The following is a 112,904-nucleotide window of genomic DNA, read 5'->3' as shown; positions in this document are numbered from 1 at the left end:
GCAGGTCTGGACAAAACAGGCTGCAGGTCACCCTGTTGGAACCTGGTGAGCTGTGGCTGCTCTCATCATTTCAATCTTGCTCCTCCAAGTCTCTGCTCCTGAAAATACTTTCAATTTTAGGCTTAGATTAAAGGCCACCTGTCTGTATTCCCTATATATATTCCAATTTTTTTGTTTTTGTTGGTTTTTTTTTGTCTTGTTTTGTTGTTATTGGTTTTTTGTTTTTATTTATTTTTTATTTTTTGGATTTTGTTTGTTTTTCAAGACAGGGTTTCTCTGTGTAACAGCCCTGGCTGTCCTAGAACTCACTCTGTAGACCAGGCTGGCCTCCAACTCGGAGATCCTCTTGCCTCTGCCTCCCAATGCCATCACCGCCTCGGCTTGTTTGTTTTTTGAGGCAGGGTTTCTTTGTGTAATCTTGGATGTCTTGGAACTACCTATGTAGACCAAACTGCTCTCGAATTCACAGATTCTCCGGCCACTGCTGGGATTAAAGGTATGTGCCCCAAAATTCTTTTTTTTTTTTTTTTTTTTTTGGTTTTTCGAGACAGGGTTTCTCTGTGTAGTTTTGCGCCTTTCCTGGGACTCACTTGGTAGCCCAGGCTGTCCTCAAACTCACAGAGATCCGCCTGGCTCTGCTTCCCGAGTGCTGGGATTAAAGGCATGCGCCACCACCGCCCGGGGGGGGGTGCCCCCAAATTCTTAACAGCACACTGTGGAAAAAAAAAAAAAAACACAGTTCTCCCTAGTGGAATCTCTTTTGAGATGTGTGCGTCTTTTTTCTGCCTCTGTGCCAGGCGAAGTGCCTGGCATATGGAGGGTACTCAATCAATGCTGATCCAGGAGGCTGAGGCAGGAGGATTGCTTCAAAGTCCAGGGTAGCCTTGACTGCACGGTGTGTTTACAAGACCCTGTATCAAAATAAAATAAAATAATAAGGAGTGAATGAATAAATAAAACAATAAAGGAAGGACTAGCAGATGAGAAGTATAATATTGGTTCCTTCTTACCCTGCCAGCGCTATGGGAACGCGCTCCCACCCGGACCCTGCAGAGTGAACTCCATCTCGGCAGAGGGCATCCCAGACCCCTCTCAGCCCCGGAAGCTGGGCTGCCTGCCATGGGAAGACTACACTTCCCAGCGATCCCAGGGAAAAGCAAAAACCCTTTGGCTTTGACAGCCACCGCCACAAGTCTTTCCGCCTCCCTAGCCTGCCTGGGTGCTGGGAACCGGGAGCTGGATTATGGTGGCCTGAGCAGCCGACGCGGCCGCAAGAGCCGGGAACCCCTGTCCGTCCTCTCGCTGCGGACCCCGCCTGGAAGACCCCGAAAGCTGCGGGCTCAGGTCGCCATGCCCGCCCCTCCCAGCCCCGCGAGGGGCCCGAGCTCCCCGCTGAGGCTGGCTGCCGCCGTCCAGATGTAGCTGGGTCCCGGATCGCCACCGTTCTCTCCTCTGGTGCGCTGCGGATTTCTCCTGCCCACTCTCCGCCGCCTGGACCGGGATCTGAGTGAGGGGCCCTGCAGGCTCCGCAGTCCTGATGCCTCCAAGGCCGCTTTCCTGAGAGAAGCCACCACTACCCAGACTTAGGGGCAGTCAACAAGGACAGTCTCCAACCGGAGCCACAAGGCCCCGGGCTCACCATGGCCCCGGCGTTGCGCTGGATCCTGCTATGGGTGGGCTCGGGAATGCTACCTGCCCAGGGCACCCATCTCGGCATCCGGCTGCCCCTTCGCAGCGGCCTGGCAGGGCCACCCCTGGGCCTGAGGCTGCCCCGGGAGACCGACGAGGAATCCGAGGAGCCTGGCCGGAGAGGCAGCTTTGTGGAGATGGTGGACAACCTGAGGGGCAAGTCCGGCCAAGGCTACTATGTGGAGATGACCGTGGGTAGCCCCCCACAGACGGTAAGGTGGTCAGGCCTGGCAGCCCTCCTCCCTGCATGATAGAAGGGTGACGGAAGAGGGATGAAGCAGGCTGCCCGACTAAAGATGGCTTGCTCCGTGGGTGCTGGAGGACAGGCCCCTTCCCAAGCTATTCCTCCAGGGTCAGGGAGGAAGCAGTCTTTCCCTTTCCCGCCTCCTCTCACTGGCGTCCCAGTCCCAGGGCTGACTGCCCGACCTCCTGTCACTGCCTCATCCTTCTCTATAAGAAAAGCCCGTCCCTGGGGGCACCTGACCCTGGGGAAGGGCCAGGCACAGGGACACTGTAACAGGTGTCCGCTCCCTCTGGCTCTGGCCGAATTGGAGTCTCTCATATTGCAACACCCAACTCTCCCCTTCTCTAGTATTCTGGGCGAATCTGAGGCCCCCCACCTTCATATTCTGAGAACCCAAGAATCCTGGCACCAGTTGGATAAATCATTCCTAACTCCCAGTCCCGGCTGCCATAAGCCAGCAAAGTGAGCCATGCTGACATCCATGTAGCCTCCACGTCCCAATGGACTCTGGCTCTTCCCCCCCCTCGCCCCCCCCCCTCCGCCCCAGCCCCTTCCTCCTCTTCTACCCTGGCTCCCACTCTGCACTTTAGCCCATCCCCCACCCATGCTTCAGAACATGGCCAGAAGGGAGCTGAACTGAGTCTGAGGAGATGATAAGCCTAGGAAAGAAGCCAGAACTCCCCTGCAAGAGAAGGGTTCTGGGGTGGAGGGGGAAGCACCCATGGAGAAAGCCCTCTCCAAATTGTCCCCATTTCTCCCCAACAATTGCCGAGGTACCTCCCAGGTGGCTGGCGGAGGTTGTGTCCTCTGCCTGTGCTGACTGGGAGTGTGGGCTTGAGTCAGCTACCTTCCATGTGGGGTTCCTGGCTGACCTCTGAGTGCATCTGCCGCCGCCGCCGCCTCTGTGGGCGAAGTCTGGGTACTGGTGGCAGTGCGGTGCTGCGTATGCTTCTGTGTGTCACCTTGAATCTGATCCTGTGTATCTCTGTGAGCTACCCTCAGTGGCTCCAGTCTGTGTCCACAAAGCTTGTCCATGGAGGGCGTGGAAAGGTGGGAGTGTCCTGGGGCCAGGAGGGAGACAGTCACACTTCCTTTAACTCAGACAACCGGAACCACAACCCCCTGCCCTCTTGCTACCTGACAGGAGCCAGCCTTATTGGGTCCATGACACCCAGGCTTGCTTTGGAGGATCTGGTCCTGGTTTCCCCCACTAGCCCCTCCCTCTTACTGTGTGCCATAACTTCCCAGAAGGGATATGGAATATGAGTATAGAAGCTAAGCCAGAGCTAAAGTTCGGTCTGAGCCAACAGGCGGCAACTTGTCAGGGAAGGGGACATGTGGGGACCTGGGACTCTAGTGATGGTGCCGTGCGACTGCACAGATCTATGAGGCAACCAGCAAGGACTTAAGGGTGAGGCAGGCCAGGCTTCTGGGCTCTGCCTACCACCCAGAGTTTTCTCTTTTCCTAGCTGTGTGGCCTTAGGCAACTTATATAACCGCTCATTGGCCATTGCCTTCTCTTTAAAATGTGGGAAATGAGATCTCCTTTGCAAGATAATTGTAAGGATTAAATGAAACCATGTAGGGGGAGACGCCTAGAAGAAAGCACTGGGCTAACTGACCTCCAATAAACATTTACCTCTTTCTCCTTAACTGGCCCGGCCACCTCTGCCTCTTCTGTCCTGTGCAGTGAGGCATAAAATCTGGGCCAACATGTTGAATACATGTGAACTGGGAGACCAGTTGTTGTACTTCCCTGGTCCCCTGTGATGCAGCGTAGATAGGTGCTCCAGTCCAGCCCTAGGCAGAGAGTAATTGATTAGGGCTAGTCAATGCCTCCCTGCTCCTGACCAGGAGTTAGAGTGGGGGGGGGGGCTGGAGGGTGCACACCGGCCCTGGGAACCCTGAGCTGGGGCACTCTGGTTACACGTGGCTGTGCCCCAGACCCTAGTCCAGCCAGCCTCTGCTCTGCTCGGTTTCGTTCCTCTCCTGGGCAGCCTGTGGGGAAGATGAGCACTCTTCCTATCTGGTGGGGCTATCAGAGGCGTGAAGTGAGAGCAGGATGGCAGAGTTCTGTGAACAAGGGGATTGGGGGGAGGGGTGCTTCCCATACAAAGAGTTGGAAGACACCTTCTGCACTAATGGCTTTCAAAAGGAAGTGAAATACAAGTTCTTCAAGGTCATTCATCGCCTTGATAAAAGGGATGGACTGGCTGGGCGGTGGTGGCACACGCCTTTAATCCCAGCACTTGGGAGGCAGAGGCAGGAGGATCTCTGGGAGTTTCAAGGCCAGCCTGGGCTACAGAATGAGTTCCAGGAAAGGCTCCAAAGTTACACAAGAGAAACCCTGGCTAAAAAAAAAAAAAAAAGGATGGTCTGATAGTCTGGAGAGTCTTGTCTTTAGAATCTGTTAAACATGTAAAATCTCATGACCCCACCCTAGACCCTTAGAGGCAAAACTTCTGGGTTTCTAAAGCTTGAGAGGGACTGATGTACGGAAGTACAAAGAATGCACTGAAGGCAGAGTTGACTCAAGGTGCTTCATGGAGTAGGTGTGCACTGAGTGTGGTCCTGGAGGATGGGAAGGAATCAGGCCATTCCCAGTCAGGACCTGGCATCTCTCCACCACACTGTAATTGCTTCTTGCTTGCTTCCCACTCTAGCCCACAGACTGAGAGACCAGAGAGGAATGAGAGAGTAAGTTGTGTGTTTGAACTTATGTTTGTTCAGGAGACAAGAGAAAGCCAAGCCAGTTGGTATTACAGGTTTATGCTGAGACCAGATCAATTTGGGTAAATAAAACTGAGCCACAAATGTCAAAGAGCCTTAAATGTCAAGCTATATGGTTTGGACTTCAGCTCTGGGGGGGAAAATTGAAATCCTGTGTGGTGGAAAATGATATAAAGCAAGCAGACAGATGTCTGAATTTAGGAAGAATAGAATATAGAACTACAGGAGGCAGGAAGCTCCCAACAGTTAGGGTGTGGAGAAGACGCCTCGAAGCTTCGATAAGAGGGAGAGAGAGAGAGAAGGGAGACCAGGATGCAAGGAATGTCATGAAGTAGATGAGCAGGGCTTGTGACCGACCTCATGCGAAGGGTAAAGAAAGCATCAGGGGTGACTGTGATTCTGACATGGCATGTTGAAAGAAACAGACCATTGGTGGGATAGGACAGGGCAGGAGGGCATGGTTTGGAACACACAAGTCTTGGGGGGGTTTGTTTCGTTTTATCTTTATTAAGTCTGCACATCTTCACTTGTTTGCTCTGCTGCCTCTCTCCCGCCCTGCTGTGTAGCTCTGGCTAGACACAATTCATGAGCCTTCTGCCTTAGCCTTCAGACAGAGCGGTGGGACAAGAAGGGTCCTCCGTCACACCCAGCTTCCTTTTTTGTTATCTTGGTTTGCTTGTTTGTAGGACAGAGCCTCACTATGTAGCCCTGGCTGACCTGAATTTACTATGTAGCACACTCTGACCCCCAAAATGCTGAACTCACAAAGATCCACCTGCCTCTGCCTCCCTGAGGCTGGAGTTAAGGGAGTGTGCCACCATACCCGGCTTACTCTGTTTTTTTGTTTACTTGTTCTTTTTTTCTGCAAATATATAAAAGCTCCACATTATTCACAGCTTTCAGGAGAAGAAATCGGCTCTGAAAGTTAAGCCATTGGTCAGGGGGTGTGTCAGGAAGCTGAGCCCCTGCTTCATTCCTTGTTTATCCTACAGGACTATTGTCTTGAAAGCCTATCGAGAGCCGCCCTTTCTGGGATGTCTCCCTTACTGTTGGGTGGTGTGCTGTAACTATTTTTGTTTCCTTCAAGCTCTTGGGACTAGGGATGTAGCTCAGTGGCCGCACACTGGCCTAGCATGCAGGGGACCCTGCGTTCATACCCCAGCACCACACAACTTAAAGTTCATGTTCTTTTTCTCTTACATGTATTTATTTATTATTTATTTAGTGTATATGTGTGCACATCCCACGACCTGCATGTGGAGGTCAGAGGACAACTTGTAGGGGCCCCCAGCTCTACCATGTGGGTTCCAGACCGAACTCAGATAGCCTGTCAGGCTCGCTTGGCTGCAAGTGGTCCCTACCCACTGGGCCATCTCACCAGCCCCAAATCTCATATGCTAATATGTATGATAATCTGCAGCTCAGACACCTGTGGAGCGAATGAATAAATAAACGACAAGGCATTTAAATAGAGCTATGAACTGAACCTGGTGACTCCAATCTGTACTCCCAGCTCCTCCAGGCTGAGGCAGCAGGACTAACCTGGGCTACAAAGTGAGTTCAAGGCAGTTTGGATAAACTGACCAGACCCTGTCAGAAAGAAAGGTGAGAGTGGGCCAGGAATATAGTTTAGCACAGCACCTGCTGGCATGTGTGAGGTCCTGGGTTCAACTCCACTATCCACTGATGTAGCTTTGGCTGGCTTCAAGCTCATTATGCAGCTAAGGATAGTCTTGAGTTTCTGATCCTCTTGCTTCCACCTCTCTAGTAGGACTGTAAGTGTATACCAGCATACCTGGTTTAGAGGATGCTGGGAATCAAGCCCAGGGCTCCGTGCATGCTGGATAAGCACTCTGCCAAGTGAGTTGCATCCCCAGTCCACCACTCAGGTTTATTATTAAGAAAAGATTTAAAACATATACGGGGGTGGGGCACACTAGCATGCCCAGGACTTGGGAGGTGGAGGCAGGGGGATCAGAAATCAAAATTAAGCTAGCCCCAGCTACATAGAAGGAAAAGGCTTTAACATAGCTATAAAGCTATAAGGACAGTACTACTGAAAGACACATACTTTTTAGAAAGGAGAGTGGGGGTGATGGAGATAAGTCAGTCACTCAAGTGCTTGAGAACCTGAATTGAATCCCCAGGACCCACATTAAGAAAAGCTACGCATGGTAGCGTGTGCTTGTAATCCCAGCACTGGGGTGGCACAGACAGGCAGAGCCCTGGGACTCGCTGGCCAGCCAGCCAGCTTAGGCTACTAAACAAGTTCCAAATCGATGAGAGACCTGTTTAAAAAAAAAAAAAAAAGTCTGGCTGCTCCCTGGCCTCCAAATATATGTGTGTGCACTCCTGGCTTTGCCTCCCTGGGGCTGAGATCCCAGACATGAACCACGCCTCATTAACTTCCCCAGCTTCCTACTCTGCCTCATTTTCACCTGAAATGAAGGATAATTTGTTAGGAAGGAAACTTGGTGGCAGTCAACTCAACATGATGAATCTTTACTGAGCACCTGTTGTGTGCCGAAGAGAAACAACACCATAGTCCCAGCCTCTGGAGAGCTTACAGTTTGGTGTGAAACACAAATATGTAAACACCAGTGGCCTCCAAGAACAGTGAGTCCAGGAACCGCACAGAGCAAAGTAGCTACTTCTTACAGGCATAGGCTTGCTGCTCTGCTCTATGGGCAGAGGTGCCCAGCTGTGCTGAGAAGCTGGCAGTGGTAAGCATGCTGTGGGGCTGCGTGGAATCGGGACCTTGTTCTGGAAGCCTCAGGCAGCCCTCATAGGCCTGTGAGAGAGGGATGGTGGAGTCTAATTTTGGTTCCAGGAAAACAACTTGAGTGTGGAGGAGGGCTTGGATGGGGTAGTGTGTGAGCCGCCGAGCATCTGTTTGGAGACAAGGGCCTGGCGAGGGAGGTGTCAGTGAGGGGAGAGGAGGGAAGGTCTCGGGATGTTAGCAGTCACAGTGCAGTGGAACCAGCCCTGTTCTGTCCCTGTGAGTTAAGGGGTGAGGGGAACGCAAGGGAAGGCCTTGGCTCCTTTTCCCTAGCTGCCCAGCTTGTTTGTACAGTGAACAGCAGAGGGGCAAGCTCTGAAAACCCAATATGGTTTACCTAGTTCCATACATGTTTATTTTCTTTCCCTCTGGGGGCCAGGGGAGCCTGGTGAGACAGAGTCTTACACTTGTACCCCAGGCTGTACTAGAACTCACTCTACTGCCCAGGCTGACTTGGAATTTGTAACAGTCCTCTTACCTAAACCTCCTGGGATTGACTACAGATAGGGACCACTCTGCCTGGCTTCCATAGTTACTTTTCTAGTTTAATGAGGAGGCCTAGGTATTAGCATGCTCATTTTGGTTATAAGGAAACTGGGGCTAAAAGAGGTTAAGGGTTGGCGCACGCCTTTAATCCCAGCACTCGGGAGGCAGAGCCAGGCGGATCTCTGGGAGTTCGAGGCCAGCCTGGACTACCAAGTGAGTTCCAGGAAAGGCGAAAAGCTACACAGAGAAACCCTGTCTCGAAAAACAGAACAAAACAAAAGCTGGCCTGAGCTGGGGTAAGCTATGCTTGTTCCCAGGTTCCAGCTGCTGCCTGGAGAGCAAAGAGAGCAGAGGGTGTAACTAGAAGTCTGTGTGTCTCAGGCCGGCGGCTTTGTTAAAGTAGAAGGGAGCTGAGAAGGACACCGTGACAGAGCAGTCCGGGGCAGGAGTGAGCTGCTGGCCATAAGGCGTTTTTAGTTGCTAACCCCAGGCTCCTCCTGTCCTTCCTTGTCCCTTCTCTGGGGTTTGGACATGTGTCTACTCAAGAGAGTTGACGAATCTCATTTAGCAAGGGCAGAAACCGAGCAGGCCCAGAACAACAATGGCTGCTCTGAGAAACACAGCCCCAGAGGAGGTTCAGGCTATGGGCAGGTGGGCTGCGGTGGTCAGGGCCACTCAGTGATCGGAGTCTGAGAGTAATCCCTGTCATCTGTAGGGCTACAGGGAGCCAACTTCAGGAAGTGAGAACCACTACCAGTACAAGAAGTCAGCCAGGAATGGTGGTGCATGCCTGTAATTCTAGCACTTGTGGGCAGAAGCAGGAGGATTGCCAGGAGTCTGAGGCCATTCTGGACTACCCAGAAGTTCCAGGCTTGCCTTTTCTACAGAGAAAGACCCTGTCTCAAAAAATAAAAGGAAGTGGCATGAGCACCTGCTGGGGCCAGGGAAGAGTTAGGTAACAACTGTAGGCGCTCCACTCCTGGGAGCATCTTGGGATAGGCAAGCAGTGCATCAGTGATTAAGTGGGAGTGACAGCCAGAGAAGCCAGGTGGTACTGAGGACCTGCAGGAAGAGGAGCTGCATCTTGGCAGACCCTTGAGAGACAGGATATTCGACCACGACTTGAAAGTTGTACAGGTGTCGGGCATGCCGCAGGAGAACACGCCAAGCTGGGGAAAGGAGCCCAGGTGAGGTCACTGCACTCTTGAGAAATGTCACAAGAACCACAGTGAGGAAGGGGAGAGTGGCAAGAGATGCTTCTCGGCAGTGACTCGGGGTTAGTCAGTAGCCCTCCATGTCAAGGGCCCCAGGATTTTATTCAGATAGGTTGCCTAACAGCGGGCAACAGACCGCCCAATTACTGTGACTCAAAATGCAAGCCATTTTTTTTTCAGGATTCTGTGGGTTGGCTTGAGGTCCTCCTGTTTGAACTCATTCATGTGGCTATATATAGCTAGAGGTTGAATTGCCCCAACCTGCTGGGTTTGTGGCTCCATGATGTCCTTAAGGAGGCAGGACTTGGGCTACCACACAGACTCACTGGTTGGGACACTAAGACCGTGTGCGACCATTCGCCTTTGCCGATGTCCCACTGGTCAAGCCCAGGGTCACTGTGGAGGGACTCACCCAAAGGCTTGTACAGTCATCAGCTAACCATCTACCACATACTTCCTCGCCAGATGGGAGGGGCCAGAAAGTCAAGAAGATGAAAGGCTACACTTAAGGTTGAGTTAGAGCCAGTGGAGGCTGGTGCTGGCTTTGTGGCTTGTTTGTAAGGTGGCCACATGGCTCACACCCCCTGGGTCTGTGTCCTTCTCTTCAAAATGGAAGAAAGCCTCCCCCCATGTCAGCTTTACACCAAAGGTTTGTTCTTGCTAACTCTCAGCTCGGAGGTGCACACAGACGAAAACAGATACCTTCCTTGGCAAGAAGACTTGGAGGTAGAACCTCTGCCCTAGAGGCTTGCAAAATCTGCAGAGCCTGGGGTAGACTGCCAGGAAAGCTTATGGTGGGGGGCGGGGAGGATTGTTTTATTCTTTTGCCATACTGAGAACAGAACCTGGGCTCTTGTGCATGGTAGGCAAGTGTTCTAACCCTGAGCTAACCACTAGCCTACACTGACAATTCTTTTTTGTTGTTGTTTTTGTTTCTTTGAGACAGGGTTTCTCTGTGTAGTTTTGGTGCCTGTCCTAGATCTCGCTCTGTAAACCAGGTTGGCCTCGAACTCACAGAGATCCGCCTGGCTCTGCCTCCCGAGTGCTGGGATTAAAGGCGTGAGCCACCACCACCCAGCCCTCCATTGATGATTCTTAATAATCTAGTATTATTTAAAAGTAAAAAGCAATCATCTCTCTAGGCCAGGGGACAGAGGCTCTGGAAGGCTCCTTTCATCCAAAAGTTTCTGTTTGTGGGGGTTAACCCTATGGATTGGAGGACCCAGAGCCCCCTTTAAATGTGCCAGCCTCACAATTTCTGCAGCAGCCAGGATCCACTGCTGAGCACAGCAGTGTGAACCTGGGCAGGTGTGCCTCTCCCTGTGGGGCTTGTTAGCTCTTCCCTAGAAGCTGCCTTCTCTCAGAGGCCCCCAGGAACACATTTGTTTGTTAAGTGATTGGCACTGACCTAGTCCTGACCCCAAGCTAAATCTTCTGGGCATGGGACTCCTAGGTCTCCCCAGGCCAGGGGACAAGGAAGGAGAAGGTTACAACACAGGTGGCCTGAACCCAGCCTCTCCTGTCCAGCCAAGGCGATGGGTAAAGAAGGGAAGGCAGATCATAAAACCAAAACCAAGCAGTTTCTGGTGGGAGCCTCTGAGGGACTTTCTCCCCCACTGTCCAAGAAACCAGTTTTTCAAGAAACACCTATTGCCTGGCAGTGGTGGTGCATGCCTTTAGTCCCAGCATTGGGGGGCAGAAGCAGGTGGATCTCTGGGAGTTGGACAACCTGGTCTACAGAGGGAGTTCCAGGACAGACAAGGCACACAAAGAAATCCTGTCTCAAAAACCCTCCAGAAAGAAAGAAAAGGAGGGAGGGAGAGATAGAGGGAGGGAGGGAGAAAAGAAACAAGGAAGGAAGGAAGGAAGGAAGGAAGGAAGGAAGGAAGGAAGGAAGGAAGGAAAGGAAGGAAAGGAAGGGAGAGAGAGAAAGAAAGAAAAGAAAAGAAAGAAAGAAAAAGACAGACGGGGTTGGGATTTAGCTCAGTGGTAGAGCACTTGACTAGCAAGCACAAGGCCCTGGGTTCGATCCTCAGCTCAAGAAAGAAAAAGGAAAAGAAAAGACAGACAGACCTACTGTTAGGGCCAGGCATCAGGATACCAAACTAGGGCCACACTGAGGATTTAATTAAAGTTCTTAGACACAGGGCAAGTGAGAGCCAGAGGGGCAGGTGGTAAGGAAGCAGACTTAAGGTTAGGATTCCCAGTCTTCCTCCCCAAGCAGTCTCATTTCTGCTGAGGCTTGAAGATGAGGAAGAAAGACACAAAGGAGGAGGATCCAGGTGGAGCTGCATCCCCCACCTCTCCCTTTGTAGCCAGTGAGGGGTGGTGGAGCTTGGAGGCTTGCCTGAGGCTGAGAGTATGCAGGCAGGGTGGGTCAGACATGCCCTGAACCCAAATGTGCAAGCTAAACATTTTCATTTTAGTAGTGAGAGGAGCCTGCTGCCTTTGGAGGGCAACTCGGTCACGGTTACCTTGGGAAGGTTGCTCAGGCCACAGAACAGGATACAGAATGGTGAGGTCAGCAGCAGACATGTCGAGATAGTTGAGATTGGGGGCTGGATCGATGGTTCCGTGGTGTAAGAGTACATGCTGGGCTTGTGGAGAGGGTTCAGTTCCCAGCACTCACATGCTGGTTCACAACCATCTGTAACTCCAGTTCCTGGAAATCTGACCCCCTCTTCTGACTTCCTCCTTCTCCTGTACACACATGGTACACATTTGTGCACACATCGTAGATAGATAGATAGATAGATAGATAGATAGATAGATAGATAGATAGATAGATAGGTAGGTAGGTAGATGACGTTGTATATGATATATAAGTTGAAGTTGAGAAGTCCTGTGATACCCCAGGGTGAGACGATGCTAGCTGGACCGAGGGGTGTCAGAGGAGATGGGAAGAAACAGATACAGAAACTCTTTGAAGGATGGTGACTGGGAACACTAGGAACAGATATGAAGAAGGTGTTTGAAGAGTCTCAGGTTGTTGCCTTACAGAACAGATTGGATGGTGCCATCGCTTACTAATACAGGGAACACTGAAGAGGACCAGGTTGAGGTCAGCTTTGGTCATCCCTGCTTGGAGGTGCTTATGGGAAAGAGTCCTGGGGGGGAAAAAAGAAGCCAAAGCCAGGCTGGGGTGGGGGCCTGTGAGGGAGAGGATCTGTGAGGGAGACAAGAGAGAACTGTGAGGTGACATGGAGAGTATTGTGAAAGCTCTCTTGTATTTGTTCCTGTGAAATCCTTGGTGACTGTAGTAAGGGCTGTTTGATAGTGGCGGGACGAGGCAAACCCAGTTTTAGAATGGGTTGGGGAAGAGTGGGAGGTGAGGAGAATGAAGACAGCTTGGCTGAGAGCTTAGGTTGTGAAGAGAGGGTAGCTGGAGGCGGATGTGAGATTCAGGAAGGTTTGTGTTGTTTTTAATGAAGAGACTCGGCATTTGTAAAGGCCAGTGGGAAGAATTCCGATAGGAAGGTTGAATTTGCCTGAGGGGAAGGGGATCATGTCTAGAGTAGGTGCCCAGCAAAAGAGCAAGGAGGGGATTGTCTCCCCAGCCTAGATGAAAACTGCAGGCCCGAGGGCAGGAGTGGCCTCAGGTCCAGGAGGGCTAGAGTAATGGGCTGAGAAAGACTGGGTGGGCCCTGGGCCTGAGAGATAGGAGGTGAGGCCTCCACAGCTATTCCCCTCCCCCTCCCCCTCCCCCCTCCCCCTCTGTCTTGTTTGGCAATGCCGTTCCTCTGCCTCAGGTCTACACCACGCTGAAAGGGAGAGGCTGCCCAAGGGGCTCAGTGAGAGATGGTGGAAGACAGGCCCAGAAATCACTTCTCAGCAGCAGCAGGCCCACATGCCTGGGAGGAGCAGCCTGACATTGCTTCGGAGGGAGTCTCAGTGGTTTCTTCCAGTTTCCCATCTTCTTGTGGAGAGGGAGAAGCAAGAGCAATAGGAGCTTGAAGAACTGGATAGGGCATGTGTAGGGCCCGGAGTGAGGAAGGGTGTTCTTTCTCGGCCTTTGCTGTTTGTCTGGGAGAGACCTTCCTCAGATGAAAGAGTGAGGCTGGGACGGGAAGACAATGAGAGGATTGGTGCCTCCTGGTAGAGAAGGGAGCAGCCTGAAGAGACAGGAAAAGGCCTGGACAACAGGGCCCTGGATAAAGGCTCCATTTCAGTGTAAAGACGTTGCCAATCTGACAGAGCCGGCCTGTGCACGCATTTCAAGGAGTCCATCCCAGGCAGAGGCTACACGGGCTGTCGGGAGGAGACTCATTTCTGGAGCTAGGAGCTAAGCCCTAAAGGGAGTTGGAAAGGGGTCCTCAGAAGAGGGGTGAAGCCTTTTAACCATTAACCGAGTTGGTTGGAATCTGACGTGTGGAGCCTCCCAACTATATTGATTTTTTTTTTCTTTGAAAGCACAGCCGCTGTTAACTGGTGGCTGCCCAGAGACCAGGGAGGGTCACAGGAGTAGAGGTGGGAAGGAGGGCGCAGGGAGGGGAAGGGGGACCCAGCCAGGAGTGGGGACCGGGGAGGAGGTCTGAGGCAGGGTCTGAAGCTTGGCCACCCGTAGAGAGGAGTCTTGGGGAAGTCAGGAAACCCACGGGGCATTGGAAGCTGTCAGCACGCCCGCCCCGCTCAGGCACTGCTTGCCTATCACGGAGGAGCTGGGCAAGATCCTGGCAGACAGGACAAAAGCAGCTCCGAAGAGCATGGTGACCTGCTCCAGGTGACTGTGCCAGAGCTCTGACTTCGCTGAGAAAGGAAGTGAAGGCCCTGAGGCTAGGGGGAAGGGGAGGTGCTGGGTTTGGGAAGTCAGGGATACCATTTACAGACTGCTGGCTTTTCCTGAGGACAGGGCTCTTCCCTGCCTTCTCTCTGCTCCTAGGATAGAGCAGACGTACAAACAACGGTCTGGTGTGGCTGGGGGGTGGGTCAGGCCATCAGAGCCTTACCATAGCAGGCCTGCTATACGCTTTAGACTCTGCCGATCACCGTAGAAACTAGTTTTATAAAAATAATTCATCTGTGAAGTGCCTAAATGGGAAGATGGGGAACCCTCAGACTAAAATTTGCCTCAGATAGGATAAGGTTGAGGGGTGTTTGTATGGGAAAGAATCAGGGCTGCTACAGCTTAGATCTAAATGGTCCTCCCAAGTCCTATGTGTTTTCAGCTTGGTGCTAGGAGGAGGAGGTAAGATGACTGGGGGTACACTCTAGGAGATGATAGAACTCCGGTTCCTTCCTCTGCCTTGGCTTTTTGGCTGCTATGAGATGAACAGGTTTCTTCTGTCACATGATGTACTATGTTGGCACAGCCCAAAACAATGTGGCCTCGTGCCCATAGGCTGAGGCACCTGGAACCCTGAGCTGAGCACAGTGGCATGGGCTTGTACTCTCAACACCCGAGGTAGAGGCCGAAGGAGGAGGTCAAAGTCATTCTCAGCTACACAGTGAGTCCAAAAGCCAACCTGGGTAATAGGAGACCTGCCTTTAAAAGAAAAGAAAGAAACCGGGGGGGGGGGCGCTGGAGAGATGGCTCAGAGGTTAAGAGACCTCTGCTCTTCCAGAGGTCCTGAGTTCAATTCCCAGCAACCACATGGTGGCTCACAACCACCTGTAATGAGATGTGGTGCCCTCTTCTGGCCTGCAGGGACACATGCAGGCAGAACACTGTATACATAATAAATAATAAATCTTGAGAGAGAGAGAGAGAGAGAGAGAGAGAGAGAGAGAGAGAGAGAGAGAAACCAGGAACCCAAAGTAAGTTTTTACCGCTTTCCCCTGAAGTTGCTTTTAAAGCATTGTGTCACCGTGACGGAAAGCTAAGAGAAGTGGTGGGGAAAGTGACTGGAGATGAGGAGAGGTGGGGAAAGTGACTGGAGATGAGGAGAGGTGGGAAAGTGACTGGAGATGAGGAGAGGTGGGAAAGTGACTGGAGATGAGGAGAGGTGGGAAAGTGACTGGAGATGAGGAGAGGTGGGGGAAAGTGACTGGAGATGAGGAGAGGTGGGGGAAAGTGACTGGAGATGAGGGAAGGTGGGGTAATGGGTGGTTTGCCCACATCAGCTTCATGACTCGTCATTGGATGCACACATTGGCAGGACCTGTAGGCAGGGTTTGGGCTCTGTGACATCAAAGAGTCGCCTACTGGACATTTTTGCAAGTCCAGGCGAAGGGGTCAGTGGGTTCATCCAGTTTGAGCTAGAAGCTATCTCCAAGTTGGAAAAACAATTAAAAACAAACAAACAAACCCTAATCAAAAAACCCCCAACAATCCTGACCAAGGTGACCAAACAGAAGAGGCTGTCCGGAACGTTTTACTTTATTAGTCAGTTAGGCCACAGTGATGAGCATGAGTCACTAAAAGCAAATGAAGATACAGTTTATTTGGGTTTTTCATGAGTTTTAATGTTCTCTTTGGTTTTTACACTTTAAGGAGAATGGTTCAAGCCTCTTTACCAAGAAAAAAAGAGTACCATCCAGTTCACTAAGAGGACTTAGTTACAAGGAGAAAAGCAGGGACAGGATTCACAAGATGCCAGGAGAAAGAGCTGCTTAGCAAGGAACACAGACACACCTGTCCGTCCGCCCCTAACAGTGGCACATACAGGCTTAAGTAACCGAGACAGAAGGGAGGCCACCTTGTGGGGCGTGGGAGCCCGCACATCAGGGTACCAGTGTGCCCCCCCAATCTTTCCTTGCCAGTGTCAGCTCCTAGAATAGCTCCTCTCAGAACCAAGGAGGATAACCCAGGCGTCCTCCTGGGAAGCCAGGCAGAGGGATAGAGTGTATGAACTACAGCAGAGGCCACGTGATGGCAGAGACAGTGTAGTTCAGATGGCACAGGGAACACCAGTATTACACAGACAGAAGTAGGGCCAGTCTCAGGCTCAGTAGGGTCCCTAAATTCTGTCTGTGTGGCCTTGGTTCCAGTGGGGTCGGCCTGGCTAGTCTTCTATGCAAAGTTCCAGTGGGACCGCAGGCCAGCGTGTCCAGAGCCATCTTCTGAAATGTCTTTTCTCTCCCCTTCCTCCGACAGCTCAACATCCTGGTGGACACGGGCAGTAGTAACTTCGCGGTGGGGGCTGCCCCACACCCTTTCCTGCACCGCTATTACCAGAGGCAGCTGTAAGTGCTGGGGAGGGGTGGGGGAGGGGTTCCGAGGAGTCAGGGTATAAGAACAAGAACCTTTCTTCCTACTAGAGAGGGGGGAGCAAAAGGAGGCAGCTGGGGCTAGGAGAAAAGGCATAGCATGGAAAAAGGTGGGCTGAGGGGCATCCAGGAAGTGCTCCCATTCTGACACAGGGCAGCTTCCCAAGGGAGGGAAAGGAGGGGGCAGCCCCCAGGTTCCCAGGGTAGAACAGAAACTGTCTCGTTCTTTGTCTGTATGGACAGGCAAAAGGGCTAAGCTGGCAAGGCAGGGTGGCACACACCTTTAATCCCAGCACTCGGGAGGCAGAGGCAGGTGGATCTCTGTGAGTTCGAGGCCAGCCTGTTCTACAGAGTGAGATCCAGGACAGCCAGGGCTACACAGAGAAACCCTGTCTCAAACAAACAAACAAAAAAGGGCTAAGCTTACAGGTTAGAAGGCTGAACAGGTTACAGTGGCTAGTGTCTTTCACCATGTTCTCACCCAGGGACCACTCTGGGTAGTTATGCATGATTTAAATATGTACAGGAGCTGGGCATGACGGTACATACCAGTAATCTCAGCATCTGGAGGATTGCTGAGACCAATGTGGACTATATAGCAACTCTCAAAAAAGTAAAAAGTTAAAAAAAAAAAAAGGGTGGGTGGGTGGGTGGGTGGGAGCTAGGGAGGTGGCTCAGTGACTACGAACATGCTGTGAAAGAAGAAGACTGCATTCAAGTTCCTAGCACCCACATAAAAGCCAGGCATGGCTGTGTGTGCCCGTAACCCAGGCATGGGCAGGCTGACATGGGCAGATCTGGGGACTTTTTGGCCAGCCTCGCTGAAACAGCCCACTTCAGGCTCAGAGAGACCCTGTCTCAAAAACTACAACGGAGAGCAACAGAAGACATCCCTTGTTCATCTGTGCACACTCATGCGCATACACTACATAGACAAAAACCTTACTCTTTGAGTTTTAAGAAGCCAAACAACACAAAGGAAAGAATCTTTCATGGTCCCCACTGAATCACCTCCTCTGGTACCATCCTAAGTGCCACCAGCTGGGTTCCCCTTGGTGGTGGGAGGTAGGCTAGAATGGTCAAAGGTAAGAGAGACAGTGAAGAGTGATGCGGAAGGCCTCTCACCATCAAAGCAGAGTGAGGATGTGGTGAGAAGACATGAGAAAGGTATGGGCCCCTACACTCTGACATCCTAACCTTGGACGGGTCAGAAAGCACAAACCGCTCTTCTGTTTCCTTTTGCCCTAAGAGCACACTTGGGTAAGCTTAGTAGAAGGACATCTCATTCCAGGTCTTCCTCCAGTCCCATCACTGCCCAGCCCTGGTTAGTAACATGATTAAACACAGGCGAGGGCATCCTGCAGCAATAAGTATGATTCCTCTTGTGGTGTCCTACACTTGCCCGCTCTGCTGGGATGCTGGTTCAAATCTTTTCTAGAGCTGTTACATGGCTTCCACAGTCACGCTGCCTGGTTCTTTCTCCATCATGCAGATGGTACCACTGGGCCCCAAGGCAGCAAGAGTCAATGGCTCCTTTTCTCTGGGAGCATGCTAGAACTAGGGTGGGGGAGGAGATGTCCTGTCCAATAGCGGTTTTTGCAGCAGCCACAGGCACAATGCACAAAGCCCATCTTGTTCTTCCTAGGCCTGAGCTTCAGGTCCAACAATATGAACTATGGAGACAGGAGAGCAAGCCCCAGCTATCACTTGCCTCATCTAGCTGCAGAGCTGCCTTACAGTCTCTTCTGGGTGGTCTGTCTAGGGCTGTTCTGCTGAGCAGATTCTAGAATGCTGTGGGGTAAGAGAACATTTAGAAATAAACCTGATGATACATGCCCATTGTTGTAGCTTTGCAGACACACATCTCTGCCTTTTTACAGGTCCAGCACATACCGAGACCTCCGAAAGGGTGTGTATGTGCCCTACACCCAGGGCAAGTGGGAGGGGGAGCTGGGCACTGACCTGGTGAGCATCCCTCATGGCCCCAACGTCACTGTGCGTGCCAACATCGCTGCCATCACTGAATCGGACAAGTTCTTCATCAATGGTTCCAACTGGGAGGGCATCCTAGGGCTGGCCTATGCCGAGATTGCCAGGGTGAGAACCACACCTGGACCTATACACTGTTGCCTGCACATTGCTTACTGCATGCCACACAAGGAAGAAGTCGAGAGGAAGGGGGAAGGATGAACTTAAAGAGTAAACATGGGACTGAAGAGATGGCTTAGTGAATATAGTGCTTACCCAGCAGTCATGAGAACCTGAGCTTAATCCCCACAACCTACATTTTCAAAAAACCTGAGTGTAATAATGCATGCTTGTAACCCCAACTCTGGAAAGGCAGAGTCAAGTAAATCCTGGGGCTTGTTGGCCATTAAACCTAGCCTACTAGGCAAGTTCCCAGCCAGCGAGAGACTCTGTCTTAGAAACCAAGAAGCTGGCAAGATAGCTCAGCAGCTAAGAGCACTTGCTGCTCTTCCAAGGGACTCAGGTTTGATTCCTAACACCCACACGACAGCTCACAATCACCTGTAACTCCAGTTCCAGGGGATCCAATGCCTTCTTCCAGCCTCTGCAAGCAACAAGCACATGCATGGTGCAGAGGCATACAGGCAGGCAAAATACCTATACCCACAAAAACAATTTTAAAACAAAACAAGTTAGGGCTGGTGAGGTGGCTTGGTGGGTAAGCACCCTTGCCAACAAGCCTGAGAACCATGTGGCAGGAGGAGCCAACTGATGCCTGCCCACTCCTCTGATCTTCACACCCATGCTGGGCTGCACATGCCAGTGCACACCCAAATACATATTTCTAAAAGGTACACAGATTCTAGGCAACAATATTCAATGTTGTCCTTTGGTTTCTGTATGTGTGCACACAGACAGACACACACAGATGCACGCACACATGCATGTCATAAAGGAGAGAAAGTTTGTCTGAAGGGCTGTAAACAAGGCAGGAGGGGGGACTGTCATGGGAGCAGCTATGATAGGTACAGGAGGCCTTCCCCAAATATGAAACAGGCTAACCATGTGGGAATGGATGGAAATTCCTATGGCCAGCACTTGTCTCTTTGCAATGCAATGTCTCTTACCCTTGCTCAGCCAGATCTCAGTACCTCAGGTTGGTCTTTCCTGAGGAATATCCCCAAGTTTTGACTTTACTCCTGAATACAGGCAGGAAGCTGACCTGTTAGTGCCCTTGCACGAGGATTTACTCCTGTGTCTCTCTGCCACAGCCCGACGACTCCCTGGAACCCTTCTTTGACTCGCTGGTGAAGCAGACGCACATTCCCAATGTCTTTTCCCTGCAGCTCTGTGGCGCTGGCTTCCCCCTCAACCAGACTGAGGCACTGGCCTCGGTGGGAGGGAGCATGGTGAGTAGGTCCTCAGAGGGGCCATGTGTCCTCCTCTCCCTGGGGCCAGGATCAAGAAACCCCTTATACCCCCAATTCTACTTCCCCCTTTCCTCTTTCCAGTCTCTTCCCTGCTTTTCTAGAAAGGAGCGGAATCACTCATGGAAAGGATTAGAAACAATTAGATACATTTCAAAGGAAATAAAAAAAAACCTGTTAAGATTATTGTCTGAAATCTGAAGACGGTATGTAAGGAATTTAAGCTTGTTAAGAGATACTGTCTGTAGCTCAGTTGACCCAAAGCTCCCTGTGGAGACCAGGCTGGCCTAAGATTTGCAGCGTCCCCCTCCTTCCGTTTTCCAAGTGCTGGGATTGCAGGTGTATGCCACCAGACTCAGTTCAAGCCCATTTATTAATTAGGACAATAATGAGTGATTTTTCCAACAAGCAAAGAAAATAAAACTTATGAAAGCAGCATATAATCAATTCATTCTGTATTTATTGTGCTAGCTTAGGTTTAAGTAACTTTCTGTCAAGGGCTATGGGATTTTGATACAAATAATCCTGATGTATCTCTTCTCCTGAGCAGACTTATGAAACTAAAAAGTTCCACGCATGGGGTTTACTGGGATTAGAAAGGAAGATGGAGGGGCTGGAGATGGCTCAGCGGTTAAGAACATTGGCTGCTCTTCCAGAGGACCTGGGTTCAATTCCTAGCACCCACATGGCAGCTCACAACTGTCTGTCACTCCAGGATTTGACACCCTCACACAGACAAACATACAGGCGAAACACAGCAATGCACATAAAAATAAATTTAAAAAAAATTAAAAATAAAAAAAAGGAAGATGGAAAGGGTGGTGTGGAGAGAATCTTGACACCCCAAGAAATGGCTGATCTTACTATTTGGTTTGGGTGCCCTGCTCTCCTCCTTTGCTAGGACATAGGTGTCTGCTTCTTCTTCTCTTAGATCATTGGCGGTATCGACCACTCGCTGTACACGGGCAGTCTCTGGTACACACCCATCAGGCGGGAGTGGTACTATGAAGTGATCATTGTACGTGTGGAAATCAATGGTCAAGATCTGAAAATGGACTGCAAGGAGGTAAGAAAATGGAAGGGGATTCAAGTTGAGAGTAAAGGGGTTAGCCCACAGAGGGAGAGGATGGAGGGAGAGGATGGAGGCACAGGACCTGTCAGGACTGGACCAAGTCAAAAGCTTAGTGATCACACAGCAGTGCCTGAGGTGAAGGGCAGGACCTGTTAGAGCAGTCACAGAGCCCGGACCACGTACTTACAGTACAGTAATGACAATATGGAACTGGTTCCTGTCTGGACCCTAGTCACTGCCTTTCATGGCCTGGGGCAAGACTGTGAGGTAGCATGGTGGGATGGATCTGACTCCAGCCATGCTGTTACTAAGTGCCTCCAGGATTCTTGTGTCCATATCCTCTTTCTCAGAGACTGTGAAGGTCAAAGCCAATGTACAAAGTGTTAGTCCCTATGTTTCGCATACTCCAAATGCTGACATTTGGAGTCTCTTTCCCTAGATTCTTTTTTTTTTTTTCTTTCCTTTTACATTTTTAGCGGGGTAGGGGGTGCATGTGCTACAGCATCTGTGTGGAGGTTAGAGGATGATTTTCAGTAACTAGTTCTCCCACCATATGGATCTCCCTGGGATTGAACTCAGGTCATCATATTTGGTAGCAGGCACCCTTACCTGCTGAGCTATCTCAACGGCCCACTTTTTTGGCTTTTTCAGGTAGGGTTTCATGTAGCTCATGCTGGCCTCAGACTTGTTATGTAGCTAAAGATGATGTTGAACTCCTGGTCCTCCTGTGTCCGACTCTCAAGTGCTCTCCAGGCCTACACCACCATGCAGTACTAGGGCTCAAACCTAGCGCTTCATGCACGCTGAGCCAAACTTCTCTACATTATTATGTATGTTAAATGAGAATAACTACACAAAAGTACTGGAAGACGTTACCAACACCACCCAAGGCATTCTGTTTAGATTTGGAGACCACCTACCCACACAAGGTAATGAAGTTAATACTCACCAAGTGCCTGGGATCTGCTAGAACTACTTAGTACTTTCAGCATGTTGACTTAGTTAATCCTTTTGCTAGCCTTTGAGGTAGGCACTGTTAGTATCTTCAGTTTAGAGACAAGGAAACAGGTTCACAGAGGTTAAGTAACTTGCCCAAGGAGGTACGCAAAGCTGAGATGCCAACCCTGGCAGGGCGCCTAGATGTCAGAGTCAACCCCTCCCAACTCTTCTGACCCTCTGCTCTCCTTCCCAGTACAACTACGACAAGAGCATCGTGGACAGTGGCACTACCAACCTTCGTCTGCCTAAGAAAGTGTTTGAAGCTGCAGTCAAGTCCATCAAGGCCGCCTCCTCGGTCAGTGGAGTAAGGACGAAACGGTGGCAGAAGTCAGTGGCAGCCACACACCTCAGCAAGCACAAAGATATCTATACATAGACCTTTCCACTCAGGGCACTTAGAAACTGTGGTTGGTCTGTTGGCTCAGCTGGTACCTTTCTTCTTTCTTTGTTTTGGAGACAGGGTCATGAATGTAATGCAGGTTGGCCTTGAACTTGACATCTTCATGCCTCAGCCTTCCAAATTCTGGGACCACAGGTGGTGTGAGCTGCCAAGTTCAGTAGCCCCAGCACAGCTTTATGAGCCCAGTGGCCCGTTCTTCTTCTGCTCCTTAGTCTAGTTTTCCTTTGCCACTGTGGAAATTTCCCTAGAAAAGCAAACAGTGGCACTGGTACTGCAATTATGAACACAAGAGGAGAGACGGCGAGACGGGGTTCCTCACATTCCTCTCTTGTCAACAGACGGAGAAGTTCCCGGATGGCTTTTGGCTAGGGGAGCAGCTGGTGTGCTGGCAAGCAGGCACTACCCCTTGGAACATTTTCCCAGTCATCTCACTTTACCTCATGGGTGAGGTCACCAATCAGTCCTTCCGCATCACCATTCTTCCTCAGGTATGTCCCCAAGCTGAGGCGGTGGGGTGCCAAGAAGACGACAAAGTGTGTATACTAAACAGACGTGGCTTCCTACAACTTGAAAGACAAAATGAAGGTCTAGTGGTAAAGGGGTCTTGGAAAATTCAACACCTCAGGGCTTGAGGAAGAGACAAGTACAGATGGCTAGAAAGCAGAGAAAGGCAGGAGGATGAAATAAGAAGGCATGCTCTCACCCTGTGACTCTTTATCCCTAGCAATACCTGCGGCCGGTGGAAGATGTGGCCACGTCCCAAGATGACTGTTACAAGTTCGCCATCTCACAGTCATCCACGGGCACTGTTATGGGAGCTGTCATCATGGAAGGTTTCTATGTGGTCTTTGATCGGGCCCGAAAGCGAATTGGCTTTGCTGTCAGTGCTTGCCATGGTGAGAGCACCAGTGAGGAGTGTGTGGGGTCAGTCTGGTCATGTTCTCCCCGTCAGCAGCGGATGCCCAGGCCCCTTTCTGTTTGGGAGGTAGGAATAGTTGCCTCTGGCTAGTCTGCTGTGTGAAGGCTAGTCAGCTGTGTGAAGGCTAGTCAGCTGTGTGAAGGCTAGTCAGCTGTGTGAAGGCTAGTCAGCTGTGTGAAGGCTAGTCTGCTGTGTGAAGGCTAGTCAGCTGTGTGAAGGCTAGTCAGCTGTGTGAAGGCTAGTCAGCTGTGTGAAGGCTAGTCAGCTGTGTGAAGGCTAGTCAGCTGTGTGAAGGCTAGTCAGCTGTGTGAAGGCTAGTCAGCTGTGTGAAGGCTAGTCAGCTGTGTGAAGGCTAGTCAGCTGTGTGAAGGCTAGTCAGCTGTGTGAAGGCTAGTCAGCTGTGTGAAGGCTAGTCTGCTGTGTGAAGGCTAGTCTACTGTGTGAAGGCTAGTCAGCTGTGTGAAGGCTAGTCAGCTGTGTGAAGGCTAGTCAGCTGTGTGAAGGCTAGTCAGCTGTGTGAAGGCTAGTCAGCTGTGTGAAGGCTAGTCAACTGTGTGAAGGCTAGTCAGCTGTGTGAAGGCTAGTCAGCTGTGTGAAGGCTAGGCCTGAGGCTTGCTCTGGTGAACTCTGCCTGAGGGGAGAGCACTGTTGCAAACTCCTAACAGTCAGAGCTTTGCTGCAGCATTGGAAACCCTAGCTGCAAGGACAGCTGGCTGCCCACTGTGAGGCTGAATGCTACCACAGAAAGGGGGTGGGGCTTTGTGGTTAGATTTCCATGGTTACAGGTAAGTCTGCTACATGTGTAAGGGGCTGGACTTTGCTCAACTCAGAACTGTTAACTTTTTGGTATCACTTCTACTGGATAAAAAAATGAGAAAGCCTTGTAGTTTCCAGGGCCCTGGGATGGGAAACGGATCTCCCCCAGTGCTGGCTTCCCTGTCCACTGCTCACTCTTTCCAGGAAGGGCTCTGCACAGCCCCACTTGGGTGGACCCCCAGGGGCCCTTGTCAGGAAGCTGTATTAATTATGTATCCCAAACTGCTCTATGACAGTAAGCGTCTCCACTCTTTCTCCAGTGCACGATGAGTTCAGGACGGCGGCAGTGGAAGGTCCTTTTGTTACGGCCGACATGGAAGACTGTGGCTACAACATTCCACAGACCGACGAGTCGACACTTATGACCATAGCCTACGTCATGGCTGCCATCTGCGCCCTCTTCATGTTACCACTCTGCCTCATGGTATGTCAGTGGCGCTGCCTACGCTGTCTGCGCCATCAGCACGATGACTTTGCTGACGACATCTCCCTGCTGAAATAAGGAGGCCCGTGGGCAGATGACAGATTCCCCTGGACCACATCTGGGTGGTTCCCTTTGGTCACACAAGTTGGAGACACAGATGGTACCTGTGGCCAGAGCACCTCAGGACCCTAACCAACCTGCCAAATGCTTCTGCTTTGAAAGAAAAGGGAAAGCTGGCAAGGTGGGTTACAGGGCTTGTACCTGTAGGAAACAGAAGAGGAAAGAGAGCAGCATTCTGGTGGCAGGAATACCCTTAGTCACCTCAAACTTGAGTTGGAAACTCTGCTGCTTGAAGCTTCAGCCCTGACCCTCTGCCCAGCGTCCTTTAGATTCTCCAACCCAAAGTATTCTTTGTCCTTCCAGAAGTACTGGCGTCACACCCAGGCTACCCAGCATGTGTCCCTGTGGTACCCTGGCAGAGAAAGGGCCAATCTCACTTCCCTGCTGGCCCAAGTCAGCACAAGAAAATGCAGTCTGTCAGTTGCTTTAGTGACAGGGACTGCAGGATCAAGTCTACACTGATGTAAAGACTGCTTCTTGAGTTAAACAAAAACCAATATGATGCCATGTTTGTGCTCCTGGGGGCAGTCAAGATGAGGAGAGACAGGACAGAGACAGAGGAAGGAGTCGGGAGCAAAGCTAGGAAAGGCAGAAATATAATCACTTTTTAGTCCCAAGTTTAAACTCATCTCCAAGACAGAAGCCCATCTGGACTAAGAGAGGTGTCTGTGGTTGCAGCCTGAACGGAAATGAGATGGGGAAAGGGGCTTATTAGCCAAAGAGCTCTGTTTAAAGCTCTCTTCAAGGAACAGTGCTCATGGGAAAGTCCCACTGGACAGATGAATTCCTACCTTGTTCATTCCACCCGTCTCTACCTGCTTCTTCTATATGCTAGGTGGTACTGAAATGTCCCAACCCCAAGGTCCCAGGTGCCCTATGGGACAACAGAATACTGCAGCGCTGGGGACTGCCTTGCCAGCATAGGTTCACTCCAACCGAGGTGCTAAAAGGAACAGACAGGAGAGTTCTCCTATCTGCTCCACAAAGGCAGAATCCTGACAATTCATTCAGAAGGTATAGGGCTGATGCCTTTGCCTCTGCCTGGATTTCACTTTTATTTCATTTTTCTTGCCCAGTGGTACGAAGTGGTAGGATCTTTATGGAGTACTGAGTTCATTACTTCCGTATCCTCTCCAGTGGCCCCTTTATTTATCTGGCTGAGGCATCATCACACATTGGCTAGTATTAAACCACGGCTGTAAGAAACGGAGGGCTGGCTTTCTGGTCCTGTGTCATTGCCTTCAGTATCTAGGCTGCCTGGAGAAAGGATGGCAGCCTCAGGGCTTCCTTACCTCCTTCTCTGCCTTTTCCTGATAGAGCAGTCTTCTTCCTGCTCTCTGCTGCCCCTCCCAACAGTACATGGGTACCCAGGCTGGTTCTTGGGCTAGGTAGTGGGGGCCACACTCATTTCTCCCCTGTCAGTTCTAACACAACAGACATGAAACCAGTGTTAGTGGGAAGAGCAGAATTGTTCTGGGATACCTGCTGATCCTATCCCTATATGCTCTGCACACTGCTTTCAGGTAGGGGCCCTGCCAAGCATGGAATTAGCTGATGAGGGACAGGGACACGTGCAGGGCCTCTGGAGTTGCTGGCCCCAGCCAGCTGCCCACAAGCCATAAACCAATAAACTAAGAGTACTGAGTCACAGTTTTTCAGCTGGGTTCTCTTCCTTCCCCTGCACTGGTGCTGCTCTGGCTGAGTGGGAACACCCTACAACCACAAAGACTGCCGGGAAGAGTGGAGCCTGTCCACTTCCAGCTCAGAACCTACAGTGTAAATAAGCTTCCAGAATCACTACCATGAAATGAAAATGCCACATTCTGCTTTACAATTTCAACCTATGTTGGGGGAAACTGGCTTTTTCCCATCTTTTTCCAGGGGGGAAAGACACTCAACCTAGTTGTTATTTACCCTAGTAACTGGTGTTCTATTTTTTTTTAAAGGGGAAATTTGCATTTATTTTTCTTTTGATGGTTAATTCCTTTGTATCATAAATATATGAACTATGATGTGTACAACAGAAAAACAAATCTTGACAACAGCTTCTTGCTTGTAAAAATATGTGTTATACAGCTCTATTTTTAAAGTCTCCTGAAAAATTACTGGCCTATCTCCACACTGCATGTGGGCTTTTGCCACTGGTCTGCATGGATTGTACCATTGAGGCCCAGTGGGCAGAAGTGATGGGGAACAGGGATGCAAAATTTGAGAGTTTTTTTTGACTGTTTTTTTGACTGCAAGGAATAGAGCCACACTGACAAGGTTCCAGCTGCAGGGACCCATTCTTCAAAATGGAGCCTTCCTGGGGCTTGCTATTTATCCTTGCTCTTTTTCTCTCTACTATTTTAGCTTCAAAGATGTTTTTTGGAAAAGAAGAGTAATTAAAAAAAATTTTTTTTGAGACAGTATCTCATTATGTAGCCCAGGCTGGCTTTGAACTTGTAGCAACCTTCTTGCCTCTGCCTCCTGAGTGCTGGGATTACAGGTGTGTACCACCACTCCTCGATAGAAACCATATATATGTGTGTATGTATGTGTGTCTGTGTGGGGCTTTTTTTGTGGGAGGTGTTGAGACAGGGTCTCATGTAGCCCAGACTAGTCTTGAACTCCTGACCCTCCTTTGTCCACCTCCCAAACACCATGATTACAGGCTTGTGTCACCATGTTTGGCTAGACACAATATTCTTTATACTCACTTCCAATTTACAGTTTTCAGGGGACACTGAAAGGTTCTACACAGCCTGTGCCAGGCTGCTGCACAGTTGAAGGGCGAGAACAATCTTAAGCTTCTAAGACAGAAAATGAATCCCCCACATGAAAAGAACAAAGGAAGTCGTCTTCCATTTTGTCATCTTTTCTGTTCAAGACAGTACCAAACTGGAGACAAGAAGACAGAAGTACTTAATTAACCAAAGAAAGTAGGTCACCTGACCTCTAAAAAGTTGAGTACTCAGGCCACTCCATTCCCCTTTTAAGATGCCAAGGTAATCCTGGGAAGTCCAGTTCCCTAAATATGCTTGTCAATCAACCTGGACAAATAAGGCAAAAGAAAAGAATTCATCCATAAGCTCATAGGCAAGGAAGAAAAAAACAAAAGAATTTAGTTAGCTCAGAAAGGAGAAAGTCTTTGCTATCCTAATACAAATTGCTAGATTCAACAAGCATTTCCCAGTTCCAGAATGGGAAAACATCAATTGTTGGTAACATAATGTTGCCCTTCCCCCAGATCCAATTTCTTTTTCCTTGGTTAACACTTGTTTAATGCTAAAAAAGAAGGTAATTAAAGCCATTTACTATAGCAGTAAAGATAAAGATTTTAAAGATAAAAGACTCCAGGTTCTCTAAGCCACAGACGTCCCAGACAAAAACCAGACGTGCTGCATAAGCAGAGGAGAGCCGTCTCCCTCCAGATGGGAATCTACAGAACATGGCTGTGACTGTCAAGCCCCACCCCGTCATCTCATGTCTCCATTTTATCCCAGACAGGGAAGGTGTCCCCATAGCTTCCTTGTTTCACAAACGAAAATCCAACATCCCATGATTATTCTGCAAATAATTTTGCACAGACATCTCACCCCAGTGCCTGTCTGGAGCTCACCCAAGGTCACCAAACAACTTGGTTGTGAACCAACTGCCTTAACCTTTGAAGGAGAGGATAGCTAGATTAGGAGACCAGAAGAATGGGAAGGGTGAGCACTCTGCAAGGCTGGTCTGTCATTGATCAGTGGAGGCCAAGCCAGTGACAACAAAGGACGGTTGCTAGGCCCAGGGAAAATTCTATGAATTGTGCTTTTCTCTCCAGGAAACAGAGCAGACAGAAGATGGTGGGAGGAATGGAACCTGATTATGTTCTTGGACTGTGGATTTTACTGACATAAAACAATATCCTGTATACCTGATATCAATGTATAAATAATGAGCATTAACACAGTAAAATGTTCAATGAAAAAAAAAATCAAACTATCAGAGTTACATTTTTTCCCCCTCAATCATTTTATCATTGGAGTGGCTAAAACAACACCAAAGCTTCTGGAGGCCCCTGCAAAGCAAGGCATCTGGTTGGACAGCAGGTGAGCACCAGGCTTCAATTCTGCATACATGAGCCTTACAGAAATGGACTAGAGGCTGAGCCAAACCAAAGCAGGATGGCCTTAGAGCAACAGCAGCTTTCTAAAATGGGTTAGACAACAATCCTAGGCAGGGATCGTGATTTCAAGGCCAAATTAAATGTCATATTCCCTATAGTCTGCAACCCCAAAAAGAACTGCAAGAGGAGGGGGAACAGGGTATATCTGCATTATATACATACTTTCATTACGAACGTTTGAATACAGACTTTCTATACACACATTACCTATATAATAAAAATGTACACGGCATGAGTATATGTCACTGTATAAATATAGAGTTTTAGAAATCTTGAACCCGCGTTTCCTGTTCACATCGGTTTCTCCTCTTCTTCCTCCCCAGTCGGGTCCATCATTTAAGAGTTGGGCAAAAGGGACAAGTGTCATTTGTGTTGGTCTGGGCCCAGAATTTGATACACTGGAAAGAAAGAGACACACATATACCTCAGACTTTGCTGGGAAACCCAAGTAAAGTTAGCAGAGAGTGCTATAAAGATCACGAGATCTAACTCTCAAAAGTTTTCACAAGGGCTGGATGGACTAGCAGGGCTATTTCAGTGGGATCTCTCTGCATATTATGTTAGTATGAAAATATGCTTGTGTAGATGCATACATTCATGGAGGCCAGGGGATAACCACAGGTGTCTTTTTTTCCACCATTAAAAAAACATTTACTCCATGTATGAATAATGTGTGCCACCAGGGCTTTTTCTTATCTAGAATGTAGGTGCTGGGCTGAGTGCCTGCCTTGCATACAGAAAGTTCTGGGTTTGAGCCAGAACACCACATAAACCAGGTATGGTGACACACACCTGTAATCTTAGCACATAGGAGGTGAGAGCAAGAGGATCAGAAGTTCAAGGTTAAAAAAAAGTTCAAAGTCATCCTTACCTATATAAGGAGTTAAAAGAATTTAGATGTTAGTACAGTTTTTACTTCTTGGAAAAACAAAATGAACAAAACAAACTGGTTAAGAAGAATCACCCTGCTGTTAGCAGGAGTCACTTGTGAGTCTGTCAGTGAAGATAGCAGACAGGCAGGCCTTCAAACTACTCCGTTAATGGAGTTACTAATCTCATAATCAGGCCCCATCACTCCTCTCAGCTAAAGCAAAGCATAACCAAGAAAAAAGATTATCAGTGTTTAACTATGAACTGCATTTAGTCACCTACAGAAAATGGGATTAAAAGCTATGACATCCTAGCTGCAGATTCTGAACTCTACCGATGGTGAGTCCACAAGTGACTAAAAACTTCGTAACTAAACATTAATGATGGGAATTAACCTAGTAAACTACTCCAGAGAAATGGCCTCAGCTGTGAGAGCAAGCAGAGCACAAGAACGAGCGGCAGGATCTACCTCTTTGTGCAGCGCGTGGGTGCAGGCCATCGGGTGCAGCTCACCGGGCTGGACAAGCTTCTGACACATCAGACACAGCTTACAGGTGGGTGGCGCCTGTGGGACAAGAGAGCTGGTCACAGCTGGCCAACCTCCGGATTACCTTGCCTGCTATGCCCATGACTCTATCCGATAGTTCCATGGAGCAAAACTATTCTTCAGCAAAAGAAATATGAGTCCAAACCTAGATTCTTGCCTAGAGTCTGCAGCATGTTCCCAGGAGGGCTGCCAACAACTCTGCTGTGGAGATAACGGTTTCCTCTAGCATTCTTACCTGTAACCCACTCCCTCCTCACCCTGCGCTTCTCCACATCCCAGTGTTAAAAGAAAAGAGTCTTACATGTGAAGACCTTCCAGGGTATGAAACTTGGGCAGAAGGCAAGAACATTGGGGTACTGATTTGGGCCAGAGGAGCAGGGTACAAAGCCCGGATCCGACCAAGTGGCTGTGGGTAGAAATAATTTCAGAGTGAGGGAAGAGAGTCTGAGCAACAGAGCATGTATCAAAAAAGAAACTGGGGCCAGCAGGATGGCTCAGTGGGTAAAGGTTCTTGCACGCAAGTCTAATGACCTGAGTTCAATTCCTGGAACTCACATGATAGAAGAAAATGGACTCCCACAAGTTGTCCTCGAACTTCCACACATGTACCCGTGAAAATACATCACACACACACACAAACACACACACACACACAGAAAATAATAATTTTTAAAAAACAACAACACAAGAAGAAATCATTCACTTTAAACAATGAAAAGAGCAGACCAGATACCGCTTGCTCTGATGCTCCTCACTCCCCGTTTTTCTGAAGTTGGCTTCTTCCTCAACCTCTCAGTAGGTCTAAGTTCTCTCCCTGTAGCTCCTCTTACCTGAGTGCTCGATGCCACCCGTTCATGCTCTGCCAGCCGTGCAGCTACCAGCTGGATTAACTCTTCCATGGTCAGGCCCGCCATGGTGGTACGTGCTGTCTTGATTTGCTGAAGAATGTTGGTCATCTGGGCCCTGAGAAAGAACATCCATCTTTATGGGGAACATCCCCCTAAGCTCCCTATTTCCAACCACAAATATTTCTCTGGCAGATACCTGAACTGATCCTTAAGAGCACTTACTTATTGCACTGTGGGAACCGAGTCAGCAGCTTTTCCAGGATCTTCTCCAGTTTGTCTACTGGTTGGGGCCGGGGAGTTTCAGTAGAAGCCTTAATCCCGCCCAAGCCTGGGGGAGGCGGGATGGAGGCAGCAGGAGGCATGTGTGGACCATGAGGGCTGACCAGGGAACCCAAGCCAGGGCTATTTCTCCCATGTGAGCCAGGAAGAGGTGGGGATGGTTGACTGGACTGGGAAAGGGCAGGGTTCAAGATTGGAAAAGACAAAGAGCGAGGATCTGCACTGGGCATGACCATAGGCATTGTGACCTGCCCAATAGAGAAGGGCATCCGAGGGGTCAGAGAGGGACTGGGCTGAAATACTTGAAGCATGAAATCTGCCTGCAAAGGGGAAGAGGTGGAGGACAAAAGAGATGGGGAGAAAAAGATTAGGAACTGGAGCAAGGGATAAGGAGATGGTTCAGTTGGTAAAGTACCTGCCTTGCAAGTATAAAGACCTGAGTTCACATCCCAGTAGCCATGTAAAGGCCTATAGAGGGCATATATCTGTAACCCAATGATGTGGGGGCAGAGTCAAGCAGATCCCTATAGTGGCCAGCCAGTTTAGCCAATCCTTGAGCTCTAGGTTCAGTGAGAGACCCTGTTTTAAGAAAGCAGGCTGGGTGTAATAATACATGTCTTTAATTCTAGCACTAAAGAGGAAGAGGCAGGTGGATTTCTGTGAATTTAAGGACAGCCTGGTCTACATAGTGAGTTCCAAGCCAGCCAGAAATGCATAGTAAGACCCTGTCTTAAGAAAAAAAAGAATCTTAAAAGACAGTGACCTAAAGTTGATCTCTGGCCTAAATGCATAAGAACACATACACATACACCCACACACGTACAAACATATCTGCAATGCACATGTGCACACATATACAAGCATGCATTCACACATATATTATATAAACATACACATAAAAATGTTTAGGAGCCTTTAATCCCAGAACTCAGGAAGTAGAGGCAGGCAGATATATCTGTGAGTTCAAGGCCAGCCTGGTCTACAGAGTAAGTTCCAGGACAGCCAGGGCTACACAGAGAAACCCTGTCTCGAAAAACAAAGATAAACAAACAAAACCAAAAATACTTTAGGAGAGAAAACTGGGGCAGACATCAGTGGGCAGCTCTCACACTCCTGCACTAAATAGGGATGCCCCAATGTCCTCATAAGAAGAACAAGTAGACAACCCTGACTTCGCCTACCTCACAGAAGGGTGGGCTCAAGTCAGCACTCTTACCTCTGAGGGGGGCGGAGGCAGAGTTGGGGTAGGGATCTGAGGAAGGCTGCTCAGCTTAGCTCCATTCCTCACTAGCTGGATGTGACTATTAAACTGGTCCTGGAACAGGAAGGAGAAGATGGTCCTTTACTCTAGGCTGAGCAAAGCTCTGGAGAAGGCACACAAGCTCGCTCGCTCGCTCGCTCTGTGCAGCAATGAACAAGGCAGCACCCCTGTCTGCAGTCAGGAGGGCTGGAGCACAAACTGGGGCTGAGCAAACCATCACCTTTAGCTACACTTACCCGAACATTCTTTTTCATTATCCGAACTCCATTCAGTCTTGTCTCCCACTCCTGTTTGGAACGAACTGTCTCCAGGGTTGGAGGAGTTGACCTTTCAAGAAATGAAGAATTCACAGAACTCAAAAAACAAAACAACAATCAATCCCTTTTTTTCCCCCCAAGACAGGATTTCTCTGTGTAACCCTGGCTGTCCTGGAACTCACTCTGTAGGCCAGGCTGGCCTGGAATTCACAGAGATCTGTTTACCTCTACCACCTCCTGGGCAACAATCAATTCTTAATTCACGTAAAATACATACTTAGAAACGGTTTGGGCTAAAAAGCCTTGGTTCTGTGCTTGGTCCTTCAAAGTAACTGAAAGCAAGATGGCAGTCCAGCACTCCTGCCTCCATTTCGTACGTGTTCTCCGCTTTGGAACAGAGTTTGCTTGACTCTACCTAGGCGTGTCACTCTCTCATTTGTTACTTAGTATTGCTTATCTAATCCATACCCTCCCCTTTTGGTGATAATGACACAAAGACAACTGTCCTAAAATTGCAGTCTTCTTCCAAGGAACAACTGTCCTCCAGATGAGGACAATCACCCAAGAGGGTAAGCCTGAACTCTAGAGTAGTAGTGGTGATCTTGTGGGAACCAGACAGATGCCCTCACGTGGTGACAGCTAAAGGACTTCTTCATATCACCTCGCAGAACGAGAACTGAGACAAATATCAGTAAGACCACATCTTGAGCCAGGTTGGTTAATTATTTACCCCTCCTGCCCCTTGTCCCAGTTCCTCTATTTAAACCTGAAGTTCTGTGCCATGTGCTGCTGTATGCCTGTAAACCAAACATTCTGAAGGCAGAGGCAGAAGGATGGAGTGTTCCAGGCCACCCTGGACTACACAAAATCCCATCTTAAACCCTGGACTAGACTGGAGTGATGATGGCTCACAGTAAATAGTGCTTGCTTCTTTGGCAGAGGAACGAAGGTTCGTTTCTAGCACCCACATTGAGCATCACGCTACTGCTTACAGCTCCAACTGTGGGGGATCTGACACCCCTGGACCTGTCTGTGGGTACCTGTACACATGTGCATACAAACATTCAAACATACACACACCAAAATCAATAAAAGTAGTCTTTTTAAAAACCTATATAAACAGATCAATCCAAAGCTCATGTTGGTACTCCAAAGGTCTCTTTTTCTGTTCTTTCCAATGTGGCAACATTGATTACATGTTCTCTGCTTTTCACCATTACTGATCTCTTTAACAGGTATATTATGATGAGTGACTGAGCACAGCCTGCTAGGGCTGCCAGAGCCTAGGCTTTTGCCCTAAACTCCAGTTACACCCTGAGACACAGTTGTTGGGTAATGGTCCTTAAAAGAAGAGGTAGGAACAAGTGCTAGAGGAACCCAATAGTCTAAGTCATCTGCTTCACATAAATGATATCACTTTTCTGTCTGACAGGGTCTCCCATGTAGCCCATCCTGACCTGGAACTTTTGATCCTTCTGCCTCGGACACCTAAGTACTGGGATTACAGGAAGGTGCCACCATGACAAATATTTTAAGCCAAATATTTAAGAAAGGATCAACCACAGAGAGGGTTCTTGGCTGTCTGGAAATGCTATAGGAATCCTCCAAATCCTGTGGCAGACAGAGGAGAAACGGTCATGGAGGAAACAAAACTCCAAAGACCTACATTATGCTTGGACAGTTTAGCAGATGGTATTTACTCAAACAGAAGTACGATAATAGAAAGTGCAAAGCTATAAAAGGAGGAAAGAGTGAGGAAGTGCAGAACATGGAGGAGAAGTCTGAAACAGTTATGGATGCACACACAGTGACAGCCTCAGAGTCCTAGGCAGACTCTAGGCACACACAGCTGCGAGCCAGGCCTGCTAGCCTGGGCCTTAGAGGAGGCACCTACTTGAGGTAAGTCAGATGCAGCTCGGCTTCTTTTTCTGCTTCTTCCAGTTTCAGCACCAGCAACTCCTTCCGGCTCTCTAGTGACAGGATCTAAGGAACCCGTGCATGCACACATTCATGTATATACACATGCGTGTTTGTGCACACACATACAGCAGGGTGGGGAGGTGGGGGGAGGGAGAGAGGGAGAAAAAGAGAGCGCTTTACAAACACAAACTACCCATAGTTAAAACAAGTGCCTCCAGTCTTTTAAGTACTTTATCAAAACTATATAGCACCTGAGAGCACAAGACCAAGTCTTTGAAGACATTGTCTCTTCTTACCTCAGCCTTCCAAGCCCGCTCCGTCTCTTCCATAATGTTCCGATTGATTTCACCATCCTGGTTCTTGAGTCTATCCAGTTCCATTTCCCACACTTCTCTGTACAGTAAGAAGCCAAGAACAAGATTAAGGAGGCAAATGGAAGTTTGCTGAGCAACACCAAGGCAAAAGGAAAACCCGACTATTCTGTTGGGGCTGCTACATGAAGCCTCACTCCCAGGATTCACTTTGGAGACAGACAAATGATGTGTAGAACAGTCTAAACTGCAAACAGGTCCAATAAGGGAAACGTTCCCTTCTCCACTTGCTCAAATAAAGTTACCTAGTGCAGGAAAGGAATATCTCTTAGAACCCAAACCTAGCTGGGCATAGTAGCTCATGTCTATAATCCTAGTTCTTGGGAGGCTAAGGCAAATGGATTGCTTTGAATTCCAGACCAACCTAGACTTCAAGGTGAGACTCTGTCTCAAAGAAACAAAACCCCTCATAAGGCACACTGTTTCATGTATTTAGGGCATTCAAAACCTTTATAGTGTTCCTTTTATTTCTCAGTGTGTCTTTCAATGAGGGTAGTGGAGAACACAGGACCAAATGCTGGGCCAGGTAATACTCAACTTTAATGCACAATCAATCAATCATTTATCACTGGCTTACTGATCTCTGCATTTCCTAACTATAGTAAAATTCTTCAGAAGCAAAATGTGAACTGTGTATGGCAGGTGGCTCAGAATCTTGGTAATAATACTTGAGAGTTTAAGACAAGAGGGTCACTACAAATTTAAGGACAGTCTAGGCTACACACTATATTCTAGGCCAGCTTGGGCTATAGGATGAGATTCTATCTCAAAAAAGAAAATAGATTTCCATCATACTTAGCACTTCCCATTTTTATCCATTTCCTCCATTTTAAAATGCTTCCTGCTCCTAACTCCCATCCTTATGGTGTAATATGTTCAGGATTAAGGTGACCAATTGTTCTGATTTGCCTTGCACTGAAATATCTCCTAGGAGATGGGTCTTTCTGTGTTGCACTGGGACAGTTGACCCTCACACTCAGGACTGAAGAGGCCACCGTGGAACAGAGACAAGGGGAGGATTTTCTCATATTACATTTGACTGTAAGCTGAAAGCACAAATTACTCAGATTCATGAAAAGAACGGAATGAAAATGTTTTAAGTTATCTTTGATGCGCTTTCTGTTTTGTTTTGTTTTTTGAGACAGGGTTTCTCTGTGTAACAGTCCTGGCTGTCCTGAAACTCACTCTGTAGACCAGGCTGGCCTGGAACTCACAGAGATCTGTCTTCCTCTGCATCCTGAGTGCTGGGACCAAAGACCTGCCATCTGTAGTCTTTTTCAGTTATTTTTTTTTTCAAACAGGGTCTCTATGCTGCCCAGATTGGACTTAAACTTAACCCAATTCTCCACACATCCCCGCCCTCTATTTGAGATTCTTGGTATGTCTGCGACATACACACTCATTCATTACTGACATCAATCTGCATATGCTTTCTACTGCCAAGTTCTGTCCATCTAACAGACCTGAGTAGGTGAGCCATGTGGTCTCCAAACTAACTTCTGTCACAGGAAGAATTCTCTAGCAGTTCTTTAAAGGCTTATAGGTGGTTATACCTTCCTGACCAACAAATAAGCTTCAAGTTCCAAAAACCCACCAAAGCTAGAATCTTCTCACCATAAGAATATGTGGAATGCAGCAGGGCATGGTAGTGCATGCCTTTAATCCCAGTACTTGGGAGGAAGAAGCAAGCGGATCTCTGTGAGTTTGAGGCCAGCCTGGTCTACAGAGGGAGATCCAGGACACAGGGCTACACAGAGAAACCCTGTCTCTAAAAACACAAAAACAAGCCAACAAAAAGAATATGTGGAATGTGCTGGGTGGTGGTGGTGTACACCTTTAACCCCAGCACTCAGGAGGCAGAGGAAGAATCTCTGTGAGTTCGAAGCCAGCCTGGTCTATACAGAGTGAGTTCCAGGATAGTCATGACTACACAGAGAAAAACCTATCTCGGAAACAAAACAAAACAAACAAACCAAAACCCCCAAAACATCATGACCATAAGCTTCCACTTCCACATCATGGTCCATCACTGAAAGAAGTTAGGGCAAGAGCTGATGCAGAAGCCATGGAGGAGTGCTGCTTACTGGTTTGTTCCTCATGGCTTGCTCAGCCCACTTTCTTATAGCATTCAGGACTATCTCCCAGGGATGGCTCCACCAACAATGGGCTGGGTCCTCCCACATCAATCACTAACTGAGAAAATGCCCTACAGACCTGCCTACAAGCCAATCTTATAGAGGCATTTTCTCAATTGAGAGTCCTTCCCAAATGACTCTAGCTGTGTCAAGCTGACATAAAACTAGCCAGTATTGTTATAGAATAGTCTTTTTGCACACTGTGAAGATATGTTGCTCTCATTGGTTTAATAAAGAGCTAAATGGCCAATAGCTAAGCAGGAAAAGGTTAGGTGGGACTTTCAAACAAGTAGAGAGCTCAAGGATGAAGAGGACAGAGTTGCCAGGAGAAGCAAGATAAACATGCCATGTTAAAAAAGGTACTAAGTCACATGGTAAAATGTAGATAAGAAATATGGGTTAATTTAAGTTGTTAAAGCTAGTTAGTAATAAGCCTATGCTATCGGCCAAGTATTTACAATTAATAAAAAAGTCTACTGACTAAGTATTTATAATTAATAATAAATCTCTGTGTGGTTATTTGGGAGTTGGCTGGCAGGACAGCCTATACAGTACATACACCCAAATAAATATGTGTAATAAAATTTTTATTAATGAGGCTGGAGAGATGGCTCAGCAGTTAATAACACTAGCTGCCTTTCCAAAGGAGCTGAGTTTGGTTTCCAGCACTCACATGTTGGCTCACAACCATCTAATTCTGATTCTAGGGAATTTGCCACCCTCTTCTGGCTTCCCAGGCATCAGATATACAAGTGATTCACAGGAAAGATACCCATACATATAGAATAAAATTAAAATTAAACAAATGGGGAAGTTCCTGAACAGTGATAAAAAGTACTCAGCTTCCTTATATGTTACCTATACTATAACATAACCATCAGATTTTCAAATAACCCATCATATAAAAGACACATACAAGCTGGGCAGTAGTGGCACATGCCTTTAATCCCAGCACTTGGGAAGTAGAGGAAGTTGGATCCTTGTGAGTTTGAAGCCAGCCTAGTCTACAGAGTGAGTTCCAGAACAACTAGGGAGGGCTACAGAGAAAACTTGTCTACAAAAACCAACACACACACACACACACACACACACACACACACACACAAAAAAAAAAAAAAAAAAAAAAGACACCAAGGCTGTAAGATAGCTCACCAAATAAGGGATAAGGGCATTTGCCACCAAGTGTGATGCCCTGAGTTCAATCCTTGGAACTTGCATGGTAAAAGGAAAGAACTAATTAATTTCTGAAAATTGTCCTCTAATTTCCAAGTTTGTGCTATGGTGTGCACATACTCCCATGCACATGAACACACAGTAAGTAAATAAGTGTGGAAAAAAAAAAACCCAAACCAAAAAACACCACACACACCATTCCCTACTTTTGGCAAAATACAATCATTAAGTGTTTTATGGCTTTTGATTTTGCCCAGGCCTCACTCTGTAGTCCAGATTGGACTAGAACTTGCAGCCATCCTCCTGCCCCAGCCACCCAAGTGCTGGGAGTGGCCATGTGAGCTGCAATGCTCAGCTGAATTTTAAAAATTTGTTTAATTTCTTTCAATCCTACACTTCCATTATTTCTCATGTGTAGTTTTTAGATATCAGTGGTTGAAATTAATAAATTCAATCATATTGTACAATCCTGGCTTATTACAGGTCTTGATATGTTTAAATATTTTTAAAAATGAACTTTGTTCTTTATCATAGAAGCCACACAAATTATAAAAATAATTTAATATAGAGACCCCAACTGTATTATTTATATGATCCTAGACAAGTTATTTAATTTTTGTGACATCATTTTCTCCATTTATAAAAACAACAGTGTTTGCATCATGGCTTTGATGAGAAAGATACCTAAGAAAGCACATGTAAAGAATTAGTCATGAAGCTGGGCGGTGGTGGCACATCCCTTTAATCCCAGCACTTATTTATCCCAGGATTTATTTATTTTATTTCTTACGTGTAGTGTATCATTGTTTTGTCAGCATGTATGTCTGAACACGGAATTCTTGCAGTGCCCAGGAAGGCCAGAAGAGGGCATCAGGTTCTCTGGCACTGCAGTTATAAACCAGTTAGGTGCCTGCCATGTTGGTGCTGGGAACAGAACCCACACCCTCCAAGAGCAGCAGTGTGTGTCTGTAATCTTAGCAATTTTTTGTGGGGGGTGGTCCTTTGAGACAGAGGATCAAAGGCGTGTGCCAGCATCGCCTGGCCTATCATGACACTCTCATATGGAGATGGGAAGGAGTCCCTGGAAGCTTATAGGCTAGCTGGCAAAACAACAAAGAGACCCAGTCTCAAGCAAAGAGGGCAAGGACTGAGACTCTTAAGTTGTTCTCTGACCTCCACATCCATGCAGTGGCATGAACACATGTACACACAGATACACACTAAGATTTTAAAAAATTAGAAACAAAACAAAAACAACGATTAAAGACAAAACAAAACCTGTGATTTGAAATGGCTGCCCAGGACTGGAGAATTGGCTTAGTGGTTGAGAGCACTGGATGCTCTTGCAGAGGACCTGGGTTCAGGTTCCAGCACCCACATAGTGGTTTAAATCATCTATAACTCCAGTTCTGGAGGATCTGATGCCCTCTTCTGACCTCCATGAGAACCAGGCATGCACGTGGTACACAGATACGCATACAAGCAAAATACTCATATACAGGAAAAAAAATAATAAATCTAAAATTTTTTTGTCTTAAAACAAAGTGGCTGTCCATTATGCAGGTCTATTATTACTGACTTAAGTATTTCCTTGTTGCCAGATGGTGGTGGCACACACTAATCCCAGCACTCAGGAGGCAGAGGCAGGTGGATCTCTGTGAGTTGGAGGCCAGCCTGGTCTACAAAGCAAGTTCCAGGGCAGTCAGAGTACATAGAGAAACAGTGTTTCAAAAAACCAAAAAAGGAAAAAAAAAAAAAAAAAAAAAAAAAAACCACCTTCCTTGTTATTATTTTTTAAAATCTAGATGACTATGTGAACTTAAATCTTTATTGTGGGTATGTGTGTACAGATGTTTTGCCCATATGCATGCCTGTGAGACATGTGCACGAAGTGTCTTTGGAGGACAGACTAGGGTGGTGGATCCGCTGGGACTGGAGTAACAGAGGTGCCATGTCAGTTCTCTGGAAGAGCAATCAGTGCTCTTGACTGCAGAGCATTCTCCTGCCCCTTCCTTGTGATTTTCAATTTCACAATCATAACTGATGCCACAGCAGCCTCTCTGTGTGACCAACACAGGTTGATGAGCAAGTGATGCAGTTAGATGTGAGAGGAAGGTGAGCTGGGTGAGCCGCCTGGTCCACCCCAGCTCACTACTCTGCACTGCTTGTCCAGTGAGGCTTTCTGAGCCTTCTTTCCTAGAGTATGAAGTGGGGAGAACACAGGAATCCACCTTCCATAGCACCATGGTGCAAACTAAACAAGTTAATGTATTCAAAATGCCTAAGATGGTCTCTAGCAAATAGTAAGGGCTTCATATATGCCAGTTATCATTTGAGTGCTAGAACAACTTTCTTCAGAGAAACTAAAATACAAATATACTTTTAATTCCTGGCCAGGCACAGTTGCATATACCTTTAATCCCAGCACTTGGAAGGCAGAGGTAAGAGGACTCTGTGAGTTTGAGGTCAGTCTGGTCTATATAGCCAAGGCTACATAATGAGAATCTGACTCTAAAACAAAACATTGTTTTCCCCGTGACAAGTGGCTGTAGGAAGATGGCTGCCTTGGAGTACAGGCACAGATGCTAAGTGTTCCATGAGATAGATACATATTCTCTGACACTTAGAGGAGAGAGAAGAATTAGGATCTCTGAGTCCTCAGGCAAAGGCCTTTCTTGCAGAATTATGTTATACTCTAGATACGGGCAAGGAGACAAAGCAGAACCAAATCCAGTGGAGAGATAAGTAGATACAGTCAGCTGTGGTGTTCAAAGGTGTACTTCCTGAGCTCAAGACAATTTCTTTTTCTTTTGGGTGTGTGTGGGTTATTAGGACATAGCTCTCTTGCAGTTCTGGCTTACCTCAAATGTAGAGGAGACTGACCTTGAAATCCTGATCCTCCTGCCTCCACCTCCTAAGTGCTGAGAATACAGGCTCAGACCACCATGCCAGGCTTAAAATCAGTTTCTTAAAACAGTGCAACCATACACAGAATGATTAGATACAGAAAAAAATTGCTGGGATAAATTCTTCATTGATTCAACATCTTTAACAGTAGTCTCAATGTGCTACACATTTTTAAACTTAGAGATATAACCCAGATACTTTTCCAGTTTTGCTTGGTGAGCAAAAGGGACAAGGAAAATGTGGGCAGAACAAGCCAACTGTGCAAAGGGCAAGGGTCAAGGGCACAAAATCCCAGCAGGACAAAACAGAGGCACTAGCACAGAGATGGCGCCAGAAGCCATGGGGATAGAGCTGTACTTTTCAGAGTGTAAACCAGGGTCCCCAAACACATTGAAGGCCCACTCCACAAAGCTACAACTTTAAGCTTAAATTTGTAAGCTAGAAAGAAAGAAAGAAAGAGGGGATGGAGGGAGGGAGGGAGGAGGCGGTAGTGGCGCACCCCTTTAATCCCAGCACTCAGGAGGCAGAAACAGGTGAATCTGAGTTTAAGGCCAGCCTGGTCTACAGAGTGAGTTCTAGGTCAGCCACAGCTACACAGAGAAAGCCTGTCCCAAAGTCAACAAACAAATAAATAGGAAGGAAAGAAGGACAGATAACAGTATTTACCTTTTTCATTTTCATTCTTTGATGAGCTGACACTGGAGTTTTCCTGAGAATACATGACATGTGACAGTATCCTCACTTTTGTGACTAATAAATACATACTTCTCTATTCTTCTGACTTCAGTCATTTTCTCTTTTGGTAAAGGGGCTGTTTGGTTTTTAAGCTTTATTTTTATTTATATGTCTGTACCTCGGTGTATGTCATGTGTGTGAGAATGTCCAAGGAAGTCAGAAGAGGAATCCAAGGAGGCATTGGATTCCTGGGAGCTAGAGCTACAGGCTGTCATGAGCCACCCTATGTAGGTGCTGGGATTCGAACCTGGGTTCTCTACAAGAGTAGCCAGTGTTCTTAACTGTTGAACGATCACTCCAGCCCCAGATTTTAAATTTTTGCATACAAAATTGTATCAACACTTGGAAGATCTACAAAACATTGAGCCAATATTTAGTAAATATGCATTGTGTTGTCAGATCAACTATGGGATCCACTCAGTGGGTGTAATGATTATTTTAAAAGACACTGAGATTCCATAGTTGCAGGGGGAAGAAAAAGTTCTCATCATTTCCCTTATGAGAGCCAAAGCAGCAACTTCTAGAGAGCAAAGCTGTCATGAACTGCTCACAATGGATCTTCTCCCAGAGGAAGAACAGGAGCCATCAAACAAGCCTCCTTTTTTAGAGAGCTTACAGCCCTTCCACTACATGTGGAGGCCAGAGGTGGACGGCAGGTGTCTTTCTCTACTTCCTTCTATGTTATTTTTTTTTGAGGCAGAGTCCCTTCACTGAACCGACAGCTCAAAGATTAGCTAGACTAGCTAGCTGGATAGCGCCAGGGATCTGCCTCTCTCTGCATCCCCAGTGTGGGGGTTATAGAGATGCTACAGGCCATGTCAGCTTTTCACAGGGGTGCTGGAGATCAGTTCCTTGTGTCTGCACAGGAAACACTGAGCTATCTCTTCTTAAGTTCTGAGACAAGGTCTCTCATGGAACCTGGAGCTTATCAATTCTGCTAGCCTGGCTGGCCTGGCTGGCCAATGAGCTGCAGGGATCTTCTCACCACCCCCATGCCCAGCGCTGGGGTTATAGATGTGTGCTGCCATCCCTGGTTTTTAGCAGTTGCTGAAAATCTCAACTCAGGTCCTCATGCTTGCTTGCATAGTAGGCACTTGACTGACTAAACCACCTCCCTAGTTCATAGACATTCTCATCTACTGAAAGCTCATTTTTCTTTCCACAAAATGGTCTCTAAGTGTTCTCATCCCTCTCCAGGGAATCATTTGGGGACTACAGGAATGAGTCAGGTGGCAAAGTACTCGCGTTGAAAGCTCAAAGATCTGAGTTTAATCTGCAGAACCTACATAAAGGTGCTGAGCATGGTGGGAGCACACACTTGTGATCCCAGCACTGGGCAGGGGAGACAGCAATCTCTGGGGCTCACTGGCCAGCCAGTCTAGCCTAATTGTTGAACTCCAGGCCAACAAGAGACCCTCTCTCAAAGTAGGTGAATGGTGTTCGTGGGGATGACATCCAAGGTGTCTGTCTCTGTCTCTGTCTCTCACACACACAGTGTTGGCTAATTGTCAACTTGACACAAGCTACAGTGTCAAGTTGAAAGGATGTAATGCCAATTGAGTAAATGCCTTATGGGTAGTGCCATCCCTGGGCTGGTGGTCCTGGGTTCTATAAGAAAGCAGGCTGAACAAGCCATGGGAAGCAAGCCTATAAGTAATTCCCCTCCATGGTCTCTGCATCAGCTTCTGCCTCCAGGTTCCTCCCCTGCTTGAGTTCCTGTCCTCACTGCTTTTGAGGATGAATGATAGGGAACTGTGAGTGAAATAAACCCTTTCCTCTCCAAGTTGCTTTTGGTCACGGTGTTTCATCACAGCAATAGTAATGCTAAGTAACACGCACACACACACACACACACTTAAAAAATGTTTTCCCTATAAGTATTTTCTTCCCTCTTCTCTTTGCCTAAGAAGATGGCACAGACCCTCAAATTCTAACCCCTTTAAGTACTGCTTTCTAGTAGTTCTTCCATGTGTATACATGTTGCATGACAAATAAACTTTTTTTCTTATTGATCTGAGAATTTTAATTTGCTAAACCTAAAAAGGTACAGGAAACGTTTTTCTTCCATTTGACAAACTAGGTAAAAGATCCTTCAAGTTTCAAGGTCTTGTAGGACATGCTACAATCCTAGCACTCTGGAGGCAAAGGCAGGAGGACTACAAACTTGAGGCCAGCCCTGTCTACACAATAAGCTCCCAGTCAGCCAGGACTGCAAAGTAAGACACTGTTTTAAAGAGCAAACCAAAACAACAACAAGGTAAACCATCAGATCTTAGGCAGCCTGGTAGCACAGGCTGTAATACCAGCTACACTGGAGACTGAAGCTGGGATCTCAAGTTCAACGTTTGCCTGGGTTACAGAGTAACTTTAAAGCCAACCCTGTCAATGTAGACCCTGTCTCAAAATAACAAAAGTAGGCTGGGAATATAGCCTAGTGCTATATTCACACACATACATCAGAGCATGTGTGAGGCACCATCCTAACCCTAACTACAACTCCACCTAACCCCATACACACCCTAACAGATTTTATCACAGCAATTATAGCAGTTCAAAAAGTTTATCAAGGTAGTTTCAGGTTCTACTTCAAAACTAACTTTTAACAAACTGATCATATGAAATGCTTTAGCATATCAAAGAATACTCACAACTATACTTAGAAGCTGTTAAAATAACTCCTGCTCTTCTAGCTCACCTATGTACTGCAATCTCCTTACAGACTTCAACAAGAACGTTTACTATCAGTTAAATTCAGAAAAAATGGTTTTTTTCCCACTAAAGAGATTTATAAGCATCTAAACAATGTTATTCTTCAAAATAAACCGATTTAATCTATTTGTCGTAATTTAAATGTAATTGCCCCAGTAATCTCCGAGGGAGTGGCACTATTAGGAGGTGTGGCTTTGTTGGAATGGGTGTGGCCTTGATGGAGAAGTGTGTTACTGCAGGGGCAGGCTTTGAGGTTTCCTATGCTCAGGATAACGCCCAGTATCTCAGTCCATTTCCTGTTGCCTGCAAGATGTAGGACTCTCAGCTACTCTCCAGCACCATGTCTGCCTGCACGCCGCCATGCTCCCCTGCCATGATAATGGACTAAACCTCTGAAACTGTAAGCGAGCCAGCCCAATTAAATGTTTTCCTTTTAAGAGTTTCTGTGGTCATGGTGTCTCTTCACAGCAATAAAAACCCTAACTAAGAAACCTGAAAAACAATTTTTCAACATGTTACTTATGTTAACATATAAGTTTTATGTTATCTTAAAATAAATCAGCACATAAATATATTTTTGCCTTAATATCTAGCTCAGTGAATACTGATAAACAAAATAGATATAAAAAGCAAGTGGTTAGGAGGGCAGAAAGATGGTAAGTTCCAGGCTAGCCAGAACTAGATATGGAGGGTCTACCTCAAACAAACAAAGAAACCTGAATCTTCAAGATCACAAGCAGTAATACTGTTATCATTAATTACTTGTAGCTGTTCAATCAAAGGGAAGAGTATAGCGTCTAGAGCCAAAGGAAATTTGTCACAGGGCCTAGACAGAATTATAGACTCATTTCTACTCTTTAAGATACCCTGTGATGAGTTGCTACATGTCCATGTCTGTACCTCATCTTCCCCAAATCAGCTGTGAAAACTGTGGCAGAGTCAATGCTACCATAGGTGGGGTGCTAGCTGTTATGATCACTAGCAACACGAAAGACAATGCTTGGCCCTCAATAGATTCTACATAACTGTTTGAGAATGATCATTGTGACCTACCTCCTAATCATTCACCAGATTCTCAACACAACTGGCCACCCTCCAGAGACTCTCCTTAATATTCTTTTGAATGTGGAGGTGCCACAGTTAAGTTCTCTCACTTTGGAATATAAATCAGTAAGTGAGCTTGCTACCTATTTTTGACTTAGCATCTTACATATTTATAACAGCCAAGTTTTTCTCAATAAGTAAAATAATAAATAAAATAATAAATAAAATGAATGACAACATTTACATAACATTATCATAGAATTCATAATTGTGAATTTTCAAGCACGTGATTTCAAGCAACTTGGAAAATTGAGAGTTCAACCAAATTTAAGGCCCATCCTGCTCTTGTTACAATATTAAGAAGAGGACACGATCATCACCAGATAATTCTTTCATAAATGGCGTATAGTGTGCCACTTGTGGTGCTGAATAACACAACCATTTAAAACATTCCCATAACCTGAGTTTCTGAAGAAAACAATGACCCTCAGGACATAAAGCAAATGGAATAAGTTTTAGAAATCTTGATCATGGGGCTGTGGAGATGCTCATAGCAAAATATTTGCTACATGTGCAGAACAACCTGAGTTCGGATCCCTAGATACCTAAAATTGGGCATGCAATACTTCTGTGTAGTAATTCCAGAACACACAAACAGACAGACACAAAGACACACAGGTTATAAAGTACTAATAAAAATTATGATCATACTTGGAACACAGCTAGTTAACATTGTGACTTCTCTTTTGAGAAGAAGACTGAGGCCAGGATGAGACCACTTTGCTATATCCTCAGCACTTACTTATTATTTCAGAGCAGTACCGAGTCTCTGAACTTCTTTATTTCGTGTACTGTAGGGTACTGAGAACATGAAGTCACTGGAGAATTCAGACAGGTTTCTTTCTCAAATGAGGACAATGGCCTGGCCCTGACGCACAAATACACATGCACACCGGATCCATTTTCAGGAGCAGCAATTACCTTCTGCCTTTCTCACAGAGCTTCTCAATTTCAGCTTTCAGGTCCTGCTCCTTTTGCAAGAACTCCTTCTTTTCTTTCTCTATCTTCTTCTTGGTTTCTTCTCGCTTTATGGTCACATCCTGAATCGCCTTTAGTATCTCCTAAATCCCACACAAGGACAATCACACAAATAAAGAAATGTTATTTGGGGGGGCTTTAGGTTTCCATTTGTTTGTTTTAATCTGGAAGTTTATTTTCTGTGTGTGTGGTGTTAGAGTTCTAAACAAGTGCCTGGTACATGACAGGCAAACACTCTATCACTGAGCTATACACCCAGCCAGCCCTGATAGGTTTTTTGTTTTGTTTCGGTTTGGTTTTTGAGATAGGGTCTTACATAACCCAGACTGGGCATATGCTCCACACACAGACAAGGCTGGCCTTGAACTCCTGACCTCCTTGCATCCACTTCCACTTATTTGGATTGCAAACATGTAGCACCTTGCTCAGTGTTTTTGTGTTTTTTTTTTTTAATTTTGTTTTGTTTTTCAAGACAGGGTTTCTCTGTGTAGTTTTGGTGCCTGTCCTGGATCTTGCTCTGTAGACCAGGCTGGCCTCGAACTCACAGAGATCCGCCTTCCTCTGCCTCCCAAGTGCTGGGATTAAAGGCGTGCGCCACCACCACCTGGCATGTTTTTGGTTTTTTGAAACATGGTTCTATCCTGTATCCCTGACTAGCCTTGCCTTCCTATGTAGCAGCCCAGGCTGGCCTCACACTTGCTGCAGTCCTCCTCTCTCAGCCTCCCAGCAGCAGATGTTGTTGATCCACTACTCTCACCCTGATGGTTCACTTCAATGATTATAAACTCATATGCTGACTTATTGGAATCAAGCAGAACTGAACGAATCAATTCCATAAATTTCTGGTTTTGTTTTTTTTTTTTAAAACCAAGCCTCTAGAAGAAAGTTATATGGACATAAACTTCAACTCAACAAGACAGTTCTAAGAATCACTGAAAAATGGAATGTGGGAGCTGGAGAGATGGCTCAGCAGTTAAGAGCTCTGGCTGTTCTTCCAGAGGACCCAGGTTCAATACACACAGCACCCACATGGTGGCTCACAGCTGTCTGTAACTCCAATTCCAAGAGATCTGATGCTCTCTTCTGGCCTCCCAGGGCACTCGATACAAGTAGTGCACACACAAAGGCAAAACACCCATATGCATAAAATAAAATCAATTTCTAAAAAATGGAATGTGAGACTGGGGAGACCTCAGTCAGTAAAGAACTTGCCATATAAACACACTGATGAGTTCAAGTCCTAGAACCCACAGAAAATAGCGAGGTGTAGTGGCATGTCCTTGCTTCCCATCTTCAGAAAGGAAGAAACAAGGGCATCCTGGAGCTTGCTGGACAGCCAGCCTAGTTCTAGATCCAAATGAGAGATTCTGTCTCAAAACACAAAGTGGAGAGAGTCTGAGGAATGATTCCTCAAGGCTGACCTCTGGCCTACACACACATGTACATGTATCTGCATGTACACTTGCTTGTGTATGCACAAACACACACAATTTATTTTATTTTTGGTTTTCTGAGACAGGGTTTCTCTGTATAGCCCTGGCTGTCCTGGAACTCACTTGGTAGCCCAGGCTGGCCTTGAACTCACAGAGACCCGTCTGCCTCCGCCTCCCGAGTGCTGGGATTAAAGGCATGTGCCACCACTGCCCAACACCAATTTATTTTTTAAAGGAATGCACTGTGTAGCAAAGCTCAAACAAAGACTGAACAAACATCTATTGAGGGTGCTGAGTCAGGCATTCTTGTTTCAGGTGGGAGTTTGCTACATCCAACAAATATGCTCTTGATTTATTATAGTTCTGTTCTACCGTAAGTGGAATTTGCTGTTTGTATACTGTGCTGGATAGTTTTAGGTCAACTTGACACAAGGTGAAGTCATCCGAGAGGAGGGAACTTCAATTAAGGAAACACCTCCCTAAGACTGGGTTGTAGGCAATCACAAATAGTGATTGATGGGGAAGTGCCCAGCCCATTATGGGTGGTACTATCCCTGGGCTGGTGGTCCTGGGTTCTATAAGAAGCAGACTGATGTGGAGTAAGCCAGTAAGCAGCTCCCCTCTATGGTCTCTGCAGCAGCTCCTTCCTCTAAGTTCCTGCCCTGTTTGAGTTTCTGTCCTGACTTCCTTTGATGATGAACAGTGATGTAGAAGCATAAGCCAAATAAACCCTTTCCCCTCCAACTTGCTTTTTGGTCATGGTGTTTCATCACAGCAATAGTAACCCTCACTAAGACCTTTGCTGTCTTACTATGCAACAACAGGAACAAATACATATATGTTTTCATACATTTATAAGAAGTCAAACAATACAAAGGTTGTCACCTATAATTATTCTGTTTCACACAACTCTGTCCATAACAGTAATCAATGTATTAAGTGCTTTGTGTTGTTCTCACATTTTCTCACTGATGTTTGGGTGGTCCTGGAGAGCCAGCTCAGGGCCTCACACAAAGCATACATACTACTCCTAAACTATATTCTTGGCCCATTTTTCCATTTCTAGTGAGGCCATTTTGTGTGTGTGTGTGTGTGTGTGTGTGTGTGTGTGTATGTGATGGCATTTTATATTCATTTTGCATCTTGCTTTTTTCCCCTTGGGTAACTACACTATGTCAATAGCTACAGATATAACTAAATCATATGGACATTTCCAGGCTCTTTAACCATTCTGTTAAAAGTTTATCAGGTTGACTGAAACTTTTTTGAAACTACTTTTCCAACCTAATCTAATGGGGGAGGGGGGGGCACGACCACACCCACAGTAAGTTGCTGAAATAGCCTGTAGTCCAGGCTGGCCTCAAACTCATTATGTGGCTGAAAATGACCTTGAACTCTTGATCCTTCTGCCTCTGCATCAAAGAGTTAGATTACAGGAATGTGTCACTTAAATTTTTAAGCAATACCAAAATAAACATTCTCTATGTCCACACATTCATACACAAAAGTTTGCATCTGTAGAATGAACTCCCAATAAGACTGCTTGGTCAACTTATTTATTATGTATTTAGTTTTAACTGATAGGTCTTCTGTAGTGGTTTGAATGAAAATGGCCCCACAAAAGGAGTAGTACTATTGGACGTGTGGCCTTGATACAGTAGCTGTGGTTTTGTTAGAGGAAGTGTGTCACCATAGGGCAGGCTTTTAGGTGTGACACTTAGTCAACTTCCTGTTGCCTGTAAGATGTAGGACTCATAGGCAGGTGGATCTTTCTGAGTTCGAGGCCAGCCTGGGCTACAGAGTGAGTTCCAGGAAAGGTGCAAAGCTACACAGAGGAACCCTGTCTCAGAAAACCACACACACACACACACACACCCAAAAAAAGCTGTAGGACTCTCAGATGCTCCAGCACCACGTCTGTCTGTACACCACCATGTTCCCCGTGATGACAATGGGCTGAACCTCTGAAACTGTCACCATAGTCAGGGTGTCTCTTCGCAGCAATGGAAACCCTAAGACATCTTCCTAAGTTTCTAAAAGGAGCACCACAGCCCACGGCCCACAATCAGCTCACTTCACCTCAGCCTTGACGATGCTGTTTTGACACTTAACTAGATCTTTTTTATTGTGCTTGAGGTTTTCACTTACTAACTTGTTTTTCCAGCTTTCAGATGTAGATTTAACCTAAATGAAACTACATTTTTGCATGATATAGATTTAAGTTAAGTGTTTACTAGTCAATAATGTCAACAAAATATATTAAATAAATGATGTTTTTCTCTCTGTACTAAAATAGAAGGGTCTGGAGAAGATGCCCTCAATGCTTCTTCTTATACTTAAATGTTTTGGGGAGATTAAAAAAAATATGGGGCTGGAGAGATGGCACAGAGGTTAAGAGCATTGATTGCTCTTCCAGAGGTCCTGAGTTCAATTCCTAGCATGTAATGAAACCTGGTGCCCTCTTCTGGTCATACATGCTGTATACATAATAAATAAATAAATCTTAAAAAAAAAAAAATTATGGCCAGGAGGTTGTGGTACACACCTTTAATGCCAGCACTTGGGAGGCAGAGTCAGGCAGATCTCTGAGTTTGAGTAGCCTGGGCTACAGAGTGAGATCCAGCATAGTCAGGGCTACATAGAGAAAGCCTGTCTCAAAAAACTAAAACAAACAAACAAAATCATGTGTCTGTGTGTCTGTGCACATGTGAGTACAAGTGTCCAGAGCCCAGAAAAGGTGCTGTGTCCCCTGAAGACAGAATTGTCACAGGCAGTTGTGAGCTACCTGACATGGGGGCTGGGAAGCAAGCACAGGTCCTCTCAAGAACAGGAAGCACTCTTAACTGCTAAGCCATTCCTCCAGCCCTAGTTTCATTAAAATTTGATAAGCCTGCTATGGTGGTCTATAACTGTAATCCCAATATGTGGAGAGGCAAAAAGATCTTTTTTTTGTTTTCTTGAGACAGGGTTTCTCTATTGTAGCCTTGACTGTCCTGGAACTCACTCTGTAGACCAGGCTGGCCTTGAATGCACAGAGATCCATCTGCCTCTGCCTCCCGAGTGCTGGGGTTAATTCGTGTACCACCATTGCCCAGCACAAAAAGCGAGCCTAGCCTACACAGAGACTGTCATTTCAAAAACCAACCAAACCCAAGAAATACTGATTTTCTTTTACTCATTAGCTCTGTGTGTGTGTGTGTGTGTGTGTGTGTGTGTGTGTGTGTGTGTGTGTGAGACAAACACATATATACATACTTTTTTTTCAAGGGGGTGGATTTTTTTGAGATATTGTCACCACATAAGCATTGCTGGACTAGAGCTTGCTATACAGACCAGGCTGCCTTCAAACTCACAGATCTCTACCTGTGTCTGCCTTCAGAGTGCTGGGATTAAAAGCATATGCCATCACTCATGGCCATAAATACGTAATTTTAAATCTAGGTTCTGCATATGAGAGAAGACACACAATAATTATCTGAACTGCAATTCCTTTCCTTCCCTTCTTTTTCTCTTTTTCTGTGATTCTGGAAATTGCATCCAGGTTGCTGAGTATGCTGGGCAAGCTCTCTACCACTGAGGTACATCCCCCAAATGTCAGTATCTGCAGACTACCTGGTGATTCTTCATTTCTTCTTCTCTCCTTTGCTGAAGCTGCTTTAATTGCACTTGAAGCTGATTCTCCACCTGCCTCTGCTTGTCCAGGACTTCTTGGTAACGCTCCTTCAACAGGGTTCTCTCTGTCATCATTTTGTCCTATTAAGAACAACAGAGGTTTCATTCACCAGGTTTTTGTTTGTTTGTTTTGTGTTTGAGAAAGGGTCTTATAGCTCAGGCTAGCCTCCATTTTCTTATGTTGCTGAAGGATGGTCTTGAACTTCTGACCCTTCCACCTGCATCTCCTATGTGTTGCAGCTACAGGCATGCATCACCACATCTAGTTGATGCTGTACTAGGGACTGAGCCCAGGGCTCCTACATCACGGGCAAGTACTCTATCTATCAACTGATCTGTTGTTCCCCATCTGTATCTGGGATGCGACTGATCAATCACACTGTCCAATACAAAAGCTATTAACTGTGTATTGGCTGTATGTGGCTAGGTAACCCAGTTAATCAAATATGATAAAACAGAAACACCCAGGACCTCAGGAGCCTAGACACAGTTCACAGACTCCAAAGATGCCTGCAACTAGTGGCTACCATACCAGATAGTACAGACTGAGAACATTTGCATCACTGCAGATTTACCATTATTCAACACCATGCTAAAGCAGGGTTAGCTACTCATGGCATGTGGGCCAAATCCACTCTTATTTGTTCTCATCAATAACAGTTTAATTGGAATGTACGTGCCCACTGCCTTACAGGTTGCTTCCCACTCTAACAGCAGAATGGAAAGGTTGTAACAAAGTCCATAGAGCCTACAGAACATAAAATATGTCCTGTATGACCATTTACAAAAAAAAAAAAAAAAAAAAAAAAAAATGCTTGCCAATCTTTGCTATAGGAGAGAAGGTAAGGAAGTGAAGTACAGGGCTGGGGACTTAGCTCAGTGGTAGAGCACTTGCCTAGCAAGAACAAGGCCCTGGGTTCGGTCCTCAGCTCTGAAGAAAAAAGAAAAAGAAAAAGAAAGTGAAAGTACAAAGCCATATACCCACTTAAAATGAATCCAGGAATAGGAAGCCATGACAGCCATCAGCACTGAAGCTGACAGACCCACTAAGAGATCTAGGAAACCAAGTACTCAGTGCCACTCAGCAAGCTCCTACAACAGCTGGGGGTTAGAGGTCACACTCTGGTCAGATGTGGTGGCTTATGCACATAACAGTCTCAGACAAGTTTGCTTCGAGTCTGAGGCCAACCTGAAGCACAGCTTGTTTTAGTCAATAAAAAATGAAATAAATAATACAAAGCAGGTGGGCAGGAGCCGTAGCAGTGACTCAGTGATTGGGAGAATGAACTGCTCTTCCAGAGGACCTGAGTTCAGTTCCCAGCAACCATGCCAGACAGCTCACATCTGTCTGTAACTCCAGCGCTAGGGGGTCCGACATTATCTCCTAGTCTCCAAGAATACTGCACACAAAGACACATACACACAATTAAAAACAAAATTAAAGAGCCTGATTTACATAGAAAGTTCCAAAAAAAAAAAAAAAAAAAAAAAAAAAAAAAAAAAAGAACAAATAAAGGATGCAACTTTAGTCACAAAACACCAGGGCTAGTTCAAAAGGTCTTTTTGGAAAAAAAAATTTTTTTTCATTTTATTTATTTACTATCATTGTGTGTGTATAGGTGTAGGATATATATGTGTAGTACACATGTGTTATATAGCATGTATGTGGAAGCCAGAGGACAACTTAGTGGAGCTAGTTCTCTTTCCAACTTTTAAAAGATTTTTTTTTAAGATTTATTTTATGTGTATCAATGTTTTGCCTGCATGTCTACATGTGCACTGTGTGTGTGTGTGTGTGTGTGTGTGTGTGTGTGTGTGTCTGGTGCTTAAAGAGATCAGAAGAAGACATTAGCTCTCCCAGAACTAGAATTAATGACTGTGAGCCATCATATGGGTCCTGGAAACCAAACTCAGGTCCTCTGCGAGAGCAATAATTTTTATTTTTAGTTGTGTGTGTGTGTGTGTTCACATGCATGTTTAGTGCAAATGCCCAAGGAGGCTCCATGCTGGATCCCTTGGAAGTGAGTTACAGACAACTATGAACCATCTAACGCGGGTGCTGGGAACCACTCGGGTGCTCCCGAAGAGCAGTAGGCGCTTTACGTGCTAAGCTGTCTCTCCAGTCCGCTCTGGGGTAGACCTCTGGTCACGAGGCTTGAATGGCAAGCACCCTGACCCACTAAGCCATCTCATTAGCCCAAGGGGACTATTTTAACAGATAAATATCTCCTACCTAAACTTCTATTATTTGGGGGTTTTGTTTTATTTTGTTTTCTTTTTTCTTGCGATATGGTCTTTGCAACCGGCTGGTCTTGAACTCAAAATGCATCCAAGGCTGGCCTTAAACGCCTGATCCTTCTACTTCAACTTCTCAAGTGTCTGTCTAAAGTTTGTTGCCACCCTTGCTCAGTAATCACGCCTCTTTTTTTTTTTTTAAAACAAAACTTAACAAACAATTAACTGCCAAAGCAAGATCCTGTCTTAAAAAACAAGTGTGGGTTAGGGATGTGATTCAGTTGGTGAAATGCTTGACTGGCATGCACAAAGCCTGGAGCTAAACCCCCACTACTGCAGAAAACCAGGCATGGTGTGGCGCATGGATATCCCTGGCACTCAGAAGGAAGAGGCAGGAAGACAGTTTGAGACTGAAGGAGTCAGTTCAAGGCCAGCCTAGGTAAAACGAGACCCTTCCTCCAAAATAAAAATAAATAAAACTCCTCACACCAGTCTGGTGGCACCCACCTGTAACCTCAGCACTTGGAAGGCTAAGTAGGAGGATTATAGCTTTAGGGCCAGCCTGAGCTACACAGTGAGACCTCATCTAAAAAAACAGCAAAACAAACCACTATCAAGGGACAAAATGGAAAATATGTAAGTAAGCAACACATATGAAAAAGAATTGATAGTGACAGAAACTTAACACGATTACTAAATAATTTAAGAGTCTAGAATGTAAGACTGAATGACTCAAACCCAGTACACTGTGAACTAATTTAGCATACCCAAACTATTTTATTCAGTGTGCAGAGCCAGCTTTTTGAGGCAGTTTCTCATGTATCAAGGCTGGCCTCAAACTCACTCACTACACAGCTGAGGCTGATCTTGCCTCGACTTCTCAAGTGCTGAGATTATACTCATGAACCACCACACCCAGTAAGGATCAGCTTTTAAAGAAACAACGGGGCCAGGCTTGATGATGTATGCCTTTTAATGCCAGCACTTGAGGGGCAGAAGCAAGGGGATCTCTTCAAGTGTAAGGCCTGCCCAATCTATGTATCAAGTTTCAGGCTAGAGTGAGACCCTATGTACTGGCTGGTTTTGTGTCAACTTGACCCAAGCGAGCGTCATCAGAAAGGAAGGAGCCTCAGCTGAGGAAATGCCTCCTTGAGATCCAGCTGTAAGGCATTTTCTCAATTAGTCATCAATGGGGGAGGGTCCAGCCCATGGTGGGTGGTGCCATCCATGGGCTGGTGGTCATGCATTCTTTAAGAAAGCAGGCCAGCTAGGCAGTGGTGGTGGATGCCTTTAATCCCAGCACTTGGGAGGCAGGCAGAACTCTGTGAGTTTGAGGCCAGCCTGGTCTACAGTGTTACAGGACAGCCAAGGCTATTACACAGAGAAACCCTGTCTCAGAAATGAAAATGAAAAATGAAAAAAAAAAAAGAAAAAAGAAAGCAGGCCAAGCAAGCCACGGGAAGCAAGCTAGTAAGCAACACTCCTTCATGACCTCTGCATCAGCTCCTGCCTCCAGGAGCCTGCCCTGTTTGAATTCCTGTCCTGACTTCCTTCAATGATGAACAGCAATGTGGAAGTGTAAGCCAAATGAACTCTTTCCTCCCCAAAACTTGCTTTTTGGTCAATGGTGTTTTGTAGTAGCAATAGAAACCCTACCGGCCGGGCGGTGGTGGCACACGCCTTTAATCCCAGAACTCAGGAGGCAGAGCCAGGTGGATCTCTGTGAGTTTGAGGCCAGCCTGGTCTACAGAGTGAGATCCAGGAAAGGCACAAAGCTACACAGAGAAACCCTGTCTCGAAAAACCAAAAAAAGAAAAGAAACCCTACCTAAGACACCTATCTCAAAAATAATTGAATAAATAAAAATTAATTGAAAAATGATAAAAATGGATTGTGTCAGGGTCAAAGTAACAAGGATAAGAGGAAAATTACCATAGGAGGAAAAGAATACTGCTAAAAACACGGGGATGCTTCATCTGGAAAGGTTCAAGCTTGAGAGTTAAAAATGGGCACAAGGCCAGCTGTGGAGGCATACATTTTAACCCCAGCCTTCAGGAGGAAAAGGCAGGCCAATCTCTGAGTTCAAGGCCAGCCTGGCCTAAATGAGTTCTAGGCTAATTGAAACTACATTGTGAGATCCTATTTCAAAAACAAAAGAAAATGCCTTGCATTAAAAACTTCACAGCACGATGGGCGGTACTGGTGGGCCCCTTTAACCCCAGCACTTGGGAGGCAGAGGTAGGCAGAACTCTGTGAGTTCCAGGCCAGCCTGGGCTACAAAGAGAGTTCCAGGACAGCCAGGGCTACACAGAAAAACTGTCTTGAAAAACAAAACAAAAAAAGCAAAACAAAACAAAATTTCACAGCTCTTTCAAAAACGAAGACAGGAACATTAGGAGCTAAAGGTCACACACACACACACACACACCCCATATTGTGAATTCAAGGTCAGCCCTAGGCTATATGAGACCTGTTTCAAACAAAACAGAAGTCACATGTGGTAGCTCTCTCCAGTAATTCCAGCAATCCCATGAAGAAACGCTATGAGTTCAAGGCTGGCCTGGCCACAGAACAAGACCCTTTGTCAAAACACAGAAAGTGATGGGCGTAATAGTGCAAACTTCTAATTCCAGGATTCAGGAGGCTACGACAAAGACACCCGACCCCAAAGAATAAAAATAAGGGACGTTTTAAACCGCACGGAGAGAGCAGTAATAGAAAATGAGTCCCTAAATGAGTCACTAACCCAACAGGAAATGTAGCAGGGACTGCAGAGGTCTGTCCTCCCTCAGCAGGCCTGGCGTAAGAGATCCTACGAAACTGTAACAGGCCAGGTGAGGCGGTCCACTCCCACTGTCAGGGACTGTACAAAGATGGGCATTTTCCCAACCAAGATGACAGCGCTCTACATCCTGCCTTCCAATGGCTTTATGTGACAATGACGTCATAAGTACTCACTTACCAGATTCTTTTCAATATCTTGATCTGTGTTTACCTCTGAATCTGCTGTCTTAAAGTCAGTCTACAAAAAAATAAATAAATAAATAAAATTATATTCAAGGCTTTAAGTCACTTTAACACAAGCAGAGTTAGTCTAGACCTTCACCTAGAAACCAGCAACAACGGGCAAAGCAGCAACGTAGTTCTGGCAAACAGACACCACCATCTCATGCAATCTTCATTTACCCCACAAGGTAGTCTAACATCTGCCTAAGAGAAAGGCACAAATCTAAGAGAATAACTGCCTCCTGCAATCTGCTGTGCCCATAATTTCTTCCCACAACAAAGCACACTGGAATCACTGGACTTCCTGATGTAGACTGGACAATTAGCAAGGAGTCCTAAAGAAAGGACAGAGTATGATTGCTAGCCAGGCAGTGGTGCCACGCACCTTTAATCCCAGCACTCGGGAGGCAGAGGCAAGCAGATCTCTCTGAGTTTGAGGCTAGCCTGGTCTACAGAGAATTCTAGGACAGCCAGGGTTACACAGAGAAGCCCTGTCTCAGGGCAAAAAAAAGAAAGTATGGATGCTAAGGACCTACATCAATCAAGTTTTCATCCAAAGAGATAATAGTGAGGTCATAAGAGTTCCTACGTGGTATACAATTAGACACTGGCCTTCTTGTCCCCGCACAGCAGAATAAAGCCACTGCACAGCACTGTATGCAGACAGAATGATGACTGCTAGCAAAAAAGGCCACAGTGCAGTCCTCTACCACATAAGAAAATGGCTCCTCCCCTCCCCTCCCCCAATTCCATTTTAGTAGTAAAACTTGATACTTGACCTGTACAGCAATGTTCTGAGAAAGCTTCAGGGAAGAGCTATCCTGATCATCATCCTGATCCACTCTGACTCCTTCAACCCCATTTGCAGGAGGCACTACAGGTCGGAAATCCAAGCCTGCATCCCTGCTACCTTCCTTTAGGATGGAGGCTGGTGGGGCTTTCTCTTCAGAGCAATTCCTGGAGGCAAGGTGTTTTGAGTGGCACCCTGCCTTAAGAGACCGAGTGACTGGATGGATGCTCTCCCGGAGGCTCGTGTCCCCCTCCTCTCCTGCCGGGCTGGTCAAGTCCTTCAAATCAGACTGAGACCCACTGCCAGAAAGACAAAGGGCTGTGGCTACCAAGTTTTCTCCTAAAACCTCCTGGTGCGCTGCTGAAGTATCACTTGCTGATGAACCAGGATTCTGCTCTGGGTGTTCCAAATGGGCATTTCTGTTACTCTCCTTGGTTATCATTTGGCTACTTACACTCGATGGAGACGAGTTCTTCTGTTTCTGGGCAGAGTCTTTGGGGCTATCAAAAAAAAAAAAAAAAAAAAAAAAATTTCCAGGATAAGGTTGTAGCTCAGTGGTATGTCACCTGACTAGCATGCCTGAGACCCTGGATTCTGTTCCTAGTACCACAAAAAAGGAAATTTCTCTCTTTACCCAATGTTTGAAAGATTAAATATGATAATTTGTTTTTCAGTGCTTGGGACCAAACCCAGGGCCTTACACATACTTGGACAATGCTCAACCACTGAACCACATCCCCAACATAGCTACTTCTAGACCCTATAAACAAAACTAGACCTTATAAACCCTATCATCAGAACAAACTAGTTTCTATCCAACAATTTCTACCCCATATACAGGTAGTCCAGCCTGGTGGGTGAGAACTTGAGGAAGTTCTAGGAATGGCCTATAGTAAGTACCTAAACACAAGTGACCCTGAAGATCTAAAAATAAATTCTGAGAGCCAATAACTTTTGTGAATAGGAAAAAAAAAAAAAAACAGTACAATGCTAGTTATAGTAGTTACATGTACTAACTTCGCTGTGAATAATATTTTAATAAATATATTGATTAATTGATTGATTGATTTGAAACAGGGTCTCACTGACTGGTTTTGAACTTAAAGATATCTGCCTGCCTCAAGTGCTGGGATTAGAAGTGTGCACCATCACACCTGGCAAAACATTGTTTTTAATTCCAACTTCATGTTCCAAAAAATAATTTTCTGGTCCAATAAGATAGCTCAGTGGGCAAGTGTTTGCTGTGCAAGCTCTGATGCTCTGAATTCAGTCTCTGTAACACACAGTGGAAGAAGAAAACTCCTAAAACACACACACATCTAAAAAATTAAATTAAAAATAATAATTGTCCTTCAAAACATATCACATAGATCTTTGAACAAAACCACTATTTAGCCAGGCAGTGGTGGCACATGCCTTTAATCTCATCACTCAGGAAGCAGATCTGTGAGTTCAAAGCCAGCCTGGTCTACAGAGCGAGTTCCAGTACAGCCAGGGCTACACAGAAAAACCCTGTCTCGAAAACAAACAACAAACAAAACAAAAAAACACTATTTAACTCAACAGTTTGCCAGAGTGGAGTATCACCTCAAGTAGCTGAGAGTACAGTTTCACCTTGTTTTGTTTCTTTGAGACAGCATTTTGGTATGTAGTCCTGGCTGGCCTGGGCATGGTCCTCACATGTAGTCTAGGCCAGCCTCAGAACCATGTCAACCATCCTGCACCAGCCTCCAAATGCTGGAATTCTAGGTATGAGTCACCATACTCATCTTCGAAGATATGATTCTGAATCCACAATTGAGTCAATGGAAATTTCATTACATATAGCAAACAAATATATTTAACATCAGGGATGGTAATTTTTGTCATTTGTCATAGACATTTAATGTACTATTTCTCCTTCATCCCTGGGTCTAGAGAGTGAACACAGATGCACATGCTAGGCACACATTCTTCACTAAGAGACAGCTAGAGCCAATATACTACTTGGTTTTGTTTCTTTGGCTTTTTTGTTTTGTTTTGGGTTTTTTGTTTTGTTTTTGTTTTTGAGACAAAGTCTTACTATGTAGGCCTGCCTGGCCTGGAACTCATATTTAAATAGACCAGACTGGTCTTGAACTCTTAAGAGACCCGCCTGCCTCTGGCTCTTGAGTGCTGAGATTAAAGGCATGTGCCACCACACCTGGTTGATACAGGACTTTTCCAGAGATCCGTAAAAACTGCATACAGTGCCGGCTAACACTCACGGCCAGTCTTTCACTCGGAAGTGAAGTCTACATCACGTTAGGGGCTGAGGGGTGGCTCAGCAGTTAAGAGCACTGGCTGCTCTTCCAGAGGACCCAGGTTCAGTTCCCAGAACCCACTTGGCAGCTCACAACTGTCTGTAAGTCTAGTTCCAAGAGATCCACCCAAGGCAAAATACCAATGCACATAAAATAAAAATAAATAAATTAGCTAATGATGATGCACGCCTTTAATCCCAGTGTTCAGGAGGCAGAGGCAGGTGGATCTCCGAGTTCGAGGTCAGCCTGGTCTACAGAGTGAGTTCCAAGACAGCAAGGGCTACACAGAGAAACCCTACCTCAAACAAAACAAAACAAAACAAAAAAACAAAATTAACAAAAGTCTATGTCCAATGTCTCTGCTGTTTTCCCTCCTCCTCTGTACTGTGTAACTGTCAGCTCACCCTGTAAGCATCCCAAGCTAGCACTGACATGGACTTCAGGTAAGGAACTCTTCCCTCCGAACAACTGATTGACACAGAAATCTTTACAAACACACTCAATAATATTTTTTAATTTTTGTTTTGTGTTTTGTTTTTTAAGATGGGCTTTCTCTGTGTATCCCTGGCTGTCCCAGAACTGGCTTGTAGACCAGGCTGGCCTGGAACTCAAGAGATTCACCTGTCTCTGCCTCCTGAGTGCTGCAGTTAAAAGCATGCACCACCACAACCTGGCTAATTTTTATCAGTTTTTTTAGTGGACCAATAAGTTTAACTAGGGTTAATACAGGGGTATGGATGAAGGGTTATTTGCAGGAGGGGCAAGGCCACTGAAGAAAATGCCTTTCCCTGCCCCAGCAAATACTCAGTGATTCTTGAGAGCCAACTGTGGAACAGGGGCAGGGAACTTAATTATAAACCTGGGCAGATACAGCACCTGGATTTAAATCCAAACTCTACAGTTTCCTAGCTGTTTGCCTCTAGACAAGTTACCTCATTTCAAAAATAGAAATAGTATTGTCCACCTAACAGAGATCGCTCAATAACCTTTGGCTGCTATTACTACTAGTAGTAAGACATGGCTGCTTTTATTTAGAAAATTAATACAAGCAGAAAGATCCAATTTTATTGTGGGCTAATATAACATTCCCCTATTACTCATTCATTAACAAGCATCTCTTACTACAGGTATGTGCCATCCTACTGGTTCAAATATCTCTTTCAAGAACAGATATTTATTAAGTACTCTTAACTCGGAGTTCATGAGTTCAAATCCTGACTCTCGAAGAGTTTTTCACCTTTGGCAAGTCACTAACCTCTCCTCACCTGTTATAGGAATATTAACGCCTGCCTTCTGGGACTTGTTCGAGGGTTGAATGTGTCAATGTACGCACAGTGTCACCTACTGCATTAGGTCCCAGCTTCTCTAGTCAGTTTAGTTCAATATTGCACACAACAGTGTATTAGGCATTCTCAGGAGACAAGGTTAGGTAATCACAACTCTCGCTTGCAAGACTCTGGAGCACAGGGCTGAGTGTGCTGGCCCACACAATTGGGAGGTAAAGACAAGAAGATGAGACTTGGCTACACAGTGAGTTTGAGGTCAGCCTGAGCTACAGGAGACCCTGCCTCAAAAAACAAACAACCAAGAGTTTTGAGGCCAGTGAAATGGCTCGGTGTGTGAAGACATCATCCTACCAAGCCTAACCTGACTTGGATTCCCCTGGACCCACACAGTGAAAGAAGAGCACCAATTCTGGCAGATTTTCCTGATCTTCACAGGGAAACTATGGCATGTCTGTCACACATAAACACTAAATTTAAACACCTGGGAGATAGAATCAGATGAACTCTCTGAGTTCAAGGTCAGTCTGGCCTACACAGCCAGCTCCAGATCAGCCAGAGCTACATAGTGAGATCCCCCCACATGCCCCCCCCCAAAAAAAAAACCTTAATGTAATAAAAAACAAATTTGGGTGGGGGGAAAAAGAACAATACATTTTAATAAGAGGCATAATATATACATTCAGCATTAAAGTAGTAAGATATATTAACAAAGGTATCAAGATGGATAGATAACACATGTAATCTGTGTTTAATGTTTAAATTTTGCACATATATATCTGTATATATCTTCTATACAACCAAGTGTCTTATAAGTGAGTATGAGGGCTGACAAAATGGCTCAGCAGGTAAAGGTGCTTTCCACAAAAGCCTGGTGTCCTGAGTTTGCTCCCTGGAACCCATAGAATAATAAGAACCAACCCCACAAAGCTGTCCTCTGGCCTCCAAATGTACACACCGCCCTCGTCCCCATCATGCATAATACAGGACAAATGATAACTTCTGTAAACATGAATATGACCACACCTAGTGGTGCATCCCTTTAATCCCAGTACTAAGGAAGCAGAGGCAGGTGGATTTGCTCTGAGTTTGAGGTGAAACTGGTCTACATAGTGAATTCCAGGCCAGCCAGAGCTACAAAGTGAGACCTTGTCTAAAAAAAGAACAAAGAAAATAAGCATGATACACAAGAATGATTAGACGAACATACAGTCTGTATAGGACAAATCAAAGAAATATATGCATTTATGATGTGTTGATACCTGTTCTAACCCAGCGCGCCTGCCCAAGTGCTAGTTGCTATACCATACAAAGACCAAACAGTCCCTACTTTACAAAAAATTAATGTGAGGGAAGGGAAAACAATTTAATCTGCATTAGTGTTATTAGAGCACCAAGCAGGAAAGACTAGCCGTTCAGAAGGCCATCTCCAAGCCCCTTACCCAAATAAGCCCCAAGAACTGCACGTTACCTTAGGCCATCTGGGAGAGCTTCATCTGACTTGGAAGCACATAAAGTAGAGGATTCCGAAGGACTGGGGGCACTGGCCCCAAGGCCAGCTACCTCAGGGGCTGCCATCTGCACTCTGGACATTCAGAAACAAAGAACAGGATACAAGTTACAAAGCTGAGGACTTTCTTCTGCAAAATGCCCACTGTATCAGTTCCTCCAAACACCAAGAACTAAGGCTCTGAAAAAAACACCGACGAAAGAGTATTCTGCAGGAGGGCAATAAAAAAAAAAAAAAAAAAAAAAGCCACTTCGTGCCATATGTCCCAGCCAGCACCAACCCTCAGGAGCTGTCATAGGTACATAAATATCTAGGAGTCAATGCAAAGCTTTTACTTTCTCTCTTGACAGAAATACTGTCATTTAAAATAGATGACAATATGATACGAATTTTCCAAATGGTCTGCCTTGTCTATTACCATTTATAAAAGATGACCTTTTTGGCCCAGAATCAATAATATGTTTACAAATCACTTTTTGGCTGTTGCAGTCAGGGCATTCTCTATTAATTTAAGAGAAGGATTTTTTTGGGAGTTGTTTCCAAGAACAAGTCCTACCATACTGGACCATCTCCATGGGGTGTCTTTTTACCCCATCAGTATCCCTTCCCTATAGATGGGAATAGTCTGATAACTGCCAAGAACAGATTAGCAAGTTACCATTGTGGCAAAACAGGTTGCTACTTGGTTACTCCAGAGGAAAAGGAGATGCTGAAAAACATGGTAACTCAAGTAAGAGAACCCGGGAAGACGCTTTTTTATTTTTATATTTAAGAGCGCCCTTTTTGCTGCAGAATAAACTCGGCCTTCTACTGTGACAAGAAAAACTAGGTGGTAAAGGTAGGATTAGTTCACATTCCCGTTTTTATTTTGACAGTACCACAGGAATACCTCCGAACCCAGGAAAGAGCATAAGAGCAAATACCAGGCTGAATCAACAGTCACAGCCCAGTGCCTCAGTTTCCTCCCATAATAAAAAGCTCCTGGGGGAAAATGGGCCCTGAAACGCCATTGCTGTCTCGGATGCAAACATTCTGCCTCCAACAGGGAACAAGGTCTGGGTCACCGGTGCCCGGTAAAGGAAAACCTTAAGGCAAGGGTCATCCGTGAAACTCCGCGGCTAAAGCCCAAAGCGAGAGGGGTGGGGGTCGCACATCTGGCCGGAGAGTCCAGGATACCCAGGGGAACCCTGCAAGCCGGTGGCGGTCACCAGCCAGGCGGCGACGCAGAAGGGGACAATGGGGGGAAGCAGCGCCGGGTGGTCGCCGCCACTCTTCCCAGGAGACGGCCGCTAGCACCGGCCAGCCGCACCTCCACCCCTGCCCCTCGGTGCTCACCGGCCGCCAGCCCCCAGCTCCCCCCCCACCCCGCCGTCCCACTCCCAGGCCGGGCTCCCGCCCCCGTCCCCGCCGCCCCCTCCCCGCCCCCCGCCGCGCCCCCTCGGCCCGCCGCCCCGGCCCGCGCGCCGCCCCGCGCACACACCTCCCGCGCCGCGCCCCCGGGGAGCAAAGGCGGTGGTGGAGGGGGGTGGGGAGGGAAGGGACGCACCTGAGCGGGCGGAGAGGGGGGGAGGGGGCGGCCGAGCCTGGGGGAGGGGTCGAGCGCCGGCCCGTGCGCGCGGCACCTCCCACTTCCGGCGGCGCGAGCGCCGGGGGCGAGGCCGGGGCGGCGAGAGGAGCGGCCCCTGCGGAGTGCGCGCCGCCGCCGACGGCGCCCTCTGGCGGCAGCCACGGGCAGCGCCCGGGCAACGGGGCCGCGGCGGGAGACCCCGGAGACCCCGAGGGAACGCGGGCCAGGGAGCCTGCGACCCGGTGGAGGCGGACGCCGCTCTGAGGAGGTGACGGGGGAAGAGTCAAGGCCATGGCCGCCCGAGGGAGAAGAGCCCCGAGGGGTGTTTAGAGGTCGGGGCCGACATGGTCCTTTCGGAGGACGCCATGAAGGACGAGGGCCCTCCTGGCGGAGGGGCCCTGTGGCGGCCGACTGGAGGGCACCCGGCGCCGAAGCCCGCCCAGCCCGCACGAGCCTGTGGCGGAAGCCGTCGGCGGGCGTCGGCCCGAGCGAGCGCCCGGTGCTCGGCGCGCTGCGGGGCGACAGGTCGCAGGCCCAGGCGCTGATTGGCTGCGGCGCCGGGCGGAAGTGATGTTGCTGTCAGTGGCTCCTCCGGCTCCCGGGAAGCCGCGAGTTTCCGCAGGGAGGCGGCGGAGGAGGAGGAGGCGGCGGCTGCTGCTGTGGGTGAGTTGGGGAGTAGGTGTAGCGGGCTGGACCTCGGAAATCGGGGTGGTCCTGGGCTGGAGCGCTCGGCACATGCCGAGGAGGAGCTGCGCTCGGGGCACCTAGGGACCTGGCGTGGGCGACCCCAGCGGGACGGGGCCTCCGGGTCTTCGGTTCCGGACCGCATAGGTCTTAATGAGAGGGGGGCGCATTGCACAGCAACCGAGGCCGCTGGGAGGGGCCACCCGTGAAAGTGAGGTTCTGGGCTCGACCTGGTTCCTTTGAGCTTGAAGGATAGTGGCTGAACAGAGGAGATGCCCTTCTCCCTTGAGAACTAAATGCTGTTTTGATAGGCCTAGCAGTTGAGGGGACGGGGGCCTGCGCTCGCAAAGTACTTAGGATTTCTTGCCCGGAAACCTTGAGAATAAGTGCTGCTGTGTGCCCCAGGGCGACAGGAAAGCTCGGGTTCTCTTCCAGAAATCTGTAGGGGAACCTACATAGACTGTAGGAGCCTGCCTGGGTGAATGAGTGAGTGCTAGCTAACCAGAGTCTGGATTTACTTACATGCAGACTAGGGAAGACACCTGGGTAGCCTAGGAGAATCGAAGCAACTCAGGGGCAGGGAGGAATGTAAGAGGGAGTATGCCCGAGAACGTAAGGGCATAGTGTCCCACACATGTAACCACAGCAGTAACGAGATAGAAGCAAGAGGATCATGAGTTCTCAGCTGTTTATATAAAGAAACCCTGTTTAAAAAAAAAAAAAAAAAAAAAAAAAAAAACAAGGCCGGGCGGTGGTGGTGCACGCCTTTAATCCCAGCACTCGGGAGGCAGAGCCAGGCGGATCTCTGTGAGTTCGAGGCCAGCCTGGGCTACCAAGTGAGTTCCAGGAAAGGCGCAAAGCTACACAGAGAAACCTTGTCTCGAAAAACCAAAAAAAAAAAAAAAAAAAAAAAAAAAAACCAGAAAATCAAGGAAGAGGAATAAGCTCCATTAATGGAAAATTTGGAAAGAGGAGTGCTTGGTGACATAATTTCTCTCCCTTTCCAAGGAGTCTTTGGTAGGACAGAATACCTTTTCTAGAATGTTTTAAGTTGGCCCCATCTAGTGTGTGTCTGGGTACTAAGACTGCTCCAGGGTGGGCTCAGCAGCAGCAGTGGCTTCCCAGGGAGCTCAGGCGCCCACACGGGCCTTGTTCCTTAAACCCACAGTTGCTCACTCGTTCTGCTTTGGCCGTTCTCCTCTGAGTGGTTGAAGTCGCGGTGGAGCATGTGCGCTCACTGAAAAGCCACCCCGGAGAGACAGGGACAGCTCTCCAGTCCTTCTTGCCCGTCATTTCCACGCGTGCATTTCCGCCTGTTAAGTTCTGTTCTCCGCTCTCTCCCTCCTTCCCCACCTGGGCTGCTGGGGGCCCGACTGCCAGTTTCCTGGTAACAGGATGCTAGAGTTTAAGTCCTGCTAAGCTTTTAGAGAAGCAACTGAGAAGAGAATGACGTGCTAGGTCAAGAAGTGGGATAGCGGGGCTTTGTACTGATGTGGCCTTGTTGTGACGGGGCTCTTCCAGTCCGTGACTCAGACCCCTGGGAAGGATGCTTCACATTAGGTCACCTGTCAGTCCTGGCCTTCACCATAGCTCCTGCTTTGCTGACTTTGGTGGGACACCTTTTCCCCCCGATCTTGGGGCCCACAGGTCTACAGCTCGTGCCCCCAGTCAACACTGCTCACAGTGAAGGTGACACCTTTCCTCCAGTTTCACAAAATGAATGTGACGTGGTTACCCAGACCAAGACCTAAACTTCGCAGAGAGCCCAGGTAGGAGTGGGGCCCCATGGTGGGAGTCAGAAGTCAGCTGGGGAAAAGATTTATGTGGTCTCTAAATAAGAGGGAGGTGAAGCTGGGTGTGGTGGCACACACCTGTAGTAGGCAGAGGCAGGCAGATCTCTGAGTTTGAGGCCAGTCCGGTCTACATGGTGAGTTTCAGGACAGCCAGAGCTACGTGGTGAGGTCCTGTCAAAAAGAGGGAGGTGAGCTCCTGATGCTGTCGGTCCCGGGAGTGATGTTTACTTTGAATACCCCGAGTGAACAGCCTGAAGCCCATGAGCACCTGGGTGATGCCAGGCTAGCAGGGATGGTCCGTTGTGCCATGGGAGGTCATCCACTGGGGTTAGCCCCGGCTCATACTCCAGCTTGGGGTTAACATTTTAATTAGAGGCAAATGTAGTTGGTGGGGGAGGGAGAGAATATGAATATCAAATGACTAATCACTTGAAGGAAGTAGGTTGGGCTTTCCAAGGGGAACACACTGACAGACCATAGTCGCTCCTGAGATTCCTGCAGTTTCTGCCTCTTTCTTTGCTGATGTCCTTTCCCTTTGTTTGCAGCCTGCTGTTCTGATGCCGAAAGGGAGGCAAAAAGTCCCACACTTGGATGCCCCCCTGGGCCTGCCCATCTGCCTCTGGCTGGAATTAGCCGGGTTCTTCTTTATGGTTCCCTGGGTCATGGGCCTGTCAGAGGCAGGTGGGCTTGACCCCTTGGGTGCAGGGGGGCTAAGCTGGGCCGTGCATCTGGACAACCTAGAAGGAGAGAGGAAGGAAGAGAGTCTGACACAGCAGGCAGACGCCGTGGCCCAGGCAGCAGGCTTGGTGAATGCTGGGCGCATTGGAGAGCTTCAGGGGCACTACCTCTTTGTCCAGCCCGCTGGGCACAGGCAAGCCATGGAGGTGGAGGCCATGCGACAGCAGGCAGAGGCTGTGTTAGCCAGGCACGCAGCTGTGCGCTGGCATTCAGAGCAGAGGCTGCTGAAGCGGGCCAAGCGCAGCATCCACTTCAATGATCCCAAGTATCCGCAGCAGTGGCACCTGGTAAGTGCAGTCAGGTAGACCGGGGCTGCTCTAGAGTGCTCTGACTGAGGGCGGGGCCCTGTCTGTGGGCTGGGAGTCAACTTTGCTCTTAGTCCACACCCTCCCTGTCCGCTGTGCAGAGCAGTGCGGTGCTGAGGGTGTATGCGCTCTCTGTGGCCCTGGACCTGGGCTTCTATTTTAGCCTCTACTTTCCAGTGCTTGCTTGCCTTTGGCCGGGCTGCCTCACCTCTCCGTGCACCCTGTAAAGTATACTCAGAGAGTTAACGTTAAAATGAGTAGATGTGAAGCACTTAGAAAAAGTGTTTTACACATGGTAGACCCTGTTAGGTATACGCTAGCTGCTAACCTTATTGTGTACTAATTACCACTTAGCCCTAGCAGCCATTTCACCCCGAGTCACCCACAAATGATGGCAAACCTTCTTGGAGACCAAGGAATGGAGGGGAAGGACTCTACTGTCCATTCCAGGCTCTGTTCCCCACTAACCTCTTGGTCTTTAGCCTCTGTTTGGCTCTTCGGTAGAAGCCAAAGGAAGGGCTAGCTTTACCCTGTACCTCTGGGCCGAGCTGTGTGTCCCTGGGTCTCTCTGTCTCTCCTACAGAACAATCGACGGAGCCCAGGCAGAGACATCAATGTGACAGGTGTGTGGGAGCGAAATGTAACTGGGCGAGGGGTGACAGTGGTGGTGGTGGACGATGGAGTGGAGCACACCGTCCAGGACATTGCACCCAACTATGTGAGTGGCCTGGAATGACCCCTTGCTGCCACGTTGCTCCTTCTCTTTGGTGTTGCCTCCCTTTTGTTCCCTTCCCTAGAAGGGGTTGAGCCAAGCCAAATAGCCTGGGAGGGGGTAGTGTTATTCCCTCTCCTTTCTCAGTCAGCTTTCCACACTGGCAATTAAGGCCAGAAGGTGACTTTCCAGGCAATGCTTCCTGCTTCCTGTTGTTGCTGCTTCTTCCCTGGGGAGCAGGGAGTGGCCTTATAGGCACCTACTTTCTCTTCAGAGGTTCTGAAAACTTCTGGCTAAGGTGTGTCTTTAGAGAATCTGAAATCTCTTTCATCACGGGTTTCTCCCCAGCAGTGGGCACAGTCCTATACTGGCAAGCCTTGGCCCTCTCACTTTTTCCCCAGTGTCGTTGGCTCATATCTCATAACCCTTGTTTGCTCAAGGTGATGGACTTGCTAACTCTGACTTAGATGTGGAAACTCCCAGTTCCTTGTTCTCCCTGACAGTTCCTGATAGTAACTGACCCATTCTAACCAGTAAGTGACCACTTGTTGACCCCTCGATGTTTCAGAGCCCAGAGGGTAGCTATGACCTCAACTCTAATGACCCAGATCCTATGCCCCACCCTGATGCGGAGAATGGTAACCACCATGGGACCCGGTGTGCAGGAGAAATTGCAGCTGTGCCCAACAACAGCTTCTGTGCAGTGGGTGTGGCCTATGGGAGCCGAATAGCAGGTAACTTATGCTTCCCCTATCTTTGGGGAGCTCCTGGGACACAATGGTCATCCTCTACCCTCTTCTCCATTCTGAAATTTCTTTTTCCCGTCAATGTCTGTAGCCTAGAATAAGGCATAAGAGCATAACAAGTTAATTAATTCATTGACTTTTCATGGCTGTGATATTCTGCTCCCCCGCCCAGACATGGATTCTCTGTGTAGTCCTAGTTGTCCTGGAACTGTCTTTGTAGACCAGGCTGGCCTCAAACTCAAAAAGATCCACCTGCCTCTGCCTCCCAAGTGCTGGGATTAAAGGCGTGAGCCACCACTGCCGGCTGGCTGTGGTATTTCAAATGGGCTTTTTAGCAAGAGTGTTTATTTTACAGTATAAAACAGGTAAATGTGGAAATGCTTGTGTTGTGGGCTGGAGGGCCCAAGCTGCACCTGCTCAAGTCTCCTTCCCGTTTCTGATCATGGCTGTACTCAACAGTGACCCACCTCATTGTAACAACCCCTTCAACTTGACCATGCTCTGCTAGTGTTTTCCTATTCTATGAAGCGCCTTCTCATCAGTTTGCCGCCTTCCATGACTCATCTATGGAGGCGGCTCTCTCAGCCCCACTTCTCCAGTCCCCTGCTCTCCATTCTCTCAAGAGAACCTAGTCTCCAGCCGAGGTAGTTCTGTGTCCTTTCATCTCTCAGTCTTGTGAATCAAGGGGAAAGGATGAGCACTACCCCTGAATCCTGATGAAAGCCTGGGGACTTACAGCCCCAGAAGGCTGCCTGTAACCCTCATGTTCCCCAGCAGGGGGCCTCAGCACTCTGCAAATGAGACTACAGAAGAGGCTAGAAACCTTCAGGGTCCAAGCCCCTTCTGTATTCCCATTTGTCCTTAACTTGTCACCACACTGGCCCACTCCATTTTTGAGGGAGAACTTGAGCATCCCTGGGGGTAGCAAAGATAATGAGTGCTACTCACTGAATTTCTGTATTGTGTCGAGACAATAGGTGTTTCATATGAAATGCCAAGCTAAGGGAAATCTTGGATGACCTCCATTCTAGCCTAGTGCTTCCCACCTCTCAGGAGCATTAGATCTGAGTTCAAGCATGATAGTAAAAGACACTTTTGAAAGCTAGGCATGGTGGTATATACCTACCTGTTCAAAATCCCAGAATGTGGGAAGTAGAGGCGGGAGGTTTAGGGGTTCATCCTCTGCTATGTAGTAAGTTTAAGGCAAACCTGTGCTTTCTGATATCCTGTCTTTATAAAAAAACAAAAAACATTTTTGAACTAGTAATATATATATATCTCGTGTAAGAATCCAAACTACAAAAGAGGGGTTGGTGTGCAGCTCTATAAAGTGCTTGTCATGCAAGCATGAGCACCAGAGTTCAATCCCTGGACCCGGGTCACAAGCTGGAGACCATCGGGTGCTTTTGTAATTCCAGCACTGGGAAGACAAAGAGAGATGAATTCCTGGAGCTCACTGGCCAGCCAGCCTAACTTAATTGGCAAGCCCTGGGTCCCAGTGAGAGACCCTGTGTCAAAAACAGCAAGGGTTCTGAGAATGATACCTAGATAGACCTTTTGCCTCCACACACACACATATATGTACATATGCACACTAATGTGTTCACACTCCTATGTGTTGTATATGTTGTATACATACACATATATATGTATATGTTATACACAAAAGTACAAAAGAACATAGAGGAAAAAGTAAGTTTTCCACACATACCTCCCTGCCACCTGGCACCCCCCTTGGAGAATGTGCACTATTTCTAGTTTCTTGTGGGACAAGCATCAGTGAGGAGCTGGTGTACCTTCAATGCCTAGGTATCCGGGTGCTGGATGGACCACTCACAGACAGTATGGAGGCTGTGGCATTCAACAAGCACTATCAGATCAATGACATCTACAGCTGCAGGTAAGGAGAGCTGCAGGTGAGAGGGTGAGAGCCTGGAGTGTCTGGGACCGGTCTTCCACAAAAGCATAGCAAAACAGGCTGCCTCCAGCCTACTCAGCTGATAAAGCTGTTTACCTCCTCATTTACCTAGATTCCCCAGCCCCTGGGTGCTCAGTCTTCAACCCCTGCCACTCTAATAGTCAGCCTGCAACACAAAGAGTGCCCCAGCATGCCTGTGTTGTCTAAACTGACAAAGTTCTTGGAAGAGTGTGGGCTGAATCTCAGTGCCACCCTTCACAGCTGCACTGGAAGCTTAGGACTGTGGGTCAGGTGGCCAGATAAGAGGAATTTAGGGTGGGTGGCCCCCATTCGTATTGATAGAGCCTGTTCTTCCCTGACTAGTGCCTTTCTTAAATTCTTTTAAAGTTTAGTTTATTATTAGTGGGGAGGTGTTGCATGCCTGTGCTATGGTCGGAGGACTACTTTGTGTAGACAGTTTTCTCCTTCTACTTTTATATGGCTCCAGGGATCCAGCTCAGCCACTAGGCTTGCCCAGCAAGCCTTTACTGCTGAAGCATCTCATAGGCCTACTCAACTCAAGAACCAAGAACTTGCCAGGCATAGTAGCACACACCTTTAATTCCAGCACTCAGGAAGCAGAGGCAGGTGGATCTCTGAATTTGAGCCAGTCTGTTCTACATGAGTTCTAGGACAGCCAGGACTATATAGAAAGACCCTGTCTCAACAACAACCAACAGGGGAAAAAAAAAAAGAACTTGGAGCTGGAGAGATGGCTTGGTGGCTAAGAGCACTTGATGCTCTTGCCAAGGACCTGGTTTTGGTTCCCAACATCCACATGGTAGCTTACAACCCTCTGTCACTCCAGCTTGAAGGTATCTGACACCTGGCCTCCTCGGGCACTCTGTACATGTTGTGCTTGTACATTCAGGCAAAACACTCACACACATAAAATAAAATTTAATTAATAAAAATATTTTAAAATGTATGCAATCTGAATGTCTCTCATCTAGCCTAGTAGTAGATCTGTAGATCTCAGCAGTGATACTGTCCCTATTCCACTGTGTATCCTGATTCCTGGGACCTGAGGAAGGGTAAACAGTATGAAGTCATCCTAAGTTGGGGACATTCCAAATAAAAGAAGAACCTTAGCATACACTTTTATTTTCCACTTTGAAAGAAAATGGGCCTTTGGCACCATATGTCTTTTAATCATGGGGTTCCTTGGGAGAAGAGTGAAAGCTGCAGGCAGAAGAGTGGCTTGATGAAAAGGGAGACCCTACCTGGGTAGCCCCAGCTTAGTTCCACTCTTCCCTTTGCCTATTTCTTTTTTTTTTTTTTTTTTTGGTTTTTTGAGACAGGGTTTCTCTGTGTAGCTTTGCGCCTTTCCTGGAACTCACTTGGTAGCCCAGGCTGGCCTCAAACTCACAAAGATCCGCCTGCCTCTGCCTCCGGAATGCTGGGATTAAAGGCATGCGCCACCACCACCCGGCCCCTTTGCCTATTTCAACAGCTGGGGTCCAGATGATGATGGGAAGACAGTGGATGGTCCTCACCAGCTTGGAAAGGTAACTAAGATGCTTGAAGTCTGGGAAACTTGACATCTTCTTCATTTAATTCTAGAAGAAGCACCAGTCAAACCTCTTCCCAGCAGCCCACACTCATTATATGCCCACATCACACCAGTTAGCATAGCCATGCCGTCCATCCTTTCAAGAAAGTGTGTGCCTTGCTCAGGATGGGGCATGTGGAACACTGATTCTCAGAGAAAGGAATGGAACAGCTTCCAGCTTGTTTCTCTTGGATCTCATTCTGGGTTTCTGTTCCTCACCCTGCTCTGTCATCTGATAAGCAGAATCTATCTGAATATCTGTCAAACACTGTTTAACTTATAGCTTTCTCCCACCTTATGCCTGTGTCTAAATCTCCTTCTCCCTTGCCCAGTGCCCTTTCCATTTTTCTTTTCTTCCCAGAAGTGGGAGGAGAAGAGTGATAGGTCCAATAGGTACGGTTCTTTGACTAATAGCCTGACATTTTTGTTCTTCAGGCCGCCTTACAACATGGAGTGATGGCTGGTCGCCAGGGCTTTGGGAGTATCTTTGTGGTTGCCAGTGGTAACGGGGGCCAGCACAATGACAACTGCAACTATGATGGCTATGCCAACTCCATCTACACTGTCACAATAGGTAGTGGTCTAGAGACGTCGTGGGAATGGAGCCAGTGGGTGGTTTTTGCATCTCACTTCACTCTTTATCTAAATGTGTAACCATGACCTTTTCTTGGAGATCAGGTAGAGCTAGCCCAGCTCCTGCAGGCTCTCAGAGCTTCTCTGGGACATGTTCAACCATTCCCCAGAAATCACCCACCTGTCTCCACTGCCATTGTGATGGGTTTGACCTCCCCTCTGGTCTCTTTCCATGGCCACTGGCTTGAAGCTGGCTCTGCCTGCCCTTTCACCTGAATGAAGGACTCTTGGCCTGCGCTCCTAGTCATAGAGTTTGTCATTCCATTTTTATTATTATTTGCTTATTTGACTTCCTACCTAACAGTAGGCTCTTTGGCATCAGCCTAGTAGTGAGTCTCTAGGTCACAAGGGAGTGTCCCCACCCCTCTACCACTGCATACTGCCTCCTTCCTACCCCTTCCAGGATGTGGCCTTTTCCATATGGCTCTAATGCCTAATATGTGTGACTCACAGTAGATCTGAGTGAATATTGAAAACAAGTGACTAAGTACAGAGATGGAAGGCCATTGATTTTGCCTGAAGCCTATGGGAAGAGTGGTACAGCATAAGAATTCCCTCTGCCATTTGAGGCTACCTGCCCACATGCAAAAAAGGACTGTTGTTCTTTCAACTCAGGACAAACCCATCCCTTCATGATGAAGGCAACTCTAGAAGCAGGTGCTAGCCACAGGATCCACTCCTTAGGTGAGCTCCTATCTCACTTTTTTTGTGGCAGGTGCTGTGGACGAAGAGGGGCGGATGCCTTTTTATGCAGAGGAATGTGCCTCCATGCTGGCAGTTACCTTCAGTGGTGGAGACAAGATGCTTCGGAGCATTGTGAGTGCTTTGGGGGCCCTTCTTACAAGGTTTCCTTGCGGCATCTATGAGGTGGGGGGTGGTTTCAAGACAAGGGCTCACTCTGTAGCTGAGGCTGGCTCCGAACTCATAATATGGTTCAAATTGATCTTGAATTTATAATCCATTTTCCTGCCATGGCCTCCCACGTGTTGAGATTACAGGTATGACACAGTACACCTAGTAAAACATTTTTTTCCATCCTGTTCTTTGAAATAGGGTCTCATATAACCTAGGTTGACCTTGAATTCACTATGTAGCTGAGGATGACCTTGAATTCCTGATCTTCTTGCATTAGTGGTTTTGATCTTAAACTTTTTAACTTGGTAATGGGATCCTTGAGGTAGAATTCGGGCTTTTACTACTTTTTGTGGGCTGAGGTCATCACCACAGTGCTGTTCAATCCTTTTATAAATACTGACTGCCATGTCCAACTTAAGAATAAAGGCAGTACTTATCTTAAGGTTGCACAGGATAGGAAGTTGGAACTGGCCCGTGTCAGCGTGACCCCATCCTTCCCTACAGCTCTGATTAAAGCCAAAGCCTGAGAATGCAACAGGGGAATGGAGCTTCTCTAGCCCACATAGCCCTTGAAGGACTCAGGGACCTCTGCTGGGCTCCAACCCAGCCACATAAATCAGGCCTCTGGATCACAGTCCTAGAGCACCTTGGATGTCGCTGTTGCCACTAACAGTGTCAAGTAAGAACAGAAGACTCCAGGCCAGAGTTGGGCAGGAGCCAGATGCTGTCAGCCAGTGGCCAGTTGGGAGGTCTCTGGGGCCATTGGGAATTTAGCAGCTTCATCTTCACACAGGGTTATGCCAGGAAATGACTTGTGGTCAACACAATGTTCCAAGGCTGTGGGCCAGTTGATCCCCACTCCAGGGAGAACAGAGAAGGGAGCAGACTAAAGTGAAAATTAAGAAGCTTACAGGCAGCCTGTGTTAGGAAGAACAGGAACTTGTTCTGCTCTTCAGCCCCTGGCAGAGCTCTGGGACCCACCCAGTCTTGCCCCCTGCAAGGGACCTAAGAAGGCGCTGTAGCAGAATCTTCATTGTTATTCAGCGTAGCCTAGCTTTGCCCTCCCAACTCAGCTCAGCTTCTCACCCTCACCCCCACCTTCCATCTGAACTATAATTTGTCCACATTTGAAAAGTGAGTGTGTTCAGCCAAGTTCCCATCTTTGGAATGCCCTTGCTTTGGCAACCTCCTGTTTATGTGACCAGGCATCTGGATGGAGCTCTGCCTCTGAGGGTAAGGGCCAGGGGAATAGACTTCCCACCATCTGGCTTGTTGCCCAGGGAGCTTCCCTAGATTTTCCTAGTGCTGTGTGATGTTCTTGCCATTATGGGCAAGTTCACAGACTTCACATCTGTACTCTAGACTATCACTGTGAGGCTGTTTCCTTAACAGGAAAAAATCAATCTGCTCCCTGGCACCAACCAGACTTCCTTTCTCGTTGAGACTACAATTTGGCATGTTCTTCCCTTTCCTTTGAAAGTGCACAGTGTCTGGGTGAAAATTACATCTTTTGGCAGCTGCTATAACAGCTGCCAACAGGCTGGGAATACGATGGAGAGAGGCAGCTCTTGGTGAAAGTTGGCGTCCTGGTATCTGACCCAGAAGAGAAGACTGAAAGAAAAAAGTTCTAGCCTGTACTGGCTTTGTGTGTGGAAGCAGGTTTGAGCAGGGCTTGCTCAGCTAAACATTTGATGTGCTTTTATTGGTGGGACATGAAAAGAACTTGAGACCAAACAGATACTGTCTTTTCCCGACTTCCATGTCTTATCTGAGAAACATGAGTAGGAAAGAGGGACTCACAGAAACCCAACCAAGACACCAACCAGAGCAGGAAAGCAGCCTGTCCTGTGGTAGACCAGTTGGCTAGTAGTACATGGCAGAGAAGCCATGTAGACAGTGAAACTGCAGCAGGCTTCAAGCAAGGCTGCAGTAACCTTGGGGAACATGCTCTCACCAGTGTCTGCCCCAGCTCCAGCTAGGGCCCAGTAGCAGCTCTGGCCACTTTTGTCTCTGGCTAGCTGGGTTATGAATAGTTGGATAGAGAATTTTGGAATGAAATGATAGAAATAAAAAATAATTTGAGGAGCAAGAGTCAGGAAACTTATGTGTACCCACATCTTCTCTCATGCCCCATCTCCTCTTCCTATGGTTGTTGCCCTAGAATCACTCCAGTTCCCATCATCTGAAGATCCCAAAAACCAGAGGATTAAGGGGCTCCTATCTGGCCCTCTGTATGTGGGGAAAGTTACAGCTCTCAAAAGGGTGGGACCACCTGTTTGGAGGACTGCCCTTTCCCTCCTCCAGTGTCTAACCCTCCCCACTCCTTCCTGCACTTGGCAGGTGACCACTGACTGGGACCTTCAGAAGGGCACTGGCTGCACGGAAGGCCACACAGGGACCTCCGCTGCAGCTCCTCTGGCAGCTGGCATGATAGCCCTCATGCTGCAGGTGCGGCCCTGCCTCACATGGAGGGACATCCAGCACATCATTGTCTTCACAGCCACCCAGGTTAGAGTTGGCAACTAGCTAACAAGTGCCCAGCCCCACCCCATTCCAGGGTTGGACTATCAGGAGACTCCAGACTCCAAATGTCTCCAGCATTGGATGGGATATGTAAAACACTTTCATGGTGGGATATGTAGAGCATGGGTGTGAGGACTCCATCAGTGTTACAGAGCAGAGCTCACTCATTCCTCTTCTGCTAAGGCCATTTATCTAAGATGAGCTCTGACAGGGCAGTCTCACTTGGGAGCTGCTTCTCTTGCTCCCTCTCAGGAAGCAAGCCACTCAGGTCGTGAGATCATGGGACTTTGACCTTTTGTCTCAGCTTTTTTGAGGGACTCCATTTCTAGTCACATCAGTGAGAAGGTCTGGACTGGCTCAGTTGGTAGGTGAGTGGAGAGAAGGAAGTCAGGCAAGGCTAGAGATTCACCAGGTCCTCTGTTCTTTCAGTATGAGGATCGTCATGCAGACTGGCTCACCAATGAGGCTGGCTTCAGCCACAGCCACCAGCATGGTTTTGGCCTGCTCAACGCTTGGAGACTCGTCAATGCAGCCAAGGTGAACGAGGTGTTAGCCTGCATAGAGACTGAGGGAAGGCTACCTGATGCCTCCACATTGCCTGGCACTTGACCACTTTAGCCCTCACCCTGGCTGATAGCCATCTTATCAGTGAAAAGCAGAAGTTCCCAAGCTGTTAGTAGAGTAGGAGAGCTTGAATGGTGTCTGGGCTGTCAGTGGTTCTGGTTCTCTCCTTCCATTCTAGACATGGCCATTTCTTCTGATTCCTTAACTTGATGTTCTCAGGAGCGTTTGGGGCTCAGAAGGAACCTCGGGTAAAAGGGTGGGATGACAGGAAAGCCAGAGAGTTAGGCCTTAAAGATCTTACTGAGGTGTGTGTGTGTGTGTGTATGATTACAATAAGCTTTGTTTGTTAATACTGTCCCTTACTTTCCTTGAACAGATCTGGACGTCTGTCCCTTACTTAGCCTCCTATGTCAGCCCTGTGCTGAAAGAAAATAAGGCTGTCCCTCGGTCCCCCCACTCTCTGGAGGTGCTATGGAATGGTAAGCCTTCAGCACAAGGGGTTAGTTAATCTTAGGTCCAGGGCTTGAGGCGGGGGATGGGGAAGCTATGCTAAACTCATCCTCCCTGCCCAGTTCTCCCCCTTCCTTCAGGAGCTGAGCTGCAGCCAAACCTGTGGAGTTTTCTTTGACCATTTTAGGGCATGTTGCTGCTTCTGAGTTGGCTGGCCCCCTGGCTGCTTAACAAGACCTTTCTCCTGAGTTCCTAATAGTAAGAAGGAGCTGTGAGCAATGGGCTAGGAAGGCAGTGAGTAGAGTGGGAGCGAGGCTCTGGGAGCCTCAGCAGGAGCTGAGAGAACTTCCTTTGACTTTCAGGCTAAGATCTTGCCAAACAGCCCTATCCAGCCGGGTGGCCTCAGCATGAAGGGGAAGAATGCGAGACTCTGGTTCTGGAGCTCCTCCAGAGAAAGCCAGATAGTATCTCCTAGGGGTGGGATAGAGGCATAACTATAGGTCCCCTGGGCTTGGGTTGCCTGCTATCCTCTGCTCTTACCTCCATGGCTTCCCATTATAAGGTCTGTGAAGGAGTGAAGGGCACCTTCTAAGTCAGGGTGTGGATGAGGTTGTATGTTGACCATAGAGGCGGAAACCCTTCCAAGAGAAACGGGAAGCTAGAGCCGGGCCTTTGGCCCAGTGACCCTCTGCCTGCACGGTTTTTGTTGTTTGGTGCTTGTGCTAGAACCCAGTGCCTCGAACATGCTAAGCACATGCTCTGTCCCTAAGCCATACCCCGGCCTCTCTGTGTGCACACTTCCCAGTTGTTCCTACCTACCCTTAGTCTTTTTCCCAATTTTGATAAGCAGGGTTGTTTTGCTACTTTTTGTGAATATTGAGGGATGTTGTGCTTCTTACTGATGTCAGAACTCTGTCCTTATTTTTCTGTGCCCCTTGAAGTTGTTCAAACCAGAGGCATGGTGTCTAGGAGAAGGGATGACCAAAGGAGGGACTTTGGGAGGATAGGGCGGCCTCTTTCCATGGAGGCTTCGATAGAGAGGTTGAATGCTTTTCTCCCTAAGCATATCCCACTCTCACTAGTTTCCCTGTGCATGGAAGGAGACCTGGGGCCTAGAGAACACGTTTTCCTGTAAAAATCACACTGTCGTAGAAAGGGCAGAAACATCCCCAGGAATGTAGTTCTGGGAAGCCCCTGGCTCTCACACACTGTCTTGGGGATTGTGGGCCTTTAACCTTTACTCCATCCAGGGCTGTTCCCTGTCACTTCTGTCAGATGAGCAAGTGGACTTAGAGGGGCAGAGACCTCTCCAGCTTGGTTATCCTTTGCTTCCCATTATCCAAGAAATGTTTCCCCTTAAATCTGATATCTTCCATAGGCTATAAGGCAGCTGGCAATTGCTTGTTGGTCACTAGAACTCTAGAAGGGGTAGATGTTCTGATAGAAGGAGGGTAGGATGCAGAGGGAGATAAAGATCCAGGAGTCTGTCTAGTGGAGTCCTTTACCAGGTGATAATAGACATGCCCACTTCTGAAGCCAGGGAAAGAGACTTCTTGTCCTGAATACATTCAGCCCTCAACAGATAGAACAAAATAGAACAGGAGGTGTGAGCCTGAAGGCTGGCTTGGTAGTCAGTCGAAGGAGTGAAATTCACGTGGTACGGAACTGAGCAACTCAGCCTGATAGTCTAGACACCCCACCCCCTCCAATCCGAGATGGTCCAAACACATCATCCCTGACAGCCATAACTGATCCCGATGCCTTATAACCCTTACAGCCACAGATAGCACAGACCTTATTCCCTTGAGCCAAGCCATAGTCTTCAAGCAAGATCAGGCTGACTCTAGGTCTGAGACTGGACACAAACTTTTTAAGAGGTAGAGGGAAGTTGAGCATGATGACACGTGTCTGTAATCCTAGCACACAAGTTCTACTTGGTTTATATAGTGAGTTACAGGTCGGCCAGGCTACAGAGGGAGACCCTGTTTTTAAAAAAGAGGAAAGGAGGCAGGCAAAAGGAGCTGAGCATCCAGACCGTAGCAGAAAAGGTGAAATGACCTTAAAGGGTTCAGATCATTGTTAATTAGGCCTTTTAGCCATAATGAAGATGTCCAGATATATGTGGCTGTTGAGTCTGTCAAACATTTCCTAATGTGGCTAGTATGACCAAGGAACCGAACTTTTTTTCTTTTTCTTTTTTAATTTTTTCCAGTCAGGGTTTCCCTGTATAACAGTCCTGGCTATCCTGGAACTCACTCTGCAGACCAGGCTGGCCTCGAACTCATAGAGATCTACTTATATCTGCTTCCCAGGTGCTGGGATTATAGGCATGTACCACCATGCCAGGCAAGGAACTGAACTTTAATTGCATTTAGTTGCAGAAAATTTTTAATTTAAGCAGCCTCATATGCCTAGACTATCATGTTGAGATGAGCAACTCAAGAGCAAAACAGGCTGGCATTTCTTTCCACTGATAGTCAGAGAGGAGGAAGGAGCTCACACTGGTTCTGAAATCCCTGTCAGGGACGGGAGGAGAGTGAGCCTTGCCCGAAGTTTCTTCTTCACTGAGTCTGTCTAAGATTCCCGAGATACTCACCTGCCCTTTGTCCTTGTGTGCAGTCTGACAGTACCAGCTGATTGCTGCCCACATGCTAAGTACTGTTCTCCACCCTTCCAGGACTCTCAGTTTGTGTGGACTCCCTTCTTCCCTTCCTTCCTCCCTTGCCCTCCAACACCTGATAGCAATTAAACCCAGGACCTTGTTCGTGTGAGGGAAGTACTCTCCTAGTGAGCTGTATTCCCTGCACACTCCCTTTTTGGTCCCATCCATCTAGAGACAAGTTTGGAGTTCCTCCTTTTGAACCTTCTTGTGGTGCATATACCTCTAGGCAAATACTCATACACATAAATAAATCTTTTTTATTTTTATTTTTTTAATGTATTTATCTCTGGGTTTTGTTTTGTTTTGTTTTTTGTTTTTTTGTTCATTTTGAGCAGAGTTTCTCTGTAATCCTGGCTGTCCTGGAACTCTCTCTATAGACCAGGCTGGCCTCAGACTCAGAGATCCACCTGCCTCTGCCTCCCAAGTGCTGGGAGTAAAGGCGGGTGCCACTATGCCCAGCATACCACCAGGCTAAATCTTTAAAAATACTAAAATAAAAGTCAAACAATAGCCGGGCGGTGGTGGCGCACGCCTTTAATCCCAGCACTCGGGAGGCAGAGCCAGGTGGATCTCTGTGAGTTCGAGGCCAGCCTGGGCTACCAAGTGAGTTCCAGGAAAGGCGCAAAGCTACGCAGAGAAACCCTGTCTCGAAAAACCAAAAAAAAAAAAAAAAAAAAAAAAGTCAAACAATAAAGAGGGTTTAGGATAAAGCTTTGGTAGAGCACTTAGCATACAACAGACCTTGGTCCAAATCTCAATACCACAAAAGGAAAATTCAGGAAATACTTGCTATGCTTTTTGATAGAAAAATGCAAAGAATGATTAGGAATGAATGAAGAAACAATAGAGAATATAGACAGCTTTCTCAAGTCTGACAGTAAAGGAGTAATAATATGTAATACTTCTGTAGCCTTGATACTTGCTAAGTGCTGGTCTGTACACTTGAGATGTACTAGCGACCCTAGGGCCAGGTCCTCTCACTAGCATGAGTATATAGATAAAGTGCGAACTCAGTTTTCTGTGCTAGGAAGTGACAGCTGGGGTCTGAGCCCAGTGAGTGGCTCTAGAGTCCTGCTACAGCTGGGGTTGGTTTGGTGGTTTGTTTGTTTGTTTTAGTTTATGTGTGTTTTGCCTGTTGCTGTATCTGTGCACCACAAGTGTGCCTGGTGCTCTCAGAGGCCAGAGGAGCACATTGAATCCCCTGGAATTGGAGTTCTAAACAGTTGTTAGCAGCCCTGTGAGTGCTGAGAATTAAATCCAGGTCTTCTTGAAGAGTAACAGCGCTCTTAACCACTGAGCCATCTCTCCAGCCCCTGAGCCCATGCTTTTGACTAGTAGGCAGAGGGAAGTGAAGAGTGGAAAAAGGGCTTATGCATGTTTGGTCAAACTTTGTTGTAGTAGATAGGATATAAGCCCAGAGATCCAGCCAAGGAGATGAATGACTGGGCTGGTATTTGACTCTTGCCAAAGATTGTATGAAAAGGACAAGAAAGCAAAGGGGACTAGAGATGTAAATGGAGTGTTGGTGAGAAAAGCTGTAAGATGTTAGAGAGCCAGGAAACAGGAATGGAAGGGCCGTTTTCAGACACGGTAGGACAGATGAGATTTATTAAAGCACACTTGTGCCTGCGTGCCCAGAGAGGCAAGGTGGGTAGTAACCAGTGCCTACAGGAGTGGGGGGGCCTTTCGTTTTTACTTTTGTTCATCTCCTTTTCTAACATACTGATGACTAGTTTATACTGCTTATGTAATAAGCAGCCCATAGTGGCAGTTACTAACCCATGCTGAAGTTAACCAGCCTGGGGCATGGTCTTAGATGTAGCTGGGTGACATGGGTGGAGAAAAGTAAGTTAAGACCTTGGGAAGACGGTTCGTGTAGACATCAGTTTCTTAGTGATGAACAAGAAATGGCACTCCACTGGTCATGGTGGCGCACGCCTTTAGTCCTAGCACTCCAGAGGCTGAAGCAGGCGGATCTCTGAGTTTGAGGCCAGCCTGGTCTACAGGGCAAGATCCAGGACAGCCAGAAACTAACTGGAAAAAAAAAAGTAAAGCCCTTCTCATCTTAGCTTCTGTTTCCCATACTTCTTGGTACTTCTTTGTCTTCCTTGTCTGTAAAATTAAGGTGTCACTCTTGTCTTATGTGTTGGGAAAAATTAATACGAGAAGGGATACTTTAGGAAGAATTATATCTCACTGCAGTCTAATTTCCTAGTCCCCAGTTGAGTCTCCCAGTTTGTTAGTTGAAATAATTATAGAAAGTTGCGAAATAATGAGCAAGTAAATCTCATGTACCTTTTCCCAGTGTTAATGTCATATAATTATAATACAGTATCAAGGTCAAGAACCTGATGTTGGCACAATCCATAGCACATGATCAGTTTTACCAGTTTTGCATGCATTCAGCATCTGTGTGTGTGTCTGTCTGTCTGTGTGTCTGTCTGTGTAGCTCTGTGATTGACCATGTCTGTCTGTCTGTCTGTCTGTGTGTGTGTCTGTGTAGCTCTGTGATTGCTCATGTGTGTACTTTTGTAACCACTGCCGCAGTCAGGATCTGAAGTGTGCTGTCCCAGGACTCCTTTGTGCTGCCCCTTTCCCACCCTGACGTCTGAGAACAACATTGTTCTCTGTCTCTACAGGTGTACTGCTTAGAGAAAGTCAGACGAGTCTAATTGTGAAGTATAAGTCCTTCTGAGATTAGCTTTTCATTCTGCGTAACCTCTTTGAAGTAGATCCAGTTTTGTAGCTTATAAATTAATTACTATTGTATTGTCTTCCATATATGAGAATTGTTTGTTTACCTCTATCTTTTTAGTGCCATTTCACCTTCTAGAATGTCCTCTGCTAGTCTGAGGTGATTTCTTTATTCAGCATATCTCACTGCTATCTAATATGCCCCGTATCAATTATGTATATCATGTATCATTTTCTATTTGCAGATAAAGGTAGGAACTATACACACTTCTCTTTGTATTTCCTACATCTCGTACTGTACCTGAAATGTGGGAGGTGCATAGTGGATGGGTTTTGGATGAATGAATGATGGGGTTCTTACATCATCTTGGCCTCATTGTCTCCCTAGCTAGACCCTAAGCCAGACGGGAACTTGACTGCAGCAGCATTGCATTCCATTTGGTAGTCTACATTGTGCCAGAGATGTTTGTATGTGGATTCAGTACATGTGTACCTTTGTGTATGTTGGGATGAAATGAGGGCGTAAGTGTTTATGGGCTGGTTTCCCAGCTGCCAAGCCTGACTTCCTACAGTCAGCAGGATGGACCTGGAGATGTCGGGGCTGAAGACCCTGGAACATGTGGCAGTGACAGTCTCCATCACTCACCCACGACGTGGCAGCTTAGAACTGAAACTCTTTTGTCCCAGTGGCATGATGTCTTTGATCGGCGCACCCCGCAGCATGGACTCGTATGTACACCTGCCCATAGCCTCCTGACCTCTCTTCATAACAAGGGCTTTCTCAAGAGGATGCTGACACTGTCCTAAGAAACTGCACCACTTGTCCTTAGCAGCTGGAAACCATGGAGCATGTTTTATTCAAGTGTTTATAACATACTTGGCATTATATTCTGCATACATTCCCCTAATCCTTTGGAAAGCAAAGTGTAGTAGTATGGTAGCTATAGTTCTAGCACTGGGGAGGTTGATAAGACAGGAGGATGATGACTTTGACATGAGCCTGGTCTGTCTAGAAAGACCCAGTTTCAAAAGCCAACAGCTGAAGACATGGCTCACTTGTAGACATTCATTCAGCATGCTGGGCCCAATGGCTAGCAAAGCGGGAAAAGTAACAGCACACACCATAACTTTCCAAGTTAAAAGGTGGAAAAGGAAAGAGTTTAAGAACAGCTAGGGCTTTATAGCAAGCCCTGTCCAAAAGAGAAAGAAACTTAGATCTGTGGGTTTCCAGGCTTGTGCTTTCTCCATGTTGTCCTTAACTACACAAGGACACAAGTTCCTCACACCCCGAGATCCCAGGAGTGGGATGGCACCCTCCCAAATGCTTATAGTTCCTTCCGTGTTCCTGGGATAAGGGTCACTGTCCATGCCAGGCCATCCATGTGTTCTGCTTTGCTCTTTCTCAGGGATCCTAATGGCTTCAATGACTGGACCTTCTCCACTGTGCGGTGCTGGGGGGAAAGAGCAAGAGGCATCTACAGACTGGCTATCAGGGATGTAGGTGAGCCCTTCTGTCTTATACTTCCTGGTCCCCTTGAGTCTCACACTCCCCACAGGAAGTGTTCCATGGGTAATAGGTAGGGTTGCTGTTGGTAAAGATGGTACATGCCAAGAAGTATGTCCTATCCTGAAAGTAGGCATTGTCCCTAAATGCTCATTTATACTGCCTCTATATTCCTTGGAGAAGTGACTGATCCATTTTTCCTCAGGATAGCAACAAATATTCCTTGTTGAAACCACATTTCAAGCCCTTTCACATATAACCATCCTTCGGCCAGCCCTGATAGGCAGGTAAGGGCAGGACAAATTTTCACCATTTTGCTTTTTAGAAAAGCTGAGGTCCTTAGGCTTGAAGTGACTTATATAGGATCATGGTAGCAGTGAAGGTCACAATGGCAAGACTACTGACTGTCTGCAGTGTCAGCATGGAGACTGGGAATGGAACCTGCCTTTCCAGCTTCCAGTCAGGTTAGGAATTCACTTGATTGGCAGCTTTTAAACCTTGAATTTGACAGGAGGACATTTTTTCCTTTGGAGGAAAATCCCAAATGAAACCCCAGAGTATGGGAGGCAAAGGCAAAACACTGCTTCCCGTATGCCGTCAACCTTTCTGTTCTGTCCCTAGAATGCCCCATGAGGTACTTCCGCAGGACCCTTGGGGTCTGCGGGACACAAACTATAGCAGACTGTGTGGTCTGAGTGGGTGGCTGGGTGGGCCAGGCTCTGCCATTCTGCTTGGCCAACAGTCCACAGCTCATGGCTACCCACTTACTGCCCTAGGAGATGAGCCGCTCCAGGTGGGCATCCTGCAGCAGTGGCAGCTGACCCTGTATGGCTCCATGTGGAGTCCAGTAGACATCAAGGACAGACAAAGGTAGGTTTGGCTACATCCATCAGGAGAGAGAGGGAGATGGCTCTTGTGGGGTGGGCAGAGGTGCCACCGAGGGAGCCCAACTTTCTGAACCCCAGCTGTGCTTTGGGCTTCAGCCACTGTCAGGGGTCAGGGACTAGGAACCCGGGGTACTTCTGCCCTCTCTGCTTTGGGGCTTCCCTCCCTCTTCAGCTGCAAGACAGAGGGCAGATGGTATAGGTGCCATGTTAGTAGTCTGTTCTTGTCTTTTCTTCCCTGCAGTCTGTTAGAAAGCGCTATGAGTGGGAAATACCTGCGTGATGACTTCACCCTGCCTTGCCCGCCTGGGCTGAAAATCCCTGAGGAGGATGGTTACACCATTACCCCTAACACCCTCAAGGTACAGAGCCAGGACTGCAGCTGTAGCTGGCAGGACTGTCCTGGGAGATTTGGTCCTGGGGTTACTCCCTGTGAACTGGCAATGAGACGTTGGAGGACATGGGTCCCTAGCATCACTCCTAGCCTATTAGCTCCCTCCCTGTATGTGAGGAAGGCGATGGCGATGGTTGGGTTGGGAAGGTGGTCCCCAGAAGGGAAAGACTCCCCAGGCTCATGCTCTGGGCTAGAGCCTGTCACTAACACTGTCTGTGTTTGTCTTTTCCCTAGACCCTGGTGCTGGTGGGCTGCTTCACTGTCTTCTGGACCATTTATTACATGCTAGAAGTATACTTGAGCCAGAGGAACATGGCTTCCACCCAAGGTTGCAGGAGCGGACATTGCTCCTGGCCCCAGCGGAGCCATAACTCCAGGGAGGTGGGGACAGAGCTAGAATCAATGCCTCTATGCAACAGCAAGGACCAGGGTGGAGTCGAGTCGGAGAATGGGGGCTGCACCACCACCTCTAGCTTCCTGGCCCCAGAGGTACTCAGTGAAGGAGACTGGAATCTGTCCCAGAGCGGTAAGAGTCTCCTGGACCATCCTCAGCACCAACCCCCAGACCTGCTACAGGTGAAGGATGGACAGATCTGCTGACCCCAGGACCCAGCATCCTCCATGTGCAACAGGCTCCTTCTCAAACTGGTGATGAGGCTTCCAATCATGGATGCTCAGGAGAGAAAATGGTCCTGATCTGGAAGCCAAGGCCTCTGAAGCATTCTTGGTACCCTCAGGAGGACAAGGGCCATCTTAAGAGCAGTGGTAGAAGACTGGTGATCATAGGTTCCTCTAGCTGAGCTTTGCTGATAAGCCTTGGACAAGGGATTGGCACCTACACCAGGCAGCCCTTGGTCTCACCCCTCTGAGGCTGGTCAGTGATCTAGGCCACCAAGACCTCCACCCATTCGTGAGTTATGCAGACGCCTGTGTACCCACGAACACTCTCAACAGAAGTGTCATTGTACAGAGGGCCCAGAGGAGGGGCTGGCAAAAGCCTGGGCATGCCTAGCTCAAAAGCAGCTGCTCCATTACCCTTTGCTGTGCATCTGGTCCGAAGCCAATCTCAAACCTGCCCTATCCTTCACCGCCACACTCCCTTCCTGCTGAGGGTGAAGCTCCCGGGAGACTGGGAGGCATGTGATTCCCAGCACCCCTGCTGCCTCACTGGGGAGGTTGTCTGGTAGGACTGCAGAGAGCTGAGACACTAATGTCAAAGACAGCTTGGGAGCCACTGCCTGTGACCGCCCTGTCTTCCTCTGCACAGTGCTCAGGGAAATGGCCTTCATTTCCAAGGCCAGCTGTCTGCCTGACTTTTCCTCCATTCTTGGCCTTCTCCCCTTCCCATCTTCTGAGCTGATTGTTAATCTGAATTTTTTAATGCTTAAGATTTGATTTTTACTTTTCACAGCAACATTTTGTTGAATTTTTTTCTGCACAGCTTTTCCAAAATAAAAACCAGAAGTATAAAAATCCAAACAATTCCACCACTTTCCACTTTTCCTCCCTTCTGCCTCCCCAAAGCTATTGCAGGTGGCAGATCACTCCTGTTCCCCACAGCCCACTTCCTCCGAACGTCTGGGTCTGTGGGGCCTGAAAAGTCATCCAGAAGACAGCGGCCAGGAGCCCATGAACCCCGGGCCCCCCCCCACCACCGCCCGTGCTCAGGGCTCCTGGAATAGTAACAGGGGTAACTAAACAATCAGACTGCCAGCCAGGCCTGAGAAAAGATGGATGTATATATATATATTTTCCTTTTTGAATTTCAACCCAAAAAATATTCCAGGAAATGATGGAGAGGCTGGGCTGGGTCTCCTTCAAAGGGCATTTGCTACCAAGGACAGTGGGCTGGCTGACTCCCAGGCTACCCAGTCCACTTCTCCCTGCTTTCTCCAGGACATGGGAGAGACAGTAGAGGTGGGGGTGCAGCTGGGAACAGGGCCAGGGGTGGTGGCTCTGGGGTTAGAAGCTGGGCTGAGGCTGGGGATAGGTGGGGCTGCCCATGTGCAGTCATCTTTGCCCAGCGACAGCCTCGGAGCTGTCCGGACTAAGAACCTACATAGGCATGGGTGAGGCAGGCTAAGCAGGACACTGCAGCCAGGTATCTGGGAAAGGCAGACTCAGGGCTGGCCTTCCCCTTCTAACTGATGATCTGCCGGGGTCGTCCATAGCCTGTCATGCCAGCCTGTGAGGCCCCTCTGTTGCTGCCCATCTGAAGGCCAATGACGTGCTTCCCCTCCTGCAGTTGACTCTCTGTGAACTCCCTCTTATGCTCCTGGGCTTTCCTGAAAGAAGAGGAACCAGGATCAGACTTCCAGGGACTTAGTGTTCTCCAGTTGTTTTCTGGTCCCTGTTGCTTCCTTGTTGGGCCCATCCCCTTCCCATTTGTCTTCTCTTTCCTGAGTTTGGCTGATCCCAGGAGTTAGGGAGCTTGCTGGAGCACATGCTGGTAAAAGACATGAGCCCAGAAGTAGGGCCCCGTTTCCCCCAGCCCAAGGCCTTACTTGGGGCCTTCCTGGCTCTGCCACACCTGATCTTTACCATGGCTGACCAGCCCAAGCCATCCCCACCTCACAAAGAGACCCAAGCGTGGGAACAGGGACCCAATGGCCACATACTTCATAAACCAGTTGGGATCTCCACGGTAGTGTCCATCATTCTTGGTCACAGCCAAGCTGCCCAATGCCATTAGAGTCCTCTGCACTGCTGCCATGTCTTTGCCTGTGAGAAGAGTGGCCAGGGAACCAGCTTCAGGACCATATAGACGAGATCTGCCCCTGACTCAAAAATGACCAAACCAAGAGCAAGTGTCCCAGATCCAAAGGTTTCAGGAGACCCTACACTAAACCCTTGTGAGTGCGGCATGGTGTATTTTCTATGTGTGTACGGTTCTAGGATCCAGCACAGGCCATACTAGGAAAATGCTGGACCACTGAGCTGATCCTCCGCCTGTTCTGTGCTCTGGGCACATCCTGTTCCCGCTGTGCACACACCAACAGAGCTGGTTGTGGCATCTTTTGATAGTCCCTCTCCCTGCCTGAGAATCTTGCTCTCCAGTGGCCCACTGGCTCCAGCCCTTTTCCTCTGTACCTTCAAAGAGGTCAACAGTCTGGAACATATCAGTCTTGGTGACTCCATAGTCCTCAGCTGCCTTCAAGAATTGAGCTACCTGCTCCATCTGTTTGAAGACCATGGAAGGTGGATTCTCAGGCACCTTCACTGGCTTGGATCCGTCAGGATACAGGCTGTTCACCAGCTTGCTCAGAATCTGCCGGGCACAGAACACAGCTGGACACTCAGCTCAGGGGGTCTGCCCCACAGCTTGCAGGGTGGCACACACCTCCCCAGACCCCCTTCACAGGGTGACACTCACCATGCCATTCTTCAGCCACACTTGGAAGCCCAGACGCCCACGATCGGGGCGGCCCACATCAGGGCCAACCTGCATTACAATCCACTCCACCAGTCGCTCCTCCAGCTCCTCATCATACTTCTTCTCTATTTTGGACTGCACTTCACGGCTCATGCCGTAGGATGGGCCCTTGTTGGCCATGTTGGGGCAGAGCTGAAGCAGACAGTGTGGAGAAGAGAGAAGAAAGGGTCAGGGAATAGCTTTGCTTCACTTGAGCTAAGCAGGCCTTGAGCTCAGGGAGGGGTTCCCAGCCACCCTAGACACCATCACACTACTTAGCTAGCCCAGGTTCGTCCACCTACTGCAAAGACCTCTCTGAACATGAACCTCAAGAAACAAGATATTAGATGTTTGGCCAGCTAGAGCAAGGGTCTGTCAACTGTTTATGTAAAAGATCAGAGAGAAAATATTTTAGAATTTGCAGGCCATATGGCCTCTACGATTGTGTGAAAACAGCCTAGATGATACATAAGTAGTGTGTGCCAATAAATTTTTGTCGATAAAAACAAACAGCAGGCTGCATTTGGCCTATGGACTATTTTGACAACCCCTGGCCTAGAGCCAGCCTCCTCACTCCTTCCCCACACTTTGCTCATTGCTTGCTTTTCTTTTCTTTTCTTTTCTTTTCTTTTCTTTTCTTTTCTTTTCTTTTCTTTTCTTTTTTCTTCAGTACAGGATGGAACCCAGGGCTTCATATTTGAGAGGGAAGTCTGTACTGCCAAGCTCTGTCCTCAGCCTTCTCTTTGTTTTATGGTTTTGTTGTTTTTGTCTTTTCTCAAGACAGGGTTTCTCTGTGTAGTCCCAGCTCCTGGAACTCTGTAGACCAGGCCGGGCTCGAACTCACAGAGATCCACCTGCCTCTGCCTCCCGAGTGCTGGGATTAAAGGCAGGCGTGCACCACCAATGCTAGGCTTGTTTCATAGTTTTGAGGCCATGTCTCAGGCCAACAGGCTGATCTTAAATTTAGGATACTCCTACCTTAGCCTTTGGAGTAGCTGAACTTAAAGCCCCACATGACCTGGTCTGCCTAGCTAAAGCATTCTTTGCCAAGACTAGCCAGAAAGGCACTAGAGAAGCCTTCCAGAAGGCACATTGTCCCCTGCCCCCCACCTCCCCAAATTAAGCCAGCAGGTATCTTTGTCTAGTTATCAGTTGCCACCAAGTCTTTACCCTCTGACCCAGAAGCTGTAAGAGCAAAGTTCATCCCCTATACTGCATCTGCCAAAACCATGTGGTAAAGTGTCCAAAGGCCAAGGGTTCTCACAAAGCAGCTGCATTCTCAGGGAGATTCACACGAAAGAGCATTGGTGTGCCCATGTCAGCCAGCTCTGGCTGTTGCAGTAGTTAGAACTGTGCCGTCAGAATACTCCCAGGCTATCCCAGGGCCAAGAATCTGCCAGCCAGAGCATAGGAAGCCTGCCCTTCATGTCAGCTGCTGCCCCAAAGGCCAGTGCCTGGCAGCGCTCAGAGGACCAGACATGGAGAAGGAGGAAAGCTGCAGGATCAGAGCAGGCGGGCTGGTCCCTGGACAGATACAGTAGTCATGGCTGGAGCCAGACCCAGCCAACAGGGGACACCCTAAGTGAGATGCCATCTGTTACAGTGTCTAAAAAGCTTTCCAAGCCAGCCCCTGGCTTCAGAGAGGACATAGGTTGGGAGGAAAACTGTATGAACATAGAGTAGTTGGCTGGGACCTCCCACCTCCTTCCCATGAAAGTTGAGACCCTTTCCCCATCCCCGCCCTGGAAGGTGGTGGAGAGCAATGTTATCACAGAGCTTTGGGCACAGACCAGCTGTCAAACTCTGGACATCTTGCCCCCGGCGTCTTTCCCCTTCTATATTATGAGCTCCCCGGTTGTGAAGTGAGGCTAACAGTCTACTCAGAGAGCTGGGAAGGTGTAGTCTGCAAACTACATCACACACTGCCTGGAGCTTAACAGAGAGAGCTCTTTGAGGTGGTGTGGGTGGGTGAGGGGTGCTTTAACCAGGGAGTTTACACAGCAAACTGATCTGCTCCCTGGTTACCTTCTCCAAAGCATCCCCTGAGTCCATCACCATGTTTGAGAGAAAAAGAAAACCAGAAGACCTCATCTAAGTGCCAATCACAGAGGCCCCTCACTTCCCTGAGACGGAGTGGGGAGAGGGTCCTCACAGAAGACATGGCCTTCTGAGCACCGTCTTTCAGCTGGAGTTGGAGGACTTTAAGACCTGGTTTCTGTTGGGAAGTGGTAAACAGTTCTGTCCCTCCCACCCTCCACTGTGTGTCCTGCTCCTCTCCAGGAACTGCTGGGACAAAGAACCACAAAGGTCACAAAGCAAAGGGAGCGGGTGATTGCAGCCCTCCTTCCTCCAGGCCTCCACTCAGCCGGTCTCTCTCCCATCACCCCATCCCAGCCAGGTACACACGCACCTGACAGTTTCTATCCATTCCCTACCCAGTCTGTATCCTCACCCGCCTCCTACACAGGCTGGGCACTAGAGGAAAGCATGGGAGAAGAGTGTCCCTACATGCACTTTTCAGTTTCCAGGGAGTTGTGAACAGACAGATCTAAGAACAAGCCCTAGCCACAATGCACACACTGCAACCCTGACATCTGTAAGTTTGGGTCAGGGCTCAGGATCACATGTGTCCCCACTCAATCCCACCCCTCACCGCCCTTCTTCCCTGTCTCTCCTGGTGGAAAGTCTGAAGTAGAAAGTCCCAAGAAGTCCCTTTGAGGAGAAGAGGTCAGGTGAAGACAGGAAAGCTAGTAGGAATAAAGTAAATGATATGTATGTGAACAAATGCCATAATGAAACCCATCACTTATGTAACTAAAAAACACTAATAAGAGAGAAGAAGAAAAAACCCTTCAAGCCCTCCTCTTGGAGGCACTGGGGAGATGAGAGGGGGTAGGAAGATGGCCGTCTGGCAGGCCACCAGGGTATTTCTCCACAGAGGCCACAGTACAGAACACCTGCATGGTGCTCACCTTAGATGCCTGTGGCTATGGCTCCTGCCAGCCCCTCTTTTTCTCTGGCAGGGGAGAGGGGAGAGTAAGCAGTGGAAAGGGGCCTGCAACTAGCAGGTGCCGGGAAGAACAAGCAGAACCAGGGGTACATCCGGCTGCAGTACCCCAACCCTCATCACCACAAAATAGCAGTAGGAGTAAGTATTTCTGCATCCCTGAGAGGGCACACCTAAACCCCAGGGACCCAGGAGAGCAGTCCGATTGCAGAGATGTGCCAGCATCTCACTACCACCCTTTAAACAGCCCCAAGCAGAACCACCAAGCCCCTTTGGAAAGACCAGGGGTCCCAGGCCTGCCCAGACAGAGCTCCAAGGCTCCTCCACCTGTCACCCTGCAGTGGACAGAGCTGCACATGGGAAAGCAGCCTCTGTCTCTGCCTCTTCTGAAGTATTTAATTTCTGTGGGGCTAGGGGTGTCGCTCAGTGGTAGAGTACATGCCTGGCATGCATGGTACCCTGGACTGATTTCCAGCACTACTAACAAATAACCAAAAATCTTCCTCAGCCCTCCACTGTCTCAGGGGCTATCTCCTGGCTCCTCTAGGCTGCGCAAGCCCTGGGGACCAGCAGTAGGCCACTGCTCTCCAAAACAAGCAAACTCACCTTCTGGGACATTCTGAGATGGAGCTGGCCCAGCTGCTGAAATGGGGGCCTCCCTTTCACCCCACTAATTTTCCCCATTGATTCCCCCACACACACCCCCAGCCAAGTCACCCTGGCATTTTAGCCAGACTTTTGGACTAGTTTAAAACAGATAAAGGACTCTGGGACCCAATTCCACCCAGCAAGCTAGAGGAGATTAGGGGAGCCCCAGCTGAGACCCCAGCCCTGCCTGATGACATGCATCCCCTGCTGCTCTTCCTCACTTGCACTTACAAGGCTTGGTCCTTCCTGGGCTTGAAGGAGAGTAGTGTCAGTGCCTGGGCTGGGGCAGACGGGCTGGGGCGCCGGCTGGGTGAGGGGTTTAAAGGGTACGGAGGCAGTGATGTCACCCCTCAGCCGGCCTGCTAGCGCCCCTCCCTGCCCAAGGAAGCCCACTGGGCTCCCCGCCCCCGGCTGCCCCACTCACTCCACACAGGCTCCATATTTGGGGAAAGACACCAAGTTGGAGCAGTCTGTCGGGGGGCAGCCAGAGACATTCCCTGCGTGCTTTGGAGATGCTGCGCAGCCGGGGCGGGGCGGTGCTCAAAGTGGCGGGAAAAGCCTTTTATGGGCAGGACCCTGAAAGCCTTCCTTGCTACCCCGACTTGGGTCTGCTCCTCTCAGCTCTCTGTCCAACCAGAGTGAAAGGCAGGGGTACTCTAAAGAGTCTGGCCCTGTAGAGGGACGCCCCAGGGGGCTAGGGATCCCCCAGATTTGCAGGGAACGAACAAACCACCCTCCTCCACACAAACTAAACTCCAGTTAGTGTGGAGACTAGCTTTGACTGCGGATTGGCTGCACTATGCAAATGCCTCCCTTCCACAGTCGAGGTTGGAGCTACCACCCCATTTGACAGTTGAGAAAACCGAGGTTCAGATGGCCTTCCCAAGGCCACTGAGTGACAGAACCTGGGTACTCCTGCCCACTGGTGTGGGAGCTGGAGAGGATGTCCCACCCTCTGCTCAGGGTGGGGAGAGCTCCCAGCTGGAGTAAGCAGCTTCACTAGGGGGTGGGATTTGAGAGCTCAGCAGCAAGTCAGCCCTGGTCCCATCCAGAGCAGTGAAATGGTAGGGCATTTAAGGCTGTGGAGACACCAGGGTCAGAGGACTAGGGAGCCTCATTCCCTCCCTCCCCTCAAGAGAGCCTGTCTTGGGAGATTCTATGATCCCAGAAAGGATCCTCTAGCACATCTTGCTTGTACCTAGCTCCAGCAGTGTTGAGAAGGGACAGGGAAAGGATGGGAAGATGAGGGGAGGGAGGCTCAGTGGTTAAAGACATTTGCTGTCAAACCTGATGACCTGAGTTCAATCCCCAGAACCCACATGGTGGAAACAGAGAACCAGCTCTCCTCTGACCTCACGTGTGCTATGCCACACACAGACACACAAACTTCATAAATAAATGTAATGTTTTAAAAAATAACTTTTTATTATTTTATGTGCAGGGTGTCAGATCTTGGAGTTATACAGTTGTTAGCTGCCATGTGGGTGCTGGGAATTGAACCCGGGTCCTCTGGATGGGCAGTCGGTGCTCTTAACCACTGAGCCACCTCTCCAGCCCCTAAATATAATTTTTTAAAAGGTAAGAAGACTCTAGCGGAGTCTCTGTGTCGTTCCCCGCCCCCCTAATTCTGGGAATTTCAGGAAAGGGATGGAGAGGGAAAAGGGGAGGGGGAAGGATCCTCAGGCTGAGTGAGCCAGCCTCTCCCAAAACTAACAGCAGGCAGGGGAGGCTCAGCCTTGGAAGCTCCGCCTCCTACAGCCAACCTGCCTGACTTGAGCTAGGAGCACAGTACACAGAGCTACAGCACCCCCCAGTGGCGTCTGAAGATCATAAACAGGAAGCTCCCTGAGAGAAGACCACACTTGCCATCTCCTGGACACTAGTTATGTCCTGAATTCACCAGATCCCAAATCCCATCCTCTTTTGCTGAAGTCTGAATAAGAACTCCCTCCTCTTAGATTCTGTTTGCCATCCAGATGGTCATTCCTGAACAGCCTTTTTTGTTTTGTTTCAATACAGGGTTTCTCTGGGGAGCCGTGGCTGCCCTAGAACTTGCTCTGTTCACCAGGCTGGCATCAAACTCAGAGATCCACCTACCTCTGTCCCCAAGTGCTGGGATTAAAGGCAGGCATCACCACCACCCGGTCCAAACAGTCTTTAAAACCTTGGTCTGCAAGCTCTTTGCCCACCTCAGGCACATTTATGGGCTCAGCCTGGATATCCATCTGCCTAGCACCCCTAGGGAGGGATGCTGCCCTCTACCTGGTGGGCAAAGGCAGGTGTTGTGTGCCAGGTGAAGGCTATCACAGGGAGAAGACACAGACATTTTCAGCACCTTGCTCCTGTTGGCACAGTACTCAGTGCAGGGTAGGGTCAAATGTTGACAGAATTAACAGGTGGCCTGAGGCTGAGGAAAAACCCTGGTGGAATCCAGGAACTGCAGTTTCCAGTGCAGCCAAGCACAGAAACGAGACAGGGAGGCTCCTGTACCAGCCAACAAACAAGAGCCCCGATCCCAGGTCTGGTTGTCTTTATTGAATGCACTCATTCATAGAAACAGAATTGCAACCATAGCATGGAGACACAGAACAGAGCTCTGAAACAAAGACCCAGACCTGCCTCTTCTCCCAGCCCGAGAGCTATAAAAACATGGTGGAGAGAATGAAATACATTCCCGGACCCCAACCCCCTTGGCATCTGGAATGGACTCAGTGGAGTGAAACAGAGCCAAGGACCAGAGTGGCCAGGGCCCAGAGCTGGGTGACTCCATGTAAACACCAAGGCTCTTGGGCCCATGTGACTAACACAGAACTTGGCTAAATACTGGACGGAAACTCAGAAGCCAGCCCTGAGTCCTGTAGTGAGGCAGGGCCAGGGACACACAGGGAGCTGGCATGCCCCCCCTTCTAAAACAGGCACTGGGGCTCCTGCTCCCGTGAAAGAGGCAAAGGGGGGCTGTGTGCTTGGCACCGTTCCTCCATGGCCTCTGTACATTCTTGGGCAGTGTCAATGGCACTGAGGGGCCCCAGCCGGGGCCTGGCAGGACTGTGGGTGCAGAAGGGGACAGTGAGTTGCCACTTCCCACCAACCCTGGTGCTGGCATCATGCTGCTGGCTGGTGGGATCAGGACATGACCTCTGAATTCAGCCCCCCAGAGCAGACTCAAACTGAACTGACTCTCACTGCTCAAGAGCCAGCTCCAAGCACAGGTCCGAGGGAGGAGGGTCGTACCTAGGCCCTTGCAGGCCTTAGCACCATAAACCTGGCACCAGCTGGACAGCCCCCAATGTCTCCTACCTGCATCCCTCCGGGCAGGCCAGAGTGGGCAGTGATAGCAGCCAGCTGCAGACCCAGAGAACTAGGGTCCTGGTGCTGGACAGAGAATCAGGCACCAGACTAGGGTCCTGGAGCAGAGCATGGGAGGAAGGTCGGGCTGTGGGTCCTAGGCTGAGAGGAGGGAGGGGCTGGGGAGAAGGCAAGGCCTGAAATGGGCTAGAACATTGCCCCCCACCTTCCTGCTCCGCAGGGACAAACGGAGGAGCCAGTGGACAGATAGGACAGATGGACGGACAAGGGTCCTGGGGAGGACCCAACACTGAGAGAGAAAGCAGCAATTTGGCCAGTGTTCGGGGGATGGGAGCAGGTCTCTTCCGCAGCAGAGGTGACTGCAAGGCTCGACGCCACCGGCAACTGTCCTGAGTCAGGCCTGGGCTGGGATCTCCAAGTCCTGCCACGCCATCCAGTGCTGGTCAGCACAGCTGGGACTCACACCCTCGGTGCTGTGGTGGCACCTGGCAGGTGGCACGGAGGCGCTGGGGCCCCATGAGGTGAAGCCTGGGTCCTAGGACGCTGCTAGAAGACATAGATCTTGTCCCGCTGCACTGTGTCTAAGTCGTCATCCAATGTCAGCAAAACCTAAGGGTGGACAGAGGGTCAGGCACGGGACGGAGGGGCTGTCTGCTCTACCGCCCCCTCTGCCCTCAGGCCAGGCACATCCCACATACCAGGAAGGACCCAAACATGGCAATGGAGGACAGGAAGTGCCAGATGTCGTGATCGTCGAAGAAGTCAAGGAGGATGCAGTCACGGTTGTGCTCTCTGGACTCTGCGGGGGTTTTCTGGCGGAGGGACAGGGCCAGCGGCCTACCAACTCCGCTCTGGCAAGGCCAGGTCCAAACCCGCTCCAGCCCACTCCATGGCACCCCCTTGTCCCTGACATGAAGCACTCTGCTCTGACTCATGCCTTACTCTCACCCTCCATGGCTAGCAACGGCTTTTCTCAAATACACCAGCTCCGCTCTCTGCTTCACCCACCACTCCTGTCAGACATGGCAGGCGGCTGGGATTACCACACAGCTTCCACTCAGAAAGCCAGGTGGGCCCAGAGCCCCAACTCACTGCCTGCCGGGGCTTGGCCTCGCTCAAGGGACCTCAGGTGGTTTTGCCCCAAGTACTACACCAGACCATGCTCTGTTCCCAGACAACGGCAGCCATGGCTGACACTCCAGACCCTCCCTGCTCTACCCACCTCTGTGCCACACACATTTTCTGACCCTATGTCTGGAAGAGCCTAGGCCAAGCTCTGAAATCAGTGTGTTCTTGCACATCAAAGTTGCCTTGGTCATTCCAACCTGTGTGACTGCTCAGGTGACAGTGCCTGAGTTACATAGTGCTATCCATGAGACCATGGCCAAGAACAAAGCCTGCCTCCTCCAGGAAGCTCTCCCAGGCCTCCTAACTCAGAAGCCTCCCCCTCCTCTATCCTGCACACTCCACTACCTTGACTTGCTTTGTCTTTCATTTCAAACATGATCTAGCTATGGGGGTGTGGCTTAGTGGCAGAGCATGTACTGAGCATGTGCAAGGGCACAGTTTTGATCCTTGGCCTTAAAACAAACAAAAAACCAGACACGAGCTGGCAGTGTCTGTTTTGAACCAGACTGTGAATTCAACACTGTCTAGACAGAGACATGTTATGTTCTTGTTTTGTTTTGTTTTTCAAGACTGGGTTTCTCTGTGTGGCCATGGATGTCCTGGAACTCACTCTGTAGACCAGGCTGGCCTCAAACTCACAGAGATTCACCTGCCTCTGTCTCCTGAGTGCTGGGATTAAAGGTGTGCGCCACCATGCCCAGCAGACATGTTCAGTTCTATCACAGATTTATAGCTTGATGCACACCAGGTGTCCTTTGAGGCAGCGGAGAAACTGAGGTGTCTGGCTTTAAGCCACAGCGGCCACGCACTAGCTCTATGCCCTGGGGGATGTCACTCGGCCTCTTTGAGACTCTGCTGCCTTTGAAGTAACAGGCCCAGATTTATAGGCTGCCATGTGGATCAGGAGGCTTTAATGAGAAGTCACTAGGAAGGCCCGGCCCCAGGGGGAGGACTTGCCATGGCCTGGCTTGCTACGAGCCTGGAGGTGCCTACTCACCTGCCACGTGCTGAGTCCCTGGAAGAAGAAGAAGAGCGCAAAGCCCCAGACCACCGAGGTGCAGATGATGCAAAGGAGGGGGATGAGCTTTATCCTCTCTCCACTTCGGAGCTAGGGAAAGCATGCAGCCGTCAGCCAGGCCCTCCTGCATCCTCAGGGCTCAACCACAGAACCCAACGACGTCTCATGCTGGCAGCCTTTGTCTTTACCTCTTTACCTGACACCCACCCTGAGCTAGGTGTCCATGTACCCAGATCCCTGAGCCAACAAAGGCACTGGCTGGGCACTCCCTCATCCTGGACAACATGGAAGGCCACTAGGAGGCACCAGTCCTCAGAGGTTCAGTGAACTCAGGCTGGGGCATGGCTTGGTGGCAGAGCACTTTCTCAGCAGGTGACTCCCAGGGTTACACACAAGAGACTCAAGCCACCCCCCAAAGTTCACTGTCATGGATACACGGAGAGCGAGGCTCTCTTCCTCTCAGCGCCCCACTGTCCCCATGACTGAGGCAGCCCTGCCCTTCCCGTTCACCTTCATAATGATGTAAAAGGCGAAATAAAGAAGCAGGTTGCAGATGCCAATCGCCAGCAGGTAGGAGGCGAAGTCATTGGGGCGCATGAGGAGTCCATATGCAGCCCTGGAAGAGGGAGTGGGTCTGGGGGAGGGTCTCACCTCTGCCCACACCCCACCATGCCTCATCATTTTGTTGGACTGTGTTCAGAGACTCACAGAAGGTTCCAGAAGCCCAGGGACTAACACCTCTCTCTTTAGCCCCCATTCTTTATGGCCAATGCTTCAAAATTGTCTCTAGCCCCCTAAGTCAGCTAGTGGCTGACTATGTCCCCAGCTGTCTCCACAGCCAATGGCCACACTCACAGAGACCAGTTGATAATGTTGCCCATGACCAGAAGTACCATGCGGTCCTGGAGGGAAGCAGAGACACAGGGACTGAGAGGGGGAGAGAGACAGGGAGAGAAGCGGCAGAAGGCTCAAGTCAGCCTACCCCACGCTACCCTGGGCTCTCTGACACACCTCGATCCCACGGGGAGGAGGGGAGTCAGAGGAGGAAGGGGATGAGGAGCTGGGCAGGTACCGTATAAAGGGGGCCACTGCACTGGCGGATACAGTCTGTGTAGAGCACATGGAGGATGCGGCGGAAGATCCCCGAGTCTGCAATGAGAAGGCCTGGTACTGAAATGCCATGGTTGAGAGGAGCCAGGGACTTCAGAGAGCACAGCCCAGAGAGCACAAGGAGGACTCTCAGTTCCCACCCAGTGACTCCTCCAGCCAAGGAGAAATCAAAGGTCCCTTGTGAGTCCAGGTACCCACGGTCCCCCACACCCGCATACGCCCGGGGCATGCCCTCACCCAGCTTCCAGCGGCCCATGTAATAGAGCTGTGTGCTGAGGAGCAGCGTGGAAATGATATGGATGACTGAGAAGACGATCCAGAAGGCCGTGTTCCCTTTGCCAAAAACCTGTGGGGAAGCCCCCAATGTGGGGTGAGGGGGCGCTGAGGGCAGCTGTTCCCAGGCCCTCCTATGCCTGCATCCTTACAAGGGCAGGCTGTTTGGCTAGGCCGCAATCATAGAGGGACCACGACAGCCCGAGGGAAGCAGCAGGACCTCTCCTGCGGCGGAGGACAGGGTGAGTGCATGCGTGTGCCTTTCCTAGGGGGCATGCAGAGTAGCCCAGGCCCTCACCACGCCCAGAACGGAGAAGAAGATGACGATGGCCAGGCAGGCGTATGCGCTGTAGGCACTGGCGTTGATGTCGGGGTGCCGCTTCTGATACAGCTTCAGCATGCAGAGGCCAGCGATCATGTACATGAAGGAGGTGTCTGCACAGGAACAGGGTGTGAGCTAGAGACGCCCACAGGGACGCCGCACACAACTTCAGCCCGGACAGCAAAGAGTGCTTTGGAATGCCATGAGCAAGTGGAGGGTCAGCACTTCACCCTTACCTGCCCCTGAATCATATCACTTGTTAGCCAGAGTCTGCTGCTCCCTGAGGTTAAGGATAACTTAGTTTGAGGGTCTTAGTAAACGAACACCCTGAAGTCAGGGAGTGTTTCCTGAGGATTCTGTCTTTTCAGAGTTTCTGTAGGAATGACTGGAGAGGAGGCAGAATAGGTGACCGTCTTCTCTCTCTCTCTCTCTTTCTCTCTCTCCCTTCCTTCCTATGTATGTATGTATGTATGTATGTATGTATGTATCTATCTATCTATCTATCTATCTATCTATCTATCTATCTATCTCTCTCTCTATATATCTATCTATCTATCTATCTATCTATCTATCGATCTATCTCTATTTTTTGACTTTTTCAAGACAGGGTTTCTCTGTATGGCCCCGACTGTCCTGGAACTCTTGGATGTAGAGATCTGGGATTAAAGGCATGTGCCACCACTGCCTGGCTTAGCTGGCCATCTTCTAACATGGGAAGCCGTACTCAGAAGCCAGCCTCTGAGCTTCCTACCAGCTGCTGACCTGGGATGGTAGAGGCTCAGCCAGACAAGGAGGCCGCACTCACCAAACTGGAAGTTGGTGTAGTTGGGGCAGACGTGGTAACAAGCACTGAGCAGCCCCTCCATCATCAGCGCTGTGCCCATGGCATAGAACAGACCGAAGTGTTTGGGGATCCCACACTCCTGTGGGGAGAAAGCGAAGGGAGGTAAGTGAGGTGGGAAGGGAAGGGTCCCAGTGGAGACCCGGGGAGGGGAGGAAAAGGACTGGGCTTTGTGGTGAGTGTGCAGCAGGGTGGGTTGTACAGGGCAGAGCAGAGAGGACAGGATACAACAGCTGAGCAGGGAGAGGGCGGGCAGGGCAGGGCAGGGGTGGGCAGTGTAGAGCAGAAGGCAGGGAGGGTAGGGAAAATGGTGGGCAGGGCCGGGGAGGGTAGGACAGGGCAGGTCAGGGGGGACCTAGGCAGGGAGGACCTGGGCAGGGCAAGGAGGACCTGAACAGGGCAGGGCAAGGCAGATCTGGGCTGGACAGTGCAGGGCAGCCTGGGTAAGGTAGAGCAGACCAGGGCATGGTGGGGTCAGGCTAGACAGAGCTGAGTTGGACTAGGCAAGGTCAGTTTGCCAGGTGGAGGCCTTGGTGGGCAGTGTCTGGCTCACCAGAGCATAGAGGTCATTTCGCATCAGGGCCCGGTTGTGATTGATCTCTCGCTGCAGAATGATGAGCAGGAAGAGCAGCCCCAGCAGGATGTACCCCAGGTTGCTGAGGATGTTGTTGAAAGCGCTAGAAGGGACAAGACAGGCACTTAGCTTACACTCAGGCCCTCAGATCCTTCCCTTTCTTCTGCCCAGCAGGCTTCACAGAGCCCCACCCTCCCCACCCCTGGGCCAGCACAATCCCCACCTGAGGTTGCCCAGAGGGTGGGCACAGAGGAAGTTGTAGTAGCAGATGTCCTGGTTCCCTGTGACATTCACCACCTGTGTGTGTGTGAGGGGTGCAAAGCTATTAACATGGCTGACGCAGCAAGGAGCCCACGCCCCACCCCACCCCCGGGGCCAACCGGCAAAACATGAACAGTACCAGCACGGCTGACGTGTATGTGTATACACAGTACCCAGGCTGGTGCTCCTTGACAAAGTGTGTGTGTGGCACATGCTTCAGATGGCATAGGTGCCTACCATTATCCTCTTTATATATGTGACTGACAACTCCTCAAGTTCTTGCCTCACAGTAAGGGGAGGGGAGGGAAGTCACACAAAGTCCTGTGACCTCTCTTTTGCAGACCCCACCCCAGCTTCATTCTGTCCCCAATCTGCAGATGGAAAAACTGATGCTCAGAAGCCTAGTGCCTCAAAGTTGGGATCTGAAAGCTGTTGCTTGACCTATGACCTCTGTTCACTGCAGTCTCGGTGAGCAGTGGCTCTGTAGGGTGAGGCAGAGTCACACACAGATACTCCAACCCTTGCCCTCTCACCGTCTGGTAGGTGATCACCAGCTGCACCACAGGAAGGGCGTAGAAGACCGCAATGGTGGCTATGTTCCTGAGGGGCGGGAGGGCCGTGGTGAGGTGGGCAGGACCCAGGGAGCTGCCCTGTAGTAACAGGAGTCCCTGTCTGGGTAGCCCACTCACCAGAAGTAAATCTGGTACTTTTTCCGCAAAACACGTTTGTCCTTTCGTGCCAGATCAGCCACGCAGAGATATTGCTGAGGAGAAGCAGGGGTGAGCCTCACTTACCCAGCACCTGGGGGAACCCCTGGCACCAAGGTTAGGGTAGACACACAGGCTTCCCTCAGACAAGTCAGAATTCAGTGGGCAGAGTCCTGGGACTCCCCACTTCTGTGGCTAATTAGGCCAAGAGGGCTTGCCCAACTAGTCTGGAGGGGACTGGAGGTCAGGCTGATTTCTCCTAGAATCAATCCTGCCTGCCCAGCTCAGCTCTTTCCTCCTGCTTCCCTAACATGCCACAGAGATATGCTGGATGAGGCCTCCACACAGTCCCTTCCTCAGAACCCCCTGACCAGGCCCAGGCCGTGTGTGCCAGACCTTGGTGCGAATGACATTTTTGTCTGAATCGATGTCGGCCAATGTATCATAGTCATCCTCTTCCACAGAGCTCATGGAGTCCAATCGTGGCCGAGTACCCACTGGGTCAAAGGAGCGGTCTAGGAATGGCAAGGAAAAGGGCTTGGGCCAGCGGGACCCAACAGTGGGTCTGCCCCCACCCCCCAGAAGCAACTGTCAGAATTATTCAACAATGCGGAAGAGGCGAATTGTGGGCCAGGGCTCAGAGCGGTAGGGCAGGTGGCCCAGGTGCTGGGAGGAGAGGTACTCCTCACTCAGTGGGAAGCAGTGGGCACTTCTGCCAGGGGCCACCGGACAGGAGGGACTCCAGCCCTGCTCCGCTCTTGGCTCTGGTCCCTGAGCTAGGGCTTTCCCAGCGAGGACACTGAGTGGACCCCAGACATAAGTAACAGGATTGAACTTGGCCAGTCATGCAGATTAGAAGGTGCCCAGTCCTGTTGGGTTCTGAGAAGACACGCCATGGCCACCCGTGGGTTAAAGTCTCAGTATACAGACAAGTGCTTGAAAGAGCACCCATCCTGGCTTCATCTCCTCCCGTTACCTCACCTGGCCAAAGCCCTAAAGGCCAGAAGGTGACACCCAGACCCAGGATCCCTTGGCCAGCAAGCCAGGGAGGGAGGACCCTGCTAAGAAGACAGCAAACGAGGACCTCTGACTGGTGGCCAGTGCCTGTCTATCTCAGAAGACACGTGGGCTGGCACTGGTGGCACATGATAGGGAAGCCATGCACTAAGCATCTTTCTGGCCCCAGCGATGGCCAGCTCCACTAACTGACCATCCTGGCAGGAAATGATTGGCAGGGCAGCCCTACCCCCTCCCCACATCTACCCATGGCAATGCACAGCTGCCGCATCTGGCCAGAGGGAAGGCGCCGCTTGAACTGGTCGTGCCCTTCAAAGGAAAGGGAAAGTTACCGGGGAACGGAGGCCAAGTAGGAAGGAGAGGAAGAGGGGGCAGAAGAGCAGCCCTTCCCTGGTTCCAGCGTCTGGCAGAGAGGCAACCGCCCACCAGGAAGTTTCACCTAGTCAACAGCAGCCCTGTAGCACACACTCCACGGCTTGGCCCACTCACCCTGGTAACTGTACGAGAGGTCTCCTGAACCTGTGCTCTCAACCAGCCCGTCAGTGGATCCGGAACCATTGTCTGCAAGCAGGAATTAGTGGTGAGGCAGCTGAAAGTGACCTCAGAGTGAGACTCTAGAGCTGTTCTTAGAACGCCCCGTGGAGCTGCAAGAGCATGGCCAACAGGAGGTGGCAGCAGAAGCAGCTGCGGCTGGGCATGCGCAAATACAGTCCTGACTTTGACACGTACCAAAGGAGCCATAGTTGTAACCCTCGTAAGGGGCACTGCCAGGAAACGAATCGGCCAAGACCCGAGGGTGACCTGCAATGAGAAGTCAAGGGCCTCTGAGGCCTGTGAGCAAAGGGAAGCGTTCAGCCCGGGAAAAGAGAAGGGAGAACCAAGACAGGCACAGAGGAGCCAGGACAGCAGTAAGAGAACACAGATCCCAAACCCACCTCACCCACAACCACGTCACTCCAAGCAAACATGCCACCCTGTGTCCTAAGAGTGGGGACAAGCTGGGCATGGGAGCTCACGCCTATAATCCTAGCACTCGCGTAGCTAAGAGAGGAGGAGCGCTACATGCCTGAGGCCAGCCTGGACTACATAGTCAGTTTCGGGCTACCGTGGGCTACGAATGAGACCTTGTCTAAAAAAAATTTAACTTAAAGAAAAGAAAGAAAGAAAAGAAAAAAAAATAGATGAAGGATGGTCAAGGAAACAGCACATCTAAGCCACCAAGGAAGGAAACGACATCTGGTGCCCAAGTCCCTCCCCTAGACAGCCCTAGGCTTCACCTTCCTCCCCCTGGACAGCAGCAGCTCCTCTGCCCACAGCGCCTGGAGCTTACCAAGGAGAGAGGCTGAGAGAGAAGTCCAAGCAGGAGGGGAGGCAGAGAGAGAAGAGGTGGAAGAGAGAGAGAGAATGGAAAGTGAGTAACTGAGACTGAGCTGCACTGCCTGAGGCAGGCTGCCAGGGCAGCTAGGCACCAGTGCGGACCACAGGGAACTTTCCAGGATCTCTATGGAGGGGCAGCCACGACCCCCGCTTGTGGAATGTTACTCCTAGGCTGAACGTGAAGAAGTTACCAACCCGCCCTCCTCTGACCCTTCCCTCCCCCATCCCTGCCCCCCATCTTCCCCCCACAGATCCGCCCACCCCCGTGCCCTGCAGATACCACTTTCTGGGCAGACTCGGTCTATGGCCACCAGCAGAGTCTTCTTCCTCTGCCTGCAGGAATGGAGAGGACAAGTGAGGAAGGATGAGGACCTACCCTAGGCTAGGCTAATCTTCCTTCTCTCCTCTCTATCCAGATAACCCCTCAGTCCTGGGTTTCTCCCACACCAGGGAGTAATGGGGTGTCCCCAGCTTGGGAAGGGGTGATGATGGGGTGAGCCTGTTTACAAAGAAATGGCCCATGGACCACCAGTCCCAACAAGTACCTGTCCTGCCTGGCCCTGAAGACAACTACGAGATCATCCCAGTTGGGATCCCATGCCCCTTGCAGAGGAAGGAACAGGCCAGCAGTCCCACCTCACCTCCAGTTCTCCCAACAGGCCAGGAGCACAGTCAGCAGGTAGAAGGAGAGAAATATGCCCAGGCAAAAGAGCATGCCACCAACGTAGGCCTCAGCTATGGGGAGGGAAACAGGAGGTGAGAACACAGCAGGCTTTCCCATGCTGCCTCTGGATGCCCGGAGACTGTTGGGATCTGGCTTCTCCTCCCCTGAAGGCAAGGCCTGGCCAGTGTGAAGACCTGGCTATTGCGCAATACACCAAACTCTGGCCTGAGCCCATCTGCTCATGTTGTTTCCTAGAACTTTCTCTCCTACTTCTAGAAAACTCCATGTTGACCTAACCTTCAAACTACAGCTCAGAGACGGTGCCCTCTGGATGGTCTTTTCTGTTGTACATTTCTACAGTGACCTGTCCTTTGCTCATCCCAGCTCTCAGTAGCCTACAGAGCCCTCCTGGCCTAAGGGCTTCCTAAGAGCAGTAGTTCTAGCATACCCAAGGGCTCAATAAATACAGAGTAAATAAGCCACAGGAGAGGTGGCTCTCCCTTCTAGCACAATCCTTGATTTTGCTCTTTATTAATTAATTTACTTAGTGTGTATATTGGGTTTATAATTGCTCGTTTAAGATGCATTTATTTCTATGTTTTGTGTGTGAGTACCTTGCTTGCATGTATGTATGCGCACCATCACATGGGTGTCTGTGGAGGCTAAGAGAGTGTATCAGATCCCCTGGAACTAGAGTCACAGATAGTTGGGAGCTGCCGCGTGCGTGCTGTGGATCAGCACTCGGGTCCTCTGACAAAGCAGCCTGTGCTCTGAACAGCTGAGCATTTGTCCAGCCCCAGGTTTGTTTTGTTTTTTTGAGATAAGGTCTCATGTCCAAACTGGCTTTGAACTCATGACATAACCAAGGATGAGCTACTGATCTTCCTGTCTCTACCTCCCAACTGCTGGGTTAAAGAGGGGTATGCCACTGTGCCAAGTTCTTTATTTAGAAAGGACCCTATTTAAAAAACTCAGTAGACACCAGGTGGCGGCGGCACACGTCTTTAATCTCAGCACTCGGGAGGCAGAGCCAGGCGGATCTCTGTGAGTTTGAGGCCAGCCTGGTCTACAGAGTGAGATCCAGGACAGGCCCCAAAACAATACAGAGAAACCCTGTCTCGGAAAAAACAAAACAAACAAACAAACAACTCAGTAGACATCACTGAGCACTGACTAGGGGCCTAATACTCTTCATTCTGGGTTAAACTTCACAACTGAGTTTATCTAACGGGACAGATTTTATTATTTCTGTCACAGAGACAGAGATTCCACTGCTAAGTGGCAGGGAGCACATGAGAACTTGCTCTTCAGTTTGGCCATGGACCCTGTCCCATATTGCACTGGGATCCACCTTCTGAATTTCTCTGGCTGGAAGCCTGCTCAGAACACTCCTTTCTGTCCCAGTGCCTGCTGGGTAGGAGTGTCCTCGCCACCCTTACCACTCAAAGAACACTCGCTTTCCTGGGTCTGAAAGGGAGAAGCAGGGGGTTTGTCCATCTTTCTCAGGTACCCACACTTACATGTGACAGCTTGAGAAACCAGTACTGATAGGGTTTTCTGACGATGCCCTTGATCCACTGGCTCATCTGGAAGCAAAATGTCAAAGTGGCAAAGGAATGGTTGCTTGGAACTTAGCTAGGGTTGGTGGAACCTGGTCTCAGAGAGTCTCAGGCGCCAAACTCACATCCCATCGGATCCACCAACAGCCACGGAGGCTTGTCTGTCTGCCTGAGCCGTCCCTAGCCAGTGCACAGAACATACCTTCCACAAAAGGGTAGAAGGGCAAGGAGCCCCCGCAGGCCTGGTCCTCAGTCTTTACCACCACTACCACATAAAAGCTGTTGCTGGGGAAGTCTTTACGCTGGAGGAGGAGAAGGACGAAGACTGTGATGAGCATCATCATGACCACCACTTTTTTCTTTTATGAACTTTGGACCAGATACTATAGGCTCTTCTTATAATTTTACTTAATCCTTGCAAAGACCCCCCTCCCTCACATTTCTGTGATGCTCAGAGTCTAATTACACGGCCTGTCAAATGGCAGGCAGATGCTCTACCCCCAGATACACCCACAGGAGAGGTGCTGCCATTATCTTTGTGGAGTTAGGGTTGGAGCCCAAACCTACACCCCCACTCCAGTCAGGTGAACACATGAATGAGCACGTGGCCCACACAGGCTGTCTGGGGCACCAGCCAGTAGAGATGGCCCCACTCACATCTACGAGAACCCAAAATCACAGGAATGGAATATGGGGGTGGTGAAGAATCCAGCAAAGGTTGCTGAATGTGTGACAATGAAAAATTATTCAAAATCAAATGCATACTACATCCAAGGTGCTTCTAAAAGCACTCACTCCTGTATCGGGTGACGTCACCTCAGCCTTGGTTCTGAACACACATGTGCACTTTGTACTATACATGCCATCACATGACAGGAAGCCAAGGACCACTGTCTGAAAGCCAGCTTGGATGCTAGACTAGTGTGCGCTCTGAACTACAGTATGTTTACTGCATGCCCCAAGTTTTCTGCTCTCGTAGAAACATCATGGTTTAGTAACAGAAAAGAAGACGTCTAAGTGTTTTCCTCCCATTTATCTCAAGCATGTGAGGATGATCAGAACAACTTGGGACTAGATTGGATTAGGTAGGATGTTTGGTTTAAAAAACTGTTTTGTGTTGCTAAAGGACTCAATGAGTTTTGACTTGGGATTAGGATAAGATTTTCAACAATTTCTTTTTTAAAATTATGGAATGCTTCTTGAACTTGCACGTTATCTTTTTGCAGGGGCCGTGCTAATCACTGTACCATTCCAATTTTATTTATTTCTCATTTATTTTATTTTATGTGCACTGGTGTGAGGGTAACAGATCCCCTGGAACTAGATTTACAGACAGTCATGAACTGCCATGTGGGTGCTGGGAATTGACCTGGGTTCTCTTGGAAGAGCAGCCAGTGCTCTTAACTGCTGAGCCATCTCTCCAGCCCCCATTCCAATTTTAGTGTATGTGTTGCTAAAGCGAGAACTCCGCAGCTTCTAAAATGGCCCTAAATATGCTTCCGCCACTTTGTACTATACACTTAAGCCAAGGGGCACCCTCAACACTGACAATAATAAAATAAGAACGCCGCTTCTAAGTAAACCTCTGCTGCTCTCTTGAAGAAGATGTGGTCTGTACTTTCACATTACTTCTGAATAAAATCCCTTGCTGATAAACAAAAAACAAAATTAAGGGCCAGTGAGATGGTTCCATGGAGGAAAGTTTCTCAAGCACAAAGGTCACAATGGAAGAAGTTTAAGCAGCCCTCGTGTAAGGCAGGAATGGGCAGAAAGACAAGTGCAGGGTGTGGGACCGGCACCAGCCCCATCTCTCGGGTCATGTGGTTCCCTACCTGCACGGTAATGGCCGCCTTCTTAGTCATGGTCTGGTACATGCCGATGAAAGCCACGTTGTTGTCCAGATCGTAGACAGGACACTGGGGAGGGAGGGAGAAACAGGGAGGTGGGCCCTGTCCCTTTTCTCCAATGTCCCAACTACTTCCCGGTGAATAGAACATGAGAGACAGCTTACCAGGACGTCCTGTATGGAGATGACTGAACAAGGGAAGGCCTTCTTAGAAGTCACCTTGACAATTACAGAGTCCACACCGTCAGGAAACTCGTATTTGAAGTACTGAGAACATGGGAAGGGCAGGGAGAGTGCCATCTCAGGAGGGTGCTCTCTCTGCCCCTCAGATCAGTCTCCTACAAGGAGGTACCAGAATCTTCTGGCTACGTGGGGAGAAGAGCCTTGACCATGAGTAGCCCACTCCTGCATGACCCTGAGCGCCGATCTCCAGCAACCTAGCTGGACACACAGGACAGTGCCTGAGAGGCAGAGCGGGAAAGACAGCATCCAGACCCTATCACCGCACCTGTCCCTGCCCGGCTGTCCATACAGGAGCTCCAAGAGTCCCTCCACAGAGACTGGATTAACATGGTGGTCCCGGCACTCCCCATGACTGCTCCTGCTCTCATGTTCAAGACTCCCCCAGTTTTCTTTTGTTGTTGGTATCTTGAGACAGGGTTTCCGTGTAGCCCTGGCTGGCTCAGAACTTACTATGTAGACCAAGCTGGCTTTGAACTCAAGAGATCTACCTGCCTCTGCCTTCCAAATGCTGGGATTAAAGGCATGTGCCACCACGCCAGGCTAAGAGACCCCCATTTTTGACAAGGGATTTTACCTGGGGCTGGGCTGCAGTGGTATTGAAGGTAAATGGTTCACCAGTCCTACAGGGCAGAGAAGAACCCCAAAGTCACCCCCAACTCTTGGGAAGAAGGCTAGGGCTTTATGGTCCCTTCACTCCACCCTGAATACCTGAGTACAAAATTGTCCACACGGTTGACCCGGAGCTGGTAAGAGGTGTTGACTGGTGAGAGGGTGGACACATCCACATAGAAAAACTGGACCTCGGACTCATTCTTGGTGGGGGGCTGACACAGAGTTCGTTCAACTTTTTGGTAGAGGTACTTACGCTGATACCTATGGTCCAAGACACAGAGGGTGTGACTAGTCCCAGCCAGTCTGGCAGGACTGAGAAATGAGGCTGCAGTTCTTTCTATCAGGTCCCCATACCTCCCAAGCCCTGGGCTGACAGAGTTGGTCCTCACGACGCTGGGCTGGGGGGTGGGGGAGGGGGGACAAAAGGGTCTCCTGGGGGAGGCTCCCTGCAAGGCCTGGCTAGGCCACCCCTCCCTTCATCCCCAGGTCCTACTCACAGCCCTCGCAGGATTAGGGGCACCTGGAAGGACACCACGGCCTCTTTCTGGCGGACAACGAACAGCAAAGGCGCCCCTTTCTGCTTGTTCAGGACATTCACAGACACTCGCACGCCCTCCGTCTGCAGATGACAAGAAAGTGCCCTCACTCAAACTCGGCCCCACTGTCCCTCCAACACATGACTCTACACACTGCGTGCCTGCTCTGCCCTGGGTTATCCGTCCTGGGCAGCCGGGATACCATCTATGCTTCTCCTTGTGTGCGCATAAGCCCTGTCTCTCGAAGGGGCTGGCACTGAGGGACATGAGGCTTGCGGAAGCTCGCTGGCTCTTGGAAGAAGCAGATTTGTGGAACAGCGGGTCCCAGACATCTGCAGAAGAGGCCTTAGGCAGTTCCAGGATAGCCCACGTGCACAGACTTGGACATGTACACTCATATACACACACTGACAGAGGAGAGCAAGAAGTGTCCTCAATCTTCCTCCTCGGGGAACTAGGAAACCAGCAAGAAGCTCCGGTTCCACAACTAATCTGGAGGCCGGAGCCCTGCAGGGAGGGGTGGACAGGATCGGTGGGGAGAGTGTTGAAATCCAAGTTACATCTCTATTTCTGACCGAGGGCCAAGCTGGGAAGTGACTTTACACTGGAACCTCAACTCTCCCCCTCTGGGTAATCCACCCCTTGCTGTGGGTGAAGCCACACAGGACAGTGAGAGTATATAAGTGACAAATCACAAGAATGTTATTAGTTCCTAGGCTGCCGAAACCAAATCTAAGGGTAGCATTTCCTCCCCCAAGAGGTGGGAGCCCCTTCTAGGATGATGACTCTGGATACTGGATGGAAAGAAGACAGATCAAACGTCAGGAAAATGGATCCTGATGTTAGATCCTGGCCTGCCAGAAACCAAACGCCTCTCCATCCCCAAGAAAACCCCAGATGCCTCATTCTCAACTCCACTGCTTCCCAGTCAGTCCAGATCTGGCCTTGGAGAGAGAGCAAGAGAGCCAGGCAGGAGGTCACACAGCCAGGCAGCAAGTGTTCTCCAGGCTGCACTCTGCCTGGGCCCAGCTACGCCCGCCTTCGACTTTCACTACTGGGGAGAAATGAGTAAGGAGTCAGACACAGTTCTGAGCTTGAAACAAACTCCCTTTTCTCTCGCCACCCGGCTTTCGGAGGCCCTTATCTCTGTCATCGTCAACTTACAAGGCCAGCTGGGTTTCGGAGGCAAGGAGGTCTGCCTCCTTCACCTCCCTATGAAGTGTGGCAGCAACTTGCTGGAACAGAGCTTTTCGGTTCTAAGTTGGCCCCATTTGGAGTTGTCTGAGCAAGCCCGGTAGAAGCTAGTTTCCCCCTCACCCCGACCTCACACAGCTTCCAGGGGGAGAGCCAGGGTAGACCTGCCCGGATCACAGCTGGTGGCCGGGAAGCTGCCCAACTGGAGCTGCAGGGAAAGCTGGTGGAGACGAGGCCTGGGCAAGGGAAGGGCGGCTCGGAGGCTGGCGGAGAGGGCAGGGGTGGCATCAAGGCCGGCCTGGGCGTCCACCTTCTCGGTCGCCCTGCGGCAGTGGGGCCCCGCGCTCACCCGGTTGCGGGTCACGGTGTGGTTGAAGGTGTAGATGTTGAGCAGCTCGCTGTTGACGTCGTCCGCGTAGGTGCGCTCAAACTCCGCGTCTTTCTGCGAGACGTTCTTGGGCCCCAGAGCCCCCAGGTGGCTCTCGACGGCGACCACCAGGAGCACGCACAAGGGTAGACGCCGGGCGAACATGGCCCGGGGCGACGGGGACTGGCGACAGGACGGCGACCGGGCGCGTTGCGGCTGCCGCAGCAGCTTCCAGCATCTCACCGGGACCAGAACTTTAACCCCGGCCGGAGATAGGACTCGTCCCCTCCCTGGAGCCGCTCCTGGGCCTCACGCGGACCCCAGCTCGCGTGGGCGGCACCGCGACCCGCAACCCCGGCCCGGCCCAGCCCGGCCGGAGACCCGGCGTCCGCTCGCGCCCGGAGAGCGGAGGCGGCGGCGGCCCTGGCCCGCAGGCTTCCCGGACGCGGGCCCTTTAAGGGCGGCGGACGCGGCGCAGAACTCTGGGCCACCAGGCGCCGCGCCGCGGTAAACAGCAGGGCTGCGCCCGCCCGCTGACGTCAGGGGAAACCGACGCGGGTTTAAAGGGCCAGGCCGCCCCTAACTGCTTCCCACGCTGCCGTCGCCGCCTCCTTCGCCGACCTGCGAGGGTCTGGAGGGATTTTTTTATTGAAGGATCACTGGGTGTTGGATTCTTGTTTTTGTGGCCCGCGATTTTTGTTTTTTTGAGACAGGATCTCACGTAGCCCAGGCCGGCCTGGAACCTATTGTGTAAGCTTGAGGGCCTTGAACTTCTGA

General features: G+C 48.9%; 5 protein-coding genes and 1 pseudogene across 13 annotated transcripts; 2 read left to right on the top strand and 4 right to left on the bottom strand.

Moving 5' to 3' along the window:
• Window positions 1-1,155: 1,155 nt before the first annotated feature.
• On the top strand, window positions 1,156-26,514 carry Bace1 (beta-secretase 1). 2 transcript variants are annotated; one of them, XM_028866455.2, is made up of 9 exons: window positions 1,156-1,901; window positions 16,176-16,264; window positions 18,169-18,385; window positions 19,528-19,665; window positions 20,615-20,749; window positions 21,948-22,049; window positions 22,493-22,642; window positions 22,879-23,050; window positions 24,150-26,514. In XM_028866455.2, exons 1-9 carry the CDS (start codon window positions 1,641-1,643, stop codon window positions 24,389-24,391), a joined length of 1,506 nt encoding a protein of 501 aa, XP_028722288.1. In that variant the 5' UTR covers window positions 1,156-1,640; the 3' UTR covers window positions 24,392-26,514. The 2 variants fall into 2 exon arrangements, with proteins under 2 accessions (XP_028722288.1, XP_028722290.1); XM_028866457.2 differs by having other exon boundaries at window positions 1,193-1,901; window positions 22,879-23,158; window positions 23,216-24,243.
• Window positions 26,515-27,505: 991 nt separating this feature from the next.
• Rnf214 (ring finger protein 214) lies at window positions 27,506-64,997 on the bottom strand. 5 transcript variants are annotated; one of them, XM_028866448.2, is made up of 15 exons: window positions 64,435-64,539; window positions 62,850-62,963; window positions 57,803-58,313; window positions 56,980-57,039; window positions 51,723-51,863; window positions 46,621-46,760; window positions 34,862-34,958; window positions 34,540-34,628; window positions 32,625-32,715; window positions 32,344-32,442; window positions 31,071-31,447; window positions 30,831-30,963; window positions 30,302-30,406; window positions 29,923-30,018; window positions 27,506-28,981 (listed from the first exon to the last, which is right to left on the bottom strand). In XM_028866448.2, exons 2-15 carry the CDS (start codon window positions 62,954-62,956, stop codon window positions 28,916-28,918), a joined length of 2,112 nt encoding a protein of 703 aa, XP_028722281.2. In that variant the 5' UTR covers window positions 62,957-62,963; window positions 64,435-64,539; the 3' UTR covers window positions 27,506-28,915. The 5 variants fall into 5 exon arrangements, with proteins under 5 accessions (XP_028722281.2, XP_037063432.1, XP_028722279.1 ...); XM_037207537.1 differs by having other exon boundaries at window positions 58,268-58,313; XM_028866446.2 differs by having other exon boundaries at window positions 64,369-64,445.
• A 41-nt stretch (window positions 64,998-65,038) lies between these two features.
• On the top strand, window positions 65,039-87,519 carry Pcsk7 (proprotein convertase subtilisin/kexin type 7). Its single transcript, XM_028866459.2, has 17 exons — window positions 65,039-65,118; window positions 66,787-66,908; window positions 67,478-67,957; window positions 68,559-68,693; window positions 69,256-69,421; window positions 71,243-71,333; window positions 72,844-72,898; window positions 73,378-73,516; window positions 74,291-74,391; window positions 76,771-76,938; window positions 77,383-77,490; window positions 77,894-77,996; window positions 83,896-84,052; window positions 84,730-84,824; window positions 85,604-85,697; window positions 85,956-86,073; window positions 86,340-87,519. Exons 3-17 carry the CDS (start codon window positions 67,490-67,492, stop codon window positions 86,703-86,705), a joined length of 2,364 nt encoding a protein of 787 aa, XP_028722292.1. The 5' UTR covers window positions 65,039-65,118; window positions 66,787-66,908; window positions 67,478-67,489; the 3' UTR covers window positions 86,706-87,519.
• Window positions 87,520-87,826: 307 nt separating this feature from the next.
• On the bottom strand, window positions 87,827-93,624 carry Tagln (transgelin). Its single transcript, XM_028866460.2, has 5 exons — window positions 93,404-93,624; window positions 89,479-89,670; window positions 89,196-89,373; window positions 88,724-88,826; window positions 87,827-88,390 (listed from the first exon to the last, which is right to left on the bottom strand). Exons 2-5 carry the CDS (start codon window positions 89,656-89,658, stop codon window positions 88,246-88,248), a joined length of 606 nt encoding a protein of 201 aa, XP_028722293.1. The 5' UTR covers window positions 89,659-89,670; window positions 93,404-93,624; the 3' UTR covers window positions 87,827-88,245.
• Window positions 93,625-95,685: 2,061 nt separating this feature from the next.
• Sidt2 (SID1 transmembrane family member 2) lies at window positions 95,686-112,589 on the bottom strand. 4 transcript variants are annotated; one of them, XM_028866461.1, is made up of 28 exons: window positions 112,110-112,589; window positions 110,528-110,649; window positions 110,127-110,291; window positions 109,993-110,038; window positions 109,341-109,442; window positions 109,162-109,245; window positions 107,532-107,631; window positions 107,291-107,356; window positions 105,748-105,841; window positions 105,387-105,439; window positions 105,060-105,071; window positions 104,459-104,530; window positions 104,219-104,290; window positions 103,976-104,038; window positions 103,109-103,227; window positions 102,695-102,768; window positions 102,539-102,605; window positions 101,968-102,041; window positions 101,724-101,847; window positions 101,135-101,252; window positions 100,306-100,442; window positions 99,972-100,080; window positions 99,697-99,773; window positions 99,480-99,526; window positions 99,135-99,240; window positions 98,604-98,714; window positions 97,177-97,290; window positions 95,686-97,087 (listed from the first exon to the last, which is right to left on the bottom strand). In XM_028866461.1, the coding sequence occupies exons 1-28, from the start codon at window positions 112,290-112,292 to the stop codon at window positions 97,025-97,027; spliced, it is 2,574 nt and encodes an 857-aa protein (XP_028722294.1). In that variant the 5' UTR covers window positions 112,293-112,589; the 3' UTR covers window positions 95,686-97,024. The 4 variants fall into 4 exon arrangements, with proteins under 4 accessions (XP_028722294.1, XP_028722297.1, XP_028722296.1 ...); XM_028866464.1 differs by lacking the exon at window positions 103,976-104,038; XM_028866463.1 differs by lacking the exon at window positions 105,060-105,071.
• LOC114691308 lies at window positions 108,511-108,611 on the bottom strand (annotated as a pseudogene).
• Window positions 112,590-112,904: the final 315 nt, after the last annotated feature.

The sequence above is a fragment of the Peromyscus leucopus genome, chromosome 7, assembly GCF_004664715.2.
Source record: "Peromyscus leucopus breed LL Stock chromosome 7, UCI_PerLeu_2.1, whole genome shotgun sequence".
NCBI lineage: Eukaryota > Metazoa > Chordata > Mammalia > Rodentia > Cricetidae > Peromyscus > Peromyscus leucopus.
The sequence above is the reverse complement of the archived record's forward strand: the minus strand, read 5'-3'. Positions and strand labels throughout refer to the sequence as shown.

Bases quoted from the DNA above. Each gene is read 5' to 3' on its own strand.
- Pcsk7 (XM_028866459.2), top strand. From the start codon at position 67,490: ATGCCGAAAGGGAGGCAAAAAGTCCCACACTTGGATGCCCCCCTGGGC. The intron at 67,958-68,558 runs GTAAGTGCAGTC...TCTCTCCTACAG, and splicing joins ATCCGCAGCAGTGGCACCTG to AACAATCGACGGAGCCCAGG. The intron at 76,939-77,382 runs GTTAGAGTTGGC...CTGTTCTTTCAG, and splicing joins TTGTCTTCACAGCCACCCAG to TATGAGGATCGTCATGCAGA.
- Sidt2 (XM_028866461.1), bottom strand. From the start codon at position 112,292: ATGTTCGCCCGGCGTCTACCCTTGTGCGTGCTCCTGGTGGTCGCCGTC. The intron at 109,246-109,340 runs GTAAGCTGTCTC...CTCCCTCCCCAG, and splicing joins TCTCCATACAGGACGTCCTG to TGTCCTGTCTACGATCTGGA. The intron at 103,228-103,975 runs GTAGATGTGGGG...TGCCATTCCTAG, and splicing joins GCAGCTGTGCATTGCCATGG to ACCGCTCCTTTGACCCAGTG.
- Tagln (XM_028866460.2), bottom strand. From the start codon at position 89,658: ATGGCCAACAAGGGCCCATCCTACGGCATGAGCCGTGAAGTGCAGTCC. The intron at 89,374-89,478 runs GTGAGTGTCACC...TGTGCCCGGCAG, and splicing joins TGTGGCTGAAGAATGGCATG to ATTCTGAGCAAGCTGGTGAA. The intron at 88,827-89,195 runs GTACAGAGGAAA...CTCTTCTCACAG, and splicing joins GACTGTTGACCTCTTTGAAG to GCAAAGACATGGCAGCAGTG.
- Bace1 (XM_028866455.2), top strand. From the start codon at position 1,641: ATGGCCCCGGCGTTGCGCTGGATCCTGCTATGGGTGGGCTCGGGAATG. The intron at 18,386-19,527 runs GTGAGAACCACA...TCTCTGCCACAG, and splicing joins CCTATGCCGAGATTGCCAGG to CCCGACGACTCCCTGGAACC. The intron at 22,643-22,878 runs GTATGTCCCCAA...CTTTATCCCTAG, and splicing joins GCATCACCATTCTTCCTCAG to CAATACCTGCGGCCGGTGGA.
- Rnf214 (XM_028866450.2), bottom strand. From the start codon at position 64,748: ATGGCCTTGACTCTTCCCCCGTCACCTCCTCAGAGCGGCGTCCGCCTC. The intron at 34,629-34,861 runs GTAAGAAGAGAC...CGGGTTCCTTAG, and splicing joins AGCGGGCTTGGAAGGCTGAG to ATCCTGTCACTAGAGAGCCG. The intron at 31,448-32,343 runs GTAAGAGTGCTG...TCCCCTTTGCAG, and splicing joins TGCCTCCGCCCCCCTCAGAG to GCAGATTTCATGCTTCAAGT.